Source organism: Eumetopias jubatus, unplaced genomic scaffold (assembly GCF_037043125.1).
Source record: "Eumetopias jubatus isolate StellerSeaLion01/CBP00866 unplaced genomic scaffold, mEumJub1_p1.0 scaffold_4, whole genome shotgun sequence".
Lineage (NCBI taxonomy): Eukaryota > Metazoa > Chordata > Mammalia > Carnivora > Otariidae > Eumetopias > Eumetopias jubatus.
The window spans coordinates 88,195,985-88,301,774 of NW_028274810.1; the positions used below are offsets into that span (position 1 = coordinate 88,195,985).

The window sequence follows — 105,790 nt, forward strand, 5'->3', positions numbered from 1 at the left end:
TGGCAACTTCTTACAGCAGCTATTGGAAACTAATACCGTATCTCGAACAGGCCCTGATGGGTGGCAGGAAGCCTGGGGGCCACTTAAAGACTGTGCTGTCCTTGATGTGTTCGTGAGGAGAGGAGCAGGGGAGAGGATCTTGTCTCCTTGGTTCCAAGGACCACAGGGTATGGGGAGGAGGGCTCTGGGCTCCATACGGAGGTCAACAGAGGCCAACACTAAACCAATAAACGTCAGAAATCTCCTCACAGAGCAGATGTTCAGATCTCCAGGCCTCCGAAACAAAAGCATCAACACCAAAGGTGGACTCACTCTGCCTGCTTGTCCCAAAGTTCAAGACAAAGCCCAGAGACCACAGAGGTCCCCCCTCGTCTCAGCTGGATGGGGCAAGGGGGTTAGCCTGGAAATGGGACAAGGAGCTCAGGGCTCCTTGTGGCCATGCGGGGAGGGGAAGAAACATGGGTTTAAACCCTCGCTCTGCCCGGCCGGCTGTGTCATCTTCAGCAAGACAGCTGACCTCTGTGAATCTGCTTCCTCACTGAAAATAAAAACAGTGAAGCCAGAAGCAGCTGCTGCCTCACAGAGCTATGAGGACTAAAGTCCACCACTGAAAGAGGCGCATGGGAGGTGCCAAAAAATGGCCATTTCCCTCTCCACTCTGGCTACAGCGAGCCAGGTCGCCTTGCCTTTCCCCTGGGCCCTCTGATCACCAGTCTCCAAGGACTAATTCCTACAAGGCCCTGAACCCCCAGACTGTCCTACTGACAGGAGAGTGCCCCCCCATTCAAATCCAATCAAGCATGTTAGAGAGGAAGGGACCAGGGCACTCACTGGTGACATGGGCTTGTCACCGCCCACAGGCCAGGCTTACTCGGTGCTCTCAGCATCCATGTGGGATTCCCAGGAATTTCATACTTCATAGTAAGTGATGTCACCTCTGGGTCCTGCCTCCCCCCCGCAAAGGCAGGGCTGCCAAGGCCAGAGCCTGCCTGGGCCCCAGCCTCTTCCCACTGACCAGTTTCCGCTTGGTGCAGAGGAAGGCATGGCACTCAAGATTCTCGTTGTGCTGGCTCTGTGCAATGTAGGCAAACACTTTGTCGTGCATCTTGTCTGCTGTGCAATAGGAGATCCTGAAAGGCAAGTGGGAAGTGTCACCAAACCCGGCACAGGGGCCTGCCCACATCCGGGGTGCCCCACAGGGCATCTCCCCTAAGTCCCCGAGAGCCAGCTATCCTACTCTACCAGGGGGAGACTCTGGCTTTGGCCTCTGGACCTGGCATTCTGGGCCATCGATGGGGGGCACCCAAGCTAGGCAGGAAGGAGTGGAGGGTACTCCCCCCCTCTACTGAGTCATATCCCAAAATGGTAATAGCTATGCCTCCCCGAGCTTAAGGTTCCAAGGGCTGGGCTCTGCCTCCTCTAGATATGACTTAATTCTCAGAGTTGCCCTGAGATGGGTTCTATTATTATTCCCACTTTTCAGGTGAGAAAACCGAAGCTAATGGTCAGATCACCAGGAGAGTGGCAGACCTGAGACCTGCACTCACCTGCAGATTCCAGAGGCTGTAAGCACTGCCATGCTACCCTTCCGGGTCTGTGCTGACCACACGGAAGGGGGAGCAGGACACCGCCCCGCCCACCGATGCCCTTCACCGGCCTTCCCTCCCCGACCTCCAGTCATGCCCCTGCCCAGAGGTTGGAGGAGCCCCAGGCCCTCTCTCCCAGGGTGTGGTCAGAGGTCGAGGAGCTGGGAGTCAGGTGAGGATGTGTGAAGATGACCAGCCCGGGAGCCCCAGCGGGTCCAGGAGGAATACACAGCAGTTCCCTCCTCTTGGAACACTTGCCCCCACACCCCTCCTCGTCTGTTCCCTCCCTGCCAGCTACTCAGCCCGGGAATCTCCATCAGCAGAGGAACTGGGATGGGAAAGGAGCTCAGCAAACTCCTCCCCCAGTGCTCCCGGCTTCCCTCACAGCCACTGACACAGGGATCGGCACCACTTAGGACCCCCAGGCCAGCAGCTACCTCTTCTCCACCCCAGTGGATCCAGCCTCCTGCCACCTCCCCGGGGAGGCCTTGCCAGGTCTCCCCAAGACAGGCCCCTCCTTCTCTGCCCTCCTTGCTGGCAGGGGCTGGGTCTGAGGCCTCCCCTAGTCAAAGGAGGCAGGCAGAATCAGGAAGGTGAGGGGAAGACACCAGCCAAAAACTCTAAAACCAACCCCCCACCCCACCCCCCAGGACTGGCTTGTGCTCCAGGGGATTGAGCCATGTGCCTGGAGAAAAAGCAAGAGGGTGGAGGAGCGCCCGGCAGCTGAGTGCCTGCTGGACAGAGCTCTAGCCTTCGTGCCCTGGTCCCAGCTCAGCCACTACTTCACTGTGGGGACTTGGGCAACTCCCCAGGCCTCAGCTTCTCCATCTGTAAAATGGACTGTCCCTTCCAGCACTGAAATCCTACAACTGACCAGCCAAGAGAGGGAATGGGGAGAATTTAAGGTTCCAAGGGCTGGGCTCTGCCTCCCTGAGAACAGTGCCCTCCCCCCTGCCCCCCCATACCATCTACGCTCTGGCCTCCGACTCTGCCCTAAGGCCTCCCTGAATGCCTGGCCAGATGTCCAGAGCTGAGCTGCTACGTTCACAGCTCTCGGCACCAAGCCTGACTCAGCAGCATGCCTGGGGAGGGGTGGCAGGGAGGGGGTCCTAGCCCTGAGTAGGCCTCAGCTGCCTCCTGCAACTCGGAATAATGACAGCAGCAACTGCCCTTTAACCAAGTGCCCACTGTGAGCCAGGCACTGTGCACCCAGCACTTTCTAACAGCACTGAGAGGCAGGGTTTGTTTCCACCCCCCACACACACACGAGGAAACTGAGGCTCCAAGGTCACCGAGACAGAAAGTGGTGGAGCCTGGATTCAGAAGGGGCGCCCCACCCACTGCCCCCAAGTGGCAGAGTGAATGTGGGCGACACTGAGCATACCTGTAAATGGACACATTCTCAATGAGCTGGTTGGTGATGTTGTCAGTCAGGATAATCCCCCGTGGCGACACCTTGAGGGTCACTTTCTGCAGCTTCTTCCCGCTGGCCTTGGCCTTGGGGTAGATGTGGGTCAGAGAACCTGCCTGCCCCACTTGGGACCTACTCTCATGGGCTACACCTAGCTAGTCTAAGCCCCAGACTCAAGGCCCCCGGGAGGCCTCAGCGTAGAGACGCAGACACGCTGGGGAAGACAGCCGTCAGCCCACTCCTGTGATAAACCCAGGGACAACCACTGCCCACGGAGCGCCTGCTGTCTGCCAGGCCCTGGACCTCGAGTCGTCCTGAGAGGCAACAGAGCTTCTCCCGAGGAGGAAATGGGACTCAGAGGTTAAGGGAGCTGCCCAAGGACACACAGCTAGGAGGGGCTGCAGCATCCGAGCACCGAGTGGGCTATCACAACCCAGCAGGGTCACTCCCGGGGACTCAGAGGTTAAGGGAGCTGCCCAAGGACACACAGCTAGGAGGGACTGCAGCATCCGAGCACCGAGTGGGCTATCACAACCCAGCAGGGTCACTCCCGGGGACTCAGAGGTTAAGGGAGCTGCCCAAGGACACACAGCTAGGAGGGACTGCAGCATCCGAGCACCGAGTGGGCTATCACAACCCAGCAGGGTCACTCCCGGGGACTCTCCACTCCACCCACTACACGGCGAGGGTCTGAGCCGAGGGGTCCAAGGCCACCAAGGGAGGTGCCTTTATAGGGCCATGCTTACTCAGGATGGCCAGCTGGGGAGGGTGCAGATCTGTCTCTGGTGGGTTACCCTGTCCCTCAGACCAGAGGACAAGTGGTTGCATGACAGCAACCTCCCCACTACTCCTTGGCACTAAGTCACCAACCCTGAGACAGGAGACCTGAGTTGGGGGAGGGGAGACTGGGAGAGGCCATGGCCACAACAGCTGGGGAGGAGGACATTGACCCTGACCCCACAAGCCCAGTGGCTCCCCTCTACCAGAGTCCCTAAGCTGGATGCTAGGGGACGGGAACAGCTCAGATTGGAATATCCAATCAGGGTAATAAGCAGAGGATGAGTGGTACCCCAGGAAGAAGCTGGCCTTTGGCTCATGGCTCCCCCACCCTGACTGGGGCTCACCGTGGCCACAATCCTCTTGACAGCAGCAGCTGACAGCTCCTCACCCTTGGGCTGCTCCACCAGCGTCATGCCCAGGTACTTGAGGCTGAAGAGCATTCCCTCGAGCAGCGTCTCCCGAGTGTCTGTCCAGTTCTCCGGCAGCTCTGTGCAGAAGGAGAGGCCTTCAGACCCTGTCCTCCCAGCCCCCATTTCCTAGGAAGACCAAGCAAGGGGCATGGGGTCGTCCATCTACCATTATTTTTACCTATAATAAAGGGCCAACATTTTCCAGTACCTACCAAGCACCACGGTAAGAAGCCTTCCATAAAATATTCTCATTAATCCTTATGACAACCTATGAGGTAGACACTTTTATCACATGCACTTACAAAGACACTGAGGCCCCGGGAGGTGAAATCACACAACCAAGTCCACAGAGCCAGCAAATATAAGAGCCAAGATCTGAACCCATACTTTCAAGTTCAAAACCCAAACTCTACACTTCAAAGCTAATACCTGCTGAGAGCAAACCATGCTATTTTCTTGCTGAATCTTCTACACGATCCTGTGAGGTGGATGTTATCCTTACTTTACAGATTAGGAAACAGGCTGAGAGAGGCATCACATACGGTGAGGAAAGGGTTGGGAGTCAGAACTCAAACCTGGGCAACTCCCAAGGCCCCAGCCTGCTCTGCTGGGCTCCATCTGCACAGCCATGGAGACGAAGAGGCAGGGAGGAGAGGGACCAGGAGAGAGGCAGGGGGCAGGGAATGGGAGAGGTGACTGCTCAAATGACATCCTATGAAGGCTGCTGGAATCCAGGGGGTTCAAGTCCCAGCTCTGCTTCCCACCACCTGCATGTGTTGGGCAAGTCCCCTCTCCTCTCTAAGCCTAGTAATGCTGAGGCCATGGTACGGCGCAAGGGTCCTCTGAAAACCCTGCCCAAGACTGAGATCAGGAAGGTTGGGAGATGGGGGAAATGAGCCCAGCTCGCTGGGTAGGGAAACAGACCGCGGGAGAGAGAGCTGGAAAGCCCCCACCTCACCCCACCCACGCGAGAGAGGGCCCTGAGCAGGCAGAGGGACAGGAGGGCAAGTGTGGACCTCATCAGCGGTTTGAACAATCCCAAGGTTCCTCCCCAGATCACTCAGCTGGAAGCAATGAAGCCAGAAAGTGGAAGGAAGGTAACTAGGGATCCTTCCAAGCCCGATCACCAAGACGAATGAGCACCCCACGCTCCTGCCTGTCAAGGCCCTTTGCCTGTCCCTTATGATCCTTTCTCCGACGATGCTGCAGTGTAGCAGGTTATTATGATTGTAGCCACATTTAAAGAGGAGGAGACAGCTCTTCAGCGTCACATACCATCTTGGATGGGGCAGGATCCACAGAGAAATCAGTTTCCGGGGGCCAGCATGGAGATGGCCAGGACCACTTCCCTGGACCACTTTCTGGGAGAGGAGCTGGGAGAATCCTGTACTCTCCCTGCTCCTCCAGGGATCCTGGGGGGCTCTAATGGAAGAGCCACGGGAAGAAAGCTTCAGACTGGGCATTACTAGTGCCAGGACAGCTGAGGCCCTGGCAGGGCTGTGGGCCCCGCCTACAAGGCACAGCCTGGTTCGGGGGTTCCCGCGCTATCAGGCCCAGGTGGTAGTACTGGGCCCTCCGCCCTGTCTGGCCCATGCTGCCCCTCCCAGCAACTGTCTTGGAGTTCTACTTCTCCAGGGGCTCGGCCTCCCTCTCCACCAGCCAGAAGGAGCCTTGTACACCCACACCTCTCTGGTTTTGACTTGAGCAAGCCACTGTCTCCGAGACTGCTTCTTCATCTGAGAAAGAATGCATGTGTGTTGGGCAGCGAGGTGTCTTACAAGAACTTACAGGTGTACCCAGTCCCCCTGTCTGATGTCCAGGTGAGCAGGGACGTGTTGGCTGGTTATTCAGAGCCTGGCATGCAGTTGGCACTCAATATCTGCTGAGTGAAGAAATGACCCGGACAACTCCAAGGCTTCTTTCAGGTCTGCAGTGTCTCAAACCCCATCCTCAGCTCCGGTCCCCAGCCCACTGCCCTCCAGCCCTTGCACCTGGGCCACCACCCCAAGGAGAGGCCCAACCCCCGCTGAGAAGACCCCCCCCCAAGGGACCCTATCCTCTGCTGTATCAATCATGAGCCTGTTTCATTTGATCCCCCAAAAAGAATCAGAAAGTCCCTGAGGTGACCCAGTCCTGGGTTGGGTGATGGACGTCCCATCAGACCTGAGGCTTTCTCTCAAAGAAACCAAGACCACCACCACGTCATCAGCGCAGAACAGAGCTGTCAAGTAACACAGACAACAATAACAAAAGAGCAGCTCCGACCATTACTTCTAACATTCACAGCTACCTGGCGGCCTGGCATTCTCATTCCCCTTTCAGAGGAGGAAAGGGAGGCTCAAAGGACATGTGATTTGTCACATTAGTTGTCTATCTGACTCTAAAGCCCAAGCTCCAAGCTCCTGACCAGTAGCCCATACTACCCTCTCATGAGGCAAACGACCTTGATTTTGGCAAAAGGTCAGGAAGAAGTACCCAGAGCCAGAGGTATTTCCGCCCACACTTCCTAATTCCTGAGGCCTCCCCTGAGCAGGTACTCAGACTACTGCTTTCAACCTGAGATGCATCTGAGCAAGGATGGCCAACTACGTGCTACCATGCCTATCACTGGTGCCCTTGACAGACATGGCTAATCAACTGCAGCTCTATTCCCCCTGATTTACAGGCTTTGGACTATTTCTCAATACAAGGCTCCCGGGAGGCAACACCAATCGATCGAGGGTGGCCTCGTCCATCTCACTATCCATACCTGCCCCACAGCGAACAACCTTCCTCCCCGCCATTTTCACGTCCCCACTCTCCCATTTCCTTCGGCTCAGGCTTTCCTGGCCCATCTCCAAAACCACTTCCGCTCTTTCCATTCCAAAGGGCCAAAGCTTGCCAAGGTCACAGATGACCTTTTTGTTGTCAAAACATTCCCCAGTCCTCCCTGACCTCTGAAATGCTTGGCATATTCTGCATTCTTCCTTCCCTGGCCTGACCCTTACCCCACTCCATGGCCTCCTTCATGAGGGCCCTGGTAGACCAGCTGCCACTCATCATCCTTGGAGACCCTCTGCCCAAACTCCTCACATGACAGATGACGAGGCCCAGAGAGGGATGGGACTTGTGCAAGATCACACAGCAAGTCAGAGCTTCACCCCGCCACCCCGCCCCAACCAGCTCCCGATCCACTACAGGCAATTCCCACAATGACTACTGGGGAATCACAGGTGTCCCAGTGTCCTCTCCCACAATCTCCCTACATGCACACACTCATTCACACGCACATGCACACACAACGGAAGCTCCAACCATGCAGAGCTTCTTCCTCGTGATGCAACATTTTCTTTCCCACTTCTATGCTTTTGCTCAAGGAGTTCCTTCTCTCAGAAATGCCCTTCCCTTTATTTGATTGAAACCCCTGGCATCCAGCCTCATCCAGGAAGCCTTCTTGAAGGCAGGACTGCCTGGCAGTTAAGAGCAAAAGCCTAATCCTAGAAACCCAGTTCTGACATTGAGTGATCTTGAGCAAATTAATTACCTTCCCTCAGACTCAGTTTTCTCATCCATAAGATGGGGGAAACAACTGTCCCCCGCTCACAGGGCTACTGTTTTGACCCTTTGATGAGATAATAAAATTAGATAATGAGATAATAAACGCAATGTGCTTATTAGCACAGAACCCCGCCCATGGTCTCGCCTCTTGATGGGGCCTCGTCCCTCTGTGAGCAGGTCGCCTGTGCCTCTCTTGGGCGTGGATTTCCTTCTCTTCCTTCTCCAACCACATCACTCACAGCCAGCAGCTGTCTACCGTGTGTCTTCCTCTTGAAGGACTTCCATTCACGTGTGTCTCCCCCCGGAACCGGAGAAGGTACATTCCTGTCCAGTGTTGCAGCTCTGCCGTGTCCTTTTCCCCCTTCCCATTACGCCGTCCTCCCAGGCCCAGCGAGATCCTCCTTCCCCTCGAGGGAGGGAACCCTGCCTCTGCTCCTATACTGTCCTTCTGGGCATGACTCATCTCTTCAATGAGGTGGAAGGTCTCTCAGGCCCCACACCCTCCCTGAAGAAACCCACACCTAAGAGCACTCAATAAGGCAAACGCAGAGTTGGTGCCTACTCACCAGCCAGCCACCTCAGGCTGGAGGCCACATGCTCCTTTCTAGGAGGAGCCCGGGGCCTTCAGGAAGAGCTCCCAGAGGCCCTCAGGCAAATACAGGCCTGAGTCCACAGCCCTGTTCCGGTCCTGGTTATTTTTGGCCCTGTGGTGCATAATGACTGCGCTATTTTAACTTAGCAATTTTACAGATGACCTGCTGTCAGAGTTAGCTGGGGACGGACCATATGCCCAGTTTAACTCATGGCTGCAAACATGTGCTCTCTCATCATTAAGCCCCCTGCCCAGGACTCAGAGCTGGGCAGGGGGCCCCTGTGCCCCTCTTGCTGCCCAGGAGACCCAGCCTGGCTGGTGTCTGGAACATCAGAGTGATAGCCAAACCCATGGACCAGGGGGAACCTCCAAGGGCCCTGGCCTCCAGACTCCTCCAGCCTGGTGGGAAGGTGGCCTCAGAAGCCACTAATGTCTCGGAAAGGGACTCAAGCTCTGCCATGACCCGGAATATAGCTGCTTCTCTAAGGCCACAGTCTCTTCATCTGACAAATAGGTTCAGTTCCTCAAGAGCATCATCAGAAACAGGCTCAGCATGTAAAAAGTGCCAGCAAATTTCAGAAGTTGTTAAGATTATCAAAAGAAAATAATTTAAAAAATGATCACAGCATAAGCTCTCATTTCCTGGGTACCTACTTACTCTTGTAAGAGAAAAACGTGCTGTCAAGGTTAAAACCATGGGGTCTGGAGATGGGCTGTGGGATTCAGTCACTCCACCTCCCTGGTCCTCAGTTTCCTCACTTAAAAACTGGGACAAGAAGCATGTCCACCCCACGGGGTTGCTGTGAGGATGAAGTGAGTTCACATACCAGGTGGGCTTAGAACCATGCCTGGCACATGCTGAGGGCCACTGAAGTGTGAGCTACTGTCATTACCAAGGGCCCAGGGCTAAGAGCTTGAATGTGCACACACAGCCATTTGCAGTGTTTTGCGAGGAGAGGCAAGGATATATTAGGATTCCCACTTTCCAGGATAAAGAGGCTCAGAGGAGTCTGGCCATGACTCTTAATTGACAGAGTCATTTAAGGCGTTAAGCATTAAGACACGCTCGTCTTTGCCTCCCGCAGCCCCTGCTGTTCACCCATGCCCACAGCCCACCAAGCCCCTTCCCACGTGAGGCAGGGGTCACGCGCAGGCTCACCCAGAGGGGTGGGCATGCTGTCCTGCACGGCTGCCTGAACAGAGTGCCCCTCAGTGAGCAGGGGATGACCTAACTCCTTCAAGGCACATATGCCTCCCCCAGCCACCAGACCCGTGAGAAGCAGGGCCCCAGCCTCCAGTTAAATGTCCCCTGCACCTGCTGCTCCCTCTGGCTGGAAGGCTGTTCCCAGATTCCTCCCTCCTGTATTCTCACATGTGCTCCAGGTCATCTTCCTGGAGAGGCCTTCCCTGACTGCCCGCACTGACGCCATCAGAGCCTCACCTTCATCCCCTCCCTGGACACCATTTCCACACACGCCACCTGACAAGCCACCTCTCTGCCTGCAGCTCTCTGGCTACCGGAGGGGCCAATGCCCATGCACACTAGGGTATTCAGGGCTCCCATCCCCGAACCCACCGCTGCCAGGAACTGCCCCTCAAACAGAATAACTGAAGAGCACATTCTCCACTGCCCCCCAAAACTCCCCACGGGATGGCGCTCCACTCACCCACGCTGGTGAGTGGCTTCATATTGTCCACGTTTTGGACTTTCTTCCCTTCCCACTTCTCCTGAAGGTATTTCCCGGGATCTTTTCCCAAATAGATGACTCACACTCAGATCCTTCTCTCAGCATCTGCTTTCTAGAAGAACCCAAAGGAAGATACCACTCTAAGGAAGTGGTCCCCGCCATTTCCTCAGCCCACTTTATCCCTCTGCATGGTGTCACCACTACTTATCACCAAACCACTCATTTGCACCCTGGTCATTCTGCTTCCTCCACCAGACCGTGAGCACTGCTGGGAGAAAGACGGACTTGTTCACCAGACTCTCCAGTACCTATCAGGGCATGTCACATAGTCTGTGATCAATAAGTATTATGACTTGGGGGTTTATTTATAGTATCTTTTATTGTAAATACTATAAGTAAGTACAAATAGATTCTCTGTCTCCCACATACCACCATACTCTAGCTTTTCTGGAACCTGTATCTTGTATTTCTTTACCTGCTCTGAGTTCTCTGACAGCTTGTAGGGAGCCTGAAGATCAGAGGGACCCCTCTTGGAAAGAAGGGTACTGAGGGGCCAGGGTGAGCCACTTTTCAGGCAGCTGGAAGAAAGGAAAATCCCTGGCTAGTGACTGAGATTAAATATTTATTTTATGTGAATATTTATTGAGATGGGAAAAAGGCCATGTGTGGGAGAGGGAGATAGTTCTTCAAACTCAGGACCAGCTGGGAGACAGGGGGCCGTGAGGTTCAGTGTTAAAAAGCGTGGGGTTCTAGCTTACTGTGTGACCTCAGGCAAGCTGCCTCCCTTCTTTGGGTTTCAGTTTTTCCACAAATGAAACAGTGATCATGCTAATCCCAGCTGAGGATCTTGAGTGGTTTGGTGAGGAGCAAGTCACAGCTGATAGCAGGTGTCAAGTCTAACCTTAACTCCCCTGGCTTCATTTTGGCCCCAAAAGTCAACCACCAGGCTCAGTTCCAGTTGGCCGGAACACCACCTCAGACCAAGTTACCCCAGCACCTCTACCCCAGACACACCCCACAGCGTCCCTCTCTACCTTGTGGCCACCTCTGTTCTCAGGGGCTGTCAGCCGTCAGCCCATCCTGGGATGGGGCCTGCCCCAGCTCATTCCGTGGCCAGAGTCCAGGAGGCACGGTGATAAGACCCCCTGGGCTGGGGATTCGGAGTGCTACCTCTAGGAAGCTGTGCTGGAGCCTGAGCCTCCGGTCTTTTATCTCTGACACGGGTCTGTTAAGAATCCCTGCTCTGTCACCTCACAGGAGCAAATGAAATAACAGAAGCAAAAACTGTGTAAAACATAAAGTGACAAAAGCAGTAGTTACTATTTATTGAATCCCTTTGCTATTCCAGGCAAAACACTATTTCATTTAATCCACACCAAACACCCACCCCCCCTCGCCCACCCCCCCCAGCCTGGTACTACCGTTATTTACAATTTACAGATAAGGAAACTGACAATAAGGAGGGACAGGTGAAGGTTCCACCCAGTTCATTCTGGGTCCAGAAGGCTCAGGACAACACTCTGGGGGTCTGCAGGGAAGGGGGGTTCTCCTCTCCTTTTCTCCGCAGGTGTAGATAGGCTCTGAGCCCCCAAAACTTGTTCTCCCACAGTAACAGTCATGTTGAAGGTCCACATGACATGAAGGGGGAGTGGGACAGGAGGAAACCACCAATGAGGTGCCAGTAGGAAGCATTACCAAGAATTTTCCCAACACCTCCATCAGGTTAGAATTTTTATCCCCATTTTTCTGGTGAGGAAACTGAGGGTCAGAAAGGAAAATGACTTGTCAAGATCAGAGCAGCACAAGAAACTCTTTTCCACCATCCAAGGTGGCTACCTCTCCCCCTTCCCCAGAATCAAAGAGGCTTTTAAGCTTTCTTCCCTTACCCAGCACCCCCTTCCTCCCCCACCCCAAAAGAACTGCAGGGTTCCACCACTGTAACAAACCGTTATTCTCAGAAGTCCCAGTCAAATCCCTTAAGTATTTATTTAAAGGGGCTATTTAGGGGCCAATAAGTGTGGGAGACAGTGCATCCCTGGGCCAGCCCAGACCAGCCCTAATGGGTCTCTGACCCCACCCCCACCAGCAGGCACCAGCCCATGTTCCCAGTGCCAGTCTTGGTTTAGGAGGTGGCCACAGCTGGAACAGCAGAGTGGGGCAAGAGGGAGGGGAAGGGCGGGCTTTCTAGGCCCAGACACGCTGGCACTGGGAACTCGGGCTCCCCTGGCGGAGCCCTGGAAAGAAGGAAGGGGGGGTGGGGTGTGACTGTACTGTCAGGGGTTTCTTGGAGGGGGAGGGGAGCGAGGTGGGGGGGAGGGGAGTCATCCCCTGGAGGTCCCAGGTGTTTGATAGGAGGGTGGGAGTGTACAGAAGTCTTGGCTCGGGCTCCACATCTACCAGGAAGGCCTGTGTGACCCCAGGCAATCCACTCCCTTTCTTCTGGAGAAAAAAAGAGGGACTTGGGCTGGGTTTCTCAGGCCTCAGGGGAAAGTGCCAGGTGACGGGTTCCCTGAGAGTAATCTGAGACGGGGAGAGAAGGGGGGGGCCCCCTCCCAGCCTCCCAGACGTCCCCGGGAGAAGGGAGAGGTGGCAGCGAGTCTGCCATTCGCCTGGGCGCCCCGGGACTTCGGAAGCCCGAGGGGGAAAGTGCGAGAGAAAACAGGTTTCAAAATTAGCCAGAACGCCAGCCTCGCCACCTAGACGTGGGAAGAGGAGGGGACGCAGGGGTCTGGAAGGCTCGGGGTGTGGTACCTTCTGAGACCCCAGGCTGAGCCTCGCCCCCAACCTCAAGTAGGTACCTGGGAAGCCCGCTCACACCTGAGTCGGTTCCTGGACGCCTGGGGGTCAAAAGACGACCTCAAGGGCTGGCGGTGGGGCGGGGGGCACGCGGGCTCCCACCGGCCGCGGACCTCGCGGCTAGGGCGCAGGGCTGCGGGCATCTCCCCAAACCCCGGTGCCCACTCCTCCTCCCCCGGGCACTGCCTCCCCTCCCGCTGAGCTCCTGTCTCCCCTAAGCTGCCCAGCGCGGCGAGGTGGCCAGGTGCCGGGGTTCGCGCAGGTCTCTTCCCCTCACCTGCGGCCCCTCCGACAGCCGCCTGCACCTGGGGAGCCCGAGCCCCGCTCAACCCCCCCCCCAGCTCTGCCCCTCCTCCCCAGCCGCACAGAGCCGGGACGGGAGTGGGAGCCCGACTTGACCGCGGGCGACCCCCAACCCCGCAGGACCGGGCAGGGCCGCAGGGCACCGGGCAGACCGCGCCTCTGCCCCCGGCGCCCGCGGGAGGCCGGTCCGCTCCGCCCGACCCCCGCCCGGCCCGGCGGACGCGCACACACTCACTCCGATGCCGGCCGCCGCCCCCCCAGCTCTGCTTGGCGAGGCTGGGGCTCCGGATCAGCGCCCGCCCGGCGGACTTGAGCGCGTCCATGGCCGCTCCGGCTGCCGCCGCCAAAACTCCGTCAGGAAAAACTTTCCGCCGGGGCCGCGCGACGCGCGGACTCCGCGCTCCTCCCCCCGCGGCGCGAGCTCCACGCCGACGTCCGACGGGGCGGGATGATGGCCGGCCAGGCCCCGCCCCCGGCCCCGCCCCCGGCCGCCCGGCCTCGCCCCGCCCAGCCCGGGCTCCTGCTGTTGCTCCCCAGGAGGTCCCCACAAAGGGCACCCCTAAGGTAGAGGGCCGAAAGCCCTAGAAGCCCCTTCTTTTCCTCCAGTTCCCAATCCCCTTATTCCTAGGATTTCTAGACAGCCCAGCTGTAAGGTACTTGGGGGCCATTTTACAGACGGTCCAGACTCAGGGTCGGAGAGAAGGGCGCTGCCCAGGGCAAGGGGAGGCTGAGAAGAGGTGGGAGTAGTAGAACTTTGCTGGGAGCCGGGCAGGACCATAACAGTTTTCCTTAGTAAGAGCAGCTGGGCATTTTGCTTATCCAACAGCATCCAGGCTGCTCGCTGGCAGCACCTGGGCACCTGGGCTGCCCCACCCCACCCCACTCCCCATGTAGTGATATGGCCCGGGTGTTATGCTCTAACACTGACTTGCTCTGTTACCTTAGGCAATTGCTGCCCCCCACTAGGTCTTAATCTTTATCTGTCAAAGGAGATGGGATCCTATTACTGGCGTCTGCTGGTGGTCAGGTGCTGCATGACCTTGACCCAGAGCCTCCCAAGCTTTGTAGGAGGCATTTTGAGGGGGGGGGGGGTCTGGATTCTAGAAATCCTCCAGCACAGATAGTCTAAGTCCAGGATTTAGAATTCTCTCTAGGATCCTATACCCTCCCGTTAGGCTTTGCAGTCAAAAGAGCACATGCCTCCGTGCCACAGTCTGGCTTCTTCTAGATGGGGAGCTTCGGCAAGGTGAACTTCAGCCTCTAGGATTGCTGCTAGCTCAGAAGACAGGAGTCCTGTTCTTGTGTTGGGGGAAAGATGGGGTTGTGCTGTCCCCAGCTGGGTAGTGAGGCCCCACTGACATTCCTTTCTCGGTTTATAAACTAAGTGCTTTCTCGGCCATCTGTCCTTTGCTCCTCCAAAACCCTGCAGCCTGCAATACACCCACTTTACAGATAAGATTCCAAAGTCTGGGAGAGAAGCACTCAAGAAGGGTCTCTGCAAGCCAGAGGTTGGGATCAAGCTCAAACCCAGGCTTATAGGCCAGAGTGGAATGCTGGGGATGTGAACCTGACTCCTTTTTGGCGGTTGTGAACTCACTTTTCTGAGCCTCATCTGTAAAAGCAGCGACAACACCTATTCCAGCAGGCTCTCTATAAGAATTAAAAACATGAGTTCTTGAGTTGGAAAGGCAGAGAGCAGTCCTTGAGAACTCACCTATGAAGTTGCCTCCTCCAGAAAGCCTTCCCTGACTGCCACCCATCTGTTAGGCTTCTGTCTTTGGGATCTCACAGACCTGAGCTCTCAGCATTGTGAGTGTTGCTGCTGCCTATTTCTACTCTGATTGCCTCCACTAGACTTTGGGTCCTTCAACGGCAATAAGTTTTTCTGATTCATTTCTGAACGCCTAGCAAGGGGTCCAAATGGAGTTGGAATATAGTCAATGTTCCTTTCCTCTCTCTAGCTTTTTGCCGTATGAGGCTGTCTTCTCCCACAAAGGGCTGTGGCGTTGGGTAGGTAGGTCCTCAGGGCTGAGCCCCCCAGCTCTCTTAGCCTGAGCCTTCTGGGTCCTGGGGCAGTAGAGAGAGAGCATTCTGGAGCCCAAAGGAAAAGCAATCACCCAGGGCTGGCAGGTGAAGGGCAGCTGGTGGTGTCCGGCTGGCAGGGGGCACCATATGGGCCTAGTGAGCAGGCAGGCCTGGGAACGCTGAGCCTGCAGTGAAGGCTGTTTCCAGGCCCATCACATCGTCCCGGAGGTGACTTGCTGGGAGCTGTCAGCCATGCGTCCCCCACAGAGGGGCGGCCTGCCTGTGCCCCTTCTGCCAATCCAGGAACAGAAGCAGAAACAGAAGGTCAGAGCTGCAAGGGGCCTCCTCTGAGGTCACCATGTCCAAAGCCTCCTTTCACAAGTGAGGAGCCTGAGGCCCAGGGAAGGGCAGGGACTTGCCCAAGGTCACACCGCAAGCCAGGACAGGGAGCCAAATCTCTTGCCTCTCATCTTGGATGCTTATAAAAACAGAGAGAGAGCAGAGAAATCTTGAAAATACACCAGTATTCAGGGAAGAGTTTGAAGGTGATTTTTTTTTCTTTTCTCTCTCTCTCTCTCTTTTATTTTTCTCATCTGATCTAACTTTGTAAAAAAAAATTTGCAATGATCATATAGCCTTTAGTAATCAGAAAGAAAAATAAAAGAGAGGGAGAAGCTACCTCTGGTTATAGGTGGCTTTTGTCTTTAGGAAAATGGTGCCAGAATTGTAATTTTACTGTTTTCTCCCCCACGGGACCCTCATGAGACCCCAGTTAAAGAGTGGGTGCCAGCAGGTTGGGAGGGCTCTCGGCTTCTCTCCAGCTATCACTTGGGCTTGTAGTGGGACCAAGACAGAAGCCTAGCCTAGGACCACGAGCCCTGACTTCCTCAAGCGATCTGTCCTCCCTACTTGCCTGAGCCAGTCCCTTTACCTGGGTTGGCCTTAGTTTTTCCATCTGTAAAATGGGAGTTTTTACAGCAGCGTGTGTTTTCTTGCCCCCCATCAGCAGAGCACAGGGCTTAAACACGTGGATACTGGAGCCCGAGATCCTGTCTCCCCTACTCCTTTACTTCATGACCTGAGGTTGGTCACTTAAATTCCACAGACCTCAGTTTCCTCATCTGTAAAATGGGGATTATATGTCATGGATGGTTGCAAGAATTAAAAGAGTTAACGTTTAGAACGTGTTTAGAATTATGCCTGGCCTATAGTAAGTGATATATATATATGTGTGTGTATATATATATAGAATCACTTTTCTGAGTGGATGAACAGTAAAGGTGGAATGGCTGTTATTATCATAATTCTTGACTGGCCCTCAGGGAAGGGAGCTCTCTTGCGATTGGAACCAGCCTGGCCCAGTCTGAGCTGCGGGTAGTCCAGCCTCCCAGAGTTCCCATCCCCACGCCCGGCTGCTCAGCACTCTCTCAGGGAATCAGAGGGAACCTGGGTCACTGGTGAGTCAGAAGCCCAGGGATTACTGCTTAGACTTGACCTTTTGCCCGACCCACAGACCTCTCCTGCCTTCTGTGTCCCATTGATCCAACTGCTCCAACCATTTGCTTCTGAACCCTTCCCTCCTCAGACCCTTCCCAGGCTGCTTCCTCTTTTAGAAACATCCAGCCAGATTGCCTCCTCAACTTTTCCAGACTACCCACCTTTGCCCCAAAGATCTAGTTGGCCTCCTCCCTAAGACCCAGTCACAGCTACCTACACACTTGTCTTCCCTGGCAAGCGACGACAACAACTGTTTGACCTTGGAGTTCTACATATTTGGGCCCTGAAACCAAATCCTCCGTCTATACGTGTGCAATCTTAGCCAACTGGGCTTCAGTTTCCCCATCTGTATAGTGGGCATAATACCTGCTTTAGAGAGCTTTGTAAGGCTTCTGTTGGATAATACGGGGGGAAATGCTTGACCTAGTGCCTGCCAAGTGGCAAGTGCTCAGTAAATGGTAAGTCTGGCTACATTCGTGTTTTATGGTTCTTGGTGAACCTGTTTACCTCCTCCAGCAGCTGAGCATGCCCCAAGCATGGGAGCTGGGAATCAGCCTTCACCCCAGGGTTCCCTGGAGCAGCTGACCAGTGCCTGGCAGTGAGGAAGTGCCCAGTACACATCCAGGGACTCCACTTAAGTTCTATCCTCTGGTTCTCAGCATGTGCCCAGCAAGCAGGTGACCCCCTGCAGCTGGAGAAGCAGCAGCACCTAAAGGGGCTGGGGAAAGTGCTCCTGAGGGGCCCCTACCCACCCAGACTGCCCACCTGGGTAGGACCAGCAGCTGTCTCCTGCTTCCACAGGGAACTCTTTGCTTATGGAGCTGCAGAGCTAATGAAGAATGACAAAGCACCATGTAATTGCCAGCAATTGATGAGTCCCCTGCCTCTTCCTGCCCCTCCTTCCCTTTGCCCTCCTTGGCACTGTCTGGCCTGGAGGCCTGGCCCGGAGGCAGGCAGAGTGGCAAAATGGAGCACAGACTAGTATCAGGAGACTTGGAGGCTGGCTGCTTCTGCCACCCTCTGGCGTGGGACCCCGGCCTCCATTACGTTGGCTCTGTTTCCCCATCTGCAGGGCTCCTGACCTTGTGTTAAGAGCAGGGACAAGGTTACGGGGCCAGGCCAAAGGGCTCTGCGGAGGGACTGGGCTGCACCTACCAGGTGGGTTGAGGCAGACAGCCTCAATAAGGCAGACAGCCCTGGGTTTAAGTCCTAGCCCCGCCTCTCACCTGCTGTGTGATCCCGGGCAGGCTGCTTACCTTCTCTGAACAACAGATTCCTCATCATCAAAATGGGATTTGTTTGACAGCACTTAGCTCTTACTAGGAGAACCCTCATTTGTCCTAGATGTGTGCGTGTAACAGAGACTCTCTGGACAAGCGCATCTCTATCAAAGTGAACACAGAAATTAAGGGTTGAAAACTTGTAGTGTAACTTGATTGAACAATTGTATGTCTTTAATGTCATAATAGAAAAAAGGCTTGTATTTTTTTCATTTTATTTTTTAAGTAATTCATTTTCCTTGTATTTTATAAAAGTATTGGTCTGTGACAGATTAGAAATTTTTTAAAAAGGTGGTCCTTCTCCACGGATGGTTTGAGAAGCATTGCTTTAGAGAACCTTGTAAAACAGATGTGGTAACAATCTTGCCACATTTTCATAGTTCTAGGGTGTAATTTCCAGGGACCTTCCACTTCCGTGGCTCCCAAGCCTTCAGGATCAAGACCAAATCTCTTAGCCTGGTTTCAAAGTCCTCCTGACTAAAGTCCCAACCTGCCTTCTCATCTTGCCTCCTTCCCCATGACACAGCCTTGTAATACAACCCTGTGCTCTCCCCCTGCCTCCTCGCCTCCTGAACCTCCCATGCCTTCTCACTCCTCCATGTCTTTTTCCTATGCTCCTCCTTCCATCTGGAATGCCCTTCCTCACTTTGCCCTTAAACCGGCAAACTCCTATTCATCCTTCAAGACCCAGACCAAATGTCCCCACTCTTGGGAAGACTTTTCCAGTGCCACCCCTGCACCTGCCCCAGGCAGGGCTAGTTGCTCCCTGCCCCAGGCTCTGTAGCGCAGCATGCTACGGGGAGGCAGGACTTGCAGAGGTGAAGGCTACATGCAAGCTCCAGAGTCAGAACAATGTGCGATTTGGACCTGACGGTGCCGGCTGTGTGATCCTGGGCAGGTGCCTTTGTACTGTTGAGCTTCATTTTTCCCATCTATACAGGGGCATCTACTGTGAGGAGTAGAGGTGGTGTGTGAAAAGTTCCCAGCACCATGACACATGGGAGAGACTCGAGATACAGCGGCTCTTGTTAGCTTTATTTCTCTGGTTGATGACGTCCCAGGTTGTTTTCTCTGTCTCCCAACAGACTGGTTGCTCCTTGAGAGCAGGGACACTTGAGAGTGTCTGATGTACCTGGATGTTTCCTGGGCTCTGTGCGGGGCTTTTTGCGCAGAGGGTGTGTTTTGGAGAAGGGTCTCTGGCTGCTGCCTGCCCCATGGTGACAGCGGTGTAGGGAGGAGTGAGGGTTCGAAGCCCACAGCCAAGAAAGAATTCTTGAGACATCTTTTGGTGCAAAAAGGTGGTTTTATCAAAGCACGGGGACAGTATCTGTGGGCAGGAAGAGTGGCCTCGGCATCGGGGTCATGAGAAGTGGCCCATTATATGCTTTCAAGTTGGGAGGGGGTCAGGGATAGCGTAGGTCTCTAAGGAATGTGGAAGCCAGGTTTCCAGGACCTTGAGGGGGCCAGCTATTGTTGGGGAAAGGTCATTTATTACCGTCTAATAAAACCTGAGTCATGAGACCCTTCAGGTGTATATCAGGGGGCCATATGCTTGGGGGGTGATTGCCAACATGTATCTTGCGGGGGGGTGGCGGGTAGAGATAAAGGAAGTTTCCAAAGGAATTCTTATGTTGAAGCAGACTTACAGGATCCTGGCGGGCGGGGAGGGGGGTGGGTGTCAGGCTAGGGTTGTCTTTTGCCCTTAGCAAAGTATTAACATCCAGGCAGCTGAGTCCCTAGAGGAATGTCACCCTGCCTGTTTGAAGGACTTGTCCGTGGGCTGTAGGTGGTAAGGAAACCCAGTTTTTCTTTTGTCTTTGTTTCCCACGTCCCGGTGGCTGTGGCTCCTTGTCAGTGGAGTGCTAATTCACCAGCTCTGGGGAAGAATTAAAAAGAAAAAGACCCTTGATTTTTTATTTTTTGCCAATTTCCATGCAGTAAAAACACCCACCAAGGCCAATTTCAAGTGACCAAAAGTTTAACAACCAGCTTAAAAAGTTCCTGAATATTTTAACAGTCTGTTCCTGTGAGCCACCCAGCTCCAGCACCCAGCTCTAGCACCCAGCTCCAGCACCCAGCTCCAGCACTCAGCACCAGCACTCAGCTCCAGCACCCAGCTCCAGCACTCAGCTCCAGCACTCAGCTCTAGCACCCAGCTCCAGCACCCCTCTGGGTGTGATTGCTCGGAGCAGAAGGGCAGCCAAAATAGGCTGGGGCCCGTAGTTGAAAGACAGGCTGTTTCCCGTGCCCTCTGCCCAGCCAACCCATTGAGGGCCACCCAGGGAAGGGCCATAAGGTCGTGAAGCTCCACAGACGTCCTCAATCATCCCCTCCCCCAGGCCTCCAGCCCCTTTGTTCTCTGTGAAATCGCCCATCCATCTCCTCCCTCAGCAGGAGGAACCAATGGACCCAGATGATCCATCAGTGACTCCTGGGGGCCTGGGCAAAGGGGGGCTACCTGTGCAGCCACCAGGGGCCTCTTCACAATAATGCTGTCCCCACCGCCGTTGCAGGTAACGCTGAACCTCGTCCCCTCGGTCACAGTGGGGAGCAAAGACAACTTGTGCACAATCTCATCTCACCTCTCCACCCCCTCCTCTCCTCTGGTCGTGCCCAGCCTCCAAGTCTTTGCCTCTTCAGTCCCCTCCGTTTGGAATGCCCTCCCCCTCTCTCCCTACAATGCCCAGCTGCAACAGTACGTCAAGAAGTCATTCACCAGCAGAAGTCTCCGGAGCCCCCTCTGCAGGTGCAGTAGCTGCTTGCCCAGCTGCCCTGCCCCTCCCCCTGCAGCAGCAGTTCTCCTTGGGATCCTTTTTTAAAATACCCTCTGAGCCCTCCTAGCTACAGGCAGGGCGGGAATCTGTGCCCTGCCCCAGGACCTTTGGCTATAGGGGACTGAGAACCTGACGCTGAGAAACCCTATCCTAACTCACCAGGGCTGTGGCTGATTCACACGGAGGCCTCTACCCCCACCAGGACCACCTGCTCAATATGCCTCTGTGGGATGGAATCCGGTGTCTGCTGCTGAGGTCACCCAGCCTGGAGGGCCCATCCTCTGGGCCCAGCTAAGGGTTGCTCTGTACTCCTCCCCTGGGGGGCTGAGCACCGTGCGGCTGGTGAGCTTTGGACTGAATTGTGTCTCCCCACCGCCCCAAGAATTCATACGTTGAAGCTCCCCAGTGTGGTTGTGTGCGGAGGTGGGGCTCTCAGGAGGTAATGAGGGTTAAGTGAAGTCAAGAGTGTGGGGGGCCTAATCTGACAGGACTGGTGCCCTCTGCAAGGAGAGGAAAGAGAGAGAGGGAGAGATCGCTTGCGGGGCGCTGTGGCAAGGCTAGGTGAAGACTGTCACAAAAAAAGGTGCCTGTCTGCAAGTCAGGAGGAGAGCTCTCTCCAGAACCGAATTGGCGGGCACCTTGATCTTACACTTCCCAGCCTTCAAATCTGTGAAAAAAAACCACAGTTCCATTTCAGCCAGCCAGTCTGCAGTGTTCTGTTCTGGCAGCCTGAGCCAACTGAGGCCCATGCTGTGCGCTGTGCTTGGAATGATTTCCCCTATCTCACAGTGGCTCCTTATGTCTCCCAGATTTCAGCTGAAATGACATGTCAGAGGGGCCCTGCTCCCACCTCACCAGAATGCCGGCTCCACCGCAGCTGGAACCTCGGGTCTCCTGCTTAACTCCCTGAGCCTTGAACCCTAGGCGGCATCCTGGGGCTTGAATAAATATATGTTAGGTTGTTCCTAAATATCCAGAATCTGACCACGAATCCTTCAAGGCTGGTCCGTGCCACCCTCATCCCTCTCCTGGATGACGGCAGTGGCCCTCTGCTTGTCTCCCTGCCTCCTACAGTCTCCTCTTAACCCCTCAGGAGCCCCTGCTAAGTCTGACCATGTCACTCCTCTACTGAAAACCCTTCCTTGACTCCCCCTTTCTCTCAGACCAAAAGTCCCAGTCCCTAAACTGTCCCCCAGGGCCTTGCTGTACTGGCCCCTTCTCCCTCCACTCCAACCACACGGGCCTCCTTGCCACCCCATGGATGCATTAGGCACATGCCCAAGCCACAGGGCCTTTGTACGTGCTGTTCCCTCTGCCCATAACACCCTTCCCTCTGGAATCTGAGTGGCCCGTTCCTTCTCATTCTTCATCTTTGCTCAAACCCCATCTTCTCACAAAAGCCTTCTCTGAACATTTGTTCAGCATGACAACCGTTCCTCCCTCCAGGGCTGGATTCTGGGAGCGCCATCAGCCCCCTGGCGCAGGACCCTGTGCTCAGAAGGGCCCCGTGCTTTGCACTTTATGTTCCACCATTGCTGTCTTGAGGTTCTTGATAATTTTATCTTTGGATTTGTGTGTCGTAAGTGAAGTCTGGAGGGACAAGGGAGTGGGTGCCAGGAACTTGGCCTCAGCTCCCACACGTTGCCTGCTCCCCTGCCCACTGGTCCCTCTGGCCCCAGCCAGCCTCCTCTCTCTGGCCCCACCCAATGACTGTGGCTGTCTTGGGCGCCTGGCAGGACCCTGATCACAGGCACAGAACAGGGGTGGGGAGGTCAGGGGGCACGCACCCCACAGCGTCTTGGGGCGGGGCATGGCCAACCCCGCCCTGCACTGGCAGCGCCAGGGCACATCTGGTAGGTGACCGGCCAGAGGCCACATCTCAGTGGGGGTAAGACCTTGATCCAGGTACTGAGCACATCCTAGAATGGAAGTTTCAAGACCCTTGGGGGTGGCCCATCTGCCAAGGGTTGGAGCGGTGGACCCATGGAGAGGAGTTGAGTTCCACAAGGCCCCACCTTCATCCGGGGTGCTAAGCATCAGTCCTGCATCTGGTGGGAGGGACGATTTGGTAGGGGAACTTGGCAGCCGGCAGGTTCTGGAGAGTGGGCGTGTCCCCCATAATGGGGCAGGGCCCCTGGGAACCCAGGGAGTTTTTACCCTGAGGGTCTCTCTGTGCCCAGGAGGGCTCCCTTACTCTTTGGCTGGGTGGATCAGCTCTTCCTCTTTCCAGTCTTTCTGTTTGGCCTCTTCTGGCAGGTTTGGGGCACCCTTGGGGACAAACGATGAAATAGAAATTGTGTAACTTCTGTGATTCCACATACAAGTTGAATGCCCTAATATTTTCATTTCAAGGCTGGCATCACACAATATAAAAATGCACGGTAAAGCGCATGCTGATAATTTAAATTTAATTTTTTTCTTTACTTCACATGACATTAAATAGCAAATAGAAAACAGTGACAAGTCGAGAGAGAGAGAGAGAGAGGAGAGACTGCAGAAAGAAGGAAAAATTTCCTGTGTACCTTTAACAGCTCGTTTTCTCTGCTTTTAGAACAGGGCCCCATGTTCTCATTTTGCACTGGCCTCCACAGATTATGTAGTCAGCCTCATCTCCATCACTCCTGGTCCTGTTGTTTTGTTTTGCTTTAATAGCCCACGCTGCATCTTGGCACGACGGAACTGACTTATTTCTTGTGGTTGTCTTTTAAGGTCTGCTTCCCCCACCAGCATGTGGGGCCCACGGACGGTGGGGGTTTTTTTCTGTTTGGTTCACGGCTGTATCCCTAGGCTGCAGAGGTGCCCAGGACGTGGTAGGAGCTCCAGAAATGTTCAAGGAATGTTGAATGAAAGGATGTTACCTGGGAAGACAGGCCCGTCCAGGTCTTTCCTCTCCCTCCCTCCCCAAGGCCAGTTTTGTCTGTTTTGGCTGAGACCATTCACGTTAGAACTTTGTGGTTCTGGCATTTCCTTTTCAGAGCTCAGTGCTTGAGCTTTTGAGTCTCCCACCAGCCCCAGCTCTGTCGGCGTGAATGGTGGTGGCTCTGCAGGCTGTGAGGAGCCCACCAGGTGCCTGGACCAGAGGCTTCTCTCCTTCCTGGAATTCCTTAGGTCATTTCCATCCATTGTGTTTGGCTACAGCTTCTTGAGTTAGTCTTTCCACCTCGGCAAGGTTCCCTTGCTGGTTTCCCCAGCTGCTTCCAGGTCCAAATCCTTTTTGGCTCCAAATCCTTTCTTGGGGTTTCCCTGGCCCTTCCGCCTCTAATGGCCAGGGTGACCTTGGGCAAGCCTCCCACTGTCCTCTGCGGAGGCCCCTGTGAGATGAGGGGGGCTGCTCTTGCCCCCCCCCAGGAAGGACGGCAGGAGCAGAGCCCTTTAGGAGAAGAGTGGGGGTTGCTTCTGTTACGTTTGAGTGTTGGCACTGAACCCGGATGCCGGCTGACCCCATTCTTTCCCTTTCCCCTTTAGTTACACAAGAAACCGTCCTGCTTCATTGCCGCTGCGAGCACCCCCGGCCATTCAGTCATGCCACAGACGTGTGAGGCAACAGAGCCCGACGTGCGGGGGTCCCGACTCCGCTCCCCCTTTCTCCTAACGAGAATTCTGGCTGGGACTCCTCAGCCAGGCTCTCTCCCTTCCCAGCCCTCTTATTTACCAGGAAGACTAAACTGCTCTTTGTGGAGGCAGAGAACCCCCCAAACAGAGCACCGTAAGGAGGACAGGAGCGTGTCCCTCTCTCACACAGCAGGCCCGGTGAGTGTGCCCGTCTGGAGACCGCCCGCGCGCGGCCCATTCCGAGAGCCACTTCCTTCCACCGTACAGCCCTTCCATGCCGCGGGCTCCGTCGGCACCTCCCTGGGTTGTTGCCATGTCTGGCCTCAGCCAGCGGGGAGGGAGAAGAAGGCACGCGGTGACCGGAGGCCTAGGGCTGAAAGTGGCTTCCATCACTGCAGTGACCTTCCAGGGGCTGCGACTTGGTCCCCGGGGCCCCTCCTGCGAGGGAGGCCGGGAATCGGCACGCCCAGCAGAGCAGCCCTGTGCCTGGGAGCAGGAGGGGCCCAGGGCTGGGAGGACAGCCGGCTCTCTCCCTGTAGGGTGACTCTGGCTTTTGGACAATCTGGTTTCCAGGTTTTGTGTTACAGAGAGGGAGAGGAAAAGGGACAGGGCCGTGGAGGGAAGACGATGTTAAGGGTATTAGAGGGACACAAGTCACGGCTGGGATTATCCTTAAATTACTTCTGCTTACTGGGCTGTGTCTTCTTAAGTGCTCTGGCCTCGTGGTGCGGAGACTGGGCCCCCAGAGGTCCCCGGAAATGTGGGTGACGCATGCACAGTGCACTTACAATCTCCCAGACCCTGTGCTGAGACTGAGGACACGGGACACGGTCTCTGGCCTCCAGGGATCTAGTCCAGTGGGGAAGACAGATTCGGGATTAGAGGCAAGTCCAAGCTGCTGAAAAGACGGGGAGGGAATTAACTCGGGCTTGGCGGGGTGGGGGAGGGGCGGGCAAGAAGGGACACAAAAGGGACATCATGTGCTAGATTTACCTCTGCTTGTGGGAAACACTCCATGGTCTAACACACTGTACTCGAGTGATGGAAAGTAAAGGATAGAAGATGAAGTAAAGATTCTAGAAACTCAGGTCCTGGCCCTGCTGTTGTCTGTCCTAGGGCAAGTCCCTGTCCCTCTCTAATCACCTGCGCTTCATGCTGCGTGCTGGGCCACCGCAGGCACCGTCCATGCTCTCGGAGGAAGTACTGAAAGGCTCAGTCGCCGATGGACAAAATACAAGAAGGTGACCCCTTCTCCAGGTTGACGTGGGCCCCACGCTCGGACACACGTGGAGACACGTAGATTTCAGCCACCCTTCCCCCTTGGCTTCCCACCCTTGTTCAGTGCACAGCCCACACAGCCGTGTGTAGGCAGCAGCCTTGCAGATCATCTCCTGAGATGCTGTGTGATCCCAAGAGGGTAACTGCTGTGAAAATTCCCCAGAACCCCAGTAATCCCTGGAGCACCCTTCTCACCAGTAGATTTCCTTTCTCCTGGACTCTGCAACAGGTGGAGGGCTCCTGTGGGGCAAGCCAGGCACCTAGAGCACGTGGTTAAGGAGACACTCTCCATCGGGGTCGGGGTGACCACTGAAAATGGGTGCCTCCATAAATTTTGCACCTGAGGCACCTCACCTCCCTCACCCTAGCCCTAGCCCTGTTCTACAGGATTCCCACAAATCTGAGTGGTGGTGGTGGTGGTAGCGTTTCAAAGGAAGGTGCTGGAAAACCACCTCAGACCCTCTGAGGGCAGCTTCTCTCTGCAGCCAGGAACCACGGAGGAGACTGCACCCAGAAGAGGAGGCACAGGGAAGGTGGACTGTGGTCCAGGGAATGGGGTGCCAGGAGAGGCTCTGTGCCAGGGAACCTCAACTTCACCTAGAACGGTAGGGAGCGAGGGGGAAGGCCAAGTAATCAGACCCCTTGCTTGTGATTTGAGAGGTCTGTAGGAAAAGCTATGGGGAAGGGGTAGGGAAGAGAGGAGGGCGACGCTTCCAGGTCCTGAGTCACAGGTGACAGAGCAGCTCCCACACCCACGAGGAGGCAGCCTCCAAGGGAGGGTGGCCTCCACTTAGCCATCTGCCTTCAGGACCTCCAAGGTCCACCCCAGTGTGGCTCTGGAGGCAGGGAGCCTGACACTCAGATGCTTTTTTGCAAGTCACAGACTCGGGCCACCTTGAGTCAGTTAGGACATGTCTGGGCCAGGGTCCCTCCAGCAGGGGAAGCCAGGACTCCCAGCCCCGGAAAACCTCGGATTGCCTCCCGAACTTCCCAAACATTCAAACCCACTTTCCCTTCCGCCTGTGCGGATAGCTATTTGGTGTTTTTAGAAAAATCAACTCATCTCCACTTAAATAATTTATTTTCCAAAGGAAACTATGTAAATGGGAAACTTGCAGGATCACCATAAATAGAAGCTATGCAATCGCATGAGGACAATGTTAATCAAGTAGAGATCTGAAATGCTAGCTGGATTCTGGTGCCCCGACTGTTCTGAATCTGAGGGCCAGTCTTTGCGTTCAAAGGGAGGTTAGCCAAGGTCAGAAAGGTCAGGAAGACGGATAGTATCCACCTGAGACTCCCCTTTCACGTCAGAAATGGAACCATATTCACCCACCGTACGTCTGAGTCCTTTAATGCGGCATCTGTGGCCGCCTACCCCATTTCACGACGAACGTGTCCCCTCCCTGTAAAAAACGGCTCCTAGGGACATGACAAGAGTGACCTTTCAGAGTTGGGGTGGGAATTGCTGGGGCCTCTGGTTCTGGGAAAGGGCTGGGCCCTGAGCTATACCCCAGCTCAGCCTGGTTACTCCTGTCTCAAGTGAGTCTTGAACAGGCTGGTTTCGACACCCTTTAATCTCAGTCATGAGGGAGCTGGTATGCAGTAGTAGGTGCTCTGTCAATGCGTGAATGCAGAGCTCTTGGAAGAGGGACGGGTCAGACCCCGGGGGGCTGGGCGCTTGGCTATGGTGGGGGCTCCCAGAGGGGCTGGTTCATCTCAGGGTCCAGCCTCATCCCTGACATGGGGGACCCCGGTTGTGTGGGCCTGGAGTGAGAGGGTTGGGGCAGACATGGTCCCAGAGAGAGGCCACTGGGAACGATGGGTGTGTGCACAAGGGAAGCTTGTGGGTTTGGTGTTAGTTTTGTGGTGACAACTGTTTCCCACGACTACAGTGGTGATAAAAACAGGAAGTATCAAGCAGCTGAGACCTTCCTCGTCTGACTTCAGCCTTCCTCCATCCCACCAGCCCTCTGTCTCCTCCATATCCTCACACACCAGGCTGGACACCTGTCTGGTGTGAGGGCTTCTGAGAAGTCCCAAGAGCCTCTCCGCATTGGACCAGCCCCACGGCCCACCCTCGGATGCACCAGCACCACGGGGGGGCACCAGGTCTGCCGTGGGGTGCCCGGGGTGCCTGGCCCAGCCCTGCAATCCTCTCAGTGTGGCACACCGGGCAAACCACCTCCCCGGACCTGGATTTCTGCATTACTGAATGGAAGGGGCTTGGTGTCTGATGGCCAAGGGCTCTTCCCTCCCAGGCATCCCACAGGGTCCTGGGGGCAGCAGGAGGAGCGACTGGGGAGACCGGAGAGGGGTCTCCCTGTGGCAAGAGCAGACACGAGCCCAGTTTCCTGCAGGCTCCGGATCCAAGACATACATGGCCCTGGAGGGTCCCCTGGGCCAGGGAGCCAGACCAGCCCGCAGGAACGACAAAACAGAGAAAGGCATTATAATGGGGACTTGCGGTTTTGGGGTGGAGGCGAACAACTCTGCAGGGGGCTGGGGGGGGGCTGACCATTGTTTGCCCATTGTTTATTTATCATTATTTGTTTTATTTATTTTAATTTTTTATAATATTGAGATAGAATCCATATAACATAAACGTCACCATTTTAAAGTGTGCAATTCAGCGGGTTTTTAGTGCAGTCACAATGTCATGAAATGGTCCCCACTAATCCCAGAACATTTCCATCACCCCCAAGTGAAACACTGTACCTCTTAGTAGTCGCTCTTAGTTCCTTCCTCCCGTTGCCCCTGGCAGCCACCAATCTACTTTCTGTCTCTCTGGATTTGCCTATTCCGGACAGTTCACAGAAGCGGAATCCTAGAGCCCGAGACCTTTTATGACTGGCTTTTTCACTTGGCATAAGTGTTTTTAAGGTTCATCCATGATCATATATTGGTACTTCGCTCTTTTTCACGGCCGGCCAGTACCCCATTGTGTGGATTCACCACGGGTTGTTTAGCCGTTCATCCGCTGACGGATGTTTGCGTGGTTTCCACTTTTTGGCTATTATAACCCATCATTTATCAAGTTCTTTCTCCCTGGCCCCAGGCGCTGTTTCAAGAGTTCCTCAGCGTCGTCCCACGTGGCCCCTCACTCCAGTCCTTTGAGGTGGGTACTGTTCTAGTCCCCTCTGTGCAGACAGGGGAGGAGCCGGGAGCCAGGATTTGTCTCAGTGTGGCTCTGTCCGTGTTCAGACTCGGAGAGGACATGAATCCCTTCCAGGCCAGAGCGAGACCCCCGGAGCCCTCTTTCCCTTGGCTCCGGGCACAGAAACCACTGAGTCAGTTGAGTTGGTGGCTGCTCCTTCAGCCTCTGTGCCCGAGTGCCTACCTGGGGCAGAGCTCCCGCTGAGCCACGAAGGACGGGGACAATGACTGGCAAAGGAGCCTTTGCTGTTGGAAGGCCCTGAGATTGGGGGTCACTTGTGACTGCAGCAGAGCCCAGCCTTCCCTGACGGACCTGGCGCTTCCGTGGGCTGGGACCCACGCCGTCTCTGTGCACAGAAGCAACGTCCAGGCTCGCACATGCACACGCACAGCTTGGGTATATTTTTGAAACAATGAGTTATGCACCAAACCGGATAAAAACCAAGGTCAGGCAGTGTGGCTTGAATTTCCAAAGGCTTGGCAAGTACATTTTGGGAGCTGATTTTCATGAAAATTCTGTCTGCACAGTGGCTGAAACTTTACCCAGATGAGGCTCTCAATTGTGGATAAGGCTCTCCCTTGAGCTTGTTTCCATATGCCCCTTGTGCTCTCGAGAACAACCACTCACCACTCACCTTGGCAGATAATCAGAGCCAAAATAAGTACCAATGGAGAATTTACCAGGTACATCATCGAGCACTATTCATATATGTTAAGCTCCTAGCCACCCTCTAGGATAGGTACCATTATCACCCCCATTTTCCAGATGAGGAAACTTGAGACTCAGAGAAGTAAAGAGACTTGCCCAAGATCCCAAAACAAATAGGTGGGAAAGGTAGGGTTTAAACCTAGGTCTGCCGACTTCTAGAGCTCACATTCAACTCATTGTCTTTTGACCACTAAGGCCCTCTTGATGACCTATGAGCAACTCAGCATCTACCAGTGTCTTATGCTGGAATTTACCATCAGGTCTTCCAGGGGAAACAGCACCATAGTATATAGACAGAGCACAGGGTTAAAGGTCAGGAGCCCTGGGTTCAAGTTTCAGATCCAGCTTTAGCTTACTCCATGGCTTAGGACAAATTCCTCCCCCTCCCTGGGCCTCAGTGTTCACATCCATGAAATGGGACATTTTGACTAGATCAGCGGTTCCCATGTTAGCTGTACATCCAAACTACCTAAGCTGGTTAAAGATACTGATTGATGGGCCCTTCCCCAGACCTGCATTATCAGGTCTGGGAACCCCAAATCCATAGGTGATTCACACCCGAAGTAAGCACTGGGAACCCTGCTTCTAGGGACCTTCCATAGCTCAGCCTCTGTGAGTTTATGGAGGCAGAAGAGACCAACCCAGTAACAATGCTGGGCAGTCTGAGTCAAAGCCCAAAGGAAACACTTTCTGGAAAGTATGTTGTGGAAGATACTAAAGGAAGTCGGTTGGACCGTGGATGTTGGGGTGGGAGGGAAGTAGAAGCAGAAGCTGGCTTTAGTCCGTTTTCATGGTTTCATTTTCTCCTCGGAAAAAAATCACATTTCCAGTGAAATGATCCTTCCTGCCCCCCTTGCAGTTAGGAGGGGCGGTCCTGGCCAACAAAGGAGGTAGAAGTGATGGGCATCAGTTCCAGGCCTGGCCCTAAAACTCACAGGACCCTGCATGCTTCCTCCCCATTCTGTGGTGAACTTGGACATGAAGTGTCAGAGGCGGTGGAAGGAAGCTGGACTCCAGGGGGGCGGAGAAGCACCCCCAGCCCACTACGACGTGCAGTGGGCGTCAGGATGAGGCAGGACGGACTCAGGCTGTGCTGAAGGACGGAGCCGATGGCGTTGTTTGTTGTAACAGCAGCTAGTGGTACTTAGCCTGCTACAGCCTGGAGGAAGTGGGACCAGAGCAGGCTCTTAGAGGGCGGGTAAGGTTTGGACACACGGACCTTCCAGAGGGAAGGAACAGTGGTAGCAAGCGGGTGGGAGCTGGACCAGGGCGACGTGTTTGCACGCTAGAGAGAGATCCGGGATTGGTACTGAGGGCCACGCTGGTGTGCTGGGGCCAGCTCACACCAGCTCGGGAGAGCTGACCGTTAGCATCTGTGCTCAGTGACAGCCATCACTTTGGTAGCATGAAATTGGCCATGGTGGGAGTACTTACACCATGGCAACCAGCAAACGCTATAATCCAGGGCTTTTTTCTCCTATTGTTACACAGTTATCAGCATGCTACTGACTGCAACCCACATGCAAATGGGTCCTGCCCATCTGAGAGGCAGTGGAAGGACCAGAGACCCTGCAGCCAGGTCTAATCCTTGCCCTGCTGAATTGAGTGGCCTGGGGCAAGTGAATGTCACCTTTGAGTCTCAGATTCCTCATCTGCATAATGGGGCTACTGATCATATGCCCTTCACAAGGCTGCTTGCGGACAACAGTGAATGAGATCACGTATGTGGAGTCCTACCGGCATCTCCTCCGGATCACCATTCCCGTGCATAGGACAGCCTCCGAGAAGTACCTGTGACCTTCTGGGAGCTTTCCCTGGCCGGAGGGCATGCTCGCCAACACAGGGCCGGTTCGCTGACACAGGGCAGGCTGGGAGTGCTGGCACCTTAATGTCTTTGGGAGCAGTCCTCAGCCAAGGGTGGATGGGAGCTGGTGGGCAAAGAGCCCAGCCTTCTCACCTCTTCATTAGGACACATCTGAGGCCCATTCTACCCTGTCTCCTGGAAGTCTCCAGAGGGGCTGAGCCTCATCTGTCCCCCCTGCAGCCTGTTCACCAGCGTTTCCTGACTTGGAGTCCTCCTTCCCTGCCTCAGTTTCCCTCTTCCCTACCAGTGCTTCTTGGGATCACCACCCAAAGAAACTTCTCCCATCCCTGTCTCAGGGTCTGCTTCTGGGGGAGCCCAATCCAGAGAGCAGCCAAGATGATCAATAACTGGAATCAACTCTCTCTGTGCGTGGAGGTTTACACAGTGAGATCACATCTGCTGCTGGCTCCATCCCTACAGAAACCCCAAGAGGCAAACAAGGGGGATTATCCACTCCATTTTGCAGATGGAGACACTGAGGCTCAGAGAAGAGAAGTGATTTGCTCAAGGACAGACCACCATCAAGGAGAAGGGCTAAAACGAGGGTGTCCATGTTCAAGTTATTGGCTTTGAGCTGTTCCGGGCTCCTGGAGGGCCCTGAGCTGGCTGGAAGGGTGGTCTCTACCCCTCTGACTCCTCTCCCCTGGCGGATGAGGCTGCCTCTGGCCCCTACATGGCCCTGGGACTGTGAAGGGCAAATGGACTGGTGGTAGGAATGGCCAGTTATTAAATCCATCCATCACTCTGCAGGCCTGACCTCATTCTGTCCTGGGAAAGCCAGTTTTGCCCCGGGGGCGGCTGTGAGGGGAGGGTGGGGTGGGATGCTGACCCAGCAGGAAAGGGTGGGTGGGGGCCTGCAAGGCCAGAGTAGCCCGGGTAGGAGGAGGTCAGAGACAGCTCCTGGCTGTCTGTGTCCAGTCAGTGTGAGGACAGCCAGGGGCCCAGGGACAGGCAGAACGGTTGTAATGCAGATGGCCACTGGCAACCCCCTCAGGCAACGACCTGAAGAGGGGGCCTTCTTGGGGGTCCCTGCCTCTAATTAATTCCCCCTCACTGCCTGAGCCCCGCACACCCAGGATCCCAAACCCCAGAAGATAGGAGTCAAGGGCAAAATTGTGGCCGTGACATAAACTTGGATGTGCCCATGGGGGCCCACTACTTCACTATCTAGTGAGCACCTGCTGTGTGCAACACACTTGTGCTGGGCACTCAACATATGACCCGTTTCATCCTCAGGCCATGTGGGGAGGGGTGAGGGCTTGAGTTCTGGAGGCTGAGGGACCTGGGTCAGAATGCAGGCCCCACCCCGTGGGCGTCCGTCTACCTCCTCCGCTGGCTAACCTTAGCTTCCACGTGGGTGAAATGTGGTTAATAATAACACCCAACTCGTGGGAGCAACGTGGTGAGGATTTGATGGTAGATCCCGTGTAACCTGCTCACCTCAGAGCCGGGCACATGGATACTTAGTAAGCGGCAGCAACAGCGCGGACACTGGTACCTCCGCTGTGCAGGGTGCTGTCCTGAGCACTTTCCACGCTTGTCTTAACTTACACTTTGCAGTCACACCAAGGGGCAGGGACTATTGTCAAGCCTCCTCTCATAGGTAAGGGAGCCAGAGCTCAGAGGGGTGAAGTCACTGGCCCAAGTCACACAGTTGCTGGGTGGCAGAGGTGGGATTTGAATCCAAGTCTCTCTGCCTTGAAGGTCTGACTAGCAAAACCCCCAGTCACCCCCCCTTTGGACCCCCACCCGCAACAAGTGAGGTTAATGACCCACTGGCTCCTCTTTGGTGCTTTACGAGATGCTGCTGGATGAAGCTTCCCCGGAGGCCCACAGAGGTCAAAGCACCAGCCCGGGGCTGCAGACAAGACGGGACGGGAGCGGGGACTGCCACTGAGGGCCCCTGGCTCCCCGGCCAGGCCTCGTTTAGAACCCTGGACGTCATCTGCAGCTCTGCTCTGGCCCCGCAAGGCAGGGAGTCTAATCTGCTAGCCCCGCCCCCACCTCGCTCCCTCCTGAAGAAAGGAGGGAGCCCCCACCGGAGCTCCTGGGCTTTTCTTCCCCAGGCCACTGAAGTGTGGGACTGAGGCCCCGTTCTTTTCTCTTCCACTGGAAGGTAATTTGCCTGGAACACGTTGAGCACTTAAAATATTTGATGACATTGCCACCGTCTAGGTTACCATGGTGACCTCACTTTGAATTTGCTTCCCAGGGGGCGTGGGTAATAATTAATACAGCACTTAGCACTGCTGCTCACAGCGAGTGTGGGAAGCCTCACAGAGTTGCCCCGGGACTTACTTCCCCAGGGGAACAGCCTCCCCCTCTGAGCAGGGTCCTGGGGCTCCCCAAGGAGGCACGGAGGGGAGAGGACCCCTCCCCAATCCTGCCCACCTCTTCAGCGGCCCTGGCAGCCACATCGTGGGAGCTGGAGTGGATTGGAGAGCTCCCTTTTACCAATGGGGGATGCGAAGCTCACGGGAGTAAGCGACTCGTTCAAGGCCACAGGACAGGATCCAGGCAGCATCAGCAACGGGCCAGAAGGCCGGTTTCCTAAGCTGCAGGACAGGGCTCTCAGGCTGCCAAGACTGGGGAAACCCAGCTCTGAACCCCTTCCCTTCCCAAGTGCACTTGAGCCATTTGAGAGTGTGAAACATTGCCCTCTCTGGACGCCAAGGAGGGGCCAATGGCCCTGTGCTCAGTCACTGCCCCTTTAGACCCAAGCGGATTATGAGATGGTGCAGGGCGTCAGGAACCAGGCTCGGGAAGAGGCTGGAGGAGCAAGTGGATGGACTACGATGAGGAGGAGAGCCTGGGAGGGAGCTCCAGGCAGCGAGGGCTTGGCCATTCTTGGAGAGGGGCCCCAAGAGGTGGGAGTGCAATGCGGGGGCATTCTGCCTCTCTGCTCCTCTCCACCTGTTCCTCCCCTTCATTTCTTGGTCTCCGCTCACTCCAGCTCTGTATGAGGAGAAGGAGAAAGACATAGAGTAGAAAGAATAAGAAGTCTCTTGAATCCAGATTCCATCCCATTTCTCTGGTGGGAAAGTGAGGCTCATAGAGGCCTTAGAGAGGTCCACAGACCCACAACCAGCAAGTGGTCAGCAGGGATTTGGACCCACATCAGTCTGTAGCATCTGTACTCCTAACTGGTACCATTGGGCTAGGTTCTCTCCCTATTCCCACTTTCCCCTTGGGGGCAGGGCTGAGGGCTCGGGGAGGTGTTAGCACCAATGTGCAGCTGAAGGGCATATGGCGGGCCCAAGGCTGCCTAGGGCTGCCCGAGAGCAAGATACAGGGAGGAGGGGCAGGCGGACTTCCTTGCTGGGAAACTGGAGCAGGCACGGCTCGGGCCAAAAGCTGGGAGCTTGGGAGCTTCAACTATGGAGGTTGGGTTGTAGCAAAAGGGTAGGGAGAAGGGGAGAGTGGGGAATGGCTTTGATATCGCTAGCCAGGTCCAGAAATTGAGCTTGCGGTGTTTTGTTCATGGCAAACGAAACAAACCTGGGATTTCAGTATGCTGCCATCAGGTGGTGGTGTAACTTGGCTGCTCATAACATTAACTGCCATTAAAATTAAAATTTCACTCATTTTTGAAAAAAGATAAAAGTCTAAAGATTTAGATTTATACTGATGTCACATAATTTTTTATTTTTTTATTTTTATTTTATTTTTATTTTTTTAAACAGTTTTTTAAATATTTTATTTATTTATTCATGAGAGACAGAAGGAGAAAGAGAGGGAGAGAGAAAGAGAGAGAAGCAGAGGGAGAAGCAGGCTCCCAAGGAGCAGGGAGCCTGATGCGGGACTCGATCCCAGGACCCTGGGATCATGACCTGAGCCGAAGGCAGACGCTTAACCATCTGAGCCACCCAGGCACCCGTCACATAATTTTTTAAAACAAAGATGATATTTGAGGAGAAAAACACCTGAATACAAGTTGGTTCTTTCTTCCTTGACCTTTAACTTTTATCTATCTACTGACTTGGGTCAACAACTAGAGCCCATCCCTAATGTTTTCATGCCAACTCAACATACTGGAAAGATCAGAGGGCATGGAGTCAGCTAACATCCCTCACCTCAATTAGCCCAACTCTGGAGGTAGCTGCTGACCACCTCACATCTGTACGCAGACTTTCCGTACACCGTGGCTCTCCTCCCACTGGGTTTTAACACTTGACCGCCTGCCACATCAGAAGGTGGATTCTTCCAGGCAGAGACCATGGCCCATTCATCTCTGTACTTGCCCCAGATCTTAACCATAATACCTGGCACATGGATGATGACCAGCAGTTTGTCGAATAAATGAATTCCCATTTCACAGATGAGAAAACTGAGGCTCCAGAGGGAAATGATGATGATGATAATTATAACTGATATTTGTTATGTACCTACTATGTGCCAGACATGTATTAATTCATGTAGTTCCCACAATAATTCTGGAAGGTAGATCCTTGCATTACACTTATACGTTAGGGAACAGGGGCTTAGAGACATTTGGGAGGGGGAGCTGAGAGCAGGCATCATCCGTCTATCCATCCATTTATCTAGGAAGATTTTGCTGCAGCTAGACGCTGGATGTCTATGGGATGCCTGGTCCATGCTAGGCCCTGTGGTCAGTGAGCACCAGGGAAGTACCGCCCCATGTCCCCTCTTTACCCTGGCCAGCCCTTGCATGAGGCTCTTCACCCAACGCCTGGGGTACAACCTGTGACAGCCTACCAAAAATGGCTCCTGTGGCCTTGAACTTCATATCCTCACACCCAGTGGCAGTTTGGGTGGGAGGGAGAGGAAGCGCTCTTTCTCAGAAGATGAATAATGTTTCCTTGCATATCTTTGGCCCTCCTTGTGTTGAGATGCCATCCCTGAACCAGTCAGGATGCCATTGGTGGGTTGACTCCGCCCCCAGAAGTGGGCAGGTGTTAATTCCAGACCTGGGTGCAGTTAAGAAGGTAAGAGAGGTGAACCGCCTAAACAAAAGGCAGGGTCTGGGTGGAAGAAGGCAGGTAGATGCCGGGAGGTGGCCACACCTGCCCACTCACTCCTGTTGCCTGAAGCTGAGAACTTAGGGACAGATCCCCACGTCTCTCAAGGGAGCGGCTGGACCCTCCAAGTCAGGGAAAGTGGCCTCCCCGCCCCGTTCCTCCTCTTGTTGGCTGTGGGTGCTCGAGCTCAGACGGGGCCTCAGTGTGCTCACCTGCACAGTGCTGTGCTGAAGGTCCAGTGGAGGCGAGGCCCAGGAAGGCACCTTGCCCACTAGACCCTTCCCTGCAGGTGCATGTTCTGAGAGGGCTGAATCACACTCCCTCTGTGAATCTGTGCACACCGCCCCTCGTTCTGACTGCAGGACGAGTCCCAGGTGGGACCCAGAGTGGGGCTCAGGGATGCTGGGAAACTGGGGGTCGAACACTTCTCCTCTTCCTGCCTGTGACCCTGCTTCGCTGAGCCTCAGTTTCCTCACCCATGAGGACTAGATAACCACCAACATCCCCAGATTGTTGTGGGAGTAAAGGAGCGGATATGGACATGGGGCCTGGTTTGAGGGAGTCTCTCAGAGAGATTTTCTCTACTTGTTGGGAGGACATGCAGGATCAGGGTGGAAAGAACATCAGGAGGCTCTCAGTCAGATTCTAGTGCTCATTCTCTGGATGACCAGCAAACATTTATTGAGCACCTACTATGTGCCAGGCATGATACAGAGCACGAGGGCTACAGCAGTAAACAAAACAGACAAAAATCCCTGCCTTCATGGAACTGGCATTTCTGTCAGGAGAGACAGACACACCACAAAATCAGTTTAAAAAATTTAAATATGATAGATAGCAATAAATACTGAGAAGAATAAAGCAGAGAAGACAGATAGAGACTATTGGTTAGCTGGTTAGGGAAGGGCTCTTAGAAGATCATATTTGAGTAAAGATCAGAAGGAGGTAAGAAAACGAGTCTAGAACATTCTAGAAAGAAAAAAATAGAACTGTCACAGGCAAGAGGAGTCTAAAGAGATGTAATGACTAAATGTAATGTGATATCCTGGATGGGATCCTGGAACAGAAAAAGGACACTAGGTAAAAACTGAGGAAATCTGAACTAAGTATGGATTTAGTTAATAATAATGTATTAATATTGGCTTGTTATTTGTAACACATGTACCATATTAATGTAAGATATTAATGATAGGGAAACTACAAGTGGGGGATACAAGAACTTCTGTACTATGAGTTTTTCTGTCCTTCTAAAACTATTCCAAAATAAAACGTTGATCAAAAAGGGGGGCAGCAAGTGCAAAGGCCCTGAGGCAGGAGTGTGCCACCTGGTGGGATTAGCAAGGAGGCATTGCTTAAGGGAGAGTGGGAGGTGAGGAGGTCAGAGAGTTAGTTGTGTGCAGGATTGTGGGACATTCTAAGGACTCTATCGTTTGCTCCGAGGTGGCTACAGAACCACTGGAGGGCTCTGACATCTTTGGACTTGTGTTCTAACAGCATCCTTCCAGCTGCTTTGTTGAAAATGGACCATGCGGGGCAGAAGCTGAAGCAGAAAGACCAGTGAGGAGGTTCCTGCAGAAGTCCAGGTCAGAGGCGATGGTGGGTGGAGGAGGTGAGAATGGGTTAGGTCCTGGAAATATTTTGCGGGAGCTAGAGCTTACTGGATATCAGATGTGGGGTGTGAGAGAAAGAGGGGAGTCGGGGAGGATTCTGGGACAGCCTGAGCCACTGGAAGGATGGAGGAAGATAGGTTTGGGTCAAGTTAGGAGCTCAGTTTAAACATATTGAGTCAGAGGTGCCATGAGACATCCCAGAGATGTCAAGAGGCATCTGGAAATACAAGTCTGGAGCTGAGGAGGAAGATTTAAGCTGTAGATTATGAGTGTGGGAGTTGTCAGCAAATAAACAGAAGGGAAAACCCTGGAAGCCAGGGAGGGGAGATCCCCTGGGGCGAGGCAGGGTAAATGATGGCACCGCGCACGCACACATGGTCACTTAACACGCATGGCTGCTCTCATCCTTGCAGCCGCCTCCCCAGCCCACTTTTTGGACGTTCCTCCTGCATCAGTGGTGAGGACTAGGGACATGGCGGGAGAGGTCAAGGGCTAACAAGCGCGCGGGGCCTGGCAGGGGCGGGCCCTCCGAGCTCCCCCAGCAACCCAGTGGCTGGGGCCTTTTTCATCACCCCATTTGACGGGCAAGGAGAGTGAGGCACAGAGAGTTTAGGGGATGTGGCCCCCCTCTTTCCAGCAGAAAGCATCCTGGCCGTGGGGGTCACATCGAAGCCCTCGGTTCTCATAAGGAATTCAGTTTATTCGACGTCAGGACTGATCAGTGGGTGGAGCAGCCTCACCCACAGGGCCTCCCCAGAGAGGGCCACCAGCACCTGCTGTGCCAGCCTGCGCGGTGCCCGAAATGCCCCCGGGGGCCAGTTCCTGTGGTACTTGGGACATTTGTGGCTTCCAGCGGCAGCAGCTGGAAGGACACACTCTCCGGAGAGGGAGCGGATGAGGCTGCCAGTTGCCACCTGGGGGCCCGGATATCCAGAGGCCTGGCAAGCTGCAGCATGCGTTCCCGAAGCTAGTTCTGGTCTTGCAGAAAGGCTGCACACGTGCCCCGGAAAGGCTGAATTCTCTTGCTTTTCAGCTGCCCTGGAACTTCTCCGAGCGGCGGCCTTCTGAACTAACACTAACACAACACAGTAAGGCATTAATCCATGTAGTTACTTGTGTTTGCTGGCAAAACCCTTCAAACATGGAGCTCACGGGAGAGGAAGACATCCAAGGGGCCAGGGTGGTGGAAGGCTAGGACTCGCTGCCTTGGGCTCTGGCTACCAGAGCGATCGGTGTGGCGGCCGACTGTGGGCTTCTCGCCCTCCAGCCCAGCAGCACGCTGGGTTTCTCTTCTGTAACAACCCGTTTATGTGTGCAGCCTGTGGCGGGCCCAAGCTCTGTCTCCCACGTGAAGCTGAGGGTCCCGTGCCTCCTCCCACAGGCTCTTGCTCTCCATCCTGGGGCTCAGCCAAGGGGAGGGCATAGGACCCAAGCTTGGACTCTTTCTCTGGATCGGTCAGGTTTGCTGTGGTAACAAACAGCCCCCAAATCTCAGCGTTTGTTTGTTTTTTAAGATTTATTTCTTTGAAAGAGAGAGAGAGCACGAGCAAGAGGAGGGGCAAAGGGAGAGGAAGAGAGAATCTCAAGCAGACACTCCACTAAGGATGTAGCCTGATGCAGGGCTCGATCCCCGGACCCCAAGATCATGACCTGAGCCGAAATCAAGAGTCAACCGCTTAACTGACCAAGCCACCCAGGTGCCCCTGTTTTTGTTTTGTTTTGTTTTTGGCTCATGGGCACGAGGGCTGGCTTTGAACCTGCTCAACTCTCAGCCAGGCATGGCCCCTGTCTGGGAAATACTGTTCTCCTGGCAGAGTGAACGGGAAGCTAACCTGAACCACTCAGGTGCATTTAAAACTTCTGCTCAGATCGGGCACAGGCGATGTCCACTCACATTCCATAAGCCAATTCTGACCCTCGGGAGGGTGGGTGTATAACCCTCTCAGTGGGGATGGAGTGGATCATTGAGAACAATGGTACAAGTCTACCACAGTCTCCTGACTCTTGCTCAAGAGAGGCTGGGTCATGGACTCATTCAGTCCAGGGGCAGGGCCCTGGCCCGCTGAGCAGCTTCTGCCTCTGAGAGCCTAAGCTGGCGGACTGCTGTCTCTCCCAGCTGGCTTCTCAGTTTCCAGACAACCCTGTATGTGCTCACCCCCCTTTCCACTTAATTCCCTTTTGGATTTATACTGGCCACAATCTGTTTGTATGACATGCAATATAAAATACCTCAGATAAGAAGAGAACACATAATAACAACAAATTTGAAATGATGCTAGCAGAATTTCTTTTTGGAGACCCGAGGGCCAACTATTTAAATTGGTAAAGATCAGTGGGATAAATGTGGGTGTCAAGGGGAACCAGGACAAGGGCCTGGAGGGAAGCCCAGGAGTCGCAAGGCTGAAGAGAGCTGACAAGGGTCTCCACGGGGAAGGTGGGAAGACAGACCCCCTTCCCTCACATCTCCGTTTGGCCAGTTCAACACCTTAAGTCCTGGCCCACAGATGCTCTCTGAGGCCCCAGGTCCCAGCCAGGACTGAGGCTTCCTCTTATTATTATTACACTCCAGTTCCCAGTCTCTCCACCTTGGCTGCATATTAGAAATCTCTAGGGAATTCCACCACCACCACCACCACCACCACCACCACCACCACCACCACCACCACCACCACCACCATCACCACCACCACCACCACCACCACCACCACCACCAAATTCTTGCTCCCCAGCCTTGTTAAATCAGGCTCCTCAGGGGCCAGCCCTGGAGATGGGCATTTTTAAGAGCTCCAGGTGATCGTAATGAATAACAAGGATTGACACCAAGGCCTATTTCTCCCAAGCTCCACAGTGCATGGGGAGGGGCACCAGCCCTAGGATTTCACATCTTCCGGTATTTCAGCAGAAAACAAAAAAATCTGGATAGTATGAAACCTCCCAATTTTTTTAAATGTTAGCTCAAACTTACTCAGTTCTATGCAGGCCAGACAAAAGAGGTCTTCAGACCACGAAATAGGAAGCCCTGGGCCATAAAGTCTCTATGTTTTAACATCTCTGGCCTGCTCCCATCTGCTTGGCCCCAGGGAAGCCCTGGAGCCTGAGAATAGCAGCACCGAATGGGACCCGGGGCTGTGCTTGGGCTGGGCATCAGACCACTACAGAGGTGACAGAGCCCTCACACGTCATCCCTTGGTCCCAGTTGGGCCCCCCCTGAGCACATGGCCTCCTGGGTTCCACCCCCCCACCCCCACTCAGGTAGACACCTGGGCAGAACCAACTAGGAGGAGAGGGGGGCAAGTCCCAGTTGGGGGTTCTCTTTACCCTAAGCTGCTCACCCTAAGATCCCCCTTGGGTTGTTGTTGGCTTTTTTTTTTTGAGTTGTTTTTTGGCTTTTAATTACATTTAAAATGTATTTTTTAAAAGCTTTTTATTATAAAAGTAATACTAAATTTATTGTAGAAAATTTGGAATATAAAGTGTAAAGAAGAAAATGAAAATCCCCTATAATCTTAACTGCCCCTTGGGCTCTGAATATGGAATGACTGCAGGATGTTCTGAAAGCAAGTCCATACGTCAGTGTGCTGAGGAGGGTCCCCTCTCAGGGGTACAGAGCTCCAGTTCTCGAAAACTGGGCTATTCAACACCTTCAAAAGCCTTGTCCGTCAGACCTTTGATACTTGTCAGACCGATTTTGAGAACCTACCTCCTTTTTTGGATCAACATTTCTTCTTCCTAATACATAATAACAAAGATTACAATTAGAAATCTTTAGGGGAGAACCTCTGCTGTGCAGCAGTGCAGCCATCGGAGGTGAGAAAGGACCCCCGGCTAAGGCCGCAGGTGCCCTCTGGTGGCAGCCGGAGGGGATGGCTTCAACCCAGGCTGGGCCCCAGGGCAGTGGTTCCCAGAGTGGGGTCCCAGGACCCAGCCTCACTTGGGAACTTGTAAGAAACACATTTTCCCGGGCGCCATCCTAGACTTCCTGAATCAGAACCACTGGGGGTGGGACCCAGCAATTTGGGTTTTACCAAGCCATTCCGGTGGTTCTGATGAACCCTGAAGTTTGAGAACCATTGTTCTAGGTAAGCATGGGTCTTGTCCCAGATAGCGTGTCACAACAGCACAGGCATCCGAGGACAAGAGGGAGGCCAGACGCATCTCATAAAGGTCACTGGCACGCTGTCTGGCCTCCCGCTCGACCCTAAGGCTCTTGGCCCCGCAGAGCTAGGGAAGAGGGGTAGGCTGGGCTGTCTCCAGAGTAAACAAACCCATCAGGCTTCTTGGGTGGGGCTTAAAAGGCCACAGTGCAGTGTGTGAGGCTGTGCCTGGGATTCTTAGAACAGAGGTCGGAGGTACACCGGCAGGGTGGTTCCAGAACCCAGTGAGCCCATCCTGCGGGGGATGTAAGATTTGAACCTTGGGCAAAGGCAGACGAGTGAAAAGCAAGCACTGAGACAGGAATAAAGCAGGACCAGAGTAAGCCCAAGGAATGAGGGAGGCAAGAAGAGAAGTGTAGCCTCTGTAGCCGGACGGAAGGACATCTTCGAGACATTCATTTAACCTTCCTGGAGGAAATGCTTTATAATTCGATTACTGTCAAAATGAAAAATCCCTACACTGACTCAAGATGCAGTGGGGCCAGCACTTGGGGAAATCGGGTCTAAGGCTCCAACTGGGTGATGGATGGATGGATGGATGGATGGATGGGCCCAGCAGGTTCCCTGCAGTGAGGTTTCCCTGACAGAGAAGTGAGTGTTCTCCGTGCATCCAGCTGTTTAGGAAATCTTTGCACCTGGCTAAGTCAAGCAGGCATTTGTAGAGAAAATCTGACAAGAAAACAAAGTTTCGGCAGAAACCAGAGACAGGCAGATGGAAGATGTCATGGTAAATATGCCACTTCAAATTTTCCCATCTCTTTCTAGAAACAGTTCTGTATACACTGTCATTCTAACAGCACTGTTCCGGAGGCACTCTGTTAAGACACAGGAGTTCAGATTACATGTCTAACCTGGTAACCTTATTCACTCAGTAAATGTTTCCTGAGCACCTACTATGTAGCAGTCACTGCCCTGGGTTCGAGGGTTCCAGCAGTAAACAAACAGACACCCCTGCCCTCACAGAGCTTGCACTCCAATGGGGGAGGGGGACAATAAACAAAATAAGCAAAATGTTTAAAGCTTAGGGCTCTTCATCTCCAGTTTGCCCCTCCACCCTCTACCAAGCTCTTAACTCTGAACTTTTAAAGACTGAGCAGTTGGCTCTTTTTGATCTAGAAGAGAGAGAGTGACAGTGTTTCATCTTCAGGTTGGGTCAGCTCAGGATGGGGCTTCTAAGCAATTAACACTGCAAAGCAAGGGAATCCTCTAGGGATCTTGTTAAAATGCAGATTCCCATGGGGGGTGCTGGGGAGAGCTCTCAGGGGAGTCAGGCTGTGGGGGAGGGAGCTAGCCCTAGGAAAATGGAACTCAGCCAGGTCCCTGCCCCTCCATGACTCCTTGCTACAGTTCTGGACTTGCATCTGGGAGGTCCTGGATAGTTTGCAGAACACTTGTGTCAGCTCATCTAGTTCTCATAGCAACTCCTTCCAGGAGGCAGGGCAGCAAGAACAAAGCTCCTTAAAGGTGAGGAAACCACACCCCCCAGAGAGGTTAAGGGAGGTCATGGAGCTGGTGGCTGCAAAGCTGGGAGCAGACTCCCATCTGTGTCTAGAGGGCTTGCCTAAGCCACCAAGCTTCGGGCGGACCGGAGCCCTGACAGCAGGGTGCCCTTGGGCAAGCGCCACAGGCCCGTGAGGAAGCCTGCTCAGAGGGGTAAGCACTGAGAGAAACAAGGCCAGGCACTTACCCAGCTGGGTGTAGCCGCCACAGCCTGGCCCGCCTGACAACTTTACTAGATGGGCTTCACTGAATTGGCTTCTGGGTAGGCTTCCGGTGTCCCTCTTCGGCTCCCTCTAGAGCGACGTGAATTTCGCAAGAAGCCATCTGAGAGCTGCCTTGAGAAGGTTCGGCCCTCCCGGGGGGCTGGCATCACCCCCTTGAAGAGCGCCAGGTGAGCACGCGAGCTGCGATGGGAGGAGAGAGGACTAGTCCCTTCCTTCAGGCCCAGAGCCCTGAGGAATTGTTCGTTCTCACTTTATAGAAAAGATTATCACAGAGAATGGACACACGACAGCTACTTCCTTGTCAAGTTGGGGGATGTCAATGAAGAGAGGTTTATTCAGCCAGTGAAAACACACCCAGCCCGCTCCTTCTGTCAGTATTTAACCATACAGAATGGCAAACACGGCTTTCTGGCAGGTCATAAATTTCGTGTACTAAGAAGTGGAACCCCTTCGTCATGGACCTAAAACAACAAAAACAACAACAGGAGATTTTCTTGGGGGAAAAGAACGTGCCAGTGAGAATGCTGTGGGCAGACACGTTCCTCCGGGGAAGGTGAAGGCAAAAGCCAAGCCAAGGTGCTTCCCCGGGGCAGGGGCTCTGCTCATGGTATTACGTGTGGCGTGTCTGCGAGAGCCGAAGTGGCTGAGACTCGGGAAGGCTATCCAGCAACAGGGACAGAGGGTGAGGTGCCAAGAGCAGAATTTTCCAAAACCGGAGCCAAGATCAATTCTAACAATGGCCAAGAGAGGAAAGCAAGGACCAAGAGAGGCAGCTCGTTCTCAGAAGATGAAAACAGACAAAGCCTCTAGAAACACAGGAGGACTTAGAAGTGGCGATCTCAGAGGTCAGTTCAGGATCTAGAGCAGATAGGAAACCCAACAGGCTACTGGTCACCAAGTGGCCCCAAAAGATTCTGGAAAATGGGAAGGAAATTTGCTCTCAAAAGATTTTCTTGCCAACTACCTTCCAACCCCACCCCTAACTTGCTTTTTCAGGAAAGGAGGGTTGTACCAGAAAACAAGTCAGCTGTGGTTCTAACCATATGTGAGGGAGAAAGTTGGGGGGGGGGGGAGGGAGAACAAGAGGGAGGGAGGGAGGGGAGGAGAGGGAAGCATGAGGGAGAGAGAATGAGAATGCATACGTCTTAAGTTGGACTAGAACCAAAACCAACTTGAGACCCTGCATGGATTCATCTCAAATCCTGTTTCTGCCCCCCACATGGGGCACTGACCCCCGACAGGGCACCGAGATGAGGAGAGAGCAAGAGCGACCATCGAGGGCCCGTTCAGAACAATCTACCTTGTTGTCCCTCCTGCAAAGTTTAAAAAGGCAGAAAACTAGTTTTATCTGTAAGAAAATGTTTATTCTTTTGAACCCCACAGGAAAAAAAAAAAAAAAAAGAATGCAGCCAAGACCACGTGTTTAACGAAATAGTGTCCCCAAAGGCAGCAAAATGGGGGAAACCTCAACACAGAGTCAGGGACAATTTTCCATGTTTTTGCACAAAGATGAAAAAAACCTATGACAATTCTGAGTAACACTTCCATGGCAACAATTACACAAGATGATTCAAAAATGCAAAATGGCAGCAACATGCACACCTGGCTAAAGCTAGAAGTTTTTTTTAACCCCAAAATAAGATCTGTGATTAAAAGGATGATTCTTTTTAATACTTCTATTTTGCTGACTTGCTTGTCCTACTTAATCTGCTTTAAATATGACGCACATGCCAATTAATAGGAAATTTGAGAAGAACTGTGTCCTTCCAGAATCCATGGCAAGGAAGCAAAACCAATCTATTTGGTTTCTTAATTTTCCTAGTTTCCCAATACAATTTTGCTTTGCCCCTCCCTCTCCCAGCCCCTCCCCCCGCCCCCACCCTGATTCTTAAACACTTCCAAAAGTTGCCAAACACTTTTCTACAAGTGTCTGATATACACTTGATACTGAAATCTTTGTGCAGAGTTTTGAGTTTAAAACTCTTAAAAAAAAAAAACCCTCCTTGGCACAAGAACTGAGGAATAGTCAAGTTTCTTTTAAATCATCAAACACAAGATGATGAAGAGAGGAAAGCAGTTAAATGAAATGAAATAAAAAACAAACAAACCCCGAACTTAGAAGGCAGCTTGTTAATTAGCTGTCATCGCAGTCTCTGGCACACAAACACCGCCCAGCTCCCCGCCCCGAGGTGCTTGCCTCAGGACGTGTCCAGAACGCCTTGGTGCCTTCTCTGGAAAGGGCACAGGGGCTGGAGCGGCGGCGGTCACGAAGAGCCCCGTTACCCACCAGTTTCCAGCAGGATCCGCAGGGAGCTCGACACAGACAGAAAACAGATGATGGTAAAGGGGGAAAGTAGTTTAAAATCAGCAAGTTTCCTCTTGAAATGTCTTTTCCCAAGGCACTGCTAGCAATTTTCTAGGACTGCACACCCGAGGGGAACAGGAATGTTTCCGACACAACCCTGGTGACACTCTCACAGCTAGTCTCATCACCTTGCTCCCCTCGCTTAAATGACACTCCCAGAATTTGTTTGGTCCTTGGAGGGGTAATCAACTTTTGTTTTCTGTAATATCAAGAATCATCTTCTGTGATGCAGCTATAAAATCAAAGCCGTGTGAGGTTATTAACCCTTCTCTAGAAAGGAAACGTTTTCATTAGCATCCCATGTGAATCCAATGTGCAGGTTTTGCTTGCTTATTTAAGAACAAAACCAAAAGAAAGGATTGAGAAGCAAAAACCCTGCCTTTTTTTTTTCTTCAAGAGGAAACTGTAAGAATACATAAAAGGCAAAATTGGCTACTTGAAATCCAAGAGTGGTTTTAATGTATTGGCCGAGAAAAATAAACTGCAAAGTTCTGTGAGGTCTTCTAAAAATTTACAAGAAAAACTGATGGGCAGTTCTAATCAGACTTGGATGTTATCTTCCCCCCCTTTTTAAAAACGACAACATATACAGTCCCACAAAATACAATATAAACTTTTTTTTTTTTTTTTTTTTTTTTTATCTTGACTGCCAGAGACGTTCCTTTGTGGTGCCTTCTGGTAACCAAATGGTTGGGCAAAACCCACAGCTGGTCTTCATTTCTTCAGGGGCTGGTAAACAGAGGCATTGGGATCGAGTCCAGAGGGGCTGGTCTCCACAAATTTGGAAGAGTAGTGGGGGGAAACGGGGCTCAGGGGGCTGGTGGCGGCACTGTACGTTATGCTGGGCATGACGGCCATGACTTCAGCTATCTTCTGTTTAAGGTCCTTGATTTCCTGGTCTTTCTGAAGAATTTGTCCTGGAAGATCAAAGAGCCACCATTAGTGAGAAGGGAGGGCTCCTCTAACACGATGCCCTTGTCGTGGGCCAGTCCCAAGTGCATTCCGCTCCAGCTCTGCCGGTCTGTAAGGGTAGGAACTTTTCCTGTTAAGGGCCAAATAGTAAATATTTTACGCATTATGAGCCACAGACTGTCTTTGTTGTTTTTTTTTTTTTTTAACTTGGAGAAATACAAAAACCATTCTTAGCCCATGGGTGGTGCAAGAACAGGCAGCAGGCCACATGTGGCCTGTGGGCCATGGTTTTGCAGGTTTTTGAAAAGGGACTCTTGTTTATGTAGGTGTGACAAGCAAACAGGTCACTTCCAGGAGCCACGTTCTGAGCACGGCAGCGGCCTACGGCAGCCTGAGAAGGTGGTGATTTTGCACTTATGGCTGCACCTCTTGAGCTGGACTATTTTTCTGGGAGGCTGGATATCTGAGTGTCAGCCCCAGGCACAGAGAACAACTGAGGCTGCAGTCAGTCCCAGCAGCCTCCGCCTCCAGGTGCTCTGACAGAAGATACACGAGGCTCTACAGCGGCTGCACCGGGGGCCCCCCCCCGACTCAGCGTACTCGCCCCTGCCTCTTGGCATCGTGCCCCGGCTGGATGCTTGCACAACATTGCAGCACACCCTCCCTCGCTATGCTTAGTTTCTAGATCCGACCAACTCTTGCCTGCCTTGGGCCGCTTCCCTTTCCATGCTTCTCCTGCTCTCTCTGTGTTCACTCTTGAGGTTTCCACTTACTCATGTGGCTTTCCCTGACCCTCCCTTCTAAATCAGACCCCACCCTGCACCCCAATTCCTAGATTCTCAACACACCCTACACTTGCCTTTTTGTCACTTTCTTCTAATAAGGATAATAATTACAGTAGCTGGGGCGCCTGGGTGGCTCAGTCATTAAGTGTCTGCCTTCGGCTCAGGTCATGATCCCAGGGTCCTGGGATCGAGCCCCGCATCGGGCTCTCTGCTCTGCAGGAAGCCTGCTTCTCCCTCTCCCGCTCCCCCTGCTTGTGTTCCCTCTCTAGCTGTGTTTCTCTCTGTCAAATAAATAAATAAGACCTTTAAAAAAAAATAATTACAGTAGCTAACACACATGAAGCCAGGTACCATTCTAAGTGTTTACATAGACTTATTTATTCAGCACAATGACCCTATATGACATGGGAATTATCATCATCATCATCCATTTTATAGAGGAGGAAACTGAGGCAGAGAGAGGTTGAATGACAGAGCCAGGATCCGGCTCTATGCGGTCTGGCTCCAGAGTCCTCACTCCTTTGTACGGCCTTCTTCCGTCTCTTGTAACTACTCATCTGGTGATGACTCATGTCCCTCATTTCTCCAGTGGTTTATGAGCTCCATGAGGGCAGAAACCGTGTCTACATCTTTATTCACTGCTAGATCCCTAGTGCCCGGCCCAGAAGAAAGCTGAGGCTCTGCAAGTTATGTATCTTGCCCAAAGTCATTCAGTTATTAAGAGGTAGAGCAAGACTTAAACCCAGCACCAGTGTTCCAAAGCCCGTGTCATTTCCATCATGCTTTGAAGTTCCCTGGTCTACCTGGGGAAGAACACTTAGGAGTAGCCCCTCAGAAATTTAAATGCTTAAAAAAAAAAAAAGAGGTTGCATTTGAGTTGCACTCATTTTGATTCCTATGGAAGAGGGTAATGTATCTGAAATGTTAAGAGAGCACGGTGGCACGTTTTTAAAAAGAATGTAAGAGAGATGAAAGTCATTTTGGAACTGGGATGAAGCAAATGATATTGAAAGTAGGAAGCAGAAAAGCAACAAGGGGTTTGATTTGAATTACAAAGTTGGATCCTTATTAGAATATTCTGAGCTTGACAGTGGAGGGAAGTAGTGGGGAAGGCAGCAGAGCCATGGAAAGGAACTGCCCCCTGACTGCCTTCATGTCCCCTCGGCTACAAGTAAGCATCAAATAGCCTCCTTCCCTTTGAACAAAATAAGCCTCAGATGAATAAAATACCTAACAGCGTCTGAGAGATGAGCCACCGTATCTTTTTTTTTTTTTCAGGCAGATTTGAGTTTGATTTTTTTAATCAGCAACATGCAAACATTCCCAGAGCTTTGGAAAAGGCAGTTCTCTTTGCTTTTTTTGTCACTTTACAGGAATTCCTGAGCTGACAAGGAAGGGCAGGCTGCGCTGGTGAGCCAAACTCCCCTCGGCTAGCCCGCAACCAGGTGCTCCTCACTCCGGGGGCTAGCTCCTCCAAGTGGACAAATCCAAGTCAATGAAACGAGTCAGAGAGGGGTGGCTACTTCTCAGCAAGCTGAGCCAGGAGGGCAAAAAAGCCAGTGTATGGTCAGGAGTTCAGCTTGAAAGCAGAATTCCCAGGAACCTTCTTTTTAAATGCTTTCCCCTGAGTCCACAGTAATCCGCCTGACCCTCAGCCTGCTCTTCTTCTTGCTCTACCCCGGCGCCAACCCAAGCCACTCCTACGGTTCCGTTCACTTCTCACAACTTCTATATTTCTCCCCTCTCCCGGGGTTTGGGCCTCTCTCTGGGGTTTAGACCCTAAATTCCCACTGACTGATGACAATCTTCCACCTGGCCGTCAGGAAGCCACTCCAAATCAGAACATCTCCAACCAAACTCCTTCTCTCTTCTCATCCTTCGAATCTGTCCTGCTGTTTTTTCCCTTTGCTCCTGGGAACTCTATCCTCCCACACCCCTCGGGTGCCTGCACTTCCCTTCACGCCCTGCCCAGACCATCCACCCCCAAGCCTCACCTCTTAGACAAAAGCCAGTGACCGCTTCCTCACAGGCCCCTCTTCGTCCACCCAATCTCACCTTCAAATCCATCTTTCACATTGCTATTCCAAAATGATGGCCAGAACACGTTACCCCTTCCTCCTGAAAATCTAGGGAATACATTCTCTAGCATGGCTTCATTTATGGTTCTCCTAATCTCCCATGTCCTCCAGCTGGAAGCCACTGGACTGCTCACCTGGACATTCCCAGCATTTCTTGCCTTGGCTTAAGGATTCCCTCAGGTGACAACGTTCTTCCCTGCCACTCTCTGTTCTCAGAATTCATCCTTCAAAGCCCACTCCATGTCCCCTCCCTCATGAAGCCACCCTTGATCTCTGCTCTGGCCTTTCAAGCCCTCCTACTTCTACCTAAAGGCAGCAGGCCTTTCTGCTTGGCTTGCCCAAGTGCAGTAATTCTTACAGGGTCCGCAGGGTCCAAACCAGCTTCGTGATAATACTAACACATCATTTGCCTTCTTCACACTCATTCCTTCCCGGGGGTAAGTGGAGTCTTCCAAAAACAACATGCAAGTAAAATTACAACAGACTGAATGTAGAAACAGAGATGAGAACTGAAGTATCTTCTATTGAGTCAGAAATTAGAGAGATTTGCTCAATGTAAAACAATGCCATTTTTCTCAAATTTTTTTGGTTTTGGAAAATATAGTTATTTTTCATAAAAAATATGTTGAGTTATATGTTTATTATGTTATTTTAAAGATAAATTAATACATGTTTTAAAGTTTTAATTTCTAATAGGTAAATAGTGATAGATATAACTCACTTGGAAAAAATCTCCTTGGGGAACTCGGTAACTTTAACAGTGTAAAGGGGTCCCTAAGACCAAAAAGTTTGAGCCCCACTGCCGTAGTCAATCCCCCCACTAGACTGCATCTTGTTCATCTTTGTCTCCCCTTTAGCTTCTAGTACAATGCTTCAAATGCTCTTTAAGTACCTGTTGAAATATTCTTCTCCTTTTACTAAGTCCAAGTGTTTGAAAATATTTTCAGTAATCTATTGCTGGCTAATCAATTTCTTGGACAAAATCCAAATTGCTTTTCATCAGACTGTGTCATGCCTCTGTTCAGAAACCTTCCAAAGCTTTCCGAGTCCCTCAGAGTAAAATCCAAAGTTCCTCCCATGGGCTACCAAGTCTGGCGGAACGTGGCTCCCGCCAGTCTTGACTTGCTGACTTCCAACAACTCTGCCCATCCCTCAGGCTGTAGCCCCACCAGCTGCCAGGTGCTCCTTCCCCCTGAAGGGCTTTCCCCGCCAGACTGACATGGCTCACTCACTCTCTTACTTTCAGCCTCTGCTCAAATGCTCCCTATTCAAAGGCTCTTCCACCATCACCATGTGGAACCCGCGCCCCCACGGGGACACGCTCACGCATCCTGCCTGACACTGCTTCACTTCCATCCCCGCACCCATCAGCATCTGCTCCACTCTGTGCTTGCTTGTGGCTGCCTGTCCCCTCGGGGGACCTCACAGTGCCTGGCACACAGTAGGCCTCAGGAAAGACCTGCTGAGTGAACAGCCGGCTCTCTAGAGGCTGCTCATTTGTAACCACGCGGAGCCAGCTGCGGCTCGGAACACAGCTTCCGTGGCCTGGCCCAAGTGGTTTCTTCTGCTTCCAGGCCTCTCTGCCCCTTTCCCCCCTACACTGCTTCTTCACTGGGCTGACCCTTGCTCATCCAAAACCCAGCTCAGACATCAGTTCCCCTGGGAAACAGCCCTGTCGAACTCCCACACGGGCTTGGTCTCTGCTTCTCCCTCTGTTCCCACAACCTCGTACATACCGCAGCACCAGCACCTTTTGGTGGCTCTGCAGCGCTCTCTTTCTTCAACAACACCATGAGCTCCTTGAGCACAGAAACTCATACTCTTCTCTGGATGCCCTGCACTTGACATATTCTCACCTCAAAATATGTCTGCAAGATGAATTAATGTGATGATTCCTAAATATCAATGTTGGGCACTTCTCAAACCACTTAAAAAGAAAACTGAATGCCTTTGGCTCTGAGCTCTAAGGGATCTCTGCTCCCTGCGCCCCTGTGCATTCTTAGCCATACCACTTCATCTGGGGCCCGCAGCTCTCCTACCTTGGGCAATCTCGAGCTGTCGCTTTGCATCCCCCAGTGCAGAGAACAGGTCCAGCTTGATTCTCGTCTCTGCACTCAGACTGTTCTCCAGGTGCTGTGTTTTATCTTGCATGGCCGAGAGGGCTGACATTAACACCTCCGTGTCCTTCTCGTTTTCCTTATACTTCCGAAGCTCCTATCAACATCATCAAAGCAGCAAGATGTTACAAGATAGTTTTGGCATCGATGTCTACAAATTAGCCTGAAATCACAAATAAAATCCTGCTATTACTGACCTGGCCCCTAGAATACAGAATCCTGGTGTTTCATGGGTTAAGACCTCACCACTTAGATCCCTCTAAGTGCAAAATGTATTTATATAATGGTATGACATACAAAAATATTTTAGTAGATAAATTTGACTATGTTGGGCTGTTTCTAGTAACAACAGACTGTCTCCAAATGAAACACTTCTTACAAGCCTAATTCAGAAGAACCACAGAGAACTTGTTCCATGCTCCCAGATGCAAATGTTGCTGTGATCAAATTTGCCAAAACTCTACTCTCAACCTGCACTAAAAATTATAAAAGTGTTCATTATTTTGACAGGACGTACCGCAGAATAAGCCCACTTAAAACGTCTGGTAATGTAGCCCATATATATAATATATATCATATATTTATTTCATATTATATATCATATGTAACATATGATATATAATAATATATTTATTTAATATATAAAATATACATTTAATATATATTTTAATACATATTATATATGTGTGTGTGTATATATGTATATGTGTATATATATATATATACACATACAGGTATTTTAATTTTTTAAGAGAGAAATCCAAACATATTATAGAGAATTTAGAAATATATTAAAGTTCAAGGAAGAAAATGAAAATCACTCAATATCCTGACACTGTGAAAAACCATATATTTCCCTTTAGTATTTTATAAGCATATGTGTATCTTTTAGCATAAATGAAATCATACTATATGTAGTTTTGTATACAGTTTTTAAAAAACTCATATAATCTCAACGGTTCTTTGGAAATGTAATTTTTAATGGCTGTATAATATTCCTACTTACATGTATCATAATTTATGAAACAAATCTCCCTTTGTTAAGGTTTTTTTTTTCATTTATATACCATTATGATGAACATCTTCGTATATCAATCATTGATGAGATTTTTAAATATTTATCTTAAGCACGAGTTGTAAAATGGGAAATACTTAAAAAGTATATGACCCTTTCCAGAAAGTTATACTTCCACCAGCAATTATGAGGCCTGTTTCATTCATCCTCACCCAGGCTGATATTATTATTTAAAAACTCTTTGCTAATTTCACAAGAGAAAAGGGAAACAAAAGCAAAAATAAGCTACTGGGACTATACCAAAATAAAAAACTTTTACAAAATGGAAAGGCAACCTACTGAATGGAAGAAGATATTTGCAAATGATATATTCTGCAAAGGATTAATATCCAAAATATATAAAGAACTTATACAACCCAACACCAAAAAAAACAAATAATCTGATTAAAAATGGGCAGAGGATCTGAACAGACATTTTCCCAAAGAAGACATAAGATGGCCAACACATGAAAAGATGTTCAATAACACTAATCAGAAAAATGCAAATCAAAACCACAAAATCATCTCACACCTGTTAGAATGGCTATTATCAAAAAGACAAGAACTAACAAGTGTTGGTGAGGATGTGGAGAAAAGGGAACCCTTGTGCATTACTGGTGGGATTGCAAGCTGGTGCGGCCACAGAGGCTCCTCAAAAAATTAAAAGTAGAAATACCATATGATCCAGTAATTCCACTACTGGGTATTTACCCAAAGAAAACAAAAACACTAATTCCAAAAGAGATATGCATCCCCATGTCTATTGTAGCATTATTTACAATAACCAAGATATGGAAGCAACCTAAGTGTCCATTGAGAGATGAATGGATAAAGAAAATGAATACACACACACACACACACACACACACAATATTACTCAGCCATAAAAAAGAATAAGATCTTGCTATTTGTGACAACATGGATGGACCTAGAAGATACTATGCTAAGTGAAATAAGCCAGACAGAGAAAAACAAAGATACGATTTCACTGATATGTGGAATCTACAAAACAAAACAAAGGAACAAACAAACAAACAAAAGCAGAGACAGACTCAAAGATACAGAGAGTTGGTGGGGTGGGCAAAATGGGTGAGGGGGAGTGGGAGGTACAGGCTTCCAGTTACAGAATAAATAAGTCAAGGGGATAAAGGTACAGAATAGGGCACAGAGTCAATGGTACCGGAGCACCCTAGGGTTGTAGGGTGACAGACTCGCTCGGAGCAGAGCATGACATACAGAGCTGTGGAATTACTATGTTGTACACTTGCAACTAATGTAGCATTGTGTGCCAAATTTACTGCAATTAAAAAAAAAGAAACAGAAATTTCACAGGAGATAAATGATGTCTGATTTTAATCTACAGGTCTTTGGTGATTGATGAGGATATATTCTTATCAGCCATTTATTTTTCTTCTGTGAATTATTTTTTCATATTCTTTACATATTTTTCTGAATATCTGAGCTTTACTAAACAAATTTTATGAGCTACCTACCTATCAAGAGTATTAATTCCTTATATTTGTTCAATATCTGTACGCTCTGCCACTGATTTTTTTTTTTTTTTTTTGCTTTATGATTTCTTCCATTATTTTTGTTTAGAAAGTCTTTCCTGGTTGGGGTGCCCGGGTGGCTCAGTTGGTTAAGCAACTGCCTTCGGCTCGGGTCATGATCCCGGGGTCCTGGGATCAAGCCCCACATCAGGCTCCTGGCTCAGCGGGGAGCCTGCTTCTCCCTCTCCCTCTGCCTGCAGCTCTCCCTGCTTGTGCTCTCTCTGTCAAATAAATAAATAAAATCTTAAAAGAAAGTCTTTCCTGGTTTCAAGATAAAATTCTAGTTTAAAGTAAAATGCTTCTCTTTTCTGCCTATATTCAACTCCATCTGAAATTTCTTTTTGTATGGTATGAGATGAGCTTCTTTCTTTTTTAAGATTTATTTACTTATTTGAGAGAGAGGGATAGCAAGAGAGCACGAGCAGGAGGCAGAGGGAGAAGCAGGCTCCCCGCGGAGCAGGGAGCCTGAGGAGGGGCTCGATCCCAGGACCCTGGGACCATGACCTGAGCCGAAGGCAGACGCTCAACCAACTGAGATACCCAGGCGCCCCATGAGATGAGCTTCTAATTTTATTCTTTTTTTCTAGTTATCTAACTGTTCTGAAGCCTTTTTCTGACCAGTCCTCACTGTTCCCATCCATTTGTGCTGCTACTTTTACTGCAGACTTTAGGCTCTGTCTCTGGCTCTGTCCTACCCCACCGACTTGCCCATAATTCCCTACCAGTTCCATGTGATTCAAATTACTGTAACTTCATGGTATGTGACATCACTTTTAAATGTCCCTTTGGAGAACCAATGCCAAATACCGGGCTAAGATACACACCACCCAGCAGTTGTGTCCCCAGCACTGGCCGCTTTCCCCATCATGCACTGCTCAGAATTGCAATCTACAAGACTGAGAGCCATTCAGAACAGTCAATTCCCTGGCGATGGACAGAGGGTTAGGGCTAAGAAGAGATGCAAAAGCTCCAAAGCATACTAATCTAGCCTATAACCTGAAAAAGTGAAATGAATCTACAGTAGGTCAAATTCTGGTATAAACTGTGTCAAAAGACTGTCAACATTTCTGGTTGTATTAGAATCTGGCTAATTAAATACGACTTGAATGAGCTGGACAAGGCTAGAGCTTTTTTTTTTGTCATACAGAGATTTTCAGATGCAGTGGGATTTGGCCTATTATCAAAAGGCACCAACTCAAGGCTCCTGGGTGGCTCAGTCGGTTAAGCAAAACCATCTGCCTTCAGCTCAGGTCATGATCCCAGGGTCCTGGGATGGAGCCCCGAGTCAGGTTCCCTGCTCAGTGGGGAGTCTGCTTCTCCCTTTCCTTCTGTGTACTTGTGTTCTCTCTCTCTCAAATAAATAAAACAAAATCTACATAAAACAAAAAGACACCACCTCCACATCACAACACTGAGCACACAGCTAACAGAAGGAGAATCCAAGTAGGAGAAAGTTTTTTGTGCTCCCCATACCTGAACTTTCAGTTCTAGTTCTCTGATCTGGTCTTCTTTCACCTTCATGTCCATCGTGAGCTTCTTGCCCTCTGCTTCTAATTCTCTGATCCGATTCCGTAAGGTTTCGGTGCACTCCCCCCTTTTGCAAAAGAAGAGAAGGAAAGAAAGGGATTTAAAAGACCAGAGGTTTACTTAAGCTGCAAGATTGGTATTTCTCTTATACTCCAGAGTCTGTCCGGTTTTAGCTTTTGGCTCAGTCTGCTCATTCTCTGTTCTTTGATAATTTCAACAATGATCTGAAACAATTAATTGGGTATCTAATATGAACCAGGCACCAAGTGAGGTACTTTACCCATTCTGCCTTCTTTGCAAGGGTAGGATATATTGTCCCATTTTCCAGAGAAGAAAACTAAGACTACACAGATATAATACCAGTCCAGCCTCACCTAGCTGGTAGGTCACAGAACTCCAGGGATAAGAACTGAGGCTTTCCAGCTTCCCAATGCAGCAAACTCCCCCCAAGCCACATGACCTGAGACAGTACCCGGGAGCTGAGCAAGAAACTGGATGTGTACTATCTCCAGCAGGGGGCAGTGAGCTAAAACATTTTTCACTTTTGAGGGTCTATGCCTTGGAAAGTTCACCTTTCTTGAGTCATGAAGTTGCCAGAGCGTTAGGTTGCTTCTCAGGGCTGTAAGAAGGACAAACTAAAAAAGATGATGGCAATAGCCAGTCCAAAGCTGATTAACCGTTTAGGTTTCAGAAACAGCTAGATGGAGAAGGTAGGTGTCTTCTGCCTACCAAAAAGGAAGTCCAGTGAGGGACTTACACCTTGAGATTTACTTGAGAATAAAAACTGCCTCTACCTAAGTGATGGTAAACAAGGACCATCAAAGGATAAGATCAAAACAAATAAGCTTGACTGGAAGCCAAAGGGAGTCAGGGAAGAGATTAAAACCAATGTACTGATTCTCAGGCATAAGATACTGAACAATATGGTTAAGGAACTGTCATATCCTCCTCAGTGGACTTTTTTTCAGGTTAGGAGGTGCTGGATGAATTAAGGACAGCACAGGTCACACACGGATGACTGTTCAGAAAAATCTCCTGCAAGCCTAAGTGTGCTTCAGAAACATGTGCTTTTTACTAAGAGGTCTGTGCTTACAAATCTTTAAAGGAATGAACAAACAAAACCCCCACATCCTAGGCAGGCTAGTGAAGTGTCTTGTGAGTCTGTCTGGATGCTGATGGGCCAAGTGAGCTCAGCCATCTGCACTCCAGAGTTGGCTGGGGGAGGCAGGAGCCCAGAGGAAGAAAGAGTTCTCTCTGGCTGTTATTTCCTTAAACGTGAAATGATGATCCACCAGTTCTTCTACCAATGCCAGAACCCAAAAGAAGGCTTTTAACATGCCACATACAAAAAAAAAAAAAAACAACAAAACTTAAGAATTACAGTAGAATTATATGATATCGAGGGTGCCTGGGTGGCTCAGTCAGTTAAGCATCTGCCTTCAGCTAAGGTCATGATCCCAGGGTCCTGGGATCGAGTCCCACATCGGGCTCCCTGCTCAGCAGGGTGCCTGCTTCTCCCTCTGCTCAGGTGCTCTCTCAAATAAATAAAGTATTTTTTAAAAAGAATTATATTATATCGATACAAATTACGATAAAAATTTAAAATGAAATCAATCATAATGTAACCTCACTCTGCAACTATAAAACCATAACTGACCCCCACCACACAGATGGACTTCGCTAGTCAAACAAAACAAAACAAAACAAAACAAAACACAAAGAAAAGAAAAAGCCATAAAGTGAAGGCTCTTAAGCCTCTTAAGGATCTTCCCTCCTTGCTGGAATTCAGTTTCTGGAATACTTGAATACTTTTCAATGGCATAGAAGTAGTCCCCAATTCCCAACCCTCCACAAATTCAACGATGTCTAATAATGACTTATGGTTTTGTTTTTTTCATCTTTTCCAGCTCATGTGACAGTCTGCTGATACCTGACAAAGACAGGAGCAGTCAGTCAGTCCATACAAAGGACTTGGGCAACCAAGATTCTCCTTTCTTCTATTTTAAGATAAAAACTTCAGAAACACATACACCTGAGAGTAGAGAGTAAAGACAGTTCTATAAAGGGCATGAAATTCCAGACTGGAATCTCTCCAAGTGTTTAGTAGTTGTTGGCCACACAGAAAGTGACCGGAAACCCTTTTATGAGCAGCACTTTGCCTCCTGGGTGTGGGAGGCATGGTGACGCCCTCATCCCGCTCCCTAGATGAGGTCACTGAGGGACGAAGCTGTTACAAGACCGCGCAAGTTGAACGGCTTTGGCCATCTCAGGAAACAGTACTTGGTGGCAACCTATCAGTGCGTGATGGTTGTATTTCAACCCTGCCCGAGGCCTCAAACTCCCATGCTGGTCTTGGGTCTTGGTGCAAGGCAGGCCCACCTCAGATGCAGCGCCAGGAGCGGGGTGGGGGGTCGGGGGGGGTCGGGTTGTGGGACGAGCAGCACAGACATACCTAGACGCGGCAGCAAATGCAACGGCCCGGGCAGCAGTAGCTTCTTCCAACTTCTTCCTTTTTTTCTCCTCCATTAATTGCTTTTCTACAAAACTTCGGGCTTCCTGCTCAGCTTTTAGCTTTTTCTCCAACTGGCTGATATTTTGTTTGTCTTTTTGCTTCATTTGCACAGCATTATGTAATCTATATGGAAATGATTATCATACAGAGTTTCATCATCAGAAATGCCCACTAGAAACCCTAGAGAAACGTGGCTCCTCTTTTGAACAGCAAATCATAAATGTCAGCTTCCAGAGTGCCCAGGAGAAACATATTGTCGTTATTTAACAATTCCTAAACACCAACAAGCTGCCTAACAACATACAGAATAAGACCTAGCCTTTGCCCTACTATGGTAAGCAATCTACAGAAGGCGATCCAGGAAAAAAGGATAAAACAAGTTTCTCTCAGAGGGAAAGACAGCTGTACAACTAATTCTAGTTGTGCCCCAAAGCACCGTGAGAGAACCAGAGTAGATCAAAGAACTACCGATGGAACCAGCCCCACAGAAGCCAAGGTAAAGGGTGGGATGGGGAAGGTTTCTCTTTGCCTGAATACTGTCATGCTGCAGCCTTCCTTTTCCAGCTGTGAGACGTTTTCTCAAAGTACCCCAAAATAGACCCCGGAGTTAAGAGTCACAAGGTGCTTAATTTCAGATAGAAATTTCAGCCATATTCCCTTCCCTGCCTACTACCACCCCCAGCTTTCTATATCAGTACAAGGTGAGTTCATCTCAGAATATCAGCGTAAGGTGAGATACCCTCTGTCAGTGCGAGCCATCACGTGTGCACGTCAGAAGCAATGGAGAAGTTACGTGCTTATAATGCTCTAGCTTTGAGTTGTGTTCCTCAAGCATGTTGAAGGACTCTTCTTTCAATGGGGAAAGCCCAGAGCCTATCATAGTAATCATTACCCCAGGCGCACACTGCTGAGAGATTAAAAAAAAAAAAAAAAGATCGATATTGAGTCAAGAAGTAATTCCAGGATGAATCAATGGGAAGCATAAACAAATTCACATGGAAGAGCTGGCTTTTGGCTTGCCTCTTCAAATAAAATCAAAGTTCAATGTCAGTTTTTAGTTCCAGATATCAATAAATAGAGTCTTTTCCTCTGGAAACTTTCATTCAAAGGAGGATTTTCAAATTGTGGCAGAACGACTGCTCGTCAGTTTTACTTATAGTATCACAAAAGCTCAATGACTATTTTAAACTAAGAGAAGAACTCAATAAATGAAAAAAGAAAGAACAGTAATATTAATAAACTGTTGCGATGAAACAAGTTTTTATAGATTTTTGTAACATGTTGAATATCTGGTACTACATTAAAAATTTTAAACATTTCATTTAAAACCCCCTCTGCCAGGTCCCTTTGTCATCACATCTTTTGCTCCAGTCCCTGGAAGCCACAGGAACAGTGAGGTCACTTGGCTCGCAACCAAAGGCCCACAAGGTGCACGTACTTGTTCTGCAGCAGCTCGTTCTCCTGCCGGAGCTGGCCCATTTCAGAGCGGATCCCCCGCTCGGTGCTGGAGAGGGAGCTGATCTGACTGCGGAGCTCCTGTTCGACTTGTCTGCTGGCCTGCAGGTCGGCCTTTAACTTTTTAATGTCTTGTTCCAGCCTAGGAGAAGGAGAAATGTGGCATTTTCATCATCAGGGAAAGGACACCCACAGGGCTCTGCGGGAGACCCTGGCTGAAGTCCAAGACTTGCTGGGGGCGGGGTGGGGGGGCCCCCGCAAAAGACCCCTCTGGCAGCTCCGGCCAACACCACGACTCCCTCCCGTCTGCAACTGGCTTTTCACTGAGTGCTGCTTTCTGCCTGCGTCCCCACCTCTTCCCACCGCCAGAGAGTAACCTGATTTCCTCCGCGTGTTGTGAGCACCAACAGCTGAGGTGCTTGTGAATTCCTGAGCTGCTAATAAAGGAGGGACAGGCAGAGAGAGGGTGGCTAAAGGCGTGGGAACCCCAACACATACACACCCCCACACACCCCCACCCCGGTGACTCTCCTACGCCTCTCAGCAAGGGAGATGTATTAGCAACGGCCCGCTCACGCCCCACTGGCTCTGAGGTATCCTGATACACCGGAGTTTACCGTCTCAAGATTCCCTTCCACCGCCGGCCTGGAGAAGAGGAGTGTCTAAGGCAGGCTCGGAAATTGCTAGCATTCTTGCTACACGACGTTCACACCTCTAGTGACTGTGACAGAAGAGCTCATTCGACTCAACAACAGTGCAAATAGGAACAAATGACATGCTCTGAGAATCGTAAGAAAACTCCATCTGTGAACTGAAGCCTATCTTTTCTCTTCAGTTCCTTAACCTCTGTTCCATCTATTTTCTTTTAAAACAGTAACAGCTCCATTTTAAGCGCTATGTTTTGGGGAACTATTATATGCGCAGGTAGGACTGAAAAGGGTCAATAGAAAGTATAAAATCCAGACTCTCTTCATGAGAGGGCTTTATAATTTCACTAGAGGCCCACAAATGGCGACTTAAAGTGGTGAGACTGTAGCACGAGGAAGACCGGATTGAATACACGTGAGAAGGAATAACAACTAATACTTAATGAGGACTTATGGGCCCCGTACTGTTTGTTCTACAGGCCAACGGTATGAACTCATTTAGTCTGCACAATTGTGGGCCAGGTAACAATTGGTTACTCCCATTCTTACAGATGAAGAGGTCTAGATTCAGGAAAGGCTCCAGCCTTCCAGAGCCCACTCTCTTCCCCAGCAGGCTGGGCCGTGGCTATGTCACCCACAGCGGGGGAGGGGGAGAGGTGCCACAGGAGCTCCGACAAGAGAAGGTGGGAATTAGGTTGGGCCTGTAAGGTTGGGCAGGATTTGAAGAAGAAGGGGAGGAGGGGGCAATCTAAACAAGGTGACAACATGCTCAAAAGCTCAAAAAAGTAAGGACAGCCACAGATATTTGGGCACGGAACAATCAGCCTGGCCTCTGAGGAAGCCGTGTCCTCTGGGAGCTGAATGAGAAAGGGCAGAATGGGTCTGGTGGATGCGACTGTGGAGAGCACTGAAGGTCAGGCCAAGGATGGCTGCAGGTGGGCCTGAGGAGGTATGCTTTCTGATAAACAGGCAGGCAAAAGTCAGTAGGCTCTGATGAGACCCTATGCATGTCGTGAATCCAACATACCAACAGAACCGAGATTTCTGGAGGGCAGTGGTCACCCCTCCTCGGAACTGCCAGCCCCATAGACTTCAGTCCTTACAGACATGTTTTATTAAGCCCTAAGTCCCCAGGGCCCACCACAGTGAACAACACTTACTAAATATATGTTGTCTGGCCTCCCTTGGAAAATCAAAGAGAGGCTTTATTTACTGATCTACCTTTAGTCAACTGAAACAAAATCTCAAAAACAAAAAGGCATAACACATCGATGGTCATTTCCCAGGCACCGTAGCCTGTCCCCCTCCCTGTCCAGGGCCCAGGAACAGACAAGAGACCGTATTCCAGAAGCACTGCCATGTCTCCTGACATAGCTCACTCCCCAGGGAAGGGTCACAAGTCGACATCACGCCACACTTTCCCTATTGCCAGGGTTATTCCAGTTGAATGCACTCCCAGAACTGCTCTAAACAATTACAGACTGGCATTTGTACTATCCCCACACCACCCCTCATTCACCCGAAGTAACCCAAGGGATATTTTCCAAAGCAGGTTGATGCTGTTAGGTTATCCCCATTAAGAAGTTTGGCTGAAAAACATGTTAGGTTATTTATCTTTCTGGAGAAGCTGATTTCACAGTCTGAGGGTTGAATTTTTAGTAGAAAGGGTGAGCTTAAAGATGAGAATAGGGACTTAGCATGGTTTATAATGGGGTTTAGGACCAGGATTCTAGATTCAGCTCTGGTGCCAAGTCCACGACCCTGGGCAAGGCATGTAACCTTCCAAAACTCAGTTTCCCCATTGTAGGCTAATGACCTCTAAAGTTCCTCCCAGCTCGGTCTAGGGTTTCTAGGCCTGACACACTTACTGCTGGCTGCTGATCTGCTTCCTCAGATTAGCAACCTAAGCTGTATCATATGTGGAGGCCCAGGAATCAAGTTCCATACAACCAGCCGGCTGGGGCAAAACACTGCCACAGTTGGGAATGAAAGAAAAATGAAATCTGCAGAGGCTAGATGTCAATAATTTTGCAGTTATTATTTTGCAGTTATTATTTAATCTATAAGGGCCAATTTTCCTACCCTGAACTAAGAATAATGACAATATTCTGAATGAAACTTTAGAGCTCCTTGAAAAATGTAAAAACTCAAAGACTTAATGCAATTATGAGAACAAAAAGTACAAAGTATCTTGAGTGTAACTTCTGGAGACTGCAGAACCCTGAACAAAAATATACTTTCTTAGGTAGGATTGTGAAATTTTGTCAAAGACAATACAACAAAAATAGAACGACGTGGTTACCAGGGTTATGAAAATTCGTAAGATTTGTGCCCTTTCGTGAACGTGTGTTACACTTCAATAAAAAGCTTATTTTAAAAATAAAATAACCTAATTTCACAAGACAGAGAAGTAAAATTAAAATGCTTCAGGATTTTCATAACTGCCATTAATTTTGTGAAACTCTGAATTACTGTTCCCCAAACAGCTGAGGCAAACTGGGGAGCTAACACTGGCATCCCCAGTTGAAGAAACACCAATCTGGGGGAACACTGCATGGTGACACACAAGATAACTTCAAGTGCTAAATGGAAAACTCTCAGGAATTTTAAAAACGTATAAGGGGCAATTATGCATTGTCTCCCAGAGAAAGCATTAATTTAACCTTGCATGTTCACTATATTTTAAATCTTTCCGGAGGTAGGTGGTAAAATGATTTACAATCCCTTATTAGATCTATTTTTTATTGCAAAAATGACACCCAGTCCAGGTTAAACACTGCATACAACAACAGAAACAACAGAAAAGTAAAAATATAGAATGGAAATGTCAGTAATTCGGGGTGCCTGGGTGGCTCAGTTGTTAAGCATCTGCCTTCAGCTCAGGTTATGGTCCCGGGGTCCTGGGATCAAGCCCCACATCGGGCTCCCTGCTCTGCGGGAAGCCTGCTTCTCCCTCTCCCTCTCCCCCTGCTGTGTTCCCTCTTTCACTGTGTCTCTCTCTGTCAAATAAATATATAAAATCTCTAAAAAAAGAAAAGGAAAGAAAAGGTCAGTAATTCTTAATCCTCTCATTCAGACAGAAGCACTCACTAGTCACATTTGGTTTACTTCTGCATGCGTCTTCTTTCTCTTTCTTCGTATGTGTATTTTTTAATATTGGTGAGAGAGTACCACATATGCAGTTTGCATATTGTACACACCTTTCCGCACCATCAGAAATTGTTCTGTTTTGTTTTCTTAAGTAGGCTTCGTGCCAATGCAGGGCTTGAACTGACAACCCTGAGATCAAGAGCCGCGTGCTTTACTAACGACTGAGCCAGCCAGGTGCCCCTAGAAAATTTTCATAAATAATTTAATTGCTGCGTAATATTCCACTGTATGGATGCACTACACAATCCTATTTTCTAAGATATATTTCAATTTTTGCATATGTGCAACAGAAAAATGTACACAAGTTTTAAAAAAAGAATTATGTGAATTAGTAAATTGAATTGAACCAAGCCAGTCAAAGTGCCAGGAACATTTATTAGACAAATAACTACTGCTTGTCTTAATGGTGTTACTTAACCCTTTGGTGCTGAAGGTCAATACTTCCTAGATAAAATGCAGATATATAATCTATTGGTGTGAGGCACCAAGAAGTACTGATTAAATGGTGTTAGAGGTTAATGCAAAATCTTCAAATGTATTCATGGGATTTTATTAAAATGTCAATAGCTATAATCTGAATCAGCAGCGAGTGGTCAGGAAGAAAATGAGGCAGAAGTAACAGTTTATAACCCTTAGAACCGATTTCTGTAAATAGGGATCAAAAGGAAGGAGGAAAGAAAATGCATCCACAAGCTCAGACCCCTTTTATCAGAGCTAAATCCTACTCTCTTCCCTACACAAAAGGTGAAGGCATAAAAGGGAATTTTACTCCAGAAGAACTACACTCTCATCCCCAAAAAAAGAAAAGAAAAAAGAAATTGGGCCAGACAGATCTTAACCAACTTGGTAAGGCTCAGGAAGGAAGTAAATGCACTTCCTGCTTGCCCAACTCCTGTGGAACCAGTTTTCACCCTTACAAAGTCTGCCCAATGCTGTTACCACTTGGGATCCAGACAGAGCCCCTGGCAAAGCTAGAGTCTGTGTGCCTAACCAATATGTCCACTTGTGCCCAATTAGACAAGCTAAGGTTGTAACCAACCCAAAATGTTACCTATGAGGTCCAGACACCTTTCCTAGCCACTTTTATTAATAATTTTAAAAGACAGCACCCTACTTGTAACCTGTGAAGCAAGCTCTGACCCCCAGCAGACTACCTCACTCACGGGGGTGGGGTCATTCAGAGCAGCCCTTCCTCAAGCCATCACAGCCTTCAAAGCCCAATTAACTGTCAAGGTGAGGATCCCTCTTACCTGCTCCAAACCTGAACTCTATCTCATTTTCTCCCTCATCCCACTCAATTAGGGTAAGCAATCATATGAATGTTTGATAATTATTTAATATCAAGAGGAAAGATTTACATTTTAATAAGGGGTAATCTCCTAGATGACCAAAAGAATGAAGCTCAAATGTTAGTCTCCCAGGCAGGCTAAGGAGCAAAAGTATCTCTGAGTATCTTGAAGTACATACACCTGGTAGTAAAACAAAGTACAGTATTCAAGTGTCAGCTTTTAGTTGAAAGGGGTATTGTTTTGAAGTATCTGAAAAGGTAGGGAGATATTTGTGTCTAAATGTTTGTAATCCATATCTTCTGTGAATTACTTGAATTACAGCCCACAGTACTATGACTTCACTGAAGGTGTACAATGGGTACTGCCAATAACTTCAGGGTTTTATAAAAGCCTGAGGCTTTATGAGGCTTGACTGATAGCTCAGAAAACTTCAAGGCTTTGGGGCAGTAAATTTCCCTAGGAAGTTAAGTCTGCAAAAAAGAAGGAGATCTTATTTCAGCCAGGACTTCACCTAGGGATGACTAGGTTCCCCAAATACTCTATGAGTCACACTCTATACCCACTCCAGAAAACTACCTAAGTGTATATTTCTAGAGCTGCTGGTTTGACCCCATGAACCCATCAGAAAGATGAGGAGCCTCAGCTCTGCTGGTTATCTCTGAACCCTAAAGAGCTAGTGACCGAGGGGCGCCTGGGTGGGTCAGTTGGTTAAGCGACTGCCTTCGGCTCAGGTCATGATCCTGGAGTCCCGGGATCGAGTCCCGCATCGGGCTCCCTGCTCGGCAGGGAGTCTGCTTCTCCCTCTGACCCTCCCTCCTCTCATGTGCTCTCTCTCTCTCTCTCAAATAAATAAATAAATCTTTAAAAAAAAAAAAAAGAGCTAGTGACCAAGAGGCTATAGGCTCTGCAAGACAACACAGAACTGGAAATAACAAGTGTCAGCAAGGATGTGGAGAAAAGGCAACCCTCATGCACTGTTGCTGGGAATGTAAATTCGTGCAGCCACTCTGGAAAACAGTATGGAGGCTCCTCAAAAAACTAACAACAGAAGTACCGTAGGATCTAGTAATTCCACTTTGGATATTCATCTGAAGAAAACGATAACACTAATTTGAAAAGATATATGCACCCTATGTTTACTGCAGTGTTATTTACAATAGCCAAGATACGGAAGCAACCTAAATGTCTATCTGACGACAGATGAAAGGATAAAGATGTGGTTGGTATATATACACACAATGGAATACTGATCAGCCATAAGAAAAGAATGAGATCTTGCCACTCACGACAACATGGATAGACCTAGAAGGTATTATGCTAAGTGAAATAAGCCAAAGACAAATACCATATGATTTCACTTATATGTGGAATCTAAAAAACAAACAAATGAACAAACAAAAAGCAACAAAAAAGAGAGAAACAGACTCATAATATTGAGCACAAACTGGTGGTTGCCAAAGGGTAGAAGGTGGGTGAAATAGGTGAAGGGGATTAAGAGGTACACGCTTCCAGTTATAAAATAAATAAGTCAGAGGGATAAAAAGTATAGCACAGGGCATATAATCAATAATACCACAATACACTTATCACAGTGAGCATTTCATAATTATATACTATGTAGTACACCTGAGACTAATGTCAACTATACTTCAATTATAAAAAAAAATACAACCTGGGATGCCTGGGTGGCTCATTCAGTTGTCTGCCTTCAGCTCAGGTTATGATCCCAGGGTCCTGGGATGGAGTCCCACATTGGGCTCCTTGCTCAGCGGGGAGTCTGCTTCTCCCTCTTACTCTCCCTCTGTTATCTCCCTCTCTCTCTCTCTCAAATAAATAAAATCTTTTATTTATTTGAGAGAGAGAGACACAGCGAGAGAGGGAACACGAGCAGGGGGAGTGGGAGAGGGAGAAGCAGGCTTCCTGCAGAGCAGGGAGCCCGATGTGGGGCTCGATCCCAGGACCCTGGGATCATGACCTGAGCCGAAGGCAGACGCTTAACGACTGAGCCACCCAGGCGCCCAAATAAAGAAAATCTTAAAAAAATACAACTTACAATGCTCCTTGCTCTGTAAGAAAAGGGGCTTTGGGAGATCATCTCCAAATTATACAGCCAAGTGACTGAAAGATGGATGCTTCTAACAAACCCGTCACACCACCCAAAATTACCTACTCCTTGTTTCCAGACATCTTCTGCCTTTAATTATACCACCCCGTTGGGGAGGAATGGCCCCCAATTTTCAAATCGTACTCTTCAAGGCCCAGTGAAAAAATAAAAACAAAAACTAAAACTCTCCACCATGAGGTACTGATCTCCAGGGCCCAAAGTTCTCTCTCCCTCCAAAATATGAAAGCCCTAGGGGCGCCTGGGTGGCTCAGTCGTTAAGTGTCTGCCTTCGGCTCAGGTCATGATCCCGGGGTCCTGGGATCGAGCCCCGCATCGGGCTCCCTGCTCTGCGGGAAGCCTGTTTCTCCCTCTCCTGCTCCCCCTGCTTGTGTTCCTGCTGTCGCTGTGTCTCTCTGTCAAAGAAATTAATAAAATCTTTAAAAAAAAACAAAACAAAATATGAAAGCCCTTCCTGTTGGTGCTTCGTTTGGCACTAAACCACTGCCCTAGGCTGTTTTTTAATTTGTTTTGGTTTTTAACCTTTTCCTGTGTATGTATCTTATTTCTACAACTACTATACATTCTCTGAAGCCAGGGACTGACTGTGCTATAAAATTAGAAGCTGGAACTGTACTTCTGAAGTTTCTTCCAATCCTTACAGGCCACTGTCTCCAACCCTCACTCTTTGTCCATCTCCCCAGTGCTAAGAACAGGGTGAGGTCTACCTACAGCAGACCGTCAGATTCTTAGTTTAATAGTGGCTGAAGGAGACAGGGGTAAATGGGTGTCTGCTTATCAAGAAGGCAGGTGTACATGAAAAGAATGAATGAAGAGCAACTGCTTCATCTTGGTAAGGACCTAATTCCATTAGGAAATGCCCTGGTATACATTAATCATACGAGACAAGACTTGTTTAGGGCCACCCAGCTGTCTGTGCAGAACATCGAGCTCATACATTAAAGCTCTGTCCCCAGAAGAAATAGTATTTACCCTCTCCACCAACTCCTTCCCCTCCCCCACTTCCAGGTCGTTCTCACTGGCAGGAAGGGCAGCATGGGACATGCACATAAAAACCCGAATGCATCTCATCTTCAGTAAGGCTTACACTAACTTGAAGCTGCCCCAGCATCTTCTACAGACCACATCTTTGGAAACAGTGAAATGAAGCTGCCTCAGGTCTCACTGTGGTCACTACACTTGCTACTAGACACACCACCCAAAATTACCTACTCAAAAAATAAGCAACAGCTTGATGATTACTAAGTAAAACCATATTACAAAGTACCTTATGTCTCTGCTCCTTAATCTGTCAAACACAAAAGGTAAACACATTCATTTTCACCAAGAATGCAAAGAAAGAAAAGGAATCCTAGAGGGATTCACATAACTGGTCATATAGGGAAATAGAGAAACTGACTTCTTGAAACCCTTCAAGAATAAAGCTATGAGTGCTACGACTAGTATTTTTAATAAGGTCCTTAAAGGATGTGGTCAGATTTGATAGTTTGTATCAAAAGTCTTTAAAATGTTCATATCTATTGATGCATCTCACTCCCTGACATTCATTCAGGGAACTGGAGACATACACAAAGACTTATGTAACAGTGTGTCTGTTGCAGCATTATTTCTAATAAGAAAGAAATCAGAAACACTTAAATATTCAACAGAAGACTGGCTAATTGTATATTCACGTGTCTGACACACAACCATTAAGAAATCATTAAGGAAGAGTATTTGATGACACAGGAGAATGCTCACGATATAGTCAGTGATAAGGCAAGTTACAAAACATTATACATAGTATGAGCTCCATTTGTAAAAAGAATATGTATGTATGCAAGAGAAAAAAGACTGACAGGATATATATTAAGATAGTGGCTATCTCTTCTTGATCTTCAAAACTGGATATAATCAACATGTAGAACTTATTTTTAACATTTTATTATACACACACATACCCAATAGAATATTACTCAGCCACAAAAGAATGAAATCTTGCCATCTGCAACCACATGGATGGAGCTAAAGAGTATTATGCTAAGCAAAATAAGTCAGAGAAAGACAAATACCGTATGATTTCATTCATATGTGAAATTTAAGAAACAAAACAAATGAGCAAGGTGGGGGGAATGAGAGAGGGGCAAACCAAGAATCAGACTCTTAACTATAAGAGAAGAAACTGACGGTTACCAGAGGGAAGGGGGCTGGGGGGAGGGACTAAAGACGTGATAGGGATCAAGGAGTGCAGCAGTCATGGGGAGCACCAGCTCTTGTATGGATGTGTTGAATCGCTATATTGTACACCCGAAACTAATACCACACTGTATGTTAACTGACTGGAATTTAAATGAAAACTTCAAAAAAATAAAATAAAAGAGGAGGCTGTAACCTGCTTTCCATGGTTTTTCAATGTTCACTGTTACTCTTAGATTTGCCCATGTCATAGGTCAGTTTCAGAGTAATCTGAAAGCCTTAGGGAAAGTCCAACTCTTTCACTTTATAAACTTTTTAGGTCACTCCAGAAAAGGGGGAATTTAACCTTCTGGAGTAGAGAATGCCTCCCTTCCTGAATCTACATCAACTACTTCCCATTCATCAGTTCCTATCAAAACAATAGTTTTTCTAAATCTAGACTCTAGAGCTACAATTTATTGCCCCGGTCTGGCTCCCTCTGGAAAGGGGAGAGCAGACATTGTTCTGACATCAGGCTTCACGGTATACACACATCATAAGGGATGGTGCTGGGAGGTCAGACTCAAAACCAGCTGGCCTGTGAAGTCTGAGTAACCAGCATCCAGGTCCTGAATTTTGGTGTATTTTATGCTCCCAAAACACAGTAGAGGAACATCTTGGTGTGGAAGAAGTCACCAGTCCTAGGCACTGGAGGGCTAGGCAGCTCTCTACTGCATGGTTTGAGGAATACCGGAGATCCACATCCGCCTTCTCACCACAAGGCTTGCTGCCCCCTCTCCCTCTATGTGCTCTGAAAGCCTCACAGTCGGGTGTGAGCATTCAATTAGACTGGGGTGGTCTTTGACTAGGGTGGGGGTGGGGGGGACATCGTCAGCAGGTGCATGTTTTCCAGGAATGCCACAAACTGAAGGAAAGGAGAAGGCAAAAAAAGTCCCATTAATACATGGCGGATTCGTTCATGGGATTTACCAGATATTTCCTAACAGAAAAGTCCTTCCTCTAGGAGTCAAATTTTGATTGGTGGGGCCAGGAGGTGGGAGGGAACAAAATACAAGAATAACAGGAAGGGTCAGGTGCAGAGGTTCCAAACTGTAAGTCAATTCGGCCCAGAAACCTGTTTTGTTTGACCCTCCTCGACTTTATAACTGGGAGATTTGACACAGATATCTATCTTTGGCATCTCTTCAAAACCTCAGAAGATTTAGCAACACTAGGCCTGCCATTCTCCATGGTGACAACTGGCTGTCCCACTGGAAGGGTATGTGCTCCCAGACTCCCAGGGGCCAGGTGCAGAAGTGAATGCAAATGATGGCACCCTGGCTGCCCCGGTTCGTGCCTGTGCCCTGTCCTGCTCCTGCAGGCGTCAAGTCTGTAACACCAGCTCTTGGGTGGGGGGGTGGGGCGGGGGTCACAAGGGCAACAGTCTTTTCCAGTTCATTATTCTGCCTTTCTTTTTCCAATCTGTTACAATGCTCTACCAAGAGAGGTGAAATGTACCTTATGAGACAGAAGAGCTGTCATTCTTCCCAGAAAAGAGAAACTAAAACTTGTTCTAGTTCTGAGCGTCCTGGCTGGCTAGGAAAAAGGTCTCAGAGATTTGCCAATACTCAATGCCCACACGGGCTGTCAAAGGATTCAAACAGCTAGTTTCTAAATGACAGAGTGAGTAACATTTAAAGAATATAGTTCCTTTTCCCTGGAGTACCTCCCCCTTCAGGGAATCCACCGCTAATCCCCTTAGCTGGAAATCTCAATTCATTATGTGCCAGCAGGGGTACTGACTCAGAATTTAACACAAGGTTTTATAGTAGTTCCTTCTAAATTCTAGAGAGGAAACTTTCCAATTGTCTAACTAGAAATCCCTGTTTTGTTAGAATAAACTCTTAGTACTCAACATAAAAATGTTTCTAACATGGACTCCCTGCCCCAAATAATTTGTGTTATTTCATAGTTCAGTTACCCATACAATATAATTATCTTCTTTGATCACCTGGATATGCAGACATTAGGTAAACTGCTGACTTAAATTCACTGATGCCTAGTTTCTCAAGAGCTACATGGTTTTCAAGTCACAAACTAGCCCTGTTTAAGTATAAAATTATCATGCTTCTATTACCACATTTATATCTCAGAATATTATAGTTTTAAATCACTGCAATGGTTAATATAAACTTGGAATATATTGTGAATTAATGTAAACAGAACAAACCAAGTAAAACCTATAGGTGCCGTAAATATTGTGAGCATGGCAGAAATGGAAATAAATCATTTCTGCTCAGAGGCAATGCTACCCAAACATGAATCAAAAACATTTTTTTCTACAGAGACAGAAAACAAACATGCTAAACTTACTAAACAGAACTATGGCTCTACTACTTATTTTTTCCACTTAATAATTTCCAGATAATTTGATGGCAGCTATAGCCAACATATTTAATTTAGTTAGAACCCCTCACTGCTGAGAGCAGTTCCTCGGAGGAGTTTTCTCTTTGTCCCTTGTAACGTCCAGAAATTCTTGAACCTCCTGCACAGCCTTAGAAAATAGTATTGGGTGCCTGGGTGGCTCAATCGGTTAAGCGTCCCGACTCTTGATTTTGGCTCAGGTCATGATCTCAGGGTCGTGAGATGGAGCCCCATGTGGGGCTTTGCACTCAGTGGGGAGCCTGCTTGAGATTCTCACTCTCCCTCTGCCCTCCCAACACCCCCCTCTTTCTCTCTATAATAATAAAATACTCAAAAATAATTAAAAAAATAAATTTTTAAAGAAGAGAAGAGTATTGACAGATACTCAAATTTCAAAACTTCCCAGGAAATACCAAGGAAAGGGGCTTAGGGTGGAAAGTATTCTATTTTTTAGAAATCAGACTGATAACAACCTACTCAGGAACAACAAATAAGGGGACACTGGATGTTGGTGCCTGGCCTGGTCTGATGTAACATTTAGCCTTTCTAATTTCAAAAGCCTCTCTCAGCTGCACGGCAATTCAACTTTGAACTACACTGCACTGCACATACTGAGGCTCAGCTTTTTCTGCCCCCCTCTCTTTCTAACATCTTCCCTGCACAAAGCTAATATTCATTCAACAAGTATTTATTATCTACTCTGTGTACCATGGCAAATAAGAGAAAAGGAGGTCCCTAACCTCACTGAGCTTACATTCTATTATGGATTTAACAAGCCTGTGTAAAAATTCACACTATATAGAAATGGGCAATGTAGGAAATAAATATCCTCTACAATCAACTACAATTGACCATCTGGTAGATACTATTTCAAATAATTTTCTGTGTACCGAGAACTACATCCACCCTTATTTTGTAATGGCCCCATAATATATAATCTGTTTTACTACTTCCGCCCCTTTAACAATCAATCTCGGAGTCCTTCCATTATCCTCATTTAAGATGGGTTTCCATCTTTCAAGAGAATCCTTTGTAACCTTTCCTTTTCACACCACTGTGATTCCCCACTCAGGACTCTTCAGGCCTTTGGGGAGGGCTGCAATGGTCCATAAAAATGCCATCTCCTCTGGGGCACCTGTCCCAGGGACTGCTCATAGGCTCTACCTCCTGAATTGACTGCTCTGTCTTGTTTCTTCCCCATAGTCAGGTCTCAGCTTTGGCATGTATTCTCGCTTTGTGCCTACGATCTTGGACTCCATGCACAGACTCTTTAAAAAAAAAGAACAAACAAAAAACTGTCTTCTGTTGTTTTTCCCCGAAGAGCAAGACCACACTACAGAGGCTTATGTAAGTCAGAGGTTATACAACAATCTCAAATGATAGTATTTGGAAGACAAGATTAAATTCAGAAATACAAAATACTGTGAACTGCTCGTCAAACCAAATTTGGGCAATCTGTGCGACCAGCAAGTCCAGTCAAAGGGGAAAGCTAGCTGTTTTTAGCTTTGGCTACTTTCATTCCCCCCCCCCTTTTTTTAAAGATTTTATTTATTTATTTGAGAGAGAGAATGAGATAGAGAGAGAGAACATGAGAGGGGGGAGGGTCAGAGGGAGAAGCAGACTCCCCGCTGAGCAGGGAGCCTGATGCGGGACTCGATCCCAGGGCTCCAGGATCATGACCTGAGCCGAAGGCAGTCGCCTAACCAACTGAGCCACCCAGGCACCCCTCATCCCCCCTTTTTAAGAGAAATCTAAAATCATAAAAACAAATACAGGTTTATTTGGGCTAAAAGTGGAATGAAGAGCAACGACATTCTGCTTGCCCACCAGCTTAAACCAGAAAGAAAGGAGTCACAAACACACGACAGCCTGCTAAAACACAATACTAATTGATGTACTCACTGATGGACTAGAACATTATATAGCCCATTTAATAAAATATGTTATTATCAATCTATATGTTCCAAAACGATTTCTCTAAGATCCAGATCTGGTCGTGTAAGTTAATCCCTGGGCATGAATGTTCAATACTCCTCAGTATAAGTGAATGAATTAGAATTTCTTAAAGTGCTTCTCTATCCCTCCCGTCTCCTCCCTTCCCTCTGAGGCAGGGCCACCACTTGCTTAGAGATTATCTGAAAAATCCTGATACACATTTTCTCCTCTATCTCCCCCCTCCCCCAACCCCCGATTTCAAGTCTCCAAATAAGCAGAATTATACGAACAAACTAAAGTATAAGTGACTATATTTTGGTGTGCTTAAAATAACCAAATAAATTTAGAGGAATGAAAGAGTATTCAATATAGTATAGCTTTTCCCAGATTTCCATGTTTCCCTGAAGAGAAGGCTCTCCCTGGCTCCCTTGCTTCAAACTTTCTCCAGAACTTACTCTCATGGCAATGCCCAAACCCCAGGGTCCCAGGCCTCCCAAGCTGTCACTAGTGGCCTCTCCTCAGGATAAGTTGATGGTTACATCCCTGGTCTCAAGTCTTCCAGTTCAGGGCCCTTAGGTTTGCAGGTGACAAGTTAAGCCTACTCCAGAATTACCCCTCCCGGGCAAATTCCATGCTCGGTGGTTCTGGGCTGTCTGAACCAGAGTAACTTCCAAGCTAGCTCTAATCAGAATTGAAGTCTCAGAGACTCTGTAAGCTTTCAAGGGTATGAGTGGATAGCCCCTTTATGTTCAGAGATTAAGTACACCCTTGTGTCTTTGGGCAAGAACAAGAATTTTAAGAACACCTTAGAACAGCATCTCTCTATAAAAAAGGAAATGGATGAATTCTCAATAATTCATGAACTAATAATACATGAATTCTGAAGTTCTAGGCATTTCTTCTATAGATTTTAGCCATGAGAGCTTAAAATCTAGGTCTGGTGCCAATCCTTGAGCCAGCTTTAGTTGTATGTACATTTGAAACAAACAAAAATATAAAGTAGAAAAATAAAGCAGGTTGATAAACCTCTTTAAAGCAGTGTGGTTAGAACAAAAAAGGCAGAAGTCAAGAAGAAACTTCGGTCTGGTCCTGGCATTGCTACTGTAGCTTGGTCACCTGGACTAGCCATTTAATCTTCCAGGGCTCCTTTACTTCACTGATAAAAAGAAAAGGTTGGGGAGGCTGGTCTAGATGCCTCTGAGACCTCTTCCATCTTCAAAAAAATAATCACGATTCTAAATCCTACTCAGTTTTGTTAAATGCATCTCTGTTCAGCAAACTGTGGATACTTTTCCTTTGTGAATCTTCATACCAGATACTATGCAACTACATTAAAGTCAAAGGTGATCTCTTATTAAGAACAAGAGCTAAAAATAAAAAAGATGAATCTTCTGTCTTGGGTATACAAAAAAGAGACTAGAAATGAATCAAGAAGAGACTTTTGTTTCAACATTTCTACAGAATATGGATCACTTTACATCTTGTAGTCAGTTTTAAATTCTCTTCCTTGACCAGGAAACTGAAACAACAATCAGCAAGAAGAACTCCTCCAGTTTTGGGCTGTATCTGAAAGGGAGCTTCATGCCAAGTGCACACAGAACTATCACCTCTTCTGCTTGCAGGCCCTGAAATTGCGGGAAAGCACCTCAGGTGTCACCCTGACCTGCCCCATCTTCCAGTGACGGCTGAAGGAGCTCACGGTCCGTGCCACGGAATATTCCACATCAAGAGAAAAGAGGGTGAAGCTAAGTTGGCAAAATGATTTCGATATAATTTTTTAAAGATTTTATTTATTTCTTTGAGAGAAGAGAGAGAGCGTGAGCAGGGAGGGGCCGAGGGGGAGGGAGAAAGAATCTGAAGCAGACTCCAAAATGAGTGCAGAGTCTGACTCTGGCTTGATCCCATGACCGCTGTGAATCACAACCTGAGCCAAAACCAAGAGTGAGGAGCTTAACCAACTGCGCCACGCAGGCGCCCCTCAATATAATTTAAGTGAAAAAACCTAGATACAAAAACTATACAAATGCTATGGCCACAGCGATATAAGTTCAGTTGATGAAAAGAACATACAACAAAATTTTAATAGTGATTCGTGTCACGTGGTGGGACTATTCCCCCTTTTCCCTGCCTAAATTTTCTGTAATTTTTTTGATATTTAAAATGTTTTAAAATTGACCACTGAAGAAAAAAATGTAAGCAAATCTCATTCTAATTTACATTATTCCCAGCACTTAGTAAAATAACTGATCTTCCTCATTGCTTTTTCTGTTTTTATCTAGAATTTTTCTCAGGTCAGAATTTAAAATATTTCGGCTACCCACATTACACATCTGTTTCTAAATATCTTGGGTAAAGAGCTTAAAAATCAAGCTGGCAGAAATCAGGTCATTTTGTAAGATGTATTTTTCAAACAAAAAGAGGACTTTGGACTGGCTTTCGCAAGTTCCCAAACTCCTCCTGGGCAGGATCTGACAGGCAACACTTATTCCCGGTTCCCACTTTCCCCCACCTTCCTTAACCTTAGCAGGCTATCAGCATCCTTTTCTGTGCAGGGCTAGACGGTTAATATCTTCACCTTTACAGGCCATACGGCCTCTGTCGCGGCTACTCCACTGCAACTGTAGAACAAAAGCAGCCACAGATGCGGGGTGCCTGGGTGGCTCAGTGGGGTAAGGTTCCCAACTCTTGGTTTCGGCTCGGGTCATGTCGTCAGGGTCGTGAGATCCAGTCCCACTTCGTGCTCAGAGCTCAGTGGGGGGTCAGCTTGACATTCTCTCTCTCCTTCTCCCACTGCGCGCCTCCCTACCTTGCCCCATACACATGCTCCCTCCCAAATAAATAAATCTTAAAAAAAAAAAAAAGCAGCCACAGACGCTACATAAATGAATGAGCGTAGCTGTGTTCCAGTAAAACTATTTTTTACAAAAACAGGCAGTGGGCCAGATTTGGCCTGTGTGCAGTCATTTGCCAACCTGTGGTCTACAGCACACTGGAGAGCATCCACGGTGCTCAGAGGGATGGAGAAAAGACCTGAAGTACTACTTGCTCCTTCTAAGGAATGGCTGTCAAACCTTTTCACAGCCACACCAATCTACCAGAATTCTCTTTGAAAGTGGTACTGATGAATTTTTCCGCCAAAAGTCACAGAATTGGTTCCTCAAATACAGCACTTCTCAACCACGATACCTACGGAATGATACCTATAGAATGTTTTGCAATTAATTTACTATTAATAATACAGTACTGGTTTTTCAAATGATTTTTTTAAAAACATTTATAAAACAGGAAGCAGTCGATCAGTCTTCTCCCAACAGCCAGCCTGGCCCGTACACAATCCTGGGCGTGTCTGCGGTAGCAAAGGGCTCGTGTACACACCCTTAGCCTGTGTATGTTTGCATCAGAAGGAGCCTTATGGGGCGCTGGCTCCAGCCCCTCTCCATCTTAAGATAACCACCCCGTTCTCTAGCTGACAACTCAAACATGTCAGGTTTGGATCAGTTATGGTCTTACTAATATCCATCAAAGCATACATGAAGTCAAACAAGAGGAAACAGGAGATAGCCAAGAAGGGCAAGAGGAAATGTGATAAGGCCTCCTACAAGCTGAGTAATTTGCTCACATACTCTTCTTTTTATAAATTTCCATTGTCGTTCATCTTAGAAAAACTGGAAAATGCATGAAAGTAAAAAGAAAAATTAAGCCCCAATACTATCATGAGGCAATAACTATTGTTATCATTTTAGTTCCTTTCGCTCCAAATTATTTTTCTGTGTCTATTAGGGGGGGAAAAAGATGTTTTTGATAAAACTGCTTTTTACTTTCTTCATTATTATGTCATGAGCTCTTCCCTATATTGTTTAATATGGCTCAAAATGTTATTTTTGCAATGTCTATATTAAAAGTCCATCAAATGGATGGACCATATTTTATTTAAATTTCTCCTCTGTTGTCAGGTATATCATCTCCCTATTTTTTAGAATACATTAGAAGTTGAAAATAATCCTGTGGAAACTTATAACACTATTTAAATATAATATTTTCTATTAATGTGTTTGACAGCAGATATTCCCTAGAACAGAGTAATATCTGGGGCCCTCCAGATCCAGGCACATCAGAGTGCGTTAGTGACCACAGGAAGAGGCATACAACCCAGGATGAGACGTGGGGGCACTGGACCCATGCACAGGAAAACGGGCCATCTGAGTCCTTGCACTTCTTTACCAAAGGCAGGTTAGGTGGTAGAGTCAATCAACGTTGGAACCGTGGCCCACGTGAGATACTGTCACAAGCCTGAGCCTCGTCTGCTCTCTCTGCAAAACCCAACAGAGGAAAGCTGCTTTGCCTTGACTGCTGTTATTAAAACTGTGTAGGAGAAAGGAGGTTAAAAAGCTTGTGGCCCATGTTTTGTTTATAGCATATAGTAAATTTGTGGGACATTTCCTTTGAAATAGAAGGTCAACTAATTGGTCTTTCTCCCATGGGTGCCTGGAGGAGGGCTCTCTGCTGAGTATTTTCTCTTGCAAGGCATCATGGGCAGAATGTCACAACGAACAGAGGTGGATGTCAGCCTGGCAACATCAACAGCATGGAACACTTCTACAAGTGGCTGGGGGCTTGGAAACCTCTACAGCCTTTAGCGGTAGGTAGAACCCAAATATATTTCCCTTAATCTAGCTGCCAGTCAGAAAATTCAGACAAATGAATAATCTAGTTCATATAATTTATAATGCTGGAAACCTTCCCTCCTAGAATACATTGTCTGCTCTTAATTAAGCCAAAGGAAGAGGGATATAAGATAACTTAGCGGAGGGAGGGAGTTGTAAGTGTCCTCTCAAGTTACACATAAGAAAAGCTCCAGTTCAGATCCCAGTTTCCATATTGAAAGATATGAAGTAAAAGGAACACATGTGTATTTTAGAAAATATAAAAAACACAGCAAAATTAAGGCTGAACCCGTCAAGGTAATGCAACAATGTTATTCTTTTACTTAAAGATGGGAAAAGGACATTTCTGATTAAAATTTAAATCTCACATTGTAGGGCGCCTGGGTGGTTCAGTCGGTTAAGCGACTGCCTTCGGCTCGGGTCATGATCCTGGAGTCCCGGGATCAAGTCCCGCATCGGGCTCCCTGCTTGGCGGGGAGTCCGCTTCTCCCTCTGACCCTCCCCCATCTCATGCGCTCTCTCTCTGTCTCTCATTCTCTCTCTCAAATAAATAAATAAATAAATAACTTAAAAAAAATAAAAAAATAAATCTCACATTGTATTTACCTATGGGATTTTTAGAAATCACTTTTCAAACCTAATTTTTCCAGAATTATCTGGGACATAATTCACATTTTAAGTGGAATAACAAAAGCAAGCACAAGGTGGTAAGGACAACTTTCTCCACACCAGCCCCACCCCATCTTCTGTACCTTTCTGACAAAAGAGCTGCGCACGAACAGGACATGGACTCTTCGCTTTGTGTCTGAGCCACAAGAACTTTGGATATGCGAACAGAAAAGGACCAGCACTACAGGTGTGTCTCTCAACACCACCGGAGGAATCAAGTTACATGTGAATTGGTCAAATGTGCACAGAAATCACGGTCACCTCTTACTCCAGACACTGGAAAGAGCTGGAGTCAATGCTTTAGGACAATGGCACCAGGGGGTCAACAAAGCCATGCGAGATAAACACTAAAATGTCAAATCCCACAGAGTTAATAGTCGCAGTATCTGATCACAACCAAGGCCTATAGGCCTGTGGGGAAGTGTCTGTTTTTCAAGGCCCAAGTCAGCTTTACTGGAGAGCGGTGGGGAGGACACAGCACGCACTTACCTTACCAGTGCATCTGGTTTGCTTAGCTGGTTATTAGGAATACAGTTTTCCATTAAGTCCTTGTGTGTACTTGGGGTCTTGCTCGGGCATTTTTGCTTCTTCTCATTTTTACTAGATGAGGAAGGAATGCTCCCATTTGTGGCGCTATGACTGCGAGGTGAGGAGTTCACAACCCCACTGGCATTTTTGTAATTTTTTGAGGAAGCAGTGCATGAGTCCTCTTTCAAGAGATTTTCTGTACTTCCCACAAGATCATTATTTAATCTTTTACTATTGATATGGTTTTCCATGTACTCAATTTCTTGTATTTTTGAGTCCACAGGTTGTAGGATATTGTTGTTGTTTATTCCAAGGTTGTGTTTTTTGGCATCCCTGTCTTTTTCTTTTCCTTTGTCTCGGTATTCTATCTCTGGCAACGTTGTGGAGAGCTTTTTGTTGGCTGGGATGCCTCCGTTGTGGTGTATGAGGATCGAGGAGTCCATGTCAGGCAATCCTTTGGCTGCTACGATACCAAAAACAAACCAACAAACAAAAAAACCCACACCGGAATATTTAGTTGTATAAAAACACAGCACAGATTGATTCAACAAACTGCATTATCGACGCTTAGAAACTCACTAGATCAATTTGCAAACTCATTGAGAAGCAATAACCACACCACATTATGCTAACTTCAAGAAGCAAATCCAGATAAATTTGAGAAGCTGCCCATTTAGGGCGCCTGGGTGGCTCAGTTGGTTAAGCGACTGCCTTCGGCTCGGGTCAGGATCCTGGAGTCCTGGGATCGAGTCCGACATCGGGCTCCCTGCTCAGTGGGGAGTCTGCTTCTCCCTCTGACCCTCCTCCCCCTCGTGCTGTCTCTCATTCTCTGTCTCTCAAATAAATAAATAAAATCTTTAAAAAAAAAAAAAAAGAAGCTGCCCATGTAGAAAATCACCATCATTTATAAACAAGCCATATAGTTTGGGCCTTGAAAAGAAGATGAGGCTTTTATAATTAAATCATTCTTCTCAGTCAAATCAAACTTGTCTATCACTGGGATGAAGAAAGAGCACATAGGCAGGTCAGACTCTTAAGTGGCCATATTTTAAGAGATGTTAACCAACCTGTTAATAACTTTACTGAAAAAACAGCAATTAAATGAAACAAAAGAAGAGGCGTGATGTTAGGATATAGGGCATTATCCTTTTCTTGACTCTAGCATTAAGGTAATAAGAAGTCTGTGTCCTTTACTAGACCACTCGAAAAGAATTTTCTGTATGAGGTCTACACAGTCCAGTTTGTCCAAGTCGACTGGAAGAGATTTTTGCACCATACCAGAGAATAAGATTTTGGTATATATCAACTAAAAACATGACTCCAAACTTCCAACCTTCAAATCAAAGAAAACTGATACTGCTGTCAATTCATCTACTGAATTGGATATATGCTCATTAGAGAGATCCTGTTAGAAAAAGTTCACTTGAAGATCCACATTGCATTATATGAGCCATTTAAAATGGGACCTACCTACCTTTGCTTTATTCAGAAGAATTTTAACTTATAAAACAATTGTTTCTGTCTATGTCTCGATCTCGCTTATACTTTGGTTCTTGGCTTGCCTCAACTACAACCTCACAGAGTTATATATACATTGCTACTGAGAATAAATATTTTAAAATGTTTATAACAGATAAAATATTGAAATATAAAACAAGCTTTAAAAATAAAATATATAAAAATAATAAAATAAAATAAACATAGTAAAAGCACATGGTCTTCAGATACTAGGCAGAAAACCCCCACACCCTATATTTCATGACCAAACAAAGTAATGGCCCTGAAAGGGAACACCAGAAAACAGGAAAATCCTTGGTCATCTTCCAAAGTCCTACCAACGTTGCCAGGGGAAAAAAAAATTCTACCGATAAACAAAATAATGACTAATCTACCGAGCCAACACAACTTCAGGGTAAAGACCTACCTTCCTCGGCCTCTTTTTCTTGCTTCTGTAGCATCTGTTGCTCTGGGGGGAGAGCTTGTTGAAGAAGCTGCATGTAAAATTCGTTCTCTTTTTGCACTTCCTTCTGCTTCCTTAACCGCATTTTGTAGCTTACATAACTTTTGAAGCCAAAGCCCAAAGTCACCACAGGGTACCCAATGCTAGAAAGAAGAAAATCTAGCCAGTTACTGCCAGTAAAAAACAAACAACACATGCATCAAGCACATGAGGACATCTAGGACTGAAATTAAGAAATAAATTCTAGATGATGATGGTATTAGAGCACTTAGTAAATACATAAATATATGTGTTTATGTCTGCTGTGGAAATGAGAGGCAGCCGGCACACAGAACACACCCCCAGGGAGCAGCAGGACTGCTAGACCATTAGAGGCTGCCCACCAGACTCTGTCATTCTTCAAACCAACTCAAGAACTTAACCCAGTGATTGCTGGATATAGTGGCTAATGTCTTTGATTAACACCGAAGTCCCTTGTGCATTATTAGAACTTGGGCATCTGTATGCTTTTAAGAACTAACAGGGTGGAGATTTTATGAGTGGGTATAAGTAAACACTGTAAGTGTTAGAAAATCAAAACGGACACATATTCATTTTTAATACCACAGCCAGGGTCAAATTCAGGTGACTACTTTATTCTTGCTGCCTGAGGGGTAACGTCAACCAGCTGTTCCTGAAAAATCAGTTCATAAATACTCTGTCATACATAAATTCAAGAATCATTTAAATGATTATTGATATTATCAGTGCCAATATTTGTTTTATACTACCAAGTTAAACCAGCTGCACTTATAACTCTAACCTCTGGGATAAAAAGTCGAAAGATTTTCATTCAACTCATCAGTCTGTCTAATATCATTTCAAAGCCTCTGCAAACACTGTCAAAACTCATATTAAGCTTCATTAACATTCAAACTTATAAATTATAATTAGTCTAAATGTGATCTCACTACAAATTTAAAGTGACAAGTTTTATTGACCAAGTTTATTTAATTCATTTGCTTGTGAAAAGACTTCACTGGAAAATATATCTTTTTAGTTGATACCTGTTTATTTTTATTTTGCTAAATATTAGCAAAAATTAAGTCAGTTCATTTAAGCTTCATGAAACAGCCATACATTTCATCAGGGCATTTTAGAATCATTATCTGATTATAATAAAAATAGATAACATTTATCAGACACCTTTGTGCTTGAAATTAAGTTAAATACTTTACATATATCCCCACATTTCCTCTTTCCCATGACCCCACAAGACAGGTCCCTAATACACAGGTGAGACAGCTCAGGCTTAGAGAGGGTGACAGGCCCAAGGCAACAATGCTATTGGGGGAAAGAGCTGGGGTTCAAACACTCATCTGCCTGAACAGAGGGCTCATGCTCTTTACCACTATGTTATGTTGTCTTCTAGGTTCATGTAAAATCTCTAAAAAAAAATTTATAATTGAACTTACCATTCTACATTGAACTGAATTATAAATTAAGAAAACACATAATACTCACCAGTGAGCAGCAAATGGACGACAAAGGTCTACATGAAAATTTTTGAGATCTTTAAATCTAATTGCTGCTTCAATGTAAACAAAGAGTATCCAGAGGGACACTGTGGGCAAACACACTCCCCTTTCTGTGGGAAAGCAGCAGAGAGACAAGCATCAGTGATACATTAAACTAACATAACAGATGGGTTGTTTGGGAGACTAGTTCAACTACAGTAACTTTCTTATTTTTTTTTTTTGAGTATAGTTGACACACAATGTTACATTAGACATAGTGATTCAACCTCCCTATATGTTATGTTGTGCTCACCACCACAAGTGTAGTTACCATCTGTCACCACACAACCCTATTACAATATCACTGACTATATTCCTTATGCTGTGCCTTTTACTCCCGTGACTTACTCATTCCATAACTGGAATCCTGAACCTCCCACTCCCCTTCACCCATGTTGCCCCTCCCCCCATGCTCCTTCCCTCTGGCAACCATCACTTTGTTCTCTCAACTACAGTAACTTTCATTAAGACTTCAAACTAATGAAAAAGCAATATGATTCAGGGGCACGTGGGTAGCTCAGTCAGTTAAGTGTCCGACTCTTGATTTTGGCTCAGGTAACGATCTCAGGGCCGTGAGATCAAACCCCATGTCGGGCTCTGCGCTCAGCAGAGTGTCTGGTTGAGATTCTCTCTCCCTCTCCCTCTACCCTCCTCCCTACATTCTAGCTCATGTTCTCTCTCTCTCAAAATAAATAAATATACCTTTAAAAATAAAAAGGAATATGATCCAAACTGAAAGCTTTTATGTGACAAAAGATGCGATGGAATCATAGACAAAAATAAAAGACAACCATTCTGGCAAAAAATATTTACAATATGTAAAAGAAAGGAGTCACAGTCCTACCATACAAAGAGCGGCTACAAATCAATAAAAAGACAACTGAAGAAAAGAATTTGCAAATTATAAAAGAAAAATACAGATGGCTAAAAAACATATGAAAAGATGCTCAACTTCACCACTGATTAGGGAGATACAAATGTTTCAAAAATGAGATTCCATTTTTTTTAACCTATCAGATAAGCAAAATTTAAAAGACAGGTAATATAGGGAGGGTAAGGCAAAGGGGTCATTCTCATACTTGGCCAAAATATAAATTGGGGCAACATTTTTAGAAGACAGTTTGTCAGTATAATTAAATTTAAAATATTATACATTTGACCCAGAAATTCCAATTCCAGGAATTGACCCTATAGAAATATAAAAAAAAGGCCCTGGAATGAATATATAAGAATATTCACTATATTATTATTTGCAATAGCAAAAAAATGTAGAATTATTTTAAATGTGTATCAACAGAGAACTGTTTATGATAATCTGTATAATAAAATATGATGCAGCATTTCAAAAGAATGATCTGTACTAACGTGTAAAAAAAATAAATTCTGAAGAATGAGTTATTGCACAAAGAAATGTTTCTGACATTTTTAAGTTTTGTTCTACAGTTTTTTTTAAAGATTTTATTTATTCATTTGAGAGAGAGAGAGACAGAGAGACAGAGAGAGTACAAGCAGGGGGAAAGGCAGAGGGAGAGGGAGAAGCAGACTCCCCGCTGACCTGGGAGACAGACAGAGAGACAAGGGGCTCAATCCCAGGACCTGGAGAACATGACCTGAGCCAAAGGCAGACGCTTAACCATCTGAGCCACCCAGGCACCCCTGTTCTACAAATTTTTTCTCTTAACTACAAGCTTATATTTCTTTTATAATTAAAAACAGTTTTTGGGAGTGCCCAGGTGGTTCGGTCGGTTAAGCATCTGCCTTTGGCTCAGGTCATGATCCCAGGGTCCTGGGATCGAGCCCTACATTGGGCTCCCTGCTCAGTGGGGAGCCTGCTTCTCTTTCTGCCTGCCGCTCCCCCTGCTTGTGCGCGCGCGCTCTCTGACAAATAAATAAAATCTTTAAAAAAAAAATAAATAAAATATAAAAACAATTTTCAAGGGAGTAAAAAGCAACTTGCAATAGAATAAATAAGATACAAATAATGAGGTAATTTTCATTGATTTTTAGAATCAAAATCTGCAGGCTAGGTCTATCTATGTCAGGACATGATTAATAATGGGATTTTTTTTTTTTTTTAATGAAGATGGACTACATAGGCATGAGGTCCAATAACTCTGGAAAGAGCTCCTTTGAGACTATTTAAGGCAAGCAAGTTATAGACGAGAGAATAGTCAGGAGAGGGAAATCAGTGATCTGAAGGACTAAATAGCTTTTTACTAAGGATCTTTGGGATGAAACAAAAGAAAAATCATAGCATCTTGGAACTACAAAGATCATTTAGTCCAACCTCCTTATCATACTGAAGAGTAAAGTAAGGCCAGAGTTTATACAAATTGGGCCCAAGTTCACAGAGATAATCCTGGGTCTGCTCCTAAGGAGAACTTAAATCCCCTTAGACCTAGTCCGTGCAGTAAGAAAACGCTAAAAGCTCTGTGAAGGCAGCAAATGGCCTCAACCATTCTTATAGATTTAACATACAAAAAAAGGGGCATTTTCACAGTGTACGAAGACAAATAGCAACTCTTAGGATAATGCATTTTCAAATTCATTGCAAAATGCATTTTCAAAAATTTATATTCTCTAACTCCCTATATTAATTTCTGAAGTTATCATATATATAATAAGCACATTACAGAAAAAAATAGAAATTTTTGGACAAAATACCTGTATTTTCTACACTTACCAAATAACAAAATCACGTTGAAAATATTTTTAAGCAAGTGAGTCATGTTGTACATACAGTTTTGTATTCTGTTTTTTTCCCTCTTAACAACAGCAAGGAAGTTTATGATATAATATAATCATTCTTTTGTGGCAATATATAATTGCATCAACGATTCCTAATAAACTTAAGAATTTTAAATTTTAACAAATGATAAGAGAAATTATTCCCAAGTTATATAAATTGTACTTAGATCTCTTTGGCCCAGTAAGAACACAAAGTTTGCTTTGTTTTGTTTATTTGAATATCAATCATTCCAAATTAAAACATACTTCACAACTTAGCTATTCCGACATTTCTGAGCCTAGGGCTAAAGAGAGGCCACTATCACTTATGATATTAGCTTCACTGCTGCCCTGTGGGTTACCCACTGAACTCATTCCCAGTAGGTTCTGTTAATAGTTATAGGAGTTGTTGTTTCCAAACTACTAAGACATTATTAAAGTAATTTAGGAAATCATTATAGCTCATCAGAGTCATGGATTGTTAAGCCGGAAGGCTCCCCTAAACATTATCTAGATTATTCCACCATCTTATGACAAAGAAGAAACTGATGGGGTGCCTGGGTGGCTCAGTAGGTTAGGCAGCCGACTCTTTATTTGGGCTCAGGTCATGATCTCAGGGTTGTGGGATCCAGCCCCATGTCAGGCTCCTTGCTCAGCAGGGAGTCTGCTGGAGATCCTCTCTCTCCCTCTGCTCCTCCCCCGCAAATAAATAAATAAATCTTTAAAAAAAAGAAGAAACTGAGACCTAGACAGAATGACAAGTGTAAATGGCAACTCACTTGAAACTAAGACCCAGGACAAGAAAATACAAGGAAAAACTAAAGTATGAAAAAATCACTTTAATTAGAGGAAAGGAGACTCAGGAACTGTCATGTTAGCTTTAGGAAGAAGGGAGAGGACTGTGTGGCTCCACTCTAGTCAGAACATACCAGAAACAGCACATTTTGGTGAAGAGAACCACTAAAGAACTAGGGAGATCAGGATGGTGAAAGTGCTTCAAATAACATGCAAGGAAAAGCTGATGAAACCAGAGATGTTGTGCCTACAGACAAGAAGGCCTGGGAGGATATGACAGTGTCTTTAAATCTCTACAAAAATGTTAACCATGGATGGGAGACCATACTCCTTTCGTGTGGCTCTAATGCAGGCATGCAGTGTTGGGGCTTGAGGGGATGGTCTGCAGACCCCTTGAATCTGAAGGCAAAGTGTTGTACACTTCCCTATGCTTGTGGGGGAAAGCCTCCTTATATCCTCTAAGAGATAAACAAGCCCCAAAAACAGTCAAAATGTACTGGGTCAAAAGTGTAAGGAGGAAAATTCTGGCTCAGTATCAGGAAGAACTTTCTATTACAGCTGCCCCAAAAGCTGAGTTCCTTGTCACTGTGGCCTTTCAATCAGAGACTAAACCACTATGTGTCAGGGATGCTGTGGGGATTCTTATACCAAATAAGGGTTCAACAAAACGACCTCAAACATTCCTTTCAAAAGCTGAAACTCCAGGAACATTTTTCCTATGTGGAACATCACTGTTTACGAGTCTACCTAAACTTCAAGTTAAAAAAAAAAAAATCTTCATAATAAGAATTGGTCATTGAAATGCCTACAATTGAGATGTCAAATCATAAAGGCTTAAACTTTTCATTTAATAATGAAAAAAATATAAAATATATTTTAGAGGTATAATCTATTAGGAAAAGGCCACTTAAAAATGTCCACATGGTGGGCACCTGGGTGGCTCAGTTGGTTGGGCCTCTGCCTTTGGCTCAAGTCATGATCCTGGAGTCCGGGGATCAGCCCCCGTGTTGGGCTCCCGGCTCAGTGGGGAGTCTGCTTCTCCCTCTGACTCTGCCCCCTCTCATACTCTCTCTCCACTCTCTCTCTCAAATAAATAAATAAAATCTTTAAAAAAGAAAAAATGTCCACATGAGCACCTGGGTGGCTCAGTGGGTTAAGTGTCTGCCTTCAGCTCAGGTCATGATCCCAGGGTCCTGGGATTAAGTCCCGCATCAGGCTCCCTGCTCAGCGGGGAGTTTTAGTCTCCCTCTGCCCCTCCCCCCCCCCCGCTCGTGCTCTCTCTCTCTCTCGTGTGTGCATGCGCACGCAAAAATAAATAAATAAATCTTAAAAAAAATGTCCAAATTAAACTCAACTCTAAATAATGTAGTCAAAGAAATCATTACATTAAAAAAGTTTGAGTCTAAGATTTCTATCCATCTAAGAAGCCATTAAGACTTACCTGTGTGCCATACGTACTGAACCCATACATATGTGCTAGCAGCAAAAAAAAGCCACTGTATGGGGATGAACAGCAGACATATTATATTTGATGTGAAAGCTACACAAACAAAAAATACTGAGAAGGCCTAAAGGAAAAAACAAAACAAAATTAAAAACTCATCTTAGAACCTGTTATTTTCAAACAGATTATTAAAAGCATGTTGAACAAAATCTCTGAAACTGCCATGCAAGAACTACAGAGCAAGTAACAACAGGGAATTTTAAACATATAAAACCCACTATGTAAAAAGTAGAGGTTAATTCAATATTAAAAAGTAATCCTATTTATGTCCTCAAATCAAGAAGAACTGGACCAGAACAAGCTGAGTTGGGTCCCAATGAGTTCATTTGGACTCAAGGTGGATTACCTAAAACTAGAATTTTAACACAGAAAAGGCTCCTCTCTCCTCTTAAAACATTCCTAAAGAGCCTCATTCTTGAAGAACCGGCTGTTGGAGCACAAATGAACCATGATAGTAAGAATTATGCTGATGTTAAGGATTTAAATAATGCAGCCTTTCTCTGGACACACCACTAGGTATTCCCAAGAGGACATGAGCCCAAAGCCATCTTTTTGAGGCTCCGGATTTCTGAGTGGAAGAGTCCAGGTATAAGGTGTAGCCACAGGACACAAGAGAACTGCAGATCAACCAGGGGAATAAGCCCAGGCCAATGCCCCTGCTCTAACCCAGTAGTTTTCAAAACAGTCTGGGGATTCCTAGGATCGGTGGGGGATGTGGGGGGTGTCTCTGAGATCCTGTCAGTGGGTCTTCCAGGTCAACACCATTTTCCTAACAACATTAAGATGGCATCTGCCTTTTTCATGCTCATTCACTTAGGACTAAGGTAGCTTTTTCGAGAAGCTACATGATATGTGATATTGCAATCCACTGAGTTCAGACGCAGATATGAAAATGCAGCTGCTTTCCATTAAGCCAGACATTAAAAACATTTGCAAAAATGTAGTCAATCTTCTAACTGTTTTGTTTTGGAAAATATAGTTATTTTTCATTTAAAAATGTAATTTACATTAACATGTGATGGGCTTGTTATTATTTTTAAGTGAATTAATAAGCATTTAAATTTGTTTTCAGTTTTGATTTCTAATATAGTAAATATGGATAGATCTAACCCAGATAAATAAAAGCTTCTCGGAATCCTCAATAGTTTTTAAGAATTTAACGGGGCCCTGAGACCACAAAGTTTGAGAACCACTGCTCTAACTCTATCCCAATCACTAACATGGTGATAGGGCTCCAGAAATACTTCAGAGTAGGGCTGGGTAATTATTGCTTCCTTCACTACTCTGTTTCCCTCCCAAGGTCTTTGTCCCTCCCCTTCTTTTCACTGGAATGGTAGAGAAGGGTGGGCAAGGTATAATGATTTGATAGCGGGTTTTTTTATCATCAGTTACTGAAGATTTTCTTAGAAAAGTAAACCCCTTATATTTGAAAAACATATTAATAAACATACCAGTCCCTGGTATCTGAAGGAATCATAGACGCTCCTGATGAAAAGCCAAAACGGCCACAGGTATTCAAATCTGAACTCCAGGACAAAATCTGCCAGGAGGACAAGTGCCCACACTACCAGGAATTTCAGGTATAAAAATGTACTGCAAAGCATAAAAATAAAGAATTAATTCAAGGTCATTGGTGAGGCACTAGAAAAAGAAAATGCACTCTTTTCTTTAAGAGACAAAAGTATCTTCACATACCATGAAAATAACGGCGATAAAGGACAGAGGGGAATGTTGCTATGACCCACGTAAATTTTAAAAGCTCTGCCATTCACTCTGAGACCCACAACTATCCAAGTAAGATGATGACCAAAAATGTTTAATTCTATCTAAGATGGAAAAAAACTTTACATTTCACCATTATTTTAAAATGTGCTAAGTGTCTGATTTAAAATACTGCAACACTCAAAATTACAGCTTTCCAGCTCTTCTTCATTAGAAGAAAATGTCATGGTTGAAAGCCTTCGAATTTGCTGTTTGCCCACCCCTCTACATCTGTTTGAAGAGTCTTTGAAATTCTTGATGCACATCCCTACATGCTTGAAGGATTCTGTCTTTTTCCCTCTTTTCTCCTCTTGCCTTTCTATGTAGTATTCACCTGTATTAACCAAACGACATCCCCAAATAGAAACTAACATAGGGAGGGGCGCCTGGGTGGCTCAGATGGTTGGGCGTCTGCCTTCGGCTCAGGTCATGATCCCGGGGTCCTGGGATCGAGCCCCACATCAGGCTCCTGGCTCAGCGGGGAGCCTGCTTCTCCCTCTCCTTCTGCCCTTCTCCTTGCTCATGCTCTCTCTCTCTCTCTCTCTCTCTCTCTGTATCTCTGTGTCTCAAATGAATGAATAAAATCTTAAAAAAAAAAAAAGAAAGAAACTAACATAGGGAGCAGTTGCCAATTACTACTATGGGTTGTGAGAACACAAAATGTACATTAAAGAAAAAAATCCTAAAGTATCCTAGCCTTGCTCTAGCTAAGATGTAAATGTGCACTTCCAGCTCCCTCTGGATTTATGTTAAGTAGAAGCAGACTTTGATAAGCCAGGCAGGACACATATTTAACCACTGCAGTGGCTCAGAACAAGGTAAGGACATGGATTAAAATCTCAAAGTCCACTCTTCTAGTTCATGAGTTATACAATAGATAATAGAAGCCTTCAGATTAATAAGCCCCTTACTAATAAGCCCCTAATTGTATGTCCTTAACCCAGTCAATTCTGGAGCAGGTTAAGTTTAGGCATTAAAAAAAAAAGGTTTTCTTAGATATAGATTGGAAATACCTAAAATTTACTTTGATTTGGGCCACAGCCTTGTATGCTGCTTTGTAATACAAACATTCCAATACTGATGTGATTACATTAGCTGTTTGAATATACGCCATCAACAACAAAATCAAGACTTTAATAAATCATTTTTAAGTATATTAAAATAAGCTACAAAAAAATTATAAACTTGGGGGGGGCAGCAGACAACAAAAGCAAGATCCAGCACTGAGGATTCTTTCTGTGCCCTCTGAAGCCACAAGGGTAAAAAGATGTCAAGAACGGAGAGGTATGACCCTTGATGATACAGTAGCATAATGAGACATTATCTGCAGCTAGGGGCAATTTCTAATACTAACTCTTGGTAGAACTTCTTAAGGCTTGATAATAAGTTTTAATTAAGAGGTTTGCTATACACTCAAGGAACTCAAGGCAAACCAGAAGAAAACAGGCAAGTCCCACCTTTTAGTTTCATTTCACTAGAATCATATTAGCCAGATGAAGATGGGGCCCTCATTCTCACCCATTAAAAATCCATCACTGACCCAGCGGAGAGCAAGGCGTATTTTACTAGAAGGAACAGCTGAGTCATGTCGGCATTTGGGAACACAAATCTAGTTTCAAACTAGATTTTCAAGCTGCTTGGCTTTAAAACTGAAAGGTTTTTTCTTGTCTCTAGAACTGTTTCTAGGCACATATGGAAATGTTTTTACCTCTCCAATGAACACTTTTCCCCATGGGGCTGCTTCTGGATGAGGTGAATGAGACGTGGGGAGTATATCATCGTGTGCAGTCATCACCACTCCCCAGGTGGAGAAGGTAGAGTACTACCAACTGTCTCTGCCGCAAATGCTCCCAAGGCATGGCAGGATCCCAGTCTAGCAGGCAATGTTCTGTTGCACTATTTAGACAGCATTATCCAAAGAATGACAGCCTACTGAATAGCTTTTAATAGCCCAATCATTTAAACCAAAGGCAATACAGAAATGATCATCTTTGTAACAATGACTACTCTTTTTCAAGTCTGTGACTTCAAGAGTTCCTTTTTATATATTTCAGTTCTTTTCAAAAAAACTGCTTTCATATTTTCATGTTCCTTGACACCCAGCTCTTACTGAGTCACAGTTTAGAAGTACAGATATCTAAGGAAACTTGACCTTTCACAAACATATGCCATACCCTCAACTTTCCTCAGGCTCCCCTTTTAGGTGGGCCTGCCTCTAAAAATCAAGGGGCAACCTAATTAACAAATTAGATTTTACAAGTTTTGCAAAAAGAGTTCTAGAGCTTAGTCGCACAATCATGTGAATATATATATTGTTCCTGAACTGTACACTTAAAAATGGCTAAGATGCTGAATTTTACATTATGTGTTTGACCGCACTTTTAAATATATATAAATAAATAATTCTTTACTCATCTTTTAAAAAAAAGTTGATATTACTTTAGGACTAGTACTGAATTTTATTGATTCATTTCTGCCTTCATGGTTTTAGAAAGTTTAAAACAGTTGCCTGATTCAGTATTCACTTAGTCCTCTGTATCAGTAAATTATGCTTATTATTCTTCTATAGGTACATGCAAAAAAGTTAAAAGACAAGTAACCTAAAATGACTTCTTATCAGTACCCTAATTCCTTTCCTTCCATGTTCTGAAGGTCATAAGATTTTGCCAAATCCAAAGAGATGACGTTCTACCGGGGAGAGAAAGTTGGGTTTTAAGCCATTATAGCATTCCAAAATATTTCTTTTAAACCATGAAGAGAATGTGATCAAATATAAAATATTTTTATACATACAGTTCACAACATGGTTCATAACTTGATGTTACTTTCTCTGATCCAAACACATTTATGAATAACTATAAAATATCTTAAACAAAAATTTAAAGCGTAACTACAATGAAAAGATACTTTCCATAGTAATATAATCGAACGAGGGCAGACCAATAATGTCTTTTGATGGTCATATAAGCTTCTGTTCTGGATGCCAGTGAAATTAAGAAGAGACATGTGTGATTATTAGGCTTAATGGTGGTGATTCTTTCAAAGCGGTTATTAACTATGTTTCTTTCCCCTCCTCCATTCTATTTCTACCCTTGCCATTTACAACCATTTTTAACCTGAATCTATTTGGCAATACTTTTCACCTATGGATTAAGGATTAATCATTTGTGATTAATGAGAAGTAGTACTGAACATTTTTCTTTTTCCAAGTAAAGTGCACCTTCTTTCTAGTACCACTAGCTGCTATCATGTAGATCATTTTTTGGAGCCCACATAATTACCAGGAGTGTGGCCATCAATCCTCAGTCCCTGACCTTTTCCCTAGGCAGACTAATGGCCTTTTAGTTCACTTGGTCCTCACCACAGAAATGACTCTGTAGATTTCACTGGCTGTGCCAGCGGCCGTCTATCTCAATCCCTAGCTTTCCTGTCTTCTCTGGAATAGCAACTGTGAATTTGCTTTCAGCTTTCAGTATGTGGCACGATACTTCTTACACCAAACTGCTGTCTTCTCTGTTATCAAATACCTCTCCGTACTCCACATCACCTCTAGAATATTCATCTAGCCTCTTGTCCAGCCCATATTCCTACTGAAATCAGATTATGTGTAATTATAGTCCTGCTACTCAAAGTGTGGTCTGTGGACCAGCATCATCAGCATCACTATGAGGTTTTTAGAACAACAGTATTTCAGGGCCCATCCCAGACCTATTTCATGTAAGCCTGCATTTTCACCAGATCCCTAGACCATTTGTCTGTACATTAAAACTTGAGAAGTACTGGCCCACGGTATAAACTTCTCATTGTCATGGAACCTCCTCTGAATTCCACAGTGTCTCAGAAAGAAAACAACTATCTACTTAAATAATCAATACTTATCTCCAAACCCTTAGTTCTCCTTCCCTCAGCTGGGAACACTGTTCAGGGTTGATTCTTCCATTTTCTTACTTTTCTGAGTCACAGACAAGATCCCCACCTAAGTACAATTTAACCAAATGAAGCACTTCTGCTACTATACTCATCCTTCAGCACACAACACAAACATCACTTCATTAAAAAAGGCCTCCCTGATCCCAAAGTAAAGACTATTACCCCATTATATGCTCACATACCATCCTGTACTGTAAAAACATTTAATCACGGTTATAAATAAATGTATTTTATTTAATTAACTATTTAGATGTAAAGTCCACAAGAACAAAGGAGCTGCCTATTTTGTTCCCTACTTTATCCTCAGTGCCCGGCAGAGCACCCTGCACACTACAAAAACTCAACAAATATTTGTTGAATGAATGACCTGCAATGCACAAGAGTATTTAGGATTGACAGTAAGGCCTTTACCAGAGTACACACTTAAAATGAAGGTAGAGAAATCATGCACAGATGACTGGGAAGGGTATCTGAACAAAGCAACATCAACAAAAGAAACAAATACAGCTTCTGCTCTGAAGATTACCATGTACCTGCTCCCAATCTATTGTGGTCTTCAATAGGAAGAAATGAATCTAATCAGCCTTGCTCTGTGTACCAGACTATCACTCCATTTGGCCTGCCTGCCACTGGCTCGGCCTGCAGCGGGGGTTCTCAAAGTGTCTTCTATTTAGCCTAACATTAAAGAAATCTGCAAAAATGTAAAGCCACACCACTCTTCTCATGGATTTATTATTTTTATATCAGCTTGTCATTATTATTTAAAATGTGTCTGTCTTAATTTCTAATACAGTAAATATTGATAGATATAACCCATATAAACCCAGAGTGGACAGAGGTCCTGAGACAAAAATAACTGAAAAATGGTGGACTACAGAAAGTTGTGCACAGCATCAAGATAAAATGGCCTCACCCCCGCTGCTAGGTTCTGCACCTGCCTCTCGGTGTGCAATCCAGAGAGGAGGATGCCTGAGAAGACCTAAGCTACTCCTTATTTCTCTTTTCTATTCTAGGCCTCTTGCAGACTGTCAAGAGAACCTTTTGAGTGTCAATTACACACACACACACACACACACACACACACACACAGCCACTGCAATGACAAATCTAGTGTAAAATATGCCCAATTTAGAAAGAATAAAGAAAACCTAGAATAAGAAATCACTTAAAAAAGCTTTTAAGAATTGTGTGGTGGGGTGCCTGGTGGCGCGGTCCATGAAGCGACCGACTCTTGGACCAACTCTTGGTTTCAGCTGGGGTCATGAGCTGGGGGTGGTAAGATCGAGCCCCGAGCCCCGTGCCCCGCGCAAGGCTCAGTGCAAGGTCTGCTTGGGATTTTCCCTCCCCCTGGCCCTCCCGACGACCCCCCTCCCATGCACACACTCTCTCTCTAAAATAAATAAATAAATCTTCAAAAAAAGAATTGTGTGGTATAGTGTTTTTACGAAGGATCACATAGACTGCAGAGATATCAAGGACAGGTACTGTAACTTAACACAATTGGAGAATTTAGAGTTTTGGAAATTCTGCTTCAAAAACACTTTCATCTAAAACAACCAAACAAACCACACCACTTTTGACAGTGTGGACTCTGTGAGGTTTGGGATGGGGGGCTGCAGAAGCACATGAGGAGAAAGAGAACCACCCACAGGATTATACTTCATATTTTCAGCAGCACTAATCATCTACCTAATCACACCTTACACTTACATCATATGTGCAATTTTTCCAAAAGCTTTCATATTAATTATCTCATTTTAGCCTTACAACTGTGAAATAGGCAGGGCAGTTATTACCCTTTCATAGGAAAGAAACCTGAGGAACCAGGAAGTGAGAGGCTGCAGAGCACTGCTTAAAAAGCACAGAAAAACAGGAGTCTGGAGACCGCAGAGAAATGAATCCTACGTGGAATGCTGTGCTGCTGCTAAAAAAGCCAATGAATACATTTCCATGGAAAGAAATGGAGAAGAGATTAAGTGAGCAGAAAAGCCAAAAAACTTTTATGTAAACTGGAATCGTACTTTGGTTAAGGAAGAAATACACACGTTTGCTTATATAGAAAAAAAGAAAAAAATGATACTTAAAAATTATGTAACAGTGATCATCCCAGGGCAGGAGTACTAAGGTCTGGTGCATTATGCTAATACACTATCGTGTTAATTTTTGCATACCAAGTATGTTACTTTTATTTTTTTTAACTCTTCATTTTGAAATAACTTTGGACTTACAGAAAAGTTGCATGAATAGTACAAAGAGTTCCCTTATATTTTTCACTCAGAATGCACAAATGATAAAACATTTTATCACGTTCTTGATATCATTCTCTCCCTATATATGTTTTATTGTTTTTTTTAAAATCAAAGTCAGGAAATTAACATTGATATGTTACTATTATTTAATCTAGACACCTTATTCAAATTTCAGTAATTATTTCACTAACATCCTTTATTTTTTTAAAAGATTTATTTATTTATTTTGGGGGGGAAGGACAGAGGGGGAGGGAAAGAGAGAATCTCAAGCAGACCCCCTGCTCAGCATGGAGACTGACACGGGGCTTGATCTGAGATCATGACCTGAGCCGAAACCAAGAGAGATATTCAACTGACTGAGCCACCCAGGCGCCCCTCACTAATGTCCTTTAAAGCAACAGATAAATAGATAGAGCTCGATCGATCAATAGGATCCCGGTCCAATCACATTTTGCACTGTTGTCATATCTATACTCTTTTTTATTTTTTTTATTTTTTTAAAGACTATTTATTTATTTATTTGAGAGAGAGAGAATGAGAGATAGAGAGCACGAGAGGGAAGAGGGTCACAGGGAGAAGCAGACTCCCTGCTGAGCAGGGAGCCCGATGTGGCACTCGATCCCGGGACTCCAGGATCATGACCTGAGCCGAAGGCAGTCACTTAACCAACTGAGCCACCCAGGCGCCCTATACTCTTTTTTAAATTATTATTTAATAGAGATTCTCTTTTTGAGAAGGAAAAAAGGTTCCTGGTACCTGTTGCTTCACCTGGAAAATGAAGATAATGACACTTGCTCTCCATGTAGCAGAAAGTCTGAGAGTATCATATGAGTTCTTACACATAAACACCACTCAGAAACAATGAAGTGGCAACATACTGTACAACAGAGAGAGGACAGACTCTAGGGTTAGACAGATACGGGCCTCTATCAAGTAACTAAACCTGGGGCAACTGTGGTTTCCTCACATATGAAACTGAAGTTAATATCCTTACTGGAACAAAATAAGACAATGAAGAAAAGATAATAATAGCAGTAACAGCAAATAACTTTATGAGCAATTATCTGTGTCAGGCACGATGCTAAGTTTGTTACGTGACTTATCTCAATTATCCTTATAGCAGTCCTATAAAGTAGGTGGTATTATTTACCATCCTCCTTTCACAGATGAGAAAGCTGAGGGCTAAAGCAAGTAAGTGACTTGTTCAAAGTGACACAACTAGTGTCGGGGACATTCTTTGAAGTCGAGTTCAAATGACTTTAAAGCCCATATGCTTATCCATCACACTGGACTTTCTCATCTCACATTAGATATTTCAATAAATATTACTTTCCTTCTTTATATGCTTTCCTATATACACATTCAACTTATATAATTCTTTAATTCTCCAAGAGAACCAAGTTTTAAAAAAATGAGCAGATGTACTTTATGGAAGAATAAACCCTCAGTATCTCATTCATAAACTATGAATTTATAAACTTGATTTGTAAACACACTATGAAGAGCTGCAGAAAAAAATTTTAAGTCAATTATTCTTTTTTTTTAAGATTTTATTTATTTGAGAGAGAGAGAGAGAGAGAGAGAGCAGGAGCGGGGACGGGGGGAGAGGGAGAAGCAGACTCGATGCAGGACCCTGGGATCACGACCTGAGCCAAAGGCAGATGCTTAATCAACTGAGCCACCCAGGCGCCCCCTAAAGTCAAATATTCTTTACAGAAATAACTATGGCACGAAACATGGGACAACTCAAGACTGCTTTCTAGCGAAATTCACACTCCTAGAATGATCATTGTAATAGAGAAACATGTAATTCAAAAATAAAAAGATAATTCATTTTTTAAAAAGTCATAATTACAATAAACCATGAGGTATAGCTTGCCAAGCCTACAGCAAGGCAAGAAAATAATGCTTATTACATCTGAGAAAAAAGATTCTAGCCTTAGTATTTCTCTCATCTGAGACAGGAGTTTTTGTTTGACCATGAACATGGCACTCCTTCTCTCTATAACTCAAGCAGCCTCACTACAAATAGACAAAATATTGACTTTAATACTGAGCAACTTATTTGGTTTTTAGAGGTGCTTTAAAGATGAACAAAGTAATAATATAATTTAAAACCAGAGCTAGACTGTTTCTGGCCACCTCCCCTGTGCTAGGTAAGGAAAGAGATCTCAAACAGTGTAAATCTATTAGTGACGTCTACAGATATACCACAGATATACCTGCACTATTTCAATCCACTAAAGGCAAAGCCTCTTTTTAAAAAAGAAAAGGCAACAGAAGAGATGGATGAGAGATAAATTATTTCTGATGTCACAATCCCATGACTTAATGTAAATACATTGTCCTTAAAAGCAGCAGAGGAAAACAAAGGAATGAAGGTTAGTGGTATGAAGGGGCTTCCAAGTCTGGGGATGATAGGCATTTTGGAAGGCTGATGAGCAGAGGCCAATTTGGTATCAGTTAAGTTAAATGTCAAAGATATAAAGCCTCAAAGAATACCTTCTAACAGTTATTTTTTTTAAAGTTTCCAATACCAGGATCCATGTGACTAAAGGTGAGAGACCTTGAGGAAATATTCACTCCTTGGGTATTTGAAGAAATTCATGATGGAAAAAAAAACATCTAGCAAAGGATATGTGTTTCTACTGTTGGTCTGTACCATTATACTTAACGTAGCTTGTTGAGCAAACAACTTTTTTCTTCTGGACCTATTTCTTGAAAACGATCCAAGTAAAATAATTACACCCAAATCTAGTAAGCCTAGAGAATAAAAGTAATCAGTATCTTTGAAGAGCACACTAAATTTCATCAAGAAAAGTAACCCAGGAGTGCCTGGCTGGCTCAGTTGGTAGAGCATACGACCCTTGATCTCAGGGTTATGAGTTTGAGCCCCATGACAGGAAGGAAGGAAGGAAGGAAGGAAGGAAGGAAGGAAGGAAGGAAGGAAACCTAATCACAGTATTTCACTTTGAGCTCTTAACCATGTTTAAAATTTCTATCTGACCCTCGAGACTCCACAAGGTATATGTTATATTTTATTATATTCCCTTAAGTATCACCTGGATGGTAGCCTAGAAAACGACAGAACAAAACAAAACACACATATATACACACAAAACCCCAAAGGGTTAATATCAGTGGGAAGATCTGGGAGAAATGGCCAAAGAAAAAGACTCTGGACATATAAGTGCCTATAGAACAGGAACTGGCTCCAGGATATTTGGCAAATAACGAACAAGAAAGTAAAAATAATAAGCTATTAAGTCTACCATTAAAATCAATCTCCAAATCTAGTGAGGTTCAAGAAAGGCCACAAGGAATCAAAGAGAAAGGAGAATATCACTAATGAAACAGGAAGCTTTAAAGCAAATAATCTGAACTAGATCACGTTCCCTCCTTCCCCTGCCTCAACTCGTAGCAGAAATTTAAAGGGGTTTTCAAAACATCTAATGAAACTAAACCGCCAAGAGTACTCAGACAAGAAGAATCATAAATGAGAGTTGGAGGAAAGTACCTTTCTTTTAAGGTAACACACTACTGGCAAAAACTAAGTACAAAACTCCAGTGTGGCAGATTTGTTCAAATGCATTTCATGCAAACTGCAAATATAAGGATTAGGTAAACACCTCCCTGGAAAGGTTAGTCAAAACTTACCCCCTTCCCCAACACCCCTCTAAAACAATACAGAATCTATCACTTTCATGTCAGGTCCAGTGCGGCTGAAAAAGCCTCCCAAGATTACCAAAATGCTTTTAGACTGTGAGGTTGCAACACTGGGGTGTCTGGGGTCTCGGCTGCAGAACACATGTACAATCAAGGGAGCCAAGGGTCAGACCAGCCTCTAGTGGCTTTAATAAGCATAGCCCAAAGGAGCTAAAACTAGGCTTAGGAAACATCATTAATTAAAGAGGCAGGAACGGCAGAAAAGTGAAATCTCTGGAGATCAGATTATTTCGACTAGGGTCTGAAAAAGGAAATTAGGAAGCTGAGAAGGATGCAAACTTGGATCATTCCAAAAGTCAGAGGCCAGGAAACTCTTTTCTGAAAAAAGATGGGCCAAGGTATTCTACCTACCAGGGACGTCCCGAGTCCTCAGCTCTAGTCTGAAGGTGTGAAGCTGTAAGAATCTACGAGGCAGGCACGGTCCTGCTCCTCGAAGCTGCAGGTGGCGTGCTACATGATGACAGGAAGTATTCATAAATTCACAAGTGAAGGGGCGCTTCCTTCAACCACCAGTAACAAAGATATAGAAAAGTTTCCTGAAGCTTAACACATGCGCCTTACTTAAAATGCTTATTATGCCTATTTGGGCAAGTAACAACTCCAGAAGCTTTCAACATAAACGTCTCTGCCCCCTCTTCTCCCTACCACACCTCATCTCCTCATCTTTCCATTATAAAGTCAGTAATTCTCAGGGGGAAGGAAGTGGGGGAACATGGCAAAGTGACAGGTGGCTAAACCCCACCTCACCTGGAGAATCATGGCATGTAATTAGACGTTACTGCTGGGAGTGTCTGGTGCATGTGTGAAGGAGCAGACATGGACAGGGCATCACTGCCATAAAACCTGAGGACGTCTGGAATGTCACAGTTAAGTGCAGTTATTTATTTTACTTTCTCTTATTAGTAACCGTTCCTTATTATTTCCGAAGTACTTTCACATTTATCTCATTCGAGTTAGAAAATATTCCCTCACTTAGTGGCGACTGTCTACTTCACCATAAAATAGCACAGGGCAAAATAAAGCTGTTAATGCATCAGGTGAACAACTAAAATAGCCAGCTAAAATGTAATTCAACAAAAATATTTTTCCTTGAACAGAATGCAAAGTTCTTTGGAACCTCAAAACCACTGTACAAATTTAAGAGGGCATTATGATGCTCTACTAGACTGTAAACTCCTTGAAGACAAGAAACCATATCTAATCCTGTATCCTCCACGATTCCCTGAACACAGGTTCTTAACTGAGCAGGATGAATTAGTTTATATTCATTTATTTATTAACTCACACACTCAACATTTATTGAATACTCAATTTCTACTCTGGCTCTGTGCTGGCTCGGATTGTTTTTAAATGTGTTTTGAATTTTAGTCCTTAATAACATAAAAGAAAATCATCACCATTCCTGTTTCTTTTCTCTTATTCTTGATTATTAATTTGACTGGAATAAGATATATGTACATTTCAATTTTCAAACAATGGGCACACATATAAGTGTAGATAATGCCGATATGTCTAAAATCCATTTTCCTTTTACCTTGCCCCTGAAACAATTCTATCACAGTCATTATACTGACAATAATCATATCATTTGACAATCACCTCAGTCACAGTTGCTGGATTGGAGCCCATGATTAAAAGCGTCTCAGCAATAGGATTTTTTTCAGCAAGACCAAGCAGCAACTGACCTTTTGTTTTGACTACTCAACTTCTGTTTATAACTGCAACAAATCTTATAGTCTCTCTTGCCTCCTTAAAAAATAAACCAAACATGTTAAACTGTGATAACAACAGGGTAAATAATATTTGGATAGCCTGCTAGAATTTGTAAGAGTTTCACAAACTGAACATGAGCTCCTTTAGTCCTCAAGACTCATTTGACAGATGAGAGAATGGGGCTCAAAGTGGCAGAGCTGGGATTCTGAGTCCAAACCCAGGTCTCCTAACGCCCACAGTCCAGTGCTCTCTTCATCACAGCTGCCTCCTTGCTATGCCCAGACTCGAAAAGTTGTGCAGACTGAGAACATGAAAATAATGTTCATGAAAGGTTATGCTGTGAAACAGTAGACAGTGGGTATCAAAACTGTCAACAGAGCCTCAGAAAAAAAGCTCTCTGTTTAATGAGACCAAAATTGGCCAGATGTTGAGAAACAAAATGGGTAACAGATGGTATGAAGAACAATTTAATATAGAGTTAAATTCGATGATCACAGCAATTTGATATTCACAAATCCTCAAACACCATAATTTATAACTAGCCCACTCATTCTGTTTGCTTTAGGAATAAAGGAAAAATTTCTAAACATATTTTTAAAAACAGAATTGGAAAAAAACAAAACTATGATCTTGTTCTTTAGTCCAATACTCCATATTATAAACTAAGAAACAGGTAAGTGAATTAAAACATTCATTTGATATATGATGCTCCAAAAGGAAAGACAGGTAGAAATATATGTAGGTCTTTGATTAACATCTAACTTAAAGAATGCCAAACAGAGAAGGGCAAACAGATTTGAGAGCTGTTGGGTTTTAAAATTTACAGCAAAACTCTGAATAACTTGCATAGCATATTTACTTTAGGGTAAGAACATGTGAATTCCAAAAGCTCACCACTAAAATAATAGATCTTCATTAGACAATGAATTCACATTGTTCACATTGACCGAGTGGTTACTATCAGGCAGGTATTAAATTGGGCATTTGTTCAAATATAAAGAGATGTCAAAATACAACACATGTAAACAATATGGGATCCCCAGTCTTCTTTCTATAAAGGTATATCATATGTTACTGTGACTAGCAGCCATTCAAAGTCCTTGGTCTACAATTCTGTTTAATACACTTTTTCTATTCTTGCGTCACTATTAAGTTGTTCAAATCTTTTTCAATGGGCAGAAAAAAATCCTTCCTAAAGGATCACAGTGTCTTCAACTTAAAGAGACATTTCTCCCCCACCTATTAAATGTGTAGGAAAATGGTTTTTGCTTTTTCACTTTTAGTTTAAATGGTCAGGTTTGATTAATTCAGCTTGGATTTTGGCCTGTTTTACTGACTGCTGTACCCTCATAGCTAGAACGGGGCCTGGCACATAGTATGTACATTTGTTGAATGAATGAATGAATTATTCCTATGACCTATGGCTCATTACATAAGGATATATCTATAGAGAAGGATAAATATACATAAGAACTTTTTACTTTGACTTCCTAATGCTTTTAAACTTGAAATAAAAGAAATTCCTGATGTTTACATCACTCAGCTGCTGTGAAAAGCAATCTTCCATATATGTAAACAACTGCATGTGCAAGGTGTACAGTTATGCTAAGACTAGGTCATTAGCTTGGTGACAACTTGGGTGTTATCAGCTACCTCACATATTTCTCTAAGTCCCACAGCTCAAAGAGCTAAATTGTAAAATACCAGGAAGACTCAATTAAGCCAATATACACATGCTGATAATTCTCCTTTGTAAATTAATGATTTCTCCACCGAAATCATTTATCAAGGCAAGTACCATTCAGAACTAACATTCTAAGAAGAACCAGAAAAACGACAGGTCGTACACAAGTTTTGCTTAGGAAGCTGTGATTGTCACTAAGTTGCCCCGTGAACCTGCTGTCCTTCTCCCCCTCAGAGCAGCGAATTCAGTTTCTATTTAAAGGGACACTGCCTTCTTTTTTTTTTTTTCCCAGAAGAAAAAGAAAATTTTGAGTTTGGAAAAAAATCCCTTTTAAAAGGTTCGAAGAAAACTATCAGCTTAGAATGGTCAAAATAATGTTTGCTAAGAAAATGATCATCAGCTCCTGAGTCTGGAGCGGGGTCACAGGGCATGATTAGGGGGTATCGGCTTCAGCCCTCGGTGCCAAGTCTGAGATCCCGCAAGAGAAGTAGAGGGCGGAAGACCGGGCAACGTGGCCACCTGCCCAGTCTGCCGGGGACCGTGGGGCCACCGTCTGCTCCCAAGTTTGTCAGCCTTTCCCCCTAGTGCATATGGTCCACGCGCCTCCCGATTCAGGCCGGCGACTCCCAGGCCAGAGAGGAACTGGGGGGCCAGCGGAGGCCCGGCGGCCCCGGGAGCGGCCCTCGGGGTCCGGCGGCTCGGGCTAGGGGCGCGGGAGGGGAGGGGGCTTGCCGCCCCTCCCCCCGGCGGGTCCAGGGAGCTCCCAACGGCTGCTCGGCAGCTTCCTCCGCCAGCGCCCGCCGCGCCCTCCCCGCCCGGACGGCGGCCCTCGCCACGCCCCGCGCCCCCGGGGCGCACCCCTGCGGGCCGGCCGGAGCCCCCCGGGCCGCGCTCCTCCGGAGAGCCCCCGGCGCGGGCGTGCGGCCTAGTCGGGATTACATAACGGGGCCGGGCCCCTCTGCAGCCGACCGGGGGCCGCGGAGCCCGCGCGGGCGGAGGCGGGGGCGCCCCGCCGCTCACCTGCCGTAGATGCCCTCGGTGATCCGATTCCGCTTTAGGGGGCGGCGGAGCTTACTGCAGTCGGCGTTCCGCCGCTTCATCCTCCCGCTGGGGGGCCGGGTGCCCGCGCCGCCTCCGCCGCCGTCTCTCACCTCAGCCGCCGCCGCCGCCGGCCCGCCCCGCGTCGGGCCTGGACTCTACCCCTGGGGCCGGTCACACAGACATGGAGCCAGCACCCGGGGGGGAGGGGGTGGGACGGGGAGGGGGGGCTCAGAGCCTCCTCCGCCTTCGGAAACAAAGAAATGACAATTCCGGGGCCCACCCGCCCCAGCACCAGCCAGCCGCCTGCCCCGCCTCCTCGGCTCCAACGGACGGCCCCCGAGGCCAATCGAAGGCGTCGCTACGCCGCTGCCGGCCAATCCAAGGGCCAGCTGAGGCAAAACGGACTCGAGAACCCGCCTCCGTGAAGGACTGAAGAATACGCCAATCATTATAGTGTCTGTGTGCGTGCCTGGGCCTATCAGAAAAGATTTAAATAGAGGCTTATAAATAGGCCCTATAAATATAACATCCTATATTACGCCTTATTGCGAAGGCACACTTCATGACTGTTGGATTGCGTTTCATTGTATTATAATCCATGCTAGAGCATACCGTGCTATATTCATTGCCCGCTATCACTAGCACCGTATGAAATCGGGAGGCCTGGGTTTGCGGCATGTGCTGTTTTCTGCGCTGACATGTGCCCCAGTCAGTCGCGTCATTATGTAAGGGGTTCGCAGCATCCTCCCCCTCCGGGAGCCTCCGGGGTCAGCGCCGGGAGCCCTTTCTGCGGATCCTGGAGCGTTCGGCCAGGCCGGCCGCGTCAGCGCGCGACGGGGGTACGAATGACAAAGCAAACCCCACACACACATACACACACACACACACCCTGCCAGCTCCCGGCGACGTGGTGACAGCGCGGCGGCCAATCGGAGGAGGCGCTGGGCGGGGCTGCTACGGTCCTGCCCCCTGGAGGCGCGTCACAGGGGGCGGGGCCGTGGGTGCGCGCGACGTCGCGCTGGGCTGCCGCGGGTGTGTGGGGTGGTGCGACCCTATCTCCACGTCCGCAGGACGGGCTGTGCGGGTGGCTCCGCGGGCACCGCGCCTGCTGGACACGGCGAGCGTCAGCGTCAGGGACGTGTCTGTGCTGTGCGAGGGGTCGATGCCGCGGGGACTAAGGGGAGGCTGCTCGGCGGCGAGGGCCGGGCTTTTCAGATGTTGGGACACCGGGCCAGCGACTCTCACCCGACCCTCCTAGAGCGCCGCCGATTTTGTGCCAGGCACCGTGCTGAGTGCTTTGCATCTACTTGCTCATTTACTCCTCATTAATCCCTTGCAACGTGGGTATGGCAAAATCACATTAGAAAAGACAGCAAAGATTCTTTTAAAAAGAATGTCATTAATGAAAACTGGGAAGCTGTCAAAAGTAGAGAGGGGGAGAAGAAGGGAGGAGAAGCACCCACGGATCTCATCACCTTAACACGACCACTATTAGCACTCTA

General features: G+C 47.0%; 2 protein-coding genes and 1 long non-coding RNA gene across 14 annotated transcripts in view; all 3 read right to left on the reverse strand.

Annotated features, from left to right (window-relative positions):
- LDLRAP1 (low density lipoprotein receptor adaptor protein 1) overlaps positions 1-13,520 on the reverse strand; it is a 22,343-nt gene extending 8,823 nt beyond the window's left edge. For 6 of the 12 annotated variants that reach the window (XM_028113802.2, XM_028113801.2, XM_028113799.2 and 3 more), the window contains exons 1-4: positions 13,339-13,520; positions 4,122-4,264; positions 2,971-3,083; positions 1,016-1,130 (exon numbers count right to left, since the gene is read on the reverse strand). In XM_028113802.2, the coding sequence (XP_027969603.1) occupies positions 1,016-1,130; positions 2,971-3,083; positions 4,122-4,264; positions 13,339-13,426 (459 nt within the window). In that variant the 5' untranslated portion in view covers positions 13,427-13,520. Of the gene's footprint in view, positions 1-1,015; positions 1,131-2,970; positions 3,084-4,121; positions 4,265-7,963; positions 8,111-9,983; positions 10,117-10,479; positions 10,583-13,338 lie in introns of those variants that run through there. The other 6 variants (XM_028113803.2, XM_028113805.2, XM_028113807.2 and 3 more) reach the window with 6 other exon arrangements.
- Positions 13,521-19,541: 6,021 nt separating this feature from the next.
- Positions 19,542-23,292, reverse strand: LOC114216981 (uncharacterized). The gene is made up of 3 exons (XR_003610893.2): positions 23,202-23,292; positions 22,874-22,947; positions 19,542-19,781 (listed from the first exon to the last, which is right to left on the reverse strand). It is a non-coding gene; the product is annotated as an uncharacterized LOC114216981 (long non-coding RNA).
- Positions 23,293-46,503: 23,211 nt separating this feature from the next.
- On the reverse strand, positions 46,504-104,482 carry MACO1 (macoilin 1). The gene is made up of 11 exons (XM_028113895.2): positions 104,268-104,482; positions 89,636-89,777; positions 88,122-88,248; positions 83,106-83,229; positions 81,567-81,745; positions 79,604-80,105; positions 60,044-60,202; positions 58,546-58,728; positions 56,040-56,160; positions 51,885-52,059; positions 46,504-46,987 (listed from the first exon to the last, which is right to left on the reverse strand). Exons 1-11 carry the CDS (start codon positions 104,345-104,347, stop codon positions 46,785-46,787), a joined length of 1,995 nt encoding a protein of 664 aa, XP_027969696.1. The 5' UTR covers positions 104,348-104,482; the 3' UTR covers positions 46,504-46,784.
- Between the last annotated feature and the right edge of the window lie 1,308 nt (positions 104,483-105,790).

What these genes read in the sequence shown, in the direction of transcription:
- MACO1 (XM_028113895.2), bottom strand. Translation starts at nt 104,347, where the DNA reads ATGAAGCGGCGGAACGCCGACTGCAGTAAGCTCCGCCGCCCCCTAAAG. An exon ending in ACCGAGGGCATCTACGGCAG is followed by an intron (nt 89,778 to 104,267) that starts GTGAGCGGCGGG and finishes TATGCTTTGCAG; the next exon opens with TACATTTTTATACCTGAAAT. An exon ending in AACTAGAACTGAAAGTTCAG is followed by an intron (nt 52,060 to 56,039) that starts GTATGGGGAGCA and finishes TGATGTTGATAG; the next exon opens with GAGCTTCGGAAGTATAAGGA.